The following is a 114,917-nucleotide window of genomic DNA, read 5'->3' as shown; positions in this document are numbered from 1 at the left end:
TTTTATGAGATATAAAATGTTATGGAAAATCAATTAAGAGAGTAAAGTAAAAAATAAAGTAAAATAACCTGACAGGAATGTCTGGTTTGGTTAATCCATCAACTAAAATAAGAAGCAAGTCGGGTTACTTCAATGTAAAAATGCAATATTGCCAAAAAGTAGTCCTGCTCATTAATATATAGGAACTTTCTCACAATGGCCTAATACACCCTCAGATATTACTGTAACGGCATAACTAGTTTCAAGCGTGGCACTCTTCCTCTAACACATATTTCTATCAATGTGTTAGCATCCCGTTATGATGTTTTGTAAATACAGTTGTATATGATGACGTATTTATCATGCCACTTCCTGCATTTTCTCTGTTTCTAGAGACACGTCAGCATAAACTTCTTTATGCTGCCTAAGTGAGGGGGCCAAATAGAGTAGCTGCCAATCCAAGCCTTTATATGTTCTACATGCCATTGAGTGCCTGCATTTGTGCACATATTAAGCACATAAAAGGTCTCACTTTTATGCATTCAACAGTTCCCCTCCTTTTTTCTGTGTATTATCACTGACCCATGTGGGAAGCCCTTTTCCACTACTTAATATGGATAAACAGTAAGGGAAGATCTCTGATGGTTGATAAATTTATATCAATTTACGATAAAAATTTTGCCAAACCCTGATTGAAATCTTTATTCTCATAATGAATCATTCCTTATAATTATCACTAAGGACACAATACTGAAATATGATCAAAAGACAGTTATTCCACAGTATAGCCATGCATTCATCCTTTGAAGGATGGATTTAGCTATTTGTGTCAGTGAATGATCACTTTTACTGTTATCGTGTCAGAATGCTGCCTCTGATTTGTTCAATAACAAACATTGAAGTAACATACTAAAAAGCTTGTAAAATGTATTGCCATATACACTATAATCCTGGACACTGCTAAATTCACACTTGAGTGGTTATAATTTTACTATAATTGAAAGGTTTTATTGGTCTAAATGTAATTGTTTCCTGTGTGGTGTGTGTTCTGATGTGGTTTGAGAGGCCTGACATTAGTATGGCCCACTGAAAATTTCCCTCTGACAATTAATTGGACAGTATGTGTCTACAGCCTCTGGTGCACAATGAGATCCTGAGCTGGGAGTGTGTGTCACAATACAAATACTGTAGATAGCTGTGTGTGTAATGTGTGCAAAATCAACATACTGTATGCTGTTTGCCAACTACAGGGCCAGGAATTAAATCCTGTGAAGCCGAGCTGTTTCGGCCATTTCTCTTATCCACCTGTGTAAGGGGAAACACTCATCAGTAATTCATGGGCATCCCTGCTAATTATGTGACTATAGTCTATTTACTTCTGTATTATGAAACCATCAGCCTTGGGATTCTAAATGGGTTCAGTTCAAAGAGTTCCTCTACCACTCATACTTATAAAATAGTGAGTAAGTACTGGCAAGCCAAACTACTACTTAGTGAATACGAGCTCTTCAAAGACACCAGGGATGTGGTTTCTTGCCTATAAAAAGACCAAAGCCATACTGGGACTTTCAAGGCTTCTAATGGGACAATGCATCTAGTTCACCAACAGAGAGTGCTGTGGCATAACTTTACGTTTCCCTGGTGGCTGTCCTCTGCTTACGATTAAGAATAATCCTTCTCTCAAGGTTCAGGAACTTCATTGTCCATTCAATCCAAATTCCTGGTAACTAACATAACACGGAACATGTGCAGTGAAAAACGATATGTTAAAAACTTAACAGCTTGCAGAGGGGGCCCAGGGCCTGTGGTTCAGGTCAAATTATGAGTTTAAAGCAAAACGCTGAAGCTCTTTTGCTCCCCAAGCCGACTCTACTGACACACAAATGTGTTTTTTTGACATTATTCACACCTGGAGAGTTGCAGCGACCTTGTGGGCGAGACAGGGGAGGCTTTAATATGTCTCATTCCTTGCTCTGTTTCTGTGTGTAACCAAACACCTCTACTACTTCTATTGTCTTATCTGAGATTGAAGAGGGAAAAAAACTGGCAGGTGTTCTTCCCCTCAGGCTACAGACTTCAGAAATGAGGAAAATAGAGGGTGGGAGTTGGGAATGAAAGGGAACACGCATGCATGCATGTATACATACACACGCACACAGCAATACACACACACACACACACACACATGCACAAACATATACTTTGACACACATGTCTGAGTGTGTTGCAAGATCACACGGCCAGTGCTGTTACATGCAGTGTAAACATGTCTGAGGGTGTGTATTAAATACTCATTATAGAGGACTGGGTAAGCTCTGGGAGAGACTGGGAGAGAAAACAAACAAACCCCACAGGGTGGCTGAGAGGGGTGGTGAGGGGCCGAGGGAGGCCTCTCCCAGTGTAATTCAAGTTCAATAACTGACCCTTAACCTCACTCTAACTCAGGTTACACAGTTCTGGTGAGACAGATTATAGGCGCAGTTACCTCACAGCTGTGGATACTATACACCTCTACAGAAGCTTTACACACACACTTTTAGACATGCACACACACAGTACCAAAAACAAAAAAAGGTCAGTTGGTAATGTCAACAATCAACTAAGTATTCTTGAATATCAAATGGCAACATGGATGACAGGTTCCCGATCGGCGCACCTTTTAGTATGATGTAAAGAAACTAGGACCACACAGGGCCCTTTCACAGCCAGGAAGTAGTAGACATCATTCACCTGCAGAGCTGCAGCTGGGCCAGTTTCACTCTGTCACAAAGGACTCATTACCTGCATGTCAAAATGATCAGAGAAGGAAAACACAGCCACTTCAAACTGCTGACAAATACTAGTAATTGTTCAGTTTATACCTATGCAGATATGGAGTGACCTATTTTTTCACGTGTTTCAATGGACTATTTTGTTTGCAAATATCCTGCAGTAAACTAGCCCTCAGTTACCAGGATGCAGAGCTTGGCCCCAGACATTAAAGGTAAAAGCAATGGAGAGGATGAAGGAATTGCATTTTGCATGTTTTTGTGTCTTACAATGTTTATGTTTTGGTGGCTTGGTAGCCACACTGTTAGCTATGAGGGTGTCTGCATGGTTGCAGAGTCTCATTTTGTTGTTTTATCTACATAACTGTGCTCGCAAGCAATGAAACTACATACACAATCACTAAAGTTGTCATGAAATATAAGACATTATTGAATTCCAGGGTTTGCAAACAAAACTCCTGCTTTTCTTAATATTTGCTTAAATATATCCATTCGCCACATGAATCCAGATTTTGCAACTTCCAGATGAGGCCAGTGGAAGGGTTGCAGATGCCATGGTTGTGGCCGCAGCCTAAAAATGGTTCACATCCCATGCTGTGTTAGCATAACCACGGTCACATGTTTGAGGGAGAGACTAAGAAAGCGAGGGAGAAAGAGAAAGAGAGGTGTAGCTACTGAAATCCAGTTTTTACAGTGCAGTTCTGAACAATAACAACACATGACAAACAAGTCAGAATTGTCTGGCCAAAATCGATTGCCATTCCCTCTGACCACTTCCCTCCCAGCTGGGTATTGCTTTGCTTAAGAGACAGGCTCACCCCAGACATCTGTGCCTCTGGGCATCTTTTGCTCCTATTGTTTGGTGCAACAGTAGATGGGGCTGCAGGTCTGTAACACTACAACAGTCCGGCTATTTAACCCAATCTTTCTTTCTTGTCCTTTTTTCCGTCTTTCTTTTTTCTTTTCTTTTCTTTCCACAGGTCCCTGTGGACTCAATATTTATGGATTGGTAAAACCAACATGGAACGGGGAGTTGACCAACATATCAAGTGTCAAGGTCTTGTCAGAAAGGCCCTAAATTTGCATCATTACAGTTCATCCTCTGGGGAGATGGTGGGACTAATTCAAACCATCTACGCACAGCTGGAAGAAAAATGAAAAGAAACATGTTTTATGTCTCTTCAGTCATTTATTATTTTCAGAGTCATGCCTATATGGCATTCCCCTAATCTAGTCTAGTCTTTAAGTTACACAATGTCCAATTGTCATTTCAAAACTGACATCTTGAGACAAAGCAAAAGGCATCTTTGTGTCTGAATGAAAAACCAGGATTTATCAGACCCCTGCACCGCCCACTGTGACTTTACAATTTAGTGTGTTTGTTATGAGTAGATCTGCCAATCAGCAATGCACAAAGGGTCTATTGTCCATGGCCCGCTATGGCACAGTTCCAGAGAGGGCGTAAAACTCCTGTCTGCTCTGATAGTGATCTGTAGCTAAAGCCCTTCTCCCACTCCCTACACACAGCAACTACCCCGTGCTGACTAAGCCTAGGCCGCACTAAGATGCTGATCTAAGGTCAGTTTTGTGCCCCACAAATGGTTTTAAATGGAGGATTAGATGGGGGTGAGCTGGTCATAGGTCTGTGCCTAAGGCCAGGTGCGGAGTTAGGGATCAGGCTTTGTGCTGTGGTGGAGATTTTTCCCTTCAAGTGGGCCTAAATCCTTTCAAGAAAGAAAATGTTGATGTTTACATCCTAGCTGTGACCCCTTCTTGGCCTCTCCGCTCGAGCATTCCTGCCATAGCTGTGACATCTAGCTAAGCTTTAGGACACCAGGGGGATAGTGAAAACAACGCTTAATCACAGCCACAGGGCACCTCCATGATAACAAAGCAACCCCTTAACCCCTCTGTGTTTGTGTGTGTTCCTTAATGCATGTTTGCATATATGTGTGTGTGCGTGTGTGTGTCGGATTTCTTGGTCGAAAGGTGCCCTCATTCTTAACACAGGGATTCAGGGGCCACAGCACATTAATTCTGAATGAGTCACCTTCTTAATTTTCTGAGCGTTGGGCTTGGGCAGGAATCCTGTTCGGATAATCACACGTTAATTCCACACAGATCGGGATTATTTACTGTACACCTGGAGGGGGATTCCCAACACATGTTTATCTAATATGCACTGACTTAATGGAGCTGTCAAAAACCATCATGCCCCGAAGGTCATGCAATGGCCAAAATACAAGGAGACTAACTTCAAGTATAGCACTGGTTTAAGAGCACTTGAGAGATCAAGAGCGATATATAATACATTTTAATGAATTTCCTGAGATCGGAGTATGCGGAAGTTTTTCCTTGCCACTGTCGCCAAAGTGCTTGCTCATGGTAGGAACTGTTGGGTCTCTGTAATAACATAAAGAGTCGGTCTAGACCTGCTCTATTTGTAAAGGGTCATGAGATGACTTTTGTAGCGATTTGGCGCTATATAAATAAAATTGAATTGAATTGAACCAACAGACAGAGTTTAGTGGCAATCACACAAGATGCACTCCTGTTTTGTTGAATATCAATCTATTTGGTGTACACACATTCCCTGTCAGTCCCATAGAAAAGGAACTGTTCGGATAATGCTTTAATTCATGTGTTATAAAGCGGTATAGTAAATTTTGTTTTGTTGGTTAGATGGCTGTGGGTGCTAGGCAGGGCTCTGGCTGCGGACTGCTGAGCTTGAGGAGACAGGTCAACACAGGTCAACCAAGTCCAGCTAAATAAACACACGCTATCAAAGAGGAAATTTCCTGTCCAACCTGCAAGTTTTCTCTTCACAGTTAGTGTACATTCACCAGATGATCCCAAGGGATGAGACAACGGGTGTGTGCAAGGGACTGTCAGTACAAAGGAACTTTTTTGATTGGTCTCCTTAACACATATGCCGTGGTTTTATCTCGAGATCATATATGACAGCAAAGAGCAGAGAGATGTATCAAAAATGTAATCCCAGTGTGGTCATTTTATATGAGAATATTCTCATTTATAGATAAACTATTCTTGTCCTTGAGAACTTCTTGTATTATAAAAAGATTTGGGATTTTCTATGTCACATTTGAAACTGTATTCATACATATATAAGCATTACATTTTCATTTCATGCTAACTTAGACCCAGCAAAAGGGACTGCATGCGGCTGTGTCACACAGCAATTAACCACCATTGAGGGTTTGGCTCTAAAGCCTTGCAACGTTTCAAATTGCTTCCCAGCCATAATTCCTCCATCCTCTTTTGACTCAATTACCTGTCACCTCACCAGACAAAGGACACACTATGGAGGGCTATTTCTTATGCAGACATACACGTACGTATACACATGCACTCGCACCACATGCGCACTTGCACACACACACAAACGCAGACGCACACACTTCCACACGCCGAGGAACGATACAATAGTTCTTATGGTTGCTAGGTGCTGTTGTAATTTATGGCGGGATAGGGTTGCAGGCTTAGCGCCGCATCAGTGTCTTCCTACCAGGTGATGAGCGTTTGCTTCTAACTAGTGGGGATATTCAGTGTAATACATGGCTGAGAGGAGAGACTTCAGCACTTGCTGAATGTTTGGAATATAAACAAGAAAGAGACATTTTATAAGTAAGTTAGTGGGTGGTGTTTTTCTATTGAGGCTAGCACAAAATTTTCTGGACCTATTCAGATTTTGAATGGAATTTAATATAAATTTTGAGGAGAAAGCTGCCAAACATTTAGTATCACGATTGCCAACAATATCACATATTTTCTGAGACTGTCAAAACTTTGCTCTCAGTGTGCAGATATTTTTTTGACATTAGCTTAACATTTTTCCAAGTCTAGAAAAATGATTTTGCACTAATATGTATCTTTTCTGTGCTTTCAAGTACACCACAGACAGAGAGATTTGGAAGGAGTACAGCTTGGTCTCATCAAAATTATTTTTGGGATTACACTGCTATTTCATGGTGTATAGTGCCTTTTTCTCCAACTGAAAAAGTCCAACATATCTTCCAGAGTGCGTGTGTTTGTGTATGTGTGTGTGTGTGTTGTGTTGCTATGTCTCTGTGGTTGTGTACAATAGTTACTGAAAGTACAAGAGCATGTGCGTATGTCAATGTGTGTTCATGCTGTATTAATGTGTGCCTGTATGGCGCATGTGTGTATCACTGAGTGGACCTCCCCCGCCATACTGCAGAGATTTTTCATCACATGAAAGCCAACAGGGGGTGGTATGCATGCAGGGCGAGTTGCTTCCATCTGCCCTGTCCACTTAAATTAGTGGGGCCTCGCATCCAGCAGCATCTGGTTCCAATATGGAGCCAGGCGGAAGGGTGGGTGCCTCACTGTGCGGCGGAAAATACAGCCTACTGTACCTTTAAATAGCCCTCAGGAGGCTAGGGACGGATGCTGGCCCTATCGCCCTATCCCAAGATTCTTTGTATCTGGCCTAACACTTCTTCCCTTTGAAATAGGACAAATGTACAATTAGGCAGGAATGCCTGCAATGCTGTTTTCCAAGCGTGTGTTCGCAGAGCTGGCTTGAGCAAATGGCGGATCGACTGGTGAGAGGTTATGCGCCGTCAACCTCCCTCACTGCTCGGCGGTGAGATGCACCGTCTGACCCTGCCCAGGCTGGGTTTCTCCGGTTCTGCTGGTCCGTGTTTGGGTTAGCCTCTTGTTGTTCTGGTTCTGCTGCAGTTTGCCGAGCCAGGTCTCTGTCAGCACTCTTCTGTGGCACAAGTCTGTAAAGATCCCTCCTCCTCCTCCTCCTCTTCGTCTTTCCCTGGACGAGAGGCACTTCAGAGCTTACCCATAATTCAAAGGTTTCCATCTCAACCATAATTCACACTGCGCTCTACCCTAACTAAAGGGGCTGTCTGTAACTACGGTGATTGCATGTTTGTCAAACGAATTGTCAGTGCAGCAGGCTCAGGAGGAGGAAGGGAGCAGGGCCAGAAACATGATGATGACACGCTTACACACAGGACCATGCACAATAGTATCATCCTATAGTCATATATGATCTGCAGGATGCACATAAAAGATCGACAAAGACACAACTGTCCTGATAAATAAATGCACACTGCAAAGTGTGCAAGCATGTAAAGTCCAGTCACAGTGTTGAGTATCATTGTCAAACACCGTAGTAGAAGAATGTAAAGCCACTATATTGACAGGGGACATGTAATGTAAAGAGTGACTACACTGAATGTTGCTCATGTAAAACTTTTATCAAAAAGTTAGAAAGTAGTTTCACCTAATATCAATCAACAAAAGGATGCAATGTACTTTGACTGACACATGTATTGACAGCTCATTTTTTTTCTTACGAAAATACGAAAAACAGCATTATATCATATTAAAATGACTACAAGTTGGTGTCCACAGCACAAGGGTATATATATATATATATATATGTGACTCCATCTACTATACAGAAACCCACAAATTGTTTAAGAGGCCCTCTGGAGGCCCTCCCTTGAATTTCCCGAGCACAGGGATTCTGTGTTTGCATTAGCCATGAGGGAGGAGAACATGGAGCGAGAAACACAGTGCGATCAGATAAGCCTGATGACAAGGCAGAGAGAATCGATGACAAACTTTTGACAGCCTTGGCCCATGTCTTCAGGCCAAGCCCGCCTGCTGAAATATAGATCACAGTGTGCCTCCAACACACACACACACACACACACACACACACACACACACGCACACACACACACACACACACACACACACTGTCAGATACTTGTGTAACGTGTGAATGATTAGCAAGGAGAACCACAGGAAAACACTATAGTGCCCATGTCAGAGAGGAAATGGCTATCTCAAATATCTGGATTTTTGTTTTTTAAAGCATGATAATACATGAAACGGCACCTCCATGTATCTCAGTGTTCACACTCACTGCTATTGTTACAAAATCCTTGCCCTTTGACCTTACGTGTTGGAGTGCACACATGCACAGAGCAACAACCAAAGGGCAAATCCAAAACAGCAGGAGGCTGAACTCTATCTTGTTGCATTCAAATTGAATATTGAGCGATTGTCACTAACACGTTTTTCCTACGTAAACAGTCCACCAGCCAAAGACAACTGCCACACCAAAAAAAGTGCTAACCACCAGGTCATTTCATTAAGTTGTGACTTCCTTTTTTTTCCTTCCTTACATCAGGAGTTCAGAGGTCAAGAGGATCTGTCAGCGGTGACAGAGAGGATTATGGGTGTAGGCATTCCATTGGCAGTCATTACTGCCCTCAGTCAGCACCCGGTACTCTCTCTCTCCCTCTTTTTTCTCATCCTCTGTCTTTCTGTCTCTTCTCTCTCTTGTCCTCTGACAGACTAAGAAGCAATTAGTGTCACATTAGCGATATCCAGGGTATAATTCTTGTTCATGCCAAAGATGCTGCTGTTCATTCATTTTTTTTTAATAAACAGATGCTTTGTTTGATTTTTTTCTGTACTTAATCTCAAACTCTTTTTTGAAATCTTATAAATTCATATCTTTCCAATATTCAGGATGTATCAGTTCAGTTTTCCTGTACACTTTGTGACTAAAGTCAGTTCAACTTTGTCCGTAGCATTCCCCAGGACTATTACTCTACAGTAATAGTTCTTGCGGCATTACAATCAACTATCCAAATACAATACTAAAAGTGAAGGGAAAATGAGTGCGAGCAGCAATGTGAGGTTTGGACCCCTGCACTAGAACCCCAGCCCAGTAGGATTCCTCGCATTCCAGCCCATGCTGGAGCTGGATCTGGTAATAGATCTGAGCAGGCCTGCTGGGCTCAGCGCATTGTGGTCTGTCCTCCCTTCCTCAGTTTTTCTGCTTTGGGAGAAGACAGCGTCTTTCCTTGTAGGACACCTTCCTGAGAACAGCCTCAGGTACCGACTTTCCCTCCCTCTGTCTTCGAAAAAAAGCACACATGAATACATTTCTCCCCTTCCTTTCTGCCATCCCTCCAGTTTCTCCTCATGCAACTGTAACAGGATAGTGGGAGTTTACATCGCGGCAGAGCAAGGGGCTGGATCTTTTTGACAGTAATGCAAGGGACACTTGTTTACCTAACCTTATGGGTCACAGTGCAGTTTAGCAGGGAATGAATGACTTCATTTTAGGGTTTAAATTAAAGGGTTCCTCCTCTCTTGAACTTAAAACAGATTTGTGCATGCTTTGGAATGAACAAAGTACTTACTCAGTGCACAGACCTTTCTACTCTGGCTGTAACTATAAAACAAAAAGAGGTGAAGAATTACAGTGACTGCAAGAATGCAGTACAGTACAACTCCTGAGGTTGCATACAAATATAACATTCCTTACTACCATTTTTACTATCTTGGATCTAGGTAATGCTTCATACGTATTATAAAAATTCTTTCATTCGCCCCGACATGGTGTCAGTTACTTCAACAGTTATTGGGCTACACCATATTTGAGGGAAATTGCTACCTTATGCGCCTTTTAAAAAAAACACTCGGTTTTGAATGGGACCTTTTAAAAAAGGGGGTAGTGTTTCATTTAGAGTTGGTGGTCATTTTGGCAATGTGATTTTACCACCAGGGAGCCTTGGAACCATTTACACTCACACATGGCATCAAGGCCTGCTGTGGTGGTGATCAAGTGCTTTGGAGATGCCTGGACACCATGAGAACACAAATTAGAGCCTATCTCTCCCGTACTTCCCCCACACCGAAATGTTCAGGCTACAGGAGCACGCTCTCCCTCTCACTCCAGCCTTTCATGCCGCTTGCTCGTCAAAGGAGAATTGATTAAAGGCCCTTTTAAATGACTTCCTTTTCAGAGCTATTATTTTCCAATAACCAAAGGAGAGCAGATTGAGATCAGTAGTCTAATCTGTTGTTTCCCTCTCCGTCTTATTGGTGTTTTTGTTTGAGCCCAGCAAAAGAGCTCACCCCATTTTTCCTGTCAGTCATCGGGTTGTAATACTGGGGCTCATGGCTGTAACTTTAGACTGCTCAAGCACTCACGCACGGGCCTTTTTCAGAGAACAGAGTGAAACAAGTCACTCTCCAAAACCCTCTGACAAATAACCCATGCCACAAAGAACCTGTAACTCTGCCGCCCAGGGAAAAATGCTTTGAAGCTGCAACAGAAAGGAGGGCTTCTTCACTGCGGCCAGCATACTGCTGGGTACAGCAGCTGAACTCCACAAAAAAGGAGTCAATAGTGTTCTTCGGAAACAATAGAAATCCTTGAACTCTTTATCCTACAAACAGAAAATGGAAGAAAACCTGGAGGTTAGTGTGATGGATTCTTTCCCAGGAGGCAAACAGCGGCTATTTTGCTGTCACTGGTAGTATGAAAAGGCAAAGCAACAATATGTTTGGAATGGCAATATGTCACGCTTCCCTGGTGTGCAAATATAGTTGAAAGTCGAGCTTGGCTATCAAAACACATAGCAGATGGGAAGAAGAAATGAAAAGATAAGGAGGGATGAGGAGTCTTTATTCCGTGTAAGCAGAAACACCTACAGTGTCCATCTTACTCAGGGCTCTAATCGGAACACACCATCTCCTTTTAACTTCAAACATTCCTGTAAACACCTGCTTGTATCTCACCTCTGCATCTGTGTGGGTAAATACCGCCCATTCTTGTTTCGCCTATGTACAGACAAGACCTCCGCGAGCTACCTCTGGACAGTTGTTTCTTCTGTAGCCATGCATCACATCTCCTCTCAAGATGAAGAGCTCAGAGAGATGAAAAGCAGTCTCTCTGACTCTCTGTGGGGGGAACCCCGTTGTAAAGAAGAGCCCTTCAGGTGAGAAATGTGCGGTTTTGACAAACAAAAGTTAGGTTTATCCAGGTGGTCCCAGACGCCCTATCCAAACAGACATCTCTGATCAAGTGGCATCAAGATTGTGTTAAAAACAATGCAGCGGTGTGCTCATATCTCTCACTTTAATGATTAATCTGATCAAGCCAACTTTTCATCTGTTGACACCAATGTTCTAGGAGCTCTTTTGACTTGTCATCTGGACAAGTAAAAACAAGAAGTGTTGTGTCTCACAGCAGTCTCACAATCCCCTCTACAAGCTGAGACGCCTGTCTCTCAGACAGTTGGGATATACAGCGCGACATGACATTAATGGTTCATCTACTTCAAGATCATCAGCAAGGAATGCCGTTGTATTTGGCAATGCTGCATGTAAAGATCAATTGAAAAGTGTGGTTTACATTTTAACAGGCATTTGGTGAAAGTGCTGTCAAGACAGACAGTTTCAAGCACAGATCCAAGAACTGCCTCTAACACTATGCATTTTTAACGCACACTCCCTCGTTATACTTGGATTGGTGGCTTAGCACTTACTTTTCACTCATTCCTGTGCAGGCTCTGCGCCTGCTCTCTTTCACCCTCGCCTGTTCATGCAACCCTGTCTAACATACTCAGCTTGTTCCACGAGTCACCAATTGACCAAAGGCAAACGTAAACCCTTAGCCCCCTGTGCCACTGAGGCGCGAGATGTGACTTTTCTCCCCAAAACGCTGCTTTCAGTGTTGATTTCAAGAGTCAAAGCACTGGTGAGTTTTTAAACCAGGAACCACAGATTACTTTTCTAACGGTAAAACAAAGCTGGCTTTTGTGCCTTGGTTCTGGGAGGCCGCTCACTCTTGTCATGTACATGTGAAATTAATTAGGAGGAAATACTAAAACACTTGGGTGGAAATTGCTTTTCACCAGATGTTCTACATATGAGGATCAATTTAGTATTCTTAGCATAGCAAAATGACTATATAACTTTTTTGCTTGCCTCTTTGATGAAAGCCGATCTGTCACTCAAGGCACATAAAAAGAAGTCAGGGTTATATGCTACTGTTTGTTCCACTTTATGGAGTCTTAGGTAATGTGATTACTTAACCAGGTTAGGAAAACAGAATGTTTCATTCTGGGGTAAAATTCGACATACTAACAAGAGGCCCAGTGTTCCTCAATGATCCATGCATAAACTGAACGAGTGGTCTTTTCCTTGTCCCTTGCCCCAAATGGAGAGAGGCCAAATAATCACGGATAAATCACTGTCGGATGTGAGATAGCCATCATAACAGAGGTGTTTAGGTAAGTCCGCAGCTGACATCTCATATGTCATGCATATGTTTTTAGTGTGTTTTGGAAAAGAACCAGCCTTCGCACACGTCTGTTTGTGGCGCTGTGGCAAAACTCCACGATATGGATATAAAAAGCACAGCGTGCAATGACAAGGCAAGGGCCAAGATGAATTGGGAGATCAGAAGCTCTCATTTCTTGCCTTCCGTTTACATTGCCTGCTCCGCTGCACAATGTCAAAGATGTGTGAGGAACAAGGAAACAGCTTTGATATAGCTCACTACACCGCCTCACAAACAGAAAAAACTTCTCAAGATGGTTGCATTTGTAGCTTAAGCTTAATCTACTCTTGTAACTGACAAAAGTTACACTAATCTCCAATTCCTGAAACCTATTTCAATTGTTGTCCTCATTTCCTCGCTTCACATTGTGAGACTGAGTAAGCAAGTTTTCCGGATATAATATGCCAGCCTCTGAATGAGCGCTGGCCTGGCTGTCTGAGGCAAAGTGACTACACAGTAAAATACAGCAGCTCTCCCCATAGCTTCTGTGTATATTCAAGAGAATCCAAGCCATCTGGAGTCTGTTTATTGTATTACAAATGACACATAATGGTAATCTGGCATGTGATGAGAGAACGTGAATTACAGACAGGGGGCATGAAACGGGTATTAACCTTCATTTGATTTCCTTTAAGGGGGACATTTAATTTAAGGCCACATTTTATCTACCTGATTATTCATTACAGTAAGCTCGCCCATAACCGTATGAAACGGGGTAAACAGAGGAAACCGCCAATTAAATCACATTCCAGGGAAGATTGGGGGGCTTACTGTATACAGAACAGTTAGTTTAGTGACATAAATATTTACACAAACTGCCACGAAATTAAGACAAATGTTACCAGGAAATAGGCTACATTGTGAGGGGCCAGCGCAAGGGTTTGTCTAAATTTATTGGCCTCTGTTGAGTCCCAAATTTCTTAAAACTGCTTCCCAGTTTTTCGAAGTGAATGAAGCAAGACAACTGTCGCAGCTCTGTGCAAGTCCACACAGTAAATCATGCCGCTGAGCTTGTTCTCGCAACATGATGTGCTTTCCCTTCAAATGTTGAAAGCTTAATGTGATGTGAACATTCATTTTCCATTGACATTTACAGCAAATACTAACATGGATCATGTATCTCGAGCAGCAGACAGAAAGAGAGAGAGAGGGAGAGAGAGAGATGGGCGGAGAAATGAATAGTTGCATCAGACTGGCCCTAGTAGAAGTTAAAGATACATACTGCATGCCCAGGGAGTGGATGTCAGTTAAATGTTTATACAGCTGCTCTGAAGATTATTATTATCATGAAACCACACAGCTATAATGTCATTCTGTGGATGCCAGAGTACAATCAGGTCCTCCCTATAGCCTACTAGCCTCCTCTCTCCCCCCGTCAGACAACCCTGCTGTTCTGCTCCCTCCAGGCTGTACGGCTGGGATCAGACTCAGTACGACACCATGATAATGAAATGTGACAATGAAATGGGTTTAACTAACTTCAGCCATGTGACCAGTGTTTGCATTTTGCTACAGCTGTATATATTTGTATAAAGATGTTGTCCATTTTTTTGACCCACTGCAGCTGCAATGCACAGTGCTGCTAATAACTGTGTAGGTGCTCAAATCAAGACAAGAAATTAATAGATTTATAGATAAGTACATTTTTTTTGGCAACCACAGCAACAAATATGAATTACAATTATTCTGTTTTCCATCTCAGAGGTGACCTATTTTGCTTTAAAAGAAAAATAATTGAAGACTATAAACAACAGCACAGCAAGCATGTAACTCCTGCTCTTATAAGGCTGCTAACACCACTAGCGTAGTTTATCTGTGAACAACATCTTTAATCTCATCCTTAAACCTGGATTAACTGATGTCGTTGGCCACTTGGGGGTAGCAGAAACAAGCTATAAACACAATCCTGACATATCATCACCCTTTCAGCTGATATAGTTGATATAGTAAACAAACAGTTGCCTATTTACACGGCCAGCAGTCCTGTATCTGCCAACATGGTAAATCCAAAATTCACTCTGTTTTAGCTCTGCTTTGGTCTCCTGAGAGAAATATCCTGCTATTTAGCGTCAAAATGCTAATGTTCACTAGCTAAACGCTAACTTTGTCTGTTTGCTGGTTAGTGCTGGGCAGGTAGGGCAGGCTGAGTTTATCAGAGCTTTTTTGCTGAAAACAGCTACCTGATGAGAGCTGTGACAGTGAATCACAACAGTGAAGCTGTGGGCTGTAAAACCTAAACAATGAGCTGAAAAGCGCAGGTGATAATTCTCTGTGGGTTTGTCACAAGGAGTGACATTCACATTATACACAGTCATTTGATCCCATATTGATTAGAGTAGCTTTAACAATCAAACAAATGTTGTCATTGTTTAGCCGCCATGTATTTTAGCCACACAAATGAAATTGTACATTTGTCTGGTACAAATGGTGCCTGTGAAATAAATGTTGTCATGCTGATAGTGGTTGGCTGTAGCTGCGCGGTGAAATGGGAACACAACATTTGTAATTCCTATTGGGTATTGAAGAAATCTTCAAAAAAAAAGCAGAACATGTATTTCTTCCATCCAATATTGGATGTATGTGTACATTTTTGCTTCATTAGCAGTAGTGATGTGTTTCTCTTTAGCTAATATCACCTACATACAAAAAAACCTTTGTCATAGCTTTTGGTGTTGAATATCTTTGTGAATATTTACCCTTATAATTGTTGATATACTGGCCTTGCTCTGTTTGATATGAGGTGCTCAGCCTTGTCTAACCTTCCCGGCATCTCACACATGATAACACCCAAGCCATTTCTTACGTCATGCAATGGTTTAATCTCATCGTGTGTAGCTGAAATGTGCTTTTGTGAAAGTGAAGCCGAACATTCGAAGCTACAGTGCATGTTATTGCTTATGGCTTGACACTGCAGATTAAGTATATGAAGAGTGTTGCTCTTTCATCGTATCTAGCGAGTGATTGAAAATGCTGTCAGTTTGTGTTTGCCTGTGAAGGTCACAACACTTCTATCAGGATGTTTCTATTTGTCTTTTTGGTTTCCTGAACCTTTTAAAGGACCTGCAATTGCACGGAAACAAGCTCCATTTTACACTGCAGTTTAACTTGTCTGCCTACACATATTAACATGTTTAAAACCCAGAAGCAGTAGCACTGAGAGCAATCAACGATTCCAGCAAGTATTGCATTATATCTACATAAACAACCATTAATTGAAACCATCTTTGCGATCCGATCCCCTCTCATGTATAGATACTTGCTAAGTGTTTTCCTTCCTTCCCTGGTCTGTAAACAGCTGCTTGTGCTTAAGCGGTAAAATGTAAATCTTGACGCTGGCTGTTTATGTAGCTCAAGCTTCTAATCATGCAGACGTATAATTGAGTGACGCATGGTGTCTTTATGAGTGGAGCTGCATTCAAAGGGCAGATCCCTGTATTTATGTCTCTCTCTCTCTCTCTCTCTAAAATGGAAGTAGCTGCCTCTCATCCCAACTAGTTCGCTAACTGAAGCATGTGTTTATATGATTCCTATTGTAAGTTGTTAAAGTGTGAGGTCCGTACAGAGCTAAATGTTTTGTACTGGTATACTGATTTTATAGCTGTTTTATAGTGTAGGAGGCATCAAACTTCACTTTGTTCAGTATGTGTAAGAACAAGTAACAAGGACTCGGTTTTGACTTCAAAAGACATGTGTCTCATAAATAAAAGCGTGCATTTTTCTGATATGAGACAAGCGATATAGGGCTTAAAAGCTAAATATGGAATTCTCCCTTTTTGGTTTTAATAAAACCAACCAAGAGTCATTTCACAATATGATAATTACAGTGATATCTATACCAGTGATACTGATAATTACAAACTGCAGATCTGGATAAAGGAGCAACCCTCACTGCCTGATCAAAGCTCCCTTGTCCCCTATTTACACAGGAAATTGAAACACAAACAAATAAACAGTGTGCCAATTTGCCAAATTACGCACAGCTTCTTGTCGGTGACCAACCTCGACGTGCTTCTCAATATTTGAAACGTGCAAGGTCTGGACCCTCTTTTGTGATCTCTGAGAGGCTATATAATCTGGAGGTGGACTTGTTGCTCAAATTAGTGGGTAGAGAAGTGTGCCACATGTTCAGTATCCATAAATATTGACTCTAGCTTTCTAGCTGGCCGTCTCTGACCTTGGTGGGTTTCCATTTCGGGACCAAACTATATGAAATGTGTCCCATTTCCCCGCAATCTCTTTCATGCACCACGTGCACGTGCTCGGCATGGCCCAGCAGTCGTGCTTCTGCTGTCAAACACATGTGGATTGATGAAGTTTTTACTGGTTTCCAAATTAAAAAGCCAACTTTGCTCGAGCGTTGAATTAGAGGTGAGTCGCAGCAACAAATTGTTCCCTGGTTTCGAGCAACATCTCTGAAGATTATCTTCTTGTAGGTATGTTACTGTGTGTTAAGACTACATCTGGCTCGAGGCAGAGGAATGCAGGCCCTGTTTCTAGCCAAGTTGCTGTTAACAGCAGGTGAAAGGCTAATAGTTGGATCTGCAGTGTCATCTCAGGGCTTCGTCTGCCCCCTGACTCCTGGAATGTACGTGATGACAAGAGAAGGCCGCGCCATCCACATCCAGCACAACATGCGTAAACAGACACACACACACACACACACACACACACACACACACACATACTGTGGCATGCAAAGAAATGAGCATGTACAGGACTCTGGTGAGCAAAGGACAATAAACCATGTCTTCTTCTCTTTCCCAGGATTTACGTATTAAAACAACAAAACACATTCTATCCTAATCTCCCTGAAATAACCTCAAATACCCCCCCTTGAATAGATTCATTCTACTTTTGTTATAAGTTTTATGTATTACACCTTGTTCTCCCTTACGGGGGTTTCCATACAACAAAGATACATCTATTAGCTGAAGAAAAGTACATGATGGTGGTTTACTGTATATTATTCTTTTGTTACTGAAGATGATTTCCCCGAAGGTGAAGGACGAATGGAAATACCAAGGAAGATATCTGACTTTCAAATCAATAGAAAAATATATCACATGCAGGTGAGAGTCAGTGTGTTTCATAATAACAAACCTAGTCTGGTGCTCTATTAACCTGAATTTTAGCTCCAATTTGTCTTCTGCTTGTCAGAGAGGGTTAATAAATTATGATGACATGGGTCAGAACATAACATAAAGAAAAGGAGAGAGTCAAACAGCAACTAGAGATAGTACAAAGTGTGAGAGCCTCGACTGAAGGCCTCAGGGGTTGGATCAGAGGCCGGTCGTATTAGTTCTTACGCTGGAACAAAAGGATTTGTGAGAACTCCAGTTTAGGCTGCTAACAACAGCATATTATTAAAAGGTGGTTATGAGGATGTACAGATGCTCTAATGCCTGTAAACTTTCCTGCAGCCCAAAAAGTGAAATGTTAATTTTAAAGAAAGCAACATCCTTTTTACTTCTTCACGTTCCTGTGTGTGGTAAAGAAATGTTTGCTGCAACAGGATCTGTGAAAACTGAGTAACTGCTGTACCACCATAAAAATATCTGAGTATATATGTTGTAGAAATATTATGAAATTGAGCTGAAACATAACTGTGGGAAATCCTCTACGGCATATGCGCTTGTTTTGACAGAAGTACATTTTCTCTTGAATAATGCTTCCCCTTCCTATAAGCTGTTGGTCAGGAGAGTAGAACATCTAGAAATATTGCCAGAAAAAAAAAAGTTTGTAAACCACCATCCTAATGGGCCGGATGGCTCTGTAGTGTTAAAGAACAAACAGACCTTGAGGTTTATGCTGTAACTCTCAGAGACTATTTACTGCTATCACGAACAAACAAATGCCTGCTGGAAGGAAATAATGACACTAGTGATGGCGGTGGTCGTGCCGGGTTAACGCCGTCTGGCTGAGTCACAGTTTAACCTCTCAGAGCCCTCCTCAGTAGGTCGTTCATTTGTGTTTCAGGTAGCATATCTCTACCTGCGCTCTCTGGCTGCCAGGGTTTCACTCTGTGATGTTGTCCTTTCAATCAGCATGTAATTGGATCAGCGGCAGCGATTAGATAAGCATGATGTATCTGGCTCAAAACAATGATACATATACAGTATCAGAGCCGCATGATCTTCTCAAACCACTCTGGGCATCTCTGATCAAGTCCCTCGACAGCTTTGGCTAGACATTCCTCAGCGCTGGCCTGACACAAGCTGTGCCAAGGCAAATACAATATGTGCAATGTGCGTGCACTCAAAACACACACACTATCATATGCCCACTCATTCAAACCACACACACTTATATATACAGAAAGAAAAAGAGGGAGAAAGCATCAGATAAAGCCCTCTCTTTCTAATCCTCTCACTCGGGTAATTAAAGATACTCATGACTTACTGTGTGAGGCCTTATCCCCCAATCTAAAGCATCTAAATGCCGAGCAGCTTTTACCTGGGTTTGGGTTTAGAGCACTCGCTTCACCAAGTGGTGTTTTGGCAACAGCAGAGACCCAACTATCACTGCCAACAGATTAACTCGACAATAGAGCAAATCTAAGCAGTATGAATGAATTAACATGTCCTCTCATACCCTAACTTTATGAATGAATGGAAGAATAAATGGATGAATGAACTGGACAGGAATAACTTAATTGGAAAAGATTGGACAGATAGCCTGTGTCACTATAAGTGACCTTCAACTGATTCTGGTAATTAAATGAAAGGCTCAAACTATCTGGAAAGCAAAAGAAGCATAAAATCAAAAGTGCTTGGATCCAGCGAGGGGAGGGCCAAGAAACAGTGCCACACAGGTAACGGCAAGCACCCACGGGCCTCTCTGTATTTTAATTGCTAAGTGGATGATCCGGGATTATCCCTCATAAAATGTTATTGTCCTGGAAGGAGACAAAGATATCTTGTGATCTCTGTGGGATTTAATCTATTGCCATCCCTCCGAAGAAAACAGGCCCGGTGCTTTGGCCAAAACACAGCCGCCTGCCCCACCATCATCACCTAATGGAAGTCACTAGAGAGAATCAATGGGGGCTTTTCTTATGGAGATGACCCAAACATTAATGCCGTTGACTACACCCCACAGGCTAAAAAACAATGCAGCAAAGTTTCTCTCAGCCCTGTGTGGCACTGTGAGCATGTGCTGCACAAATACAGCGGGTACTCTCCCAAGACTAGAAGAATCTTTCAACATAAAGGAACAACATTTGACGTACATTAGGAAAAAGAAGATGCATGTATTTTATACCAGACCAAAGCAGCCTCTTGAAGAGACAATTTTACCTAAACGGAGAGAACAAATCGGCCTTCTTGGGAAACTGATGGGGTTTCTCTTGGGACTCTCTCGCTTGGCTCTCACACAGTATTGTAGACATGAGACAGCAAAGCGCGGGGGCAAAATCTGCCACTGATATATTGATAAAGTGCTGTGAATTGGAATGAAATGAAAAGATTCACCAAGCCAGGAGGAAGCATGTATAAATCAGCTCTGGTGTCAGACAGACATGTACAACCCCCCCCCCCCCCACACACACACACACACACACAGTGAAGTTCAGCAGGAGGATGTGATAGTCCCTCTGCAGGCTCTAATCCTTTAAAACCACAAAAGCAACACATTCTGGTGCCATTATCTATGAGCCTTAATCCAAAAGCTAAACATGTTTGATCCAGCTATTAACACCTTGATAAATTATCTATTTATGAAACAGCATGAGTGGACATGTTTTTTTGTTGCTCTGTGTGGTCAAACTGACAGGAATATTACACCACCTAGGGACTGTAACATGCCATTTTGATGTTATTTAAAAGCATTAAGCAAATAGACGATTGCTATTCCTATGTATGGAAAATGACCCAAAAAACTAAAAGCAACAGTATGGTTTTAACTGTTGACTTTTAACTATTTTTATGGTGTGAATTTCCAGGATATGTGAAGAGTGGGTTGTTTTTTTTGAATATATACGCTGATGGTTCTCAAATGTTCTGCTGGGACACAGGGATCATCAAGGAGGGGGCCAAAGTATATAATAATTATTTAATTTCACTATAATGAAAATAAAGGATCTATTCAAATTGGAGACTGTATTGAACGTGACTATTGCAATAATTTTCACTATACTGACCCAAGCCATTATAAAGCTACATCTTCCTGTGACCAAACCTTATCAAAAGGGGGTCCGTGGCTCTTAATGTGTGTTTATTTGATATCGTTAGACATGAAAAAGTCTGGAGCCTCCGGGTTAGAGGTCCGCGGGAGGTGCTTTATAGTGGACAAATGATTGACAGCCCCTCGGTGACATCACTGTACGACAAAAAGAGTCGCTGGGGGAAGAGAAGGCACCAATCAATGCAACCACTACGCTGTGGCGCACAGAGGAGAGGCGACGCGCTCCACCAACTCGAAGCAACAAGGTCCAAGGAGCGACACTTGAGTGCGCTTATCTCTCTGAAAGCCAGCTCCGCTCGACTTTTGTCTCAGCGAACTGTTGTCTTTTGAAGATGTTCAGCCAAGATGCTTTATACTTAGATCGGTCCTGCCTACGCAAACCCGCTTCCTCATAGACTTAACATCATTTTTTTCCTCCTTTCCGCGCTGACCAAGACCTAACCCGAATTGCAGCTGGTGAGAATATGTGCGAGAGGCGATCGGCTGAGGGCATGGGCTGTCTTTGGTCCCCCAAGGAGAAGCAGCGTGGATTAAACACGAATTAATGTGGAATTTATCGGAGCCCAAAGGTGGAACGACGACCGGACACAGCGCTTCCTCGTCAGGTAAAATAAGAGTGGTGGACTTTGTTCAAAGTTTTCTAAAGTAACCAAATCTTGAGAATGTCAACAGGTAGGCTATAAAACAACTTGCTTCATGAGGAAACGTTTACTTTACAACTGCAAACCGACCGTTCTCCCACTATATAAGGCTTACAGGGTGTGTGCGTAAAAGTTAAAGTGATCCCATTTTGAACTTCGGGGAAAATGCAGTTAAAAGGTTGTCTCTTTGGAGGCTGTGCTGCTCAGATGATATTTACTTTTTGATGTCTTGTCCCGGGCTACATCTGGCTCTGGTACGCACGTCAGATCTAACACCTGCGAGCCTCTTGAAGTAACTCTATCCCTTATGATTATACATGACCGTCAAAGCCTCTGCAAATAGACGCTTGTAGCACCGTCTGCCTGCCTCTCCTGCTGCTCTGTATTCTAACTCTTTTTTTTTTCCTCCTGACATTCTTTCATGCTTCTTGTGGTCTTTCCGACTTCGCAGACTTGCATTTCTTTTAATGTCACTTCACTAAACAGGATTTTCTTATCTCTTCTAATTGGAGACTTTGTGTCTGCAGTCTCCCCCTCAACTTTCTTTGATTTGTCTTTCCCGTGTCATCCCCCCTTTCTGTTCTTCCCTTTCAGAGCTTCCTCACCTTGATATTTTCATGTTTCTGCTCATGTTAAGATCAATCTTCTGTTTCTGTTAGACGCGCTATATTGCCGGCGGGGTTGTTTTTCTCAGCCCCCCCCCCCCCTCCCTTTTTTTTTTGTTCTACTTCAAAGTGAAGAGGTGTCTTCCCTTTTTAACCTGCTCTCCTTCAATCATTCCTACTGTATGGGGGGATCACACACAGTTTGGGGAATGCTGCAGTGAAGCCCCTGCTGTGTCTACCTCATGTCAATACCTCAGCGCCAGTGTATTGACACAAACCAACTTTCTCCACAGGGACTGACTGATCATGGTCGCCGTGGTCCGCTCTTTCATGGTACTGCTGCTCGCTCAGGTGTTGCTGGAAGGTGCTACGGGACTTATCCCCGAGGTCGGCCGGAGGAAATACAGCGAAACCGGGAAGCAGACCCCGGAGCAGTCGGAGAGCTTCCTCAACGAGTTTGAGCTTCGGCTTCTCAACATGTTTGGACTGAGGCGCAGGCCGACCCCGAGCAAGCAAGCCGTGGTGCCGCAATACATGGTGGACCTTTACCGCATGCACTCAGCAAACGGGGACCACAGCACTAAACGGCCCAAGAGCATGGGGAAACACGCAGAGAGAGCCGCCAGCAAGGCCAACACGATTAGAAGCTTTCACCACGAAGGTATGTATTAGTGACATACCTTTACCTGTCAGCCGGAGAGCTCCTCGGCTCTCTCAGACAACCCAAACCTATATTTAAACATGACTCAGAGCGTCAAGACTGAACTTCAGAGTCGTCTCTGTTTTATGGAGCGTTAGTCATTTACAGGTGACACGCGTCAAAGTTATTTGTAACTCTTAAATAAGTTTGGGATGGCTTGAAACTCACTGACACGATTACAAACGAGCATCTCATCCACAATTCAATGAACTCTCATATACGTAGTGATGCAACCTTTAACCAAACATTCCCCTGGTGCAGCTGTCACGGGCTTCAAAAACATCAAGGGGCGGTGGTATCCCTGGGGTAATTTGTTTCTTAATAATTGATGGTGTTTGCGTGGGCTCTGAAAACAGTTTTTCCAGACACGCACCACAGGAGCGGGATAAAGGGCGGTGTGCCTTTGCGCAGGTGATAGTCATCGCCCCTGTTACTTCAATAACACACGACATGACATTACACTAACACGCATTATGACCAAGTCATCGTGTCAGACTGAATTCTGAGTCATTTTTAACAGGACTGAAATTAGTCCTTGGTAAAGGTGGAGGGGAGAAGGGGTTGCGCGCCTTATTCTTTCCAAATCACCCCTCTCTCCGCGCTGTGCGCCATTACGCACGTTCCAATAACACCATAATTGCTCACTTAGTTTATATGCTGGATACGCGCTGATTGTTGGATTCAGTGTTTGAGCTCAATTCCGTTTTACTTCCAAGGCAACATGTGCTGCTCAGATGAATACGTCTCACACACCGAGGGTTCATAGATGCTGGATAAAGTGCATTAGTTCGCCAGTCATACACCATGTGTTTATACAATGCTGCTGATGAAGCGGTTCTTTCAAACTGTCTAAAATAATCTAACAGGTGGAATTTAAACACAACTGATGCTTAGTTTAACTGCTGAGCAGCAGAGTGGTGCACCTGGTCATAATATTAAAATGATTTATGTATGATGAAAAATAACCTTTACTGTCAAACATATAGCAAATCTGTATCCACCATTCACTTTGCTGTGGCCCATGTTCTAGTTTTTACAACATACAAGGTACTGAGTCCATAGGGGCTCTACACAGAGTCCTTATACAGAGTCCTAAGTGTTTGAGTGGGGAAGTTTCCATCAGGGGTGAGTCAGAGGGGTGGTTGAGTGGTTGCTTGGGTGCTCTCCAGAGGCCTAGTGCAATGACACCCAGTGGCTACACTGACACACTACAAACAAGCCTGGCCCGGGCAGCCAGGCTGAGTGACTGCTCCCTGCCCACTACTGGAAACCTCTGCACCAGGCCAGCACACACCTTGACACCACCGGCCATTACGAATGTGTTCAGACCGTGTTTACATATGCTCCCCTGGCTCTTTCATCCTATGCTAGCAGAGCTGCGGGGTTGTTAGTCCTCTCATGTCAAGAGACGTGCATTGATGGCTGCCCCATATAATAAGCATGTATCTACAGATGTAAGTGCAGCACATCAAAGCAAACAGCTCCAATCATTCATCACATCTGCCTGCTGATATTAATTTCACGAGGATAATTAGTTTCACTGCTATCAGTTTTCAAAAATAACCATTTTCCATGCCAAATAGAACATTTCCACTATTACACAGGAAGTAGCTGCCAGAGACAGGTCCGTGATGAATGACCCGACATTAGCCTTTATCTTTTATTTTGGCATGCAGTGCTAAAAGAAATTAGGAATGTTGATACACTCATATCTGTGGTTCACACGTTTTTGACAAGCCTCAACTTGTTCGCACAGCCGTTCCTCAGAAGAGAGACAGAGACAGACGGAGAGAGTGAGAGCGCTGCTGCAGAAAGAAGGAGTGACCGAGAAGGAGACAGAAAGAAAAGAGGATTTGGGGCTAAGAGAACAGAGGGAGAAGGGGATTTGGGAGCTGAGAGAGGAAAGAACGAGAGGGATTGGGGACAGAGGAGAGGGAACAGAGGCAGGGGGCTTTCCCACATCAAATGAGGAGTGATAGGCCTAATTGAGGTCTTTGTGCCTCTGGAGGGAGGTTTAGGATGAGATGGTGGAATTTCCTAAATGCCTCCTTTGAAACAGCACCGAGTTCAAAGTTTGTGTTTATTTTACCACACCAAACAGATTCACAAGTGCGTCTATGCATCATCTATGAACTTCATAAAGTAAAGAGTTCAAAGTGGGGCTGCCTTAAAGAAAATTGCAGCTTTTACTACGATTTCTGTCATTAACATACATTATAGAGGGGAATACCAATGAGCTTAAGTATATATAGATATGATTTTCATATGCCTTAGGACAGTTATCTTTCAGAGAACGTAGCATTTTCAGGCTTAGAGCTGTTAGCACAAGTTAATAATAAAATATAAAACATTGTGTATGGAGCTTTCCAATTGTGGTCTATACATTCTCCCCAGAATTTAGATATTAACAGTATCATATGTCTTCTCTTGATAATGGCTTTTAGAAAGAATTATTGTTATTGTCTTTCACATTGCAACATTTACCAGTGAGCAGTTATGTAAAAGTTCATGCAACAGTTGGCATTAATGTTGGAGTTTATGTAATCATTTTTATATTGATTTATGTACTACTCTCATTTTTAATACTTCAATATATGGTACAACTTTTTTTCATGTGCACTGACAGTGGGAATTGCGTGCAGCAGCCAATTCTCATAGGGCAAATGTGTCATTTGAAGGCAGGATGACTAGCATGTTTGATCTTATCAATATATGGAAGCGCACTGCTTTCATCTACTGACATTTAACCAGGTAGATTTATGAGCATGACGCTAAGGTCGCTATTACATCACCATGAGAATTTGCCTGCTGAGTTATACATGCAAAGTGTTGATGTGTGTGTGTTATGCCTGTGTGACAATGGCCCACACCCACTCAATACAACCACGTGGCAGCTTGGCTGGCTGAACAGAAAGAAGGCTGCAAGTTGTGCGCGGGTGTGTATGTGTGTGTGTGTGTATGTGAGTGAGAGAGAGAAAGCAAAAGAAGCCATGTGAGTTCACAGTGGATTCATGAAGCTAGCTAGGCTTTAATCATATATGTTGTCTCTCATTCTTGTATCATGGATAAAGTCTTTGTTTCAACCTTGGCATGCATTTCACCCCCCAATCTTCTTACACTATGTTTGTCTCTGTGCTATCTCTTGTAGAGTCTATGGAGGCCCTGGCCAGCCTGAAAGGCAAAACGACCCAGCAGTTCTACTTCAACCTCACTTCTATCCCTGATGAGGAGCTCATCACCTCTGCAGAGCTACGTATCTACAGAGATCAGGTCATGGGAGCTGCAAGCCCCTACAACAGCTCCAGCATCAATGATAGTGCTCCTGCTGGTGGCTTCCATCGCATCAACATTTATGAGATATTCGGAGTTCCTGCCACTCAAGGTAGGGATCCTCTGGCACGTCTGCTGGACACTCGGCTAGTGCAGGACTCTTTGAGCCGCTGGGAGAGCTTTGATGTCAGCCCCGCTGTATCTCAGTGGACCTCTGGGAATGGCCACAACCATGGCTTCATGGTGGAGGTGCTTCACCCAGAGGAGAGGGAAACAGATGGGGAGCATGCCCAGAGACGTAGCAGGCACGTCAGGGTGAGCCGGTCCCTGCACCAGGACCAGGACTCTTGGCCTCAGGCTCGGCCTCTGCTGGTGACGTATGGCCATGACGGCCGTGGGGACTCAGTGCTCCACACACGGGAAAAACGTCAGGCAGCACTCCGCAAACAACGCAGGAAGCACCAGCACAAGGCCAGCTGCAAGAGGCATGCCCTGTACGTGGACTTCAGTGATGTGGGGTGGAACGAGTGGATAGTGGCGCCCCCTGGCTACCACGCCTTTTATTGCCATGGGGAATGTCCGTTCCCCCTAGCAGACCACCTCAATTCTACCAATCATGCCATTGTGCAGACGCTGGTCAACTCTGTCAACTCAAACATCCCCAGAGCCTGTTGTGTGCCCACTGACCTCAGCCCCATCTCCCTGCTCTACCTGGATGAATACGAGAAGGTCATCCTGAAAAACTACCAGGATATGGTGGTGGAAGGATGTGGCTGCCGGTGAGAAACTGACAGTGGTATGGATAGAAAGAGAAGAGCGGGCAAGAGAGATTGAAAGAGACATCAGAGGTTATTATGGACACCCGGTTTCCCAATGAAGACATTTATTTATATGAAAGAAAGACAAAACAGAGCTATTGCGGAAGAAGAAAAAAAAAAATATATGAATATATTTATGTCTACGTAAAGTTGGGAAAAATAAATATTTTAATCAAAGGAATATTCCTTTACTGGTTTTGAAAATGTATTTCTGATGTACATTTCGAAATGGGTGCAATACCACATGAAGTATAATGCTCAGATTTTTATTTTGTATTTATTTCTATTATAACCACTTTATTTGTAAATAAATAATGTGTATTTATCGTGAAAAAACGTGGTCACTCCAATTTTCCATGGTCAGCTACAGTGAACCAGCCATTGTTGATGTGTCTATGTCAGCGGCCAACATGTGTGGCTGGCACGAAAAACAGAGTTTCAAATTCTGACAGAAATTAGCTGCAAAAACACAACACATGACAAGAAACTCACACTACACTGATTGCAAACCAAGCATTGAACTCTTTTGGTAAATGTAATTGGAAACCAACAACAATAGAAGTGTAGAGAGGAAAGTGACAGAGCCAGGTCAGGGTGCAACTGGTGTAATGAACTGCAGTAAGGTGTAGGGTCACAGGACGGGAGTGACAAGTCCACAAATGTGATAGACTCCCATGGGAGGATTAGAAAAACACCAGAGCATGTTTTCATGCATCACATGTCACTGCAAAGATCCCTGGGAAGGCTCGTCTATGTTTTTTCTGTTCCTAACCAATATTAACGGAGGTTGGGAAAAGGGCTATGGAGGAAGGTCTGACAAGGTTTATTTATAGTGAGATTTGAGACTGAAAGATTGCAAACTGTGACAGACGGACACACCGACAGGCTCTCAGCAAGAAAAGAGCCTACTGGCACTTTAATTAAAAAAGACAAACAAACACACACCTGCACCTGTCCACATACTGCACATGCTCAGACAGATTCTTCCCTACTTCAGCGTTTGGCTGTCCTTCTTTGTCTTCTTTGACTCATAAAGCTTTGATGTGTATCAGCACTGTTAAAGTGGTTAAAAAAATATAGGAATGTTTCACACAACAACTCAGCAACAGCAGATAATGGACTGCAACACAAACCGTACAACACTGACACCAAAAGCAGCTTAATTGTCATGTTTTATTCACTGAGACAGTGGGGATGGCTGGCTGGCAAAAACAAAACATATCATATGTTGCAGTGAGACAGTTTGAGTCAATATCTTCATACTGCAATGTTTTCGATGGAAACAACGTAATATCTAGACCAAACTGAATTGACTAAAACGGCTCCAGAACGACACAGATGAAAATTTATAGTGTAGCCACAATAGCAGATCAGATAATGAGAGGGAGAAGAGAAACAGAGAGGGAGAGTTTTGCGGAGTTTGACTGACTGCGTTTTCTGCTGTGTTTGCATTAGAAAGGGTTTGGAGGGATCACAAGGCAGCTCAAAATGCTCTAAATAGAATGTTTTTTATGTGAGCGCACATTGGGACCGTGGAATGTTGGTTTTCAATCTCAGACACATGCATACGCTTGCATGGAAAACCAACTTGGTTGTTTTTTCAATCATCTATTCAAGGGTTTCCTGGTGGGCTTTTTCTCTTCAAAAACAAATGTGCATTGAACAAAGATACGCTTGTTACTTATATAGGAAATGTAAATCAAAACATTTAGAAGGAGCCGTGAGACTTTATTCACGGGCAGTAAAAACATTGGAAATGTCACATTTTTTTCATGTGCCTCAGATCATATCTGTTTACCCATTCTTATCCCTCAAGGGATAATAGCACTCGTCTACTCTAGATGATGCAACTATCCAATTATTTTATATTCTCCCAACATGCACACACACACACGCACCTCCTCCCCCTCCTTCCACATTTCAGTTTCAATCTTCTGCATGTGTTATTTTATTCTACCTTGTATCTCCACCCCCCTTGGTCCCATCTGGTGTCCATTTCTCTTCTGTGGACCCCACCATACCACAACCCCGCACATGGGCTGCGCATACCTCTGCCAGTAGCAGCCCCATTTTAATGGACTTCAGGAGGAAGTCACTTCACTGGCACACTTAATGAACATTTGATAAAAATCAACATTAAAAACCTTAAACCCAAAAAAAGTTTTGGGGAATTTTTGTGTTAAAAAAGTGTTAAGATTCTGTGGTTTGCCTTTATAGTTCAAGTCTATAAACCTTTCATGGGGTTGGGTGGAAATACTGCTCCCAGGGTGGGTGACACATGGGTAGCAACTCCCCTCCTGCACCCGTTCCCAGCTGAATTGGGTTTCAGTTGTACCGTGAGATGGCCACTGTTTCTCCGACTTCTGGGGCTTCTCATTTTAGAGCCACGTTAGTATCAGACAGCTCCTCGGGGACCACTCCTAAACTTCTCACTAAGAACAGGGGTCAGGGGTCAAAGTAATAAGGACCTATTATCTCCGCCATTACTGACTGACTTCCAGGCTCATCACGTCATCACGGACAGGAGACTTCAAGTGTAGTCAGCCACCAGTTGGGACTGAGAATGTTTGTGTTTCAGAATCCATTCTTTTTATCCACCTTCTGCACAACGTGGACCCTGAAACCATCTATTTTACAACATGAAAGAATTGATAATGAGCTAAAAATGTATTCTGTGTGTCACTGTGTATTCCATGATTTAGTTATAAAAGCAAAACTGTGAGATATGTGTTCCTGGCAAGATTCTCTTCACCTGCTACACAGACCTCTGCAAAGTCAATCTCTGAAAACAGATTTTCCCCTTCCTTCTCCATGAACATCTGGTAAATCTGTTAAAGGTGTCCTTCGTTGTCTGTGTTTACGCACAAACACACAACAGAGCGGCCACACAACTGATGAGCATAACACTGGAAGCTGGGACCTACTAGCGTGGCAGGGCTCATTCGTTTTTGTTTGGTGCGCAGCAAACCGCACCAAAACTATCTGCAGCTCCAAACAACCCCAATCATAAGGGTTATAAAATCAGATTTCCAGATTTCTGGCTGTCCCAGAATTGGAAAGTATGTGGCGTGCCGTGTATCTTTGATGAAACAGAGGGCTCAGTCACTATGGGAGATCTCGACTGGCTCTGGGCCAAAGTGGGACACGAAAATGTAAGAGGAGTGAAGAGAGACAGTGGCCACTTTACAGTCTTTTCTAACTCTGGATCTTTTCTCCTTCATGTGCTGCACACGCTAATTTTAGAGGTGGTGCACATGGTGTTTTTTTTCTGTATTCTGAGAACAGCCAGTGAGATGACGTCCAGCATAGCTAAGACTGTGGCATCTGTGCTGCAGCTCTGAACACATCAAACAGACGGGCGTCCACAGATTCAGGAGCAGAACAAATATGGAAATTACTTTTCCAGAATGACTGCACGGATGATAGTACTTTTACATATCTACAGTCTTTCATTCTTCCACATGCAAATATGTGCATGTACAAGTGCAATCATATCTGTGAGCATATGTGCCACAAATGCACTACTTTTGACTTATCAAATGTGCATTCACTTTACAAAAGGCATGTAGGAAATGACAGCAACATTACTAAAAACGTTAATCGTTAACTTGCTCCTGAAATATGTTCTGCTACTACCATTACTGTAAGAGCTAATCATCCATGCAATCACAGTGGAGTTGGCCTGGAGTGACATGCTGAAATCATTACCTCTGGCTGGGACTCAATGGAGGAGACCATTATATAGCCTTATACTCACAGCAGAATAGTTAAGCTTTAGTACAGAGTTAAAAACCTGTCTGCCATTATGATACTCTCGAGAACAAGGCAATGAAACCTTAGAGGATGGACAAGACCTTAAGCCAGACACTTTTTATCGATGGGCGATGGGGGGCAGCAGCAGGAGAAACGACCTTGTAACATCAGAGCTGTTTATCTCTCATCCAAGAACTTTGAATAACACACATTTCTCGTGATATCTGCACATGGTGTGCAATTCTCTCTCTATCCTTCTCTCTCTCTCTCTCACTGTTTTGATAACATTAAATATGAAACAGGGAGAGAGAATTAGGATTTGGGTAAATTATCTATAAGATAATTCCTATTCCTTTTAACTATCATTCTATGATCAAATAGGAATGGACTTCAGGATGTGTACCTTGCACTTTCCACCGGGGATACAGGAAGGAGTTCCATATGGACCACATATGGGCTTCTAAAACTCGAGGATGGATTTGCCTCTAGACACTGATCTAAGGTCAGTGTCGTGTTTACTCCTCTGATGGTTACAGTTAGGTTTGGGGGGGAAGGGTGAACCCGACTGATCCTGGAACCTTGCCGAAGGGCGTCTCCTACACCCTGAGCTTGAAAGGGGTTGTGTGGTTACGGGAGCGGCCTCCATCTTTGTAGCAGGAAGTGAAGAGATCAATCAAAGGGAGCTACATGACATCCCCCAGCATGCCTGTTAAATAAATGTCAATCTCAGGCACAGTAAATCTCGTGCATTACCATGCCATACAACTTCAGCTCAGGAGCTGGCAATGAAAAGAACTCACTCAAAACTCATCTGTCTAATGACAGACAGTAGACAAAAGCTCACAGTGAACAATACCAAATAGCTACATTATAAAACAGTACACACTATCTCTCTTTCCTATACACATATATCAAACACATATCAATATCTCTATTTTTTCTATATCAATACAGTATATACTTTACTAAATATGTTTTCTTATAGCATAAGTACATATAAAAATGTTTCTATATATGTTTCTAAAAGTTTCTATATGTGTATTGTTGTAGGCTAGATAAGAGTTGTGATTTAATAAGCTTATATGACCTCTTATTTGTCCTTAGCCAGTAGATGGCAACAACCCATCTGCAACGCTGCCTGGGTGATACCACAAAGCCTCCTGTCTCCCCCTGTCTGCCGGTCACAACAGAGATAAGAAAGATAAGGAAGGTTTGACTCCTTTATGACCACAGTACACGTCTCCACAGTTTAGGATTACAAAATGCTAACACTAATATCATTGTCACGAGTTGCAAAGTGTTGATGCGGCACCTTGAGGAGCTCCATGCCTGGGAGCCAGTCCACCAAGCATCAGTTGATCCCCAGCTATGAAAGGAGACCTGTTCTGGAGTTCGGGGCCTCACTTGGTGGTCTATGAGAACAAGCTGGTGCTGAACCTTTTGTACTTAGAGCAGATTACCAGGAGGCTGCTTCCAGATGCAGTGCACCAGGGGAAACAGGCTCTCTTTCCCTGGGTGGTATGGGACAAATCCATTCCCCACACTTTTCTCATTAGCGTAATAAGCTTTGTATAAACCACTGGACTGCCATTGTCAAGGACACACGCACCATCTCCTCCATCCATCCATCCATCCGTTCATACAGTACATCTGTCGCATGTCTCTGTGCTGGAGCAATGCAGGTTTGAAAATGTTCAGATGAAATGCTAGCAAACACTTATTTTAACAGTAACACTGTCCAACCTGTATACATATGATCTCTAGCCCTTGAGCGTGTGCTGTTGTGTCTATATTGCTCTTTTATATAATATGCTGTGTAGGAATTGTGTAAAGTATACAAAAATTAGTACTATACAATAATATTCTCTATTCTGATGAAATGAAGAAAATCGCGCAATTGAGAGCTGTTATGTTATGTATTGTTTTTGTAATACTGTTACTTTGAAAGGAGGCTTCATCAATCTGATTGCCGGGGGAGATGAGAGAAGCCTGTTTATGTAAAAAGCAGGTCCACAACCTGAGGGCCCCAGCCAGCTCAGCTACGAGGTATAACTCACACTCCTTCACCCCGCTCTCCCACAGCCTGTCAGTGGCATGGCAAAGTCTGCCTCACCAAGCTTCCTGTGACTCACTTCCTGTCCCGGCCCTGCACCTGCACTCCCCTGGGTGATGTCATGGCAGGTTTTCCTCTTGGAGTCGCACTACTGAGCACACTCCCCGTCTGGCATAATGCGCGTATGCATGTGTGTGTGTGTGTTTATGTGTGTACATCCATCAGCGTGCCTGGCTCAAACATCAGTCAGTGGACCTGCGGTGAATACGGCCCTTCATGGCTTTAGTGATGACCTCTTCCGTGAGGCAAAGGCTTTGCAGAGCAGAAAGGCACATCAAACAGACAGGGGAGGAAGAGGACAGTGGTAGATGGAACATGGATTCAGTCCCAAAGCTTCTTCTCCTCCTTCTCCTCTAAGATACAAATATGTTCTTCTGTTGCCTCCTTGTGTCTGTGCATTCAATTACTCGTAAGAACCCTTCTGTGAATCCTTAGTGAGCTTCACGTAATGAAAACTTGACCTTTATGAGAAAGGAGTAGTTCTGTTCTGTTTTCCAGTGGGGAGAAACAACCTCTAGATGTCCTCAATATCTGTAGAAATAATTACAGTAGGCCTTTCTACCATCAGTGACCGCAGTGAAAATGATAGATTGAGGGGAACACACTACTTGGACAGGCCCATGAGTAAATGGAAATATTGTATGAGAATGAGTGCATACTTTTTTCCCTTATCCTGGGCCGTAAGAGGTGATGTTTTTTTTTAACTAAGCCAGCCCATTTTTTTTTTTTGCTCTTTTCTCCCTCAGATTGAACGTGCATGTACGTGAACGGGCAGGAAATGCCTTACAGCTCCCGTCAGCAGAGGAGAAACTCGTTAGAGGTCAAGGGTCGCAAGAGGAAGGCAGCAGGCATATATCAATATTCATTTCCTTTTCTGGTACATTCACAGACCTCTTGCTAGTTTCACCCCTTTATAGAGTATGTTATGGATCATTACTTCTTGCTAGCTGCCTGTTGACAACATTAGCTGCTCTAATGGTCATCTGTGGGAAACTCAACGCTGTGTCCTCCCTTTTGGTGTGTGCGTCACATTCATCTGGTTCTGGTGCTGATAGATGGTGTAGACCAGAAAGAGGCCAATGTGAGAGAGGAGGAAGGCTCAGGCCCACTCTGGTTTTCTTTGACATCCACATAATTTCCTCATGACTGAACTCACATAAAGTATACTGTTGCCTGTTTAGGACAAAGCAGTCTTGGTGAAAATGCAGTTGTGATGCACTATCATTAAGTATCCACAGTTGTGACTGTGGAAATTGATAAAGTATACTTAGAAACTTCTTTACCTTATTAGAATGGGCAGCATTTAGAGGGCCACAGTTTACTAACATTCAGGGGTTGACATTGGACTGAATCTCTGTACTGTCACTGTGCAAACTGCGGGCGTTCTGTTGACTGGGACATAAAATAGTGCTGTTGGGTTTTGGGTTTCCAGAGCGGGATCAGGGCTGCAGTATATTGAGTCCATGTGGGGAGTGCGTTTTTAATCTGAGCCTTACCCACAGTCCTTCCTGTTTCTAATTTGGCGCTGCAGCGGTTTTGTCCCGAGGCCAAGAGCCTCTCTTCCACAGAGTGTCTATTTCCTCTGAAGTGAATAGTAGCAGGTGTGCTGGCCCGAGATCCCTTGGAGAAGTCTGCTTATGAATGGCCCACATCTCACTCTTTCTCTCCTGTCTTTGTTTTCTTTTTTCTTCCTTCATCCATTCTTATTTTCCATTCTGTCTCACATTCTTTCTCTCTTTTTCACATACTTTCTTTCTTTCTTTGCTGTTATGTCTTCACCACTGTGTGGTCACTCCTTTGTCTCCCTCATCTCTTTTTTTCTTTCATTCCTACCCTTTGCTCTCCTTGCTTCCTTCAAGATCAAGGTGCAGTACTTTGGGCTGATGAAAACAATAAAAGACAACAGCAAGAACAAGGGCAGCACAATCACATATCAACCCTGCCAGACATCGGACATAATAAATCAAATAAAACAGTGAAACTGTCAAAACATCCAAATTGGGTTTAGAATTCGGTTTATTGGAATTGCCTTTGTTATGGCAGACATAATACCACAAATCCTTTATCCTTTAGTAGCTACAACCATTGCTATCCTGAAAAAACCTATAAATATACAAATGTGCACACACGGTGCAAATCCCCTAAATAATGAACACAATAAATACATATATGAAGGAGGAGGAGGTGGAGGAAAATGTGTGTGTGTGAGTAAGAGACTCAATCTTCCACACATTGTAATCAGGCAGCCTGATCACCAAGAACTCATCCAATCTGTGAGCAGAGGAGACATGCTGTCATGCTGCTTCAAGGAGGCACTGCGATTGGAATTAACCTCTAGTGACCTTCACTTCTCCTCCCCCCTTCCCCAAAACACACTCCCTAATGAGTTGGGCTTGAAGGGGTGCAGCCTTTGCTGTAAGGCAAATAAATCCTATCAAGCCAAAGTCATATTCTCACTCATCTCTGAGCAAAACAAAGCAAAAGAAACCGTGTTGGTTGCCAATGATTTGTGACTTAACACGGGGGTGAAATATGACTGCAAAGCCATTAAGGAAATGAGAGTTTAACCAAAGGGTTGTTTAACTGGAACACATGAACTCTTAATGATGTTTGTGTTTATTCAATTTTGCTTCCACATCATTTGCCAAAATAGAATGTGGTGAGGAGAGGTTACAGATTCTGTTCCCAGAGGTTGTGAGTCTATTAACTTCCTAGCACTCTAGACATATTTTATGTAATGACATTAATAATGTAATTCCAGAGGATCTGTACGTGTTGTCTATCTGTAAATGATCAGAATTATAGAAATTATTTTAACCCTTGTCACTATGTCAGCCAGAATTAATCTATACCATTTCAATGTACTCATTTGCACATTGAAGAAGTAGCCTTTGACCCTCTAGTAACAATGGAAGTGATCCAGTCTCTGTTCAGGCCTCATTCCCCCTTCTGCTCTTCTGATTCTCTGCCAAAGTCAACCACGGGCATTTACGTTTCCAGCCGTGGCGTTTCCGGCATCTGCACACGCTTGTGTTTACACAGGATGTTCAAACTTAATGCAGATTAAACAAATCCAATTTGGAAGCTGAGTTCAATCACCTACTTTATTTCAACATTAAGTAGATGAAGCTGGGGGCCAGATCACCACTACCATATCCAAGAGGATTGGGTGGGGGGAACAATCTGTGCACGAATAAGTCCAGAAAGTATTTTGAGAGTATTTATATGCGGATAGATGTCATCCGCTAGTTCCCACAGGCTTGTATGTGGTTGGATTTGCTCAGTGTGGTGTAGGGTATTTTTTCAAAAATCTCCAGCTCTCCCTGGCAGAGTGTTATAGACCTTCGAAGGGCCCATGGCTAGTTTGGCATTGGTTCTGTTCCCACACTTATGGTGTAAACAGAGGCCTGGCTTTGTGCTCACATACCCAGACCAGGCACACGTAGTACAATTCAATGTTATGAACACTTAATTTTGCAAGGACTTTTTTCATCTTGCATCAGATAATCACTGATTACTTAAACTCAGGAAACACAGTATAGGTCAGATGCCAATCGTGCCAAGTTCACTTTCTCATATGGGAGAGTAGACAGCTTCCAAGTTTGGCTGAGGGCGGTCTACAGGCTTCCTGGCCCAGTCCTCTGTTTAAGCCAAGCTCCATCTCCATGGGTTCAGGATTGGGATGGGAAATGCTACAGAAGACTGGATGGTCTCTGACCTTTTCACAAGTACAAAGGGACCTTCTTTGTGTCCAGAAGAGTCATTTGTTCAACAGGATTTTTAATTGCTGCTCACTCCAAATAAAGCCCTGAGTTTGGCTGGTGTTTGTGTCCTAACCTGGGTTGTCTTTCGCATTGGGGAGGGGTTTTGACCTTCCGCACCTGTTTGGCTAGCGTCCGGCTTCCCATCTGCTCCTAGCTAATGCAGCCATCCCACTTCTACGAAGCAACTCTATTCAGGATGGCTAGCTGTCCGCCTAATTGTATCACATTCTACAGGCTTTGTCCTGGCATTCCCTCGCCAGCTAAAGGTTGCCGAAATCTCATCCGCCACATCAGAGGGGCCCTATTAACCCCTGACCCCTGGTTGGTGTGTGTGGACAAGGTCGCTCCTCACACCCAACTCCGGGCCCATTAACACGTCGCCCCACAGAAGAAAAACTATTTTGACGGGCTGTAATTGGCGCTAAGTGATGGTGGACAAAGGCCCCCTCTGTGCTGCCTGCTGGACTGAGCGGTACTGACCACTCTCTGAGCTTCACGCTTGACATTTCCTTTCTGAGTCCGATGTGAGAAGAGAGGGACAGGGGAAGCCCCTTCCTGCACCACCACCTCCTCCATTTCTCCATCCCTTCAGCCCCTTCTGCTATTTGCCATGGCGCTCCTTTGAAAACGTGAGATAATGAGGTTCTAGTGGGGAGAGTTGGCCGAAGCAAAATTGCATGGTCCAGATCTGTGGAGGCTGATTAATCCAATGGCGGGCCATTCCTTTCAGGGCCAGCCTAATTAGTTTATGTTAGCTGGAGAAGGTCAGGGGGCGTGTTTGACTGAGGCCTTTTCTTTAAATGCCACAATGGTGTGATGATCTGTGGATGCAGGTGCAGCAATCGGCTGCTTTAATGTTGCTGAGCTGCTTTGGGTATTGGTTGTACGGTTGAGTTGCATACTGGCAAAGACAATGAGGTCTTTTACTTGTGAGTATATGACATTTTCAAACCAGTCTCCAGCCATCTAGTTGGCTTTCCAAGTTCATTAGTCATGAACTCAAATGTTAAAATGCTCTACAAATAACCAGGGAAAAACCCTCAGTATTGTATGTGGGATTGTGGTTAAAAAACTGAAAAGATGACGAGCCAGGACTTCCAAACAACTAAAGACTAGGAAGAATAATTTTACTGGTAGTCTTGGCCCGCATTATTGTATTGCTAACCCAGAGTCCACCCTGTGAATTACAAACCACTTAGAATGAGTCACTGTGTTAGTATATTGAACTCCCTCCTCCTTCAATCTTATCACCATTTACCTTGACTGAATTCATATTTATGGCAGATGCAAATCCCTTTAATGATTGACTGTGATCCCAAATTCCCTCCATGCTGTGTAAACCTTGCAAGACTCAGAGGGAACCCAGCCAGGCTTCTCTCACACAAAGCTGTATACTTAAGACAGGTCTAACTCCCTTCCCCATAGGCCATGCCATGCTCTCATCCCCGTATTTAACAGCCTGACGTCAGACAGGAGCAGAGGAGGCAGCAGAGGAGACTTTAATACTAAATCTCTCCCCCTGTCATTACCGGCCTGTGTGACCGCCTATCAGAGGCCCTTGAGTGATGTGGGAAACCCTGGGCCCTGTCCTCCCAACCCCTGTAGGCCAGGCCGCCTGTTCTGTCCAAACCAAACTGAAAACTACAGGACAAGTACAGCTAGGGTTGACATCAATGAGGCGCCGGGCTCTTTATGCCCACTCTGTGGTCAGGAGGAGAGAAGCCTGGATATTAATCTCTCTCTCGCTCTCGTCTTTACTCGCATGCTTTCTTCCTCTTTCCCCTTCTCACCACGCAAGCCGTATTTCTGGGCTCTCCATCCCATTAAGCCTAAATCAAACGATGGCTGAGACTGTTCATTTTGATTGCTGTTGCAATTGCAGTTGCAGCTGGAGGAAGTATCCTCTCAAACGGTGACACTGTGGATGGGAGGTAGAAAGAAATGAATGATCTGGCCTAAGCCCAGTTCTGAATGATGTATAGTGCCAGCAGCTTAAACTGAGGTAATGTTAATCTCTCCATTAATAATTGCCTGGACTGTTCTGCTTTAACCTGAATAAGCCAACCACACCTTCCTTGACACTCAAGACCACTGAAGCTGACCACATTCGTATTAAATTTACATACAGATCATGTAATGGTACCATAAACCATCAACAGCATTAAACTTACTGACTGCTTATTTACATGCAGTTAAAATATGAAAATACAAAAATCATTATTACGACTAATAATTCAGCTAGTCTCATACTGAGTATAAGGCCCTTCATTATCGTCTTGATTTTTCCAACACCTGTGGGGAGAAAAAAAACCCAAACATGCCAACTCAGTCCTCCCAAGTCAGTCAGTCCACTAGCCCATGTGATGTGGGTCTTTATGAGAGGACACCTGCAGCACCCAGCGTCCCCAGTTGGCTTTGTGAAAGCTTCTGAGCTGGGTGGGGGACAGAGGGGAGAGCTAGAGGGCCAGAACCAGGTTTGGCCCCGAAGGCCTTAACTATCACTCCAGTCCATGGGTTGCCTTTGGCCTTGCTAACTGTTCCATGAAATGGGCCCCAGGAACAGTGCAAACCTCCCAGAAACAGGCCGCTCACTGTTAGCCAACAGTGCTCCCTTTGTGTGAAAATTGTCAAAGCTGGCCCTTTTCTGCACTGGTCCTGCCTTTCTTTTGAGCCTCAGCTGTGAGCAAACAAAGCTGGCTTAAAGGTTTGCATGATGGTTAGCTAGCTAGCTGGCTAGCTGCGTCAGTGTTTCTGTCAATGAGAGCAATGGAGTTTGTGTTTCCTGTGTTCTGCAGGTGGGGCTTCAATGGCTAATGAGAGAAGACCCAGTCAATGTCCCACTGATGAGGCCATCATAAAAACCAATAACCCATTTATTTTGTGGTTAGTGGGGACTGGAGCTCAAGGATTCATAACGAGATCCAAATCAAACACTCAATGCCTTGGCGGTCCTTGGAATTATTCTTAGTTAAATGTTCAATGCCAGCAGGTAAGCAGGCTATAAGCTCTCCAAAAATATCTAACTCTAGACATTGACTGTTTCAATTTCATGTCATCCACAGTTAGATAAAAATATAATACAATTCTGGTCTCTAGTTGGACAGCATTATCACTAGTGTTCGCTGGCTCAAACAGCTGTTTACAAGCAACAGCGTTACTGGTAAATATTGGTAATATTCTTGGCATATATATTGGTAAGGACTTATTGGTAGAATCTTTTCTTTTAGGATTTAGAGATTTTGCAGTGACCATATTTTATTACATTTTTACATAACTCTAACATTTTAAAATATTCCTATAGTAACACCTGTCACTAAATATTGTATTTATACTCAGTGACTTTATCCAAATATGTTTTTAATTTATTATTTCATAGTAAAATACTGTATATTATATTGTTACTACTCAACAGCGAGTTTATGGTATTTTTCTCATACAGTATCAGAAAATTATAATCACTGTTTGATTTGTATCCTCCTGGTTTATATTGCAGTTTATTTGGCCAACTCAGCCTGTGCATCCTGTCCAGAAGTTCTCCAAATAAAGAGGAAGAGATTTGTTTGCCAGTTGGTTGTCACAGCTGGTGACGCTTTAATCAAACTTGGACACTGTCAGCGAAACACTGTCAGTGTAAAACATTACACAGTCACATCAGAGCTGCCAAACCCAGCACCAACATTGCAGTAATGTGCAGCAATAACGAGTGATCCTGTTACCTGCTAAGTATATAGCACTGTAATCAGTGTAATCAACAAATTCCATATCTGCTATCATACTGCTGGCATCTCTTTATTGCTCTACAATATATTCGAGTCGAGAAAAGAAATGCATACTTAAAGAGATGCATAAATCATCCTCCAGAAATAATTGCTGTTTATCTCGAATGATGTTTATTGTGTTGTCAGAGCATAACATGTTCTGAGGAGACGAAACGTTTATTAAATGCTATTTGTTATGGGGTTTTATCTGTGGTTGAAATGAACCATCAAGTCACCACAGCTTTGGGTTCACACGAGTAACTACCTAGAAGATGTGTTCACTTTTAAAGCTGTGCGTAACACCAACAAGCTATACAACACTACAAAAATGAGCTATAGCTACAACTTCCATGGTAAGGATAAATGCTTCAACATATTTATTAAGGGAGATAAACTTTGCTATAGCAGACTTTTCCTTTTTTTTTCCTTCTCCCTTTTGGATGGAAAGGAAAACCAGTAGCACTTGGTTTAACCGCGTTTCACTTTGCATAATTGTTCCCAAGGTTGCTGTTTTTTATTTCTAGGCCTTCTGTGCCAATATAATTCAATTTCTGTGGCCAAGCCAAATATTTGCAGCATGGCTTACGCTTCTAAACTGAGCTGTACTTTGGGCAAAAGAGGTTTGCCTTGCCAGCAGCACTGCACAGACAAGGCAATAAACAGATTCACTGCTCATCAACAACAACTCTGCTTCTAATCACATCGTCATTCTCATTACTTGCACTGTTGTGTTATAAATTCTTCAGCGAGTGATGAGATAAACACACAATCGTCGTGGGCATTGACATTTCATTACACTTCAATCCACACCTTGCATCGCACTGAGCTATGTGCTGGATGGTTTGATGGTAAACCCAATGTTTACTACTTCTTAGGAACAGATGACACAAACTGGAGGGAGTCAGAGTCATTTACAGTTAGTTAAATTCCCTGCTGAGAGGCCCTGCTAAATGCTTCTTCCACAGACCTTGCTGGGAAATATTTGCAATGGTTTCCATCCAGATCTGGGTCACTCGGTTCTACATTCACTGCACAGGTGAGCTGGAGCAGGTTTGTTTGGCATTGGTCATTGGCTGTCCTTTCCTTTCCACAGGACTGGGAAAGCAGCACCACATACAGCTTGTGACAACAAGAGATGCTTTTGTCCATAGCTTACCACGGCGAAATGACACCGCTAAGCCGCCTGCTGCCAATGTTGTCCAGGTCTCCCAGGACAGTCCCCGGGGGCTACGAGACCTGCTACTGGCCGGTCCAACGGAGACAGAAGGAGAGTGAGAGCCCTCAGGAGAATAGGTAACTCTGTCAGCCAGTCATGCTGCTACAGCGTGCAGATGAAAACAACCTCTTTCACATGGAGTGTGTTTTGGCTTCCAAGGCTGTAATCATGGATGATTAGCCTAAGAACTCAATTCCGAGCGGGGACTATTCCTTATTCCTGTCACACTGTCAGAAATTATATTTACCTTCCACTTTTCCGGACAGTCGCAAGACACAAAGGGAGACTTGACTGAATGGAAATCAGGCAGGTGTGATATTGATTCAAATATTAAAACGTTAGGTACACCTCCAGGTACACACAGGTGATCTCATGACAGGTTTGAATTTAGTTCAAGATGTAGGGAAGAAAGACTTTTGAAAAAGCCTCTACACTAACTCAGGTATTTCTTTTTTATTTTATCATATTTTTTAAAATACCGTCACTAAAGCAAACTTGTGCTTTTATATTTAGGTTTTACTATTTTCCTTAAAATTGTTGCTTTTCTTTAAATAACAATTTTGAAATGTTTAGAAAGTCCAATCATATCAAAAAAACATGCTGGCGCTTTATTATATAATTCACAGAATCAAACTGTCAAAACTAGGTATTTTGTAGCTTACAATGGGGTTTTACAGACTAACTATCCTCTTTGAACACTTTATTCACTCTACATTCAAAATAAACCGTACAATGCTTTTTTCTTTAAATTTCCAAACTGCATCAAAGTGAACTGAGAACATATTATTCTGCAATGTGTACAAAGAGCCTTCACTGGCTTGTAGTTGGTTAATGACTCAAGCAGCATGACACGTTACAAGGACTGATGTCACCCGTGGCCAGATCATCACCCCACAACAGGTGCAGCCTTCTCTCTTCCCTCTCCTCATACTCATCTTGCCGCAGCTTGTTTTCCTTCTACATGTGGAAAACATCTGCATAGGTGGTCCCTCTCTTTCTTTCTGCCCCCTCTCTCTCTTTCTCTCTCCACCCCTCTCATTTACTCCCACCCCTCCATTCTGTCCCTCTGTCTCCTTATGTCTTTCTCTTTTTATGCCGGAAAAGGGAAGTGCTGATTGTAAATATGGAGAGGTGTCGGTGCCAGAAGAAATGGGCCGCATATTTCTGGATCCAAGCTGCGAGGTTTACCGAAGCATATTTTTATCATGAAAAGCCAACATGGAATGGGACGGCCATGCGCAGCTGCTGGTCTAATTTGCTCTAAGCATGTACAAATAGGACGGCCCACACAGACCATAAAAGTGGAGTGGAGGTTTTGCTCAACGCGGCACTTTTGTCTGACCAGAGGCACAGGGACGCGTTCCAAAGAACAAACAGATCACAAAAGAAAAGAGAAAAAACACACAGGCACACTCACTTGATAGTTTGAAATACAGTAGAAAAACTCAGACGAGGACGGACTACTGCTGCTTCAGTGTTATTCCACAAGTAAACAGTGTTTCAAGCACTGTTTACTAACACCAATTCCACTTCATATTCAATAGCTAACATTATGTAACATAACCCTCATTGTTCCTTTTTCAGGAAGCGTGCCTCCTGAAAAATATAACAATGTAATATAAATGTACTTTGTTTAACATTCCCAACTTCCTATGCTTGTGATACTACTTTTTATTTACAGAGTCAAGGTCAGTGGCTGTCAGAACATATATATATCAAACCCTTATGTATATATTTTTTCAACAAATTCTCAAGGTTGTTTCCCACCTTCAGAGCTGCACCAATGTCCCTCCTGTTCGCTCTCCATACATTTTATTGCGCCATGGAAAGTTTTATTTGCTCTTGAGCAATTTGCTCTGGAAACCCCCTGTAGATCCTATGAGTACTGTACGTTTGTACAAGAACACATTACATGCCCACGCGCGCATGCACACACACACATTTACATACATCTGAACGGGGTTCCCCTTTAGACACCGGATAAATAACTAACTTCAAACAGTAAACTAGGTGCTAATGAACTGGATCTTGACAGGGTTTGCTTTCCACGAGCAGAGACCCACCCCACAATGGATCCATTCACAGGATCTCAGCCATGGAAAGTAATCCCGCTAGAGTTTATGCGACCTTTTCTAACTCTCAGTACGTCTTTCTCCCCTCAGGCCTTTAAGGGCCGGCCAAAAACAACACTGACCTGCATCAGCTGATACAGGCAGAGGCTACCCACATTTGCATGTTTCAAAATGGCACCCATTCACAACCAGTTGGCAAATTGATGTGGGGAGGAAAGGAACACAACGCCCCGCTTCCTCTTACGCTGTACCTGTGAGATCAGTCACGGCAACTTCAAGGCCGGTGTCAAGGGTTGTTTCTTCCATGTCGCTCTGTAGCACAGGACGTGGCTGGACGGCATCTAAATGCTTCCGTGCACATGTGGCCAGATCCAGACCCAACTTCCTCTGCACACAGGACCTGCAAGAAAAGGTGTTATTTCATCTTTAACAAAATGTGGTCAGTGTTCCCACTGTGTCTCTGTGTGCTCTGACAAACCTAATTAACGTCACAGCATCGCATACGGCTTTATTCACCACATGTGATATTCACACAGGAACAAAAATGTCAGCTGCTTCAAACTTTCTTGCACACCTGCTGAAACTGATAACGACAGCATTTCATCATGAAATCTAACAACAGAAAGGACAGTGAACACATCAGACTTATCTGAAAAAGGCCATCAATCTGTCTCTCTTTCAATTTTGGAGTTGTATATTAGCTACTAGTATCTGCCTGAGGTGAATGATCACCATCTATCCATATGGCTGTGTTCATTTATATCTTTTATGTTTCTGGGCAGCAAAGGGATGAAATACTGCCGGTGACAGGTAAAGCGATACTCTGTAATGGAAGTTGTTTTACAGTAGCCACTTTTCAGAGAGAAGTGCAATATTTAAACATGTGATATCCTGTTGCAAACCACGGTTCAGAACAGCCTCTCCTCTAGATGTGAGGGTCACTGTGCTGACAATCTGTATTTATGGCTATCTGACCTGACACCATGAAAAGTTTTATTTCTATCAGATGTTTCCATGCAAGGATAGATGAACAGAAAAAAAAGTCAAAATCAGTCTTGGCTGTGTCGTGCGGAAAGTTAAAATGTAATTGAAAATACATGATCTTTCTGCATGTTTTAACTCCTTTTTCAGGTTTTTTTGTATTTAAAATTTTAATAGCATTGGCCCGGCTTGGTAACATTTTTATAAGCTTCGATGGAAACATCCACAAGCAAGAACGTAAGACGCCATTTACTGAAGCACCAATGGCTCCACCCATATAAATAAACAATTAATTTTAGAAATAAAAGAGCCTTTATACAGAGCATTCACTGCAGTGCAAGGGTTACACAGTCTATCTGAGGAGAGGTTGGTAATATTTAGGGAAATACAGGCACTTTTATCAACACATATAGTCTGTATTTATCAATCCACTCTTGACCATCACACCGGGGTCGCTTGACTCTCATCAAGACAGAATTTCACAATTTGTAAAACAAATAACCTGCCAGGTGCAGGTTGCCCTTTCTTGAGTTTTGTTTTTCTATTTGAACAGGAACTGGTATGGGATTTCATGGTAGCTATGGAGGTCAGTGGCATAAGAATAAATCAATTCTCATTAAAAAAGAAAGTAAGAAACAGAACAAAGACGTGATTTTGACAGCCCTGAAGAGTGACAATTAATCAAAGCTGCAACACTTCGCAGGCCATAAGGCAGTGTAGCCTTTGTGCCCCAGAGACCTGTGCTGTCAAGAGCCTCTATTCCAGTGCTGTTTCTCAGGCTTCCTGACCCCCTTAGTCCTAGTCCCACAGGATAAGACCCGAGGTTTTGTTGGGTTGCAGAGGTGGGAGCGTCCAAGGGGATGTAGGGGCTGAGGTGAAGGGGATGTGGAACGCCGAGGTGAGCAGTGGTCGGTAACCTTATGAAAACAACACCTTTGAACAGTGTTTACCTCCGAACCCGTATTAAGTCATGAATGAGGCCTCCGTTGACACGTCAAAGAAGGCGGTGAGGTAAGTTAGTTTCTTGTTGCATTCATTACTCCCTCTCGCCTATCCCACCTCCCCACTACATCCATAGAAGAACAACCCCCCCACCCCACCTCACCCCAAAAGCATGGGGCTCAGCAGCATGAATGGGGCATTGTGATGCGTCTCCGTCACGGCAGTGAATGTTTTCACTTCCATTTGATCCGTCGGCGAGGCTGCTAATTGGGTAAGCGTGTTCCCAGGTCACCAGGAGGTTTCTCTTTCCATAAATACAGAAAGCCGGCGAAGGCTTCTACAGATGTTGTTTCCCACCCGCTTCCAAGTAGGTTCAGACCCGCTTCAGGCAGTAGATGTAATTTATTGTGTCTAAAACCACAGTCCAAACTTTTTCCTTCTCTCTCTCCTCATCACTCTAAAGACTACATTTTATCATTCTCCAAGGCACTGCAGTAAAGCTAAGTTGATATTTGTCCTGTCCTTTAGCTTGGACTGTGTGTACTATGTTGCCATTAGAACCACAGGTGTCATGATGACATGGACATGGCGTTACTTTGTCTGTACTCCATCCAGGCCTGACAGGTCCAAATGATGTTATTTTCCATGTGTCTGTCCACCAATGACACGGTTTATGAGGCTCAGGGTTTATTTGTTTGTTTTTGTCATGGAATTTACATTTCCTCTCTTACACAAGGACTCAAGACGACCTGATGTGCCAGCACTGAATATTCAGCTGAAACAGAGAACATAGGCAGACTCAAAGGCATGTTTGCTACACTTAATCCGTAGGGTGTGGTCAAAATGCTCAAGTGGTCAAAGATACTGTCCTTCAACTGGAGCGCCCAGGTTTAAGCCCTTGTGTTGGAACCCACCATGCTGAAGTGTCCTTACCAATTCTAGGGCTGTTCTTCTGCAGCTGACTCTGACATGTGTCCTCCCTGGATGGGGCAAATAAAGAGACAAGTTCCTCATTTAATCAATAAAGTATGACATCAACCTATCAAAAAAGGAGACACCACTCCAGATGTCCCCTGAGATGGTTTGTGGTAGTTTTCTGGCATGGTTTCATAATCACATCCTAGAAAGCTGAGGTGGCCAGTGATATGACATTAATTGAGAGTGACTCAAAACTGCTGTCTTTCACTTGTATTACCATGTTATTTTAAAAGGCATTTAAAAGACATATTGTGATAACTTGAGTGGCAAATGTCTTCTCCTGCTTTCTTCCAGTGAGAAAAATATAATGTGATGAAGGGGATCATAAAGATGGTTTTAATTTAAATAGAAACTTGAATTTGTCCATTACAGCACCTTTATGGTTCAGCGCATGTCAATGAACACACATGTAAAGAACTGCAGAGTAACAGCAAACAGTTGCCCATTTCTACGCCAAAGACATGAAGCACCTTTCTCTCAAAACTGGTTCAAGTCAAGTCAAATTTATTTATGAAGCACATTTAAAACAACTCACGGTGACCAAAGTGCTGTATAGACCAGAGCAAATAAAAGAAACTCCGACATAAACATCAATGCAAACAGCTCATAGGCACAAATAAACAACCCGTAAGCATAGGCACAAGTCAAAAATCAGAGCCTGGACTTAAAAAAAGTCAATGGAGGGGGCAGATCTGATAGGGAGGTTCACAAACTTAGGATCTTTCTCTCCTCCAACTCTGGTATGGTCTAATGGCGCCACTGTGTGGCAGCAACTGTACTTTATTATAGGAATATGTTCACCAACAGTCCCAGGATTTCCTATACATATCAACTGGTTGATTTAACAGAAAGATATGTGAATTTTTTTATTAGTGTCTCTCTGCAGATGAAGGCAGTCATGCAGAGGGATCTCTTAAATACAAGAAAAGACCAATGCATGTAGTATTTATCTAGTGACGCTAGAGATATGACTATCATTTTCCAGTTACAGTATGACTAATAACTAATAGCTTATTGCTCATTAAATGACCATAAAAATGACTAATCAACAAAAAATGTCTTTGTCCACCAAAATTTGTTTTCAATTGCATAACTAACAAGGGGCAGCATAGTATAATGGACATTTAAAAGAGTGCAAACTTTTTATCTCTGTGTCTTCTTTTCTCTTTCTGCAATTTGGAGGTTAAATTGAGTGTTGTCTAATGCACACCTGGTTGAGAGGTGCATAGGAAAATGAAATCATGCAAAATAAAGCAAATCATGTAATTTAGGCATTGGATGCCTGACGAAAGTCTATGATTGAAACGTAGCATTGTAAATAAACTTAGTGGTGTGACAGTGTGCAGAAATTGATTGCTTTCTTTCACTATTTGGAGGTTGTCATTTATTCAAAATAGAGACAGTTATCTTAAAATGTGATTAAAGCTTCAACTTCAATCTGTGCACAAGTGTCCTAATTACCCCCTGTAATCTCATTTATGTTTTCAATTTAAATACATGAGGCTGATGTTCCTATCTAGTCACAGTATGCATTTTGCTCCTGCACTGGCCAAGACAAAAAGACACTGTATGATCTTACCAATAGAAACCAGGGGGTGGCAGGCTTCACACATGGGCTCACCTCATGACCAAGTGACTGTAAAAGAAGAGAAGTCCATGTGATGCACAAACTGCTAAAGAAACACACCCACATACTAAAAGCTACAAAATTGACTATAACTCAGTGTGGCTGGCTGGTTGTCAGTAGAACACCATCTGTACAAATGATAAAACTGCTAGCCATCAGTTTTTTGATGTGTTATTGTTATTGTTTCATAAGCTGGCAATAGCATTACGTGGAAAAGACAAACTCAAGTGATTCATCTTGATTTACTCATTGGGCAGGATGTGGGCATTAAGGAAGGTGGGCTGATTCGTCTGAGAAAAAACATTATTCATCATGTTGTGGGCCTGTCTCTTTAAATCTACTTAAACTTGAACTGAAGTAACAACCCCGATATGATATTCACAGTAACTATACATGCTTTGAAAGTATCCAAACCCAATCCCTTCCCAACCTTCTTAAAGATTGTAACTTTGTATTTTGACATACAGAGTAACCTTGTGTTAGTGTAGTTATTTGCTGCATATACAATTAGGTATTGTTTGTTACTTTTCAGCGATTTTGTATTGCACTTTCTTCCGAATATGGGTCAAGCTAAAAAAAAAGTTGAACTGCCCCTTTAATGTGTGTAACTTTAATTGACAAATTAAAAATGTAATTACTATTATTACTATATTATTGTGCTGAGCTACTAATAATTGGTGTTGTCACATCACATGCTTTTGTAAACAAAAGTGCGTATTTATTTTAGTAAAGACATAGGTGCTATAATTCAGGCTGTTGCTAACTGCTATTTTCTATTGGTCCATTGGTTATAATGTGATATTTTGTTTCTGCTATGCTAAATACTAGTTTATGTTTTCCAAATTACATTAGCTTAATGCTATGTTGTCATTAAATTACCACGCTGTAACAGAGGAGTATAAACTAGCATAAGCTCTGTAGGTTATGTTGAGCATGTTTATGTTAGCTAATTTTTGGGTACTTGGGAGGCTACTACCTCTGTCTGTCATATAGCTAGCTAGTCATTTGAATTACTGACTATATTACAACTACAACTTTAGCCATGCAAAATGTTGGCTATGTTAAATTAATTAAATCCCCTACACACAAACCAGGTTGTGGACAAACCCACCTTTGCTTTGTAACGTTGCCCTGTGGAGTAGCTTTACTTTCCCACTTCCTCTAATGGTTCCACCTCCTTCTCCCTCTCTACCTGTCTGAACTGGGCGTGTTTTACTTCCGAAGAAGCCACATTCCTGGTCCATTCCACTTCACAAGAAATTTCTAGGAATAGATCACCGACAGAAAACGTTCAAACCAAGGTAAGAGTGGCTTCAGATTGTCGACTTCCGGGAAAAACGCTACTGTTATAGTTTGATGGCCCATAGCCAGCTAGGTTTGAATAAAGCAGAGACGAAAAAATCACATCATATGACTGGGAATGGTCCAGTTGGGACTTGCTCTGTGTCTGTGGTAACGTTGGGCCTACACAGAAGGGGGTTAATGGTTAATTTGTATAACTTTATTGTACTATTATTGCTCTAAGGCTGGGCTGACACTGTACTGTATTGTGTGAATACTAAAACTTAACAACGGTGTTGTTTATGGTTCAAAAGAAAGGCCTGACTCCTGATAGTCGTTACACTGTCATCATTTTTTGTTTTTTATTTCAGACCATTTCCCTTTGTGTGAGTGGTTTTAACACTAACAATAGTCTCTAATGGTAGTATGTATGTAGATGTATTGTAAAAAGGGGATTGTGGTATTTTTCATGGAGTGTGAGTCTGCTGTATTCCCCTAGTTTTTCCAATATGAAGTCCACTTTTTCAATGCAGTTTTGGTTGGGAATTAAACATTAAAATGCTTACCTGTGAATTAGAAATAGTAGATTCAAATGTAGAAGATGAGAGTTCTTTAAAACATTGCATATTTTGTGTGAAAATATACTTTATACTTACTTAATTTCTGTTCAGCCCCAAATTATATCATTGCTCCTCTTTCCGTCACTTTTTGGTCTCTTGTGCAGCGAGTGTAATATTGTGGGAGCCAATTCATCACTTTCCAACACATCTCAACAAGCCTTCCCTCAACAGACATGCAAGCTCAAACTTTTAACTGTAGCATACAGCTGCACAGGGAGGGAGCAGCACAAAGAAAGCAGAGTGTGTTCATTAAACCTAGCCTTCCGGCAACACAGTTTCACACAGTATACACTTCCACGGGGCTACACCGAGACAAATGAAACAGGTATTTCAGTATGTCTGTCCCCAGTCCAGACAAGTGTGTGTGTGTGTGTGTGTGTGTGAGTTTGCATCTCTTTGTTCACCACATGTTCACAGTTCAGATGTGAAATGAAGGGAGATTGGTGCAATGTGTGGATTGTTGTTTTGCATGGCCTTCTGCATCAGGTTCGTGTCCCTGCTCGTCACACATTCCACAGCTGTACCCTCCCTGCTCCTCCTCCGCTCTTCTCCCAATTCTTACCTGCCTGATGTCTTTCATCCATTCACTCTTTCTCATACTAACTATCATACCAACTATCCTCTACCATATCTGCACCTTTCTGTGCAGAGCTGTGTTATGTATGCTGTGTTTATTTTGTGTTCTGCAGTCTCATCTCTTTTTCCTGAGGGCACCAGCCAGTACATCTGCCAGTCTGTGTGTTAGCTGATATGATATTTATAAATGTACCGGCTGAGAGGAGCACTTCAGGGGCTGCAGTATTATTGCAGAGGTACTGCGGAAGAAGCAGGGTGAAAATTGGTTCCATTGGTGGCCACTTAAAACAGAAACACTGAGAGATCTGTGTTTGTTAACTGCTGGCCAAGTTGATTTGGATGTTCCCACAGGATGTTGAGAAACACTTAATCCGCTGACTCATGTTTTCGTCCCAGATGTTTCCTAATCTTCCAAACAAAAGAAAGCCCGAGAAGAATCAACATATTTTAGTGGAATTCCCCCACCATGTAATTAATTACAGATAGCGGTTTTTCCTTCCAATATTCCCTGTGGTGTGCCTCTGTGATGGCGATATCTGAACCTCGGAGTGTCCTGTTTATAATCTATGCACCGTCTCACCTCTGTCTTTTTTAGAACAGGGCCATGATCACAGCCGCAGAGTATGGAGAGACATCATGGGAGTTGTCGGTGCAGGTGGATCAAAAAGTGGGAGATGAGTCCATGAAATTTAAGCTGAGGGTGAAAGGAGACTTGCACATCGGAGGCCTCATGCTTAAGCTGGTGGAGAAGATCAGTAAGTGTCTCAGATGGGTGAAAAACTGTCATACTGTAGCCTGTCAGGGTGATTTACATTTACAGTACCTAGCACATCATTTAGGTACCCTTGAGCAAGGTACTAAACCCCGAAACTTGGCCAGGTGTGCTGCATGATGGCTGACCCTGTGCAGTGACAACTTTGAAGGAATTTTGTGTAACTAGAGAGAAACATACAGAAAATACAAATTCAAATTGCCTCTCCACGTTGGGTACATTTCTCTTCCGCTTCTACTTGCTTGTATTTAAAACACTCAATTTTGGCTTGATAACCTGGTAAAAGCGCATCTATTTGACTTTGTTGCCGTGCCTCAACCTCCCCCTGCTGCCACAACAGGTCTGTTTGTCAAGCCGCACCCTTGTTTGCCTTGCATTTTTATACACTGCAGTGCCATTGTTTTGCCACAATGCATTGGCATGTGCAGCCCCAGGGGCCAAAGTTCAGCCAGGATCTGATCTGCTATCTCTTTACAGTTCCCCATTAAAACAGAGGCAACTTTAGTAAGGTGGTTGAAAGAGCTTCAGACATACTAGATGACTAAGTAGCTCGTCATCAACGTACAGATTTCAGCCCAGCACTGTAACACAATGTCAGACTCACAAATCCACACGTTAATCATGCCCATCCTCCTTGACAACAGTGGGTAGAGGAAGTGTTTGTGTTGGTAGCAGATGTAGTGGCTGTTGAAACTTGACATGTAAATGTGTTCAATAACTTTGGGTGTGAGTTACCCTTTAATCTTGAGACATGACAGTAATATGACAGTGGACATTTCTTTTTTACTTGATCTGTCTGTCTGCAGAGGCTCCTCAGGACTGGTCAGACCATGCTCTGTGGTGGGAACAGAGGAAATGCTGGCTGCTCAAGACCCACTGGACCTTGGACAAGTATGGAATTCAGGTAATATGTAGGAGCCAAAGTGATTGAATCTATTTTTATAATTGTGCTGATCTTTGATTTAAGTTTTAATTTCACTATTTCAGTTAAAAAAACAATTCAAAATGTCCCTAGAAATGTATCTCTACAAAGGTCAAAAACTATTTGAATGCCCATCGCAGAGTAAAAGACTCCAGTCGAAGCCATAGGAATTTAATTGTGTTTGTGTTTGAAGCTCCTTAAGGCAGGGAGAGCCATCAGTGGTTTTAGTCAGCCCAGCCTGAACTATTTGTTGATTTTGTAATTCAAACACATGTTGTACATTCTACTGTTAGCAAAGCGATAACCACCAAATTCGTGTTGAAAAAAATCAGGAAAATGTGTACAAAATGAGTGCGATGCATATTCCCCCTGAACAATCGTCTTACTATCTATTTTTGGTGTCCATTATCTACATTGCATGTGTGAACATCACTTACATCATTCCACTGATATTAAAAGCATGGCCAAATGTGAAAAAAGCAAACAGAAAGGGACAGTGGAGGTACCCCTGAGCCCAGATAAGGTTGCGAAAATCTCCAAATCAGCACAGTAAGAAAGGAAAAGATGTGTGGTTCATATGATTTAAAAAAAAAAATCTTTTTCTATACAGGCTGATGCTGACCTGCGCTATACACCCCAGCACAAACCCCTGTTGCTGCAGCTTCCCAATATGAAAACTATCAAAATGACCGTCAGCTTCTCCAGTGTGGTCTTTAAGGCGGTGGCGGAGATCTGTCGAATGCTCAGTGAGTTTCCCTTGTCCTTTCTGATTGCTGTGTCCCTTTGTCCTTGCTGATTTTTTGTTATGATTTAGCGTGTCTTAGACAGAAACATCCATTTTAGTAGCTTTTTTTATAACAGTCTTTATTGTTTTTATTTATTATATCTTGATCTTCTACTTGTCTCTATTGCACTATCCTGAATGCTGCTGGAACAATGCAAATTTCCCCGCTGAGGGATTATTAAAGGATTATCTTATTTTATCTTGATTGATCTAAAATTAAGACTCACCTTCCTTCCTTCCTTCACACCGCCTCCTGTCCGCTCCATCGCAGACATCAGAAGATCAGAGGAGCTGTCCCTGCTGAAGCCTCCAGATGATCCCTCCAAGAAGAAGAAGAAGAAAGACAAGAACTCAGCACAGAACGACATCTGGGACATCGATCTACTTAGCGGGGGACCAGGTGGCACAGGTACTGTGAAACACAGGGCTGTTTCTTAACAACCTATTCTTGTTTCAAAAGCATTACTCATCTTCAGCATCTCTGAAAAGATCTTGGCAAATACTCACATAATGAAAAGAAAAAGATACATTGGCTGGAAAGAAATGGAAATGTCTCCTATATTTTTCCAGGGTTATTAAACATGTCTTGGCCTTTGTTATTTTGTCATAGTGTGAGGCTGTACTGTAATTTTGGCCTGCACAATAATTGAAACTTGTTGCATGCAATATTGATGCTTTGTGTTTGGAGAGCCTACTAAGGCCTAGCAATTTAATAAGTAAAGTAAAATGTCTAATCAAAGTTAAGACACAGGTGTAACAAATGACTTAATTATGTCATTGCTGCAGTGCATTGGATTTATTGCTGCAACAGAGCCATCGTTAATGTTATTAGTTCCATCTGTGCTTTTGCTGAGAGTCAAAATGTTTCATGTGAAAAATGTCTGGTTTATATAGGAAGCATGTTTTTTAATATGCGAGTGCATTACATTTCCTTGCTCATGTTTGCTCATTTCTGATTTGTTTGTCCTAAGTCATTAAAGATGACAGTTAAATATTCTGGTCTTCTGGACTGGGCTGTGGGCTGACTGTGGGTTGGTTAGGGGGGTTTTTGTAGTTAGTCATGGCTGATTTTTGAGACACAAACTGTCAGAATCCCATATAATAAAAGTGAGAATAAGTTTAGGTCGGTAGGAGATTCATAATGTCTGTAATTCGATACATTCAGATTATGGTCCAGCCCTAGACTGGATAGCGTCTTTATTTCTATGAGTTACTTCTGCTGGAGGAGGAGAAGAAATGAGAAATATCTATATATAGTGCTACTTAGATCTGACAGGCCACAGTTTTCATGAGTGAGATCTGAAAGAATTGTTCAGCATGCTGCCGCGTTCTTCAGGGTTTCCCTAACACGCACTCTCGGACTCTTACACTGAGTATCCAGTTCGGATTCCACACCAACCTCAAAATCACTTTAATTAAGACCTTTGATCTCCGCAGCCTTTAATGTCGAATGTCATGCATTATTTTGTTTCTATGAGTCTCAACCTTTCTGTCACTGAACTTTTATTCTGATAAATTCAGGATAATGATTATTTTCTTTTGGTTTTATAACTTTTGTCCGACTCTTAAACCTCCTAACTGACAGTGAGTTGATCTCAACTTCAAGTGCAGTTACAATTAAATACAGTATTGCTATGAAGGTATGCTGAATCCTGGCATGTTTTGGCAAACCTGATTTAAATCATTTATCTACCTTTCTCCTTAAACGAGGCCCCATGTACAGTAAGACCATGACAGCCACCTACGACCCAGAGAACGGGATGCCGGTGTCTGCCACGAGCCTTTGGTTTGGAGAAAACCCTCTAGCCGACTGCCAGCCAAACCTGCCGCCTGCCGAGCTGGCCAAGATGTACCAGCCGCTCTCGCTAGTGGACAAAGCCATCAACAATGCGGGGTAGACGGAAATACGGGAAAAATAAACTGTCACTGAAACCTTTTAGTAAATTTGGATGATATTTCTAACCACAGCTTTAATCTAATTGGTTGTTTCTATGGTTGGCAGGTGGTTGGACTCGTCTCTTTCTCTTATGGAGCAAGACATCCAAGATGAAGAAAAGCTACTGCTTCGCTTCAAGTACAATGTCTTCTTTGACCTCAACCCTAAAGTAAGAGACCCAAAAAAGTGAAAGCCCCCACCCCCACCCCAAAAAAATAACATCACTTTCGAATTAAATGTGAGTGTATGTATGTCCATGTTTTTGTGTTTTAGTACGATGCTGTCAGAATAACCCAGCTGTATGAACAAGCTCGCTGGTCCATCCTGCTGGAGGAGATAGACTGCACTGAGGAGGAAATGCTGATGTTTGCTTCATTACAGGTGAACAATATGCCATCACAGTCAATTTCAATAGGAGACACATCACTCTGGAATCTGATTTGGAATGATACTCACTTGTGATATCATACCTAACAAATAAAAAATATATTTTCCATATTTTAAGTAATTTCAATTCCTGTTTTGGGCAATGTAACGATTGTATCACCATTGTTGGGTTACAGAACGTATCATATGAATGAAATTGACTCTCTATATATTTTATATACCATCTTATTCTTATTTAATAGAACCAAGAGCTCAACACTTGGCAGAAGGAAGGGTATCTAATCATAACTCAACAAAGTCAATTATAAATGTAACTGGTTATCATAGGAGAAGTGCTTCAGTATAATAAAACTAATAAGCTTTCATATACATGTAGCTTATTAGTTTTATTATACTGAAGCACTTCTCCTATGATAACCAGTTACATTTATAATTATCTTATCTTTTTTTAGAACTAAACTTAGCTTAAGGCACTCGTGGTAAATTATCTAGATCCTGATTTGAATTGGCTTGCCATCATGAACCACAGTTCTCTGAAGGGCACAGTAATGTGGTCTAAATTAGTTTTAAGTACTGTTTATGTGTGTCTTGGAGCTGAGAATATTATCCATCCAGGAGAGCGGGTTCGGAGTCTTAATCCATGCCAGGACGTGTCAGGACAGGAGGAAAATCCCTCTGGATGGGAGTGAGAGGCAGAGAAAGAGAAGTATAGGAAGAGAGATTGAGTAGCGGGAAAAGTAGTGTGGTAAGACTTACAGCTCCCCATCAGACAAATTTGCTCTAAGGAACTAATGAGTGCCATGATAACTGTGGGAAAGTTTTGGCTGCGACATTCTCTGTGTCTTAAATTTCCGCCCATCTCTGATCCGTTCAGCTGTTATTTTGCAACTGTTTGGGCGGCGATTCAGAAATCACAGTGATTCAAAGGGAGATCAGTGTTGCACTCACCTACACACTGGTGCAATGGCTGGCACACACGGCTGTGCTCAAACCTCCCTCTGACTCACGCCAGCCTTGCATAACCTCTTAAGTCATGTCGGAGAACTTCATGATGACTTGCTCTTGTTACTTGCAAAACAAAATATTTGACTATCGCTATAATGAAAGTCACTTGAGGGTTTTTCTACTTATGGAGTAAAAATGTTCCTTTTACTTTTTTTTTCAGTATCACGTTTGTAAACTGACTATGTCAAGTGAGCCACTGGACCACTCCAACGAACCAGAAATAGATGAAGTAGAGGCCGCCCTTTCCAACTTGGAGGTGACACTTGAAGGTGGACACACAGACAGAATTCTGGTAAACATATTTACTACACTGGAGTGGATATTAACCGTAATTTTAAGGTTTTCAGGTCTGTCACAGCAAAACACCTGTTTTTAAGCAGGAGTGATAGGTAGGCCTCTGATGATTGCATGTCTTAGAGAAGACACAGGATCATTGACAGTTGTTTGTCCCGCCCCCAGGAAGACATTACAGACATTCCAGAGCTGGCAGATTCCCTCCGGCTGTTTAGGTAAACCCACCTTTATTCTTCCTCTATTCCTATCACATGAAGATTATGAATAATTAAAGTAAAATCTCAAATACCTGTCTCTGAAATCTTTTACTGTCCTTTAAACCTCACCTGCCTATTGCCCTTAAATCAGCCAATTTGGAGCAGCCATAAGGTGATTTATGGGACAGGGATGAATTAATTTATTATGTGTTATTATATCTCACCAATTTTCACTGACTTTCAATCTTATAATGGCCTCTTGGTCGTCTGGTAATTGATTAAAGGAAACAACCTTCTGTTGAGCTGGTCACTGCTCTGAATAAGCAGCCTGTGCTTTGAACAAAATCATTTACGCTGTTTCACTTACAGTATTCAGTCTTTTGCTTACCTTTTACAGGCAAAAACTATGGTTTGTTTTTATTTTTTTCTGTCTTAAATCAGGCCCAAACGACTAACGCTGCGGCCATACAAAGAGTACTGGTTTGTGTTCAAGGACACCACCATCTCCTACTACAAGAACAAGGAGACCTCCAGTGGAGAACCCATAGAGCAGTTTCACCTCCGAGGTCAGCAAAAAGAATGATGCGAAAAACACTTCTTAATGTGTTCGGTGTTGTTGGGGATTAATAACCCTCAATTTAAGCATTTCCATGATGTGTGATTATGTCTTTGAGCATGAGCAATTCTCTACAAAGGAAGCAGAGAACCAAGATATTCTCGTTATTCAATAATAAATATAATGTCATACAGATGTGCATATGTAAATGTGACAGATAATGGATAAAACAAACTCTTTTCTTCTGCTATTAGTCATGGGAAAAGTAGTAAATATCAACTATCACTATCTCCGAATTAACATTCAGTGGTAGCCTTCTGCTGCCACAGTAACTGTGGTTTTATTCTGCGATAATATTTGCAGATCTATTGTATCTTTCTGCTCTTTTTCTGTGGTTGAATTCACTACAATCTCTTTCTTTGAACTTGACAGGTTGTGAGGTAGTCCCTGATGTCAACGTGACAGACAAGAAGTTTGGCATCAAGCTACTGCTCCCAGTTGCTGATGGGATGAATGAGGTGTACATCCGATGTGACAATGTAAGGCCCACTCCCAGCAATTTTGCCTCTTTTTAAAATCCCTGTAAAGCGTGCACATATACAGTAAATGGCATATAAAAGGCTGATATTGTAACCGTCAGTGTCCTGTCTGCCCTCTGCTGCAGGAAACACAGTACGCCAAGTGGAAAGCTGCATGTATCCTGGCCTCCAAGGGTAAGACAATGGCCTACAGCTCCTACAAGTCAGAAGTGAGAAGCATCCAGTCCTTCCTACAAATGAAGAGCCTGGCGCCCCCTCCTGGTCAGGCGGCTCCTGACCTTGAGGCTATGGAGATGAACTCTGAAAGTTTTGTTTCTCCACGCTACGCCAAGAAGCACAAGACCAAACAGGTCTGTTTAAGGGCTACGTGCAACGTACTTGACTCTGCCAACAGTCGTCACGGTTACATCACTGTTGTTACTAATATATTTGCTAAATCTGCCTCTGGTGATTGTTTCTAGCTAACAGCACGTATCCTGGAGGCCCATCAGAACATAGCACGGCTGTCCCTAATGGAGGCCAAGATGCGCTTTATCCAGGCCTGGCAGTCGCTTCCAGAGTTCGGTATCAACTACTACATTGTCCGGTACAGTAGAGTATATTTAAGTATAACCCAAATACACATTTTGAGCCTGTAAATGTCACTTCTGAAAGATAATTTGAGAGGCTAACCTTTTATTTGTGTTTCAGATTCAAAGGCAGTAAGAAGGATGAGATGTTGGGGATCTCATACAACCGTATGATTCGTATTGACATGTCCTCTGGTCTGCCCGTCACCACATGGAGGTTCGCCAACATGAAGCAGTGGAACGTTAACTGGGAGATAAGACAGGTGAGGGATCGTTGTGCCATATATTATGACCTATCTCTTCATGTAGGGAGGCAGTTTTTTAGGGTATTGCTTACAGATAGTATTACTTCAGACACATGAATCCTTTTTTATCTAATTCCAGGTGACCATAGAGTTCGACCAGAATGTATCAATAGCCTTCTGCTGTTTGAGCTGCGACTGCAAGGTGGTCCATGAGTTCATTGGCGGCTACATCTTCCTCTCCACAAGATCTAAAGACCAGAACGAGACGCTAGACGAAGACCTGTTCCATAAACTTACTGGTGGCCAAAAATGAGCTCTGTTCTTCATATGGTTGTTGTTGATTTACATACATGTTACAATGTGAAAGGACATAATTAATCTGCTGTAGCAGTGGCAACCCTAAATACTGGGTAAATCAATGTAATACACTTACAGAACAACAATAGCATCAATTTTGTCATTATAGATCCTGCTGTAAACAGTTACAGCATTATATTACTATATTCTAGTACAGGGTATGTACCCTGCACTAGAAAATCGCGGTGATGATGTAAATATGTTGTCAAGATTTGTCTTTCTCTCAAAACTTGGATAAACAGATATTTGTAAGAATTAAGCTTTTTTTAGGTGAAGAGATGTCCTCGTTTCCAACAGAAAAAATAACTTTTGTAAAAATCATTAAAGGGTGTTTTTATATTTCACAACTTGTTTCACATTTGTTCAGAGTTTTTACATTACAGGTTAAATTCATCTTAATTAATAGACCGTGATAAGCTTTGTTGCTTACAATGCTGAAATGTAATTTCACAAATATTATACTCTGTGCTTGAAGAAAAGAGAATTCATGGAGACAAAATCATTTTTTTTCAGTTCATGTTCAAGTTAATGTGACAAGGAAATGTCATACTTAATTTTGTTATAGCTACTGTATGGAGTGCATATACAGCCTTACTCACAGGGTTGACTGCTGCCGCTGCTGGATTCGTGAACACACTTCAAGCCATTCTTACTGCTGAGAAAACTTCTCCAGATCTGACGCTTTAATGGGTGCTTATTTTTACCCTCCAAGGTGACATCTGTTCCTTATTGGGAGCACACAACCCTAAATTACATTTAAATATCATTAAAATGTTATCACAAATTGCCCTGTACTGAACTGCAGGATGTTTGAAACACTTCGAACCCACTGTCACCATTTTGACGAAACATAACGCAGCAGCTAAATGCTACAGTAAAGATTTATAACACTTCAATATTACTTAGAGGTTTGGACTGAAATCACTAACTTGTTGTCATTTGGAAATAATTTGCTCAAGATGTCTCCAAGGTTGCATCATTTTATTTGACCAAATCTTGTTATTTTCTTCTCTTGCAGTGTGGGATGCTCTCTTTTTGCTCTTTCAACCGCCTCACTGCTGCACTGCTCTTCACTAGTGGTGGGCAGGTGGAGTTGGCACACCGTTTAAAAACAGTTATAAAACACCAGATTGTGGCCCCATGGTGGGAAATGAAGCGCACCCACCCAGGCTGGGTGATGACGTGGTCACACATCTGCCATGTTTGCACCCTATAAACTGTTAACTGTGTTGAATTGCAATCCAGCAGTATCAGCTCCCATGTTGATAGCAAGGCTATTACGTGTATTCCTTTAAATTGTGCATAATAAAATCCCATGTGAAGTCAGTATAGTGTTCAGAAGGTACACTAGCCTATTTGAAGACGATATGATTTGTGTCAACCCGTGATATTATATATACATACATCCTGAAATATTGTGAGAACAGAGTTTAATTGACACAAATAATGAAAAATCTACAACGGGAATACTCTGCATCTCCTCACGGGGACCTACTCCCTCACGTTGTGTATCTGACGATAAATCCACGTTGATCGACGATTCTGAAATCTACATCTCCACCCTGGTCATCGCACTTCGCTCCTATTGGCTTGCAAGCTCAGCAACGCATATCCATCCAATAACAGACGACTACGTTGAATGAGGGCACTTTCTTACAATCTGCTATCGTTTAGTCGCCCTGAGGAGCTAGGGAAATGAAAGCTAACACGTGGAGATAGCAATTTGCCGTGTTTTGCTTTGACTTCAGGGTGGTTTAGTGCCTTTTCTAACCGTGCCTTGTCAACGGTGACTCCGTATAATTCTCTGAAGGTGACAGTTACCTCTCAGCTTACGGGTGAGCTGGTTAACTGCCGTATTATGGCGGACAACGGAGACGATGATTCCCAGTACAGAATTAAAGAGGGTGACTACGTTGTGTTGAAACGAGGAGATATCTTCAAAGCTATGCAAATTCAATCGAAGAAGTAAGTCAAAAACAGTAATAAATAAATAAATAAATACGACCTCTCATTTATTATAATTACACGATACGCTAACGAGGGCAAGCTAAACCTTAACTGACATCTGACTTGTGATAGTTAATTAACTATATTTTGCAATGAATTGTTAACGTCACATCACAAAGTCTCTGGTCCCTGACATAACATCATGTACAAATACTAATGAACCCACTGCCAAGGCTAACGGTAGGTGTTGCAGCATTTGTATACATGATGCCGCACTGAGGGCTGTAGAGATGCCATCCCATTGATTTTCTTTTTTTTCTGTCTGTTCCATCACAGGAAGGTGATTTTTGAGAAGCAGTGGTTCTTCCTGGATAATGCTGTGGGACACGTGTACAGCACCACATTTGAAATAGCGTCTGGAGGAATCCTGCAGCCACGGAAGCTCAAGGATGCAGAGCGCTCCACCGGTGTGTAACCTGCTTTGCAGTCTCACACATCAAGTCACATTCATGTTTGAGCTATATAAGTGACACTTTCATGCCTCCCAGTGGCATTTTAATTTGTGATGACTATATTTTATTTCCAGACTGCATGTATCAACATGCAAAATACTATTGACCGCCTGTTACTCTTTCTGTTTCACTTTCCCTTTGAGTGATCTTTAAATGTGTTCTTCCTAGATGCAAAGGAGGTAGGCACGGACAACAGAAACATTGTAGACGATGGAAAATCCCAGAAGCTGACAAGGGACGACATTGAGACGCTCAAAGAGCAAGGTGTGAAGGATCAGGTACATCAGTGATCTTGCAATTACATACATAAATGGGAAAGTATTGTACTGCCAGGTGTTGGGTCTGCTTATTAAAGAATAATGCTGATAATATTCTATATTTTTGTATAGTAATTTAATGGAAAACCAAAACCAACAATGAATAGATCCTACAAACAAGTATTGCCTGTGTAGCCAAAGCCTGATATAGCGTATTCCTCAGGGCCATAGATGTCCATTGTTGACCATTAAAAACACAAAAATGAGCCACACTGTTGGAATGGGGGCATAGTCCTTTATTACCATGAACATGAGTAGTATTTTAAATTGAGGCAATACACATACACGGTTCTGGTGTCATTAATACTCACTAGTGCACCAAATGTGTTTTAACCCACAGCTGACAATAGTCCCCAACAAATGCACCATTTAGCCAGTTAGTTAGTTTAGTTAGTAATGTTTTCTAAAAACTACAATGCCCAGCTGTTTTAGGAAATGACTCAGCCCTTTTTAAAAATTTAACATTTGTGAGTCATTGTTAAAGATTTAAGTAGGAACCAGTGGCCTTGGGGCTGAGTGCTACAGGCAGGATAGGGGAGTCAAAAAGCATTGAGAGATGGGCCAGCATATTGTTGGTTTTTGTCTTGTCAAGGGAACCTTATCTTTTAAATTATTGGATGAAATGTTGAAATATACCGGAAGAGACTACAGACAATATGTGTATGTGCTCCACAGGAAATCATTGAGCAGCTTATAGAGAACAGCTCAACATTCAGAGATAAGACTGAATATGCCCAGGATAAGTACATCAAGAAGAAAAAGAAGAAGTGAGTCACGTCTGGTGATACACCCCCAATTACTTTCAGACTGAAGATAATGTAGTGTGCTGTAATTGGTGTTATCAGTTGTTCCCATCCTATTCTTTTCCAGGTATGAAAATATTGTGACGATTCTAAAACCGTCCTGTCGCAACCTGGCTATGATGTACCATGGCCGGGAACCAGGGAAGATCTGGTGAGTCAGCACATGGATTAACATTATGTGTGAAAGTTGTTTAGTTTTTTTATAGAGCAGAAAGTGATGAATGTATGATGTGTATGTTTTCCTGTGATGCAGCCACCTGCGGTATGACACACTTGCCCAGATGTTGACTCTGGCGAACGTCCACGCTGGCAGTAAAGTTTTGGTGTTTGAGACTTGTGCTGGCCTCGTGCTGGGATCTGTCATGGAGAGAATGGGGGGTACGTGGCAAGTCCTGTGAACTTTTCTGTAGGGTTTATGTATTTGATCAAATTATTTTTGCTTTTTCAATACAAAGAATGTATTTTCTTTCTCTAATTCTACATAAAGCATTTTCTCTGCCCTTTGTTTAATTACCCTCTCTCTCCTCCTCATCCAGGCTATGGCTCAGTGATTCAAATGTACCCAGGAGGTGGGCCTGTTCGGGCGGGTGTGGAGAGCTTTGGCTTTCCTGCACATTTTCACGATATGCTGCATGAGTTTCCCATCTGCCATGTCAATGCTCTGCTGGCAGGCACTCTGGACACCACTGCCAAAGATCCCATAGCTGGTAGAGCTTGCCTTTTAAATCTCTCCAAGATGTTTATAGCCTTGTTGTTTTTAGAAGAAACGGAGTAGCTACAAGCTAAAAACAAAACATTTCCTGATTACAACTTCACAAATGCTTAGTGTTCCTCTGAATTCTTTTTTTTTTTTTTTTTTTACCTTTTTATAAACTATACATAGACTAAGATTAAGATTAATCAGTACATTTAGAAAACAATCATTTATATTCAGAAATACTAAAAAGAATAATTTATCATGACACACATCTATTATGTGACATTCCTCAGATATAGATTATCTCCTTCAACATTACAGATTCAAAGCAGTCCAGCCTGGCTGCTGACGAGGTGCAAAACCAGCCTGAGGCAGAACAGCAGGGCGGTCCAGAGGAACAGAGCATGGAGACGAGCAGTGGCGCTGATAGTAGTCATGACCAGGAGAAAGACGAGAAGGAGAAACGCAAGGAAGCCAAAGTATGCCCACTATTTACTAACCCTACTTAAAACGTCCTTCATTTTATTTGTAAGTGACAGGAACAAAGACTGCATGTTTAAATAAGAAATATTAAAATCTGAAAGAGAGTGTCCTGACTTCATGTTTGTTTGTTTTTTTTAGGCTCAGGAAAAAAAGGTGAAGCTGGAAGAGAAACGGAAGAAGCTGGCAGCTGCTGCTGCCCTGCTGGAAGGCAGGAATGCAGACGGGTTTGTGTCACATTTAGTTTCTGCATTCACATTTCTGTTTCTCTGCACTGCTACACTGTTTTCAGCATCAGCCTCTTTCTCCTCCAACCCTCTTTCTCTATCAGTTCTGGATTGCACCATTGTAGTAGTAAATGAAAGTAATTAAAATAGATCTACAGTGATGAAGAACCGATGACTGATTGAAAGTACTGTTAAGTAGGTCCATAAAAGTCATGATAAATCCTTTGCCTTCTTCTGAGCTCACACACAAAATGATTAGCACACCGTGTCCTTACAAGGTGAACAAAGTGATTGCTTCGTAGTTTCCTGTCATATAAAACGAAGGAATTGCTTTATAGCTTTTTTATGATTGATGGATGAAGTATTGTGAGGGTGACATCTGAGCCAGGAGTACAAGTATTGATCTGGTTAGCCTATTGACTTTCCTCAGAGTCTTCTCCACTTCATAGCAGCTACATCATAAACAGTACCTCAGAGCACAATTTTCCAGACAAGCCCTAAATCAGCCTCTTTTACCGACTCTCATCAAGCTACATAAAACATGAAATGAATGTCTTCAATAGGTACTAAATCCCTACGTTTTCCGGTCATACCTCACATACAGTACCGATCAGATGAATTACGATATTGCCTACCTACACATTTCCAATAACATAGTGTACTGTTGACATATTAGGTATTTCATGTTGGACAGGTTTGCTTGATCATCTGTTTGTTTCCCACATGCAGGTTGGTTATAGCCAGTCGGTATCACTCGTGTCCGGTCCTAATGGGCCTGCTCAAATTCCTCTCCCCCTCCAGGCCTTTTGTAGTCTACTCCCAATACAAAGAGGTAAGCTCATCATGACTGGTGGTATTTACTAGAACCACAACTAGCACTGTTGTTAGAATGATCTCTCATTAGCTGCCACAGCACACAGAGTTTTATTGCTCTGAGTTCCAGCAGGAAATGTCTTTATTACATTACTGCAGCAGACATCCTTGTCACTGCCAAGGAGTTACAATGCCTGTCACGTCCCAGCACTTATTAACTCTGTTGTGCTTATGTTGCTAAAAAGATCATTCTGTGTGTTGACTGGTTGGCAGTCATCCTCTTAATGCTCCAGTTTCATCTCCCCCACCCCCCCTTCTGATCTCTGCAGACTCTTATCGAGTGCTACACAAAACTCAAGGAACATGGCGGTACGGTCAACCTCAGACTCACAGACAACTGGCTCAGACATTACCAGGTACAATTAAAACTCTGAACTAGCACTGAATCAAGTTTTTTTTTGTTTGAGTTGCATAGTTTAAGTTGCTCTAATCAATATTTTTATATTAACAATAGATGACTGTGGAATGTGAAATGGACAGGGAACCGTTTTAGCGTCTTTCTGCTCATCGTTTTGGCTTTATGGTCCACAACTTTAGTGTCTCTACTAAGTCTCACCATTCTCATCGGGGTTGTTTTCAGATGCAGCAGGCAGCTGTTTACCGTGAAAATGCTCCAAAAACACACTTTACACTACCTGCTTGGCACCAAATTGCAGACAGACTAAATGAACCTGCTAGCTGGTGAAGCGTTTAGCATCTAAGGAGCCAGATATTTCCTTCAGGAAAAAGATAAACTTGACCAGGGGATAATATATCAGTGTTGTTTTTACAGCTTGTTGCACTGGCTAAAACAAATCTATCAATGCAGGTTAAATGCTAAGTAAGGAATAGCATTGATCGTCTACTTAATTTGAGTACAATTCAAATTACTCTAATTGCTTATAAAGCTTTTTATAAGCTTTTTTTTTTTTTTTTTTATAAGCCCCATATTTCAAGGTGACAATATTGAATTTTCAATTTTTTAACTTTCTGTCTATTGTTTGACCATAAATATTTGCAATTTGCGATGATCATGCCTTAAACCATGAAATCATTTACCAGAACTGTTGCTGATTAAGTTTCTGTCAATCCACTAATTGTTTTAGCCCTAACTAAGATTCTACATTTGGCAGCATCAATTTTTTACCATAAGATACTGCCCCCGACCCATTATTACAGAGACTCTCACCATTTGCTCTCATTGCCCCCTCTGTTTGCTTCGGAATTGTTTACAATGCAGCAGCTGGATAAAAACAATGTGTGTTTGCATATTCAAAAAGATGTTTTCCCCTCAGGACCCAAGTGTTATTTCCTCCAGCCTTTCCTGTAGAATTAATGTGTCCTGACTGCATTTCTGCGTCGTGTCCCTAAGGTGCTGCCTAACAGGACGCATCCTCTGTTGCTGATGAGCGGGGGTGGGGGCTACCTACTCTCAGGAACAACGGTCGCCACGGACCGCTCCAAACCTGCAGGCTCCCAGCAAGCTCAGGAACCAGCACCAAAGAGACTGAAACTGACGGATTAACAAATACAGAAGCATCAAATCTTTTAAGGGCACATCACTAATGGCTTATAGGGATTTCCCTCCAGCGTGGACTTCTCTTTCCTCTGAAATGATTTGACACATCTTGAATAAGGGAGATGGGGTGTCTGGTTTGCATTCATCAGCACACTTTCTCCCATCTGATGTATTCAGATCAGTGCAGATGAAGGCGTAATGCTGAGGAGTAAACTGTAATCCAGTTTAGGCAGTATGAGCTCAGTGTATGTTTTATGTAAGGACCTGCTGAAATAATCTTTTGTGTTGAGAGTAAGTACAGGTTTGTGTCCCCAGACCACAGGTGTAAAAACAATATTATTTTTCCAGTTAATGCTATTCAGCTTCTAGGTTCTAAATTTTTTTTGTTTGCTTTTTTGTATCTCTGCAGAAAGTGCCATTTGTTGTATGATCCAGTTGCTAATACAGCTTCACTGTGGATAACGTCTGTATCTGTTGAGAATTAAAAACCAGTACAATAGAACCTGATGTGTGAACACTTGAACCCTTTTTTTTCATCAAGAAATAAGTTGAGAGACATGTGTTTGGTCCCAGAATAACTCCTTTTATTGAGTACAAACTGAACAATCTCTTCAGAACACAGTTATTTGAATAATTTGTCTCAGATATATATTTTCATACTTATTTTCTTACTGAGTATATATTAACATTAAAACCATTCCCATGCTGATTAATTTGATAACATCAAAATCTCACAAATACCATGATAAACAAGTTGATAGGATGTTTTTGGCAAGGCTCCAAGGTTTTTTGTCTTTTTGTTGTTTTTTTTACACTGTATAAGCACACAAAATTGGCAGACACAGTAAGACAGCAGCTTTTATCCACTGATAGCTGGTAGTGAAATACAATGCTGTCCGTCCTGACTTATGCACTGTTGTCATGCAACTTGGCAGCGATTTTCTGCAACTCCATATCCATCGCTGCAAGGTTTTCCAGCTCTTTCTCCTGAAAAACATGGAATATTGATACATCAACCAGTCAATATCAGTTTATGTTAACTGACTGTTTCTTTGACCTTGTAATAGAATAGAATAGAGGAATATAAATCAGGATTAAACGATCATAAATTGGTCATGTAGGTTAAACGTTTCCTTGATGAGGAAATGTACAACTAAAGAAGTCACTGCGCCTCCTCCTTGGATTGTTACCCTGCTTCAAAGTATGTGACAAGATGGTTAGGTCTCTACAGGGTGTTGCTCACTTTTCAAAGGGCATATTATGACTTTGATTGCTCAAGATATTCTTCGTGTGATTACTGCAGCAGTCATAAAAAGCTGGAGTGGCAAGTTCAAATAGAAAAAGGGGGACAAACAAGCTGAGAGAAGTGCTGAAAAGAACATCATGTGATGAAGAACTGATTTGAGAAAGGCAATAAAAACTATCTCTAAGTATGCCAGAGCTGAGGAGCGAGTCACTGCCCATGAATATTGCGGCTCCATTTCTCCGTCATCTATTCAGGACATGCTCGTGAGGGACAGTTCTTCATGTGCATTTGCACAGATGCATATTCACTGATGCTCTGTGCTTCTGAAGGCTAAATCCTGACATCTCCATGTAGACAAAGAGATTTCCATAATGAGCATGGCTGCTTTTTCCCCTAGTGAAACAGTGCGCTGGAGGTACTTGGAAGTGCTTCATGGCTTTACTGGGTCAGCTGAATAATGGGGGAATATTTTTTATGAAGCAGAATAAAGTGTTTTTACATTATGCGATTTAAAACATGAAACATACACATGTATCATGTTTCTTGGACTTAGCTGTTTTTAAAATTTGCGTGTATTTTGAATAGCTATAGTATAGTATAGTTTTAGTTAATAGTTTTTTGCCTGAATCCTGGCTGCTGTATAGAACTGTTTATCAGTACAAGTATTATGATATATATATATATATATATATATATATATATATATATATGTATATATATATGAGATTCTGTGTTGCACAGTAAAGTAGATGACATCATGTATTTTCTAGACTTCAGTTCAGTGGTCTAGTTAGAGGTTTAACAAAGTGAACATGACAGCAAAATGCATCCTCACATCAGTCATAAAGGTCATTTTGTTTGCAGTTAGTGAAAGCTGTTCTTACCTCCTGCGGGGTAAGTGCTCTCTGGTGCGTGCTCCTCTTTGCCTCCTTGATATTAGAGTGGTTGGCCAGCTGGTTTACCTTATAGCTCAGCACCTTGGCCAGTTCATCCATCTGAACACGTTAGAGGCATCAAAACTTTACTGGTTAATGAGAATAAAGTTTTAATAGACTGAGAAAATGTATAAAATTACCCAAGGACATATTTTTTTAATTAGTTCATATATAGAGAGATCAAATTTCCTCAATCTGCGTGTTTAGATTGATTCTCTAATCTAAAGTTACAAACAATTAGCAACTGAAGTAATACACTTCAGTTTCATTTCCACACATAATGCCTACCTTGTTTGAAGTTGCAGCATGCTCGTCTGAATCCCTTTTATACCATGCAGGGTGGTAGAAACCTCTGAAAATCCAGGGATTGCGTTTCTCTGCCAGATACCTGAAAAACAGCCCCAATTAGATGCTGCCCTGTGGTTTTTTAAGCCAGCGCATTTTTATGCTCTGTTTAAGGGATTTGTTCACTTCTTGTGCAAAATGTTGTTTTGATCACTCTGCAGTGTTTTGTGCACCAGGGTGCAGGATACAAACTTGCTAAATTAAAGAGTTGTTTTGTTAGAAGTACCTCAGAGCTCCATCCCTGTCCTTTGCCGCCTCCTCGTACTCCTCTGAATCACCCCTCTGTTCTTCCTCCTCTTCCGATGAGCCGCCGCCACGCTTGTGAAATATCTTTTTATGGTGGTATCGATGTGTTGGTTTCCACACGCGCTTTTCTATTTCCTCCTCTTCTTTTTCATTCCTTTTGTCAAGACCCCATGATTCCTGGCTGCGTTCTTCGTCAGGCTCTTCCCTGGCTTCCTCAGAGAGCTCTTCATCACGTTTGTGTCTCCTCTGGTGGTACCTGCCGGCCCTCCAGTCCCTCTTGTCAAGACCCCATGATTCCTGGCTGCGTTCTTCGTCAGGCTCTTCCCTGGTTTCCTCAGAGAGCTCTTCATCACGTTTGTGTCTCCTCTGGTGGTACCTGCCGGCCCTCCAGTCCCTCTTGTCAAGACCCCATGATTCCTGGCTGCGTTCTTCGTCAGGCTCTTCCCTGGCTTCCTCAGAGAGCTCTTCATCACGTTTGTGTCTCCTCTGGTGGTACCTGCCGGCCCTCCAGTCCCTCTTGTCAAGACCCCATGATTCCTGGCTGCGTTCTTCGTCAGGCTCTTCCCTGGCTTCCTCAGAGAGCTCTTCATCACGTTTGTGTCTCCTCTGGTGGTACCTGCCGGCCCTCCAGTCCCTCTTGTCAAGACCCCATGATTCCTGGCTGCGTTCTTCGTCAGGCTCTTCTCTGGCTTCCTCAGAGAGCTCTTCATCACGTTTGTGTCTCCTCTGGTGGTACCTGCCGGCCCTCCAGTCCCTCTTGTCAAGACCCCATGATTCCTGGCTGCGTTCTTCGTCAGGCTCTTCTCTGGCTTCCTCAGAGAGCTCTTCATCACGTTTGTGTCTCCTCTGGTGGTACCTGCCAGCCCTCCAGTCCCTCTTGTCTCTCTCATCGTCGAGACCCCATGATTCCTGGCTGCGTTCGTCATCTTCGCCATCCTCTGACGGTTCATCACCACGTTTGTGGAGAATTTTCTTGTGGTGGTAGCGATGTGTGGGCTTCCATATGCGTTTGTTTCTCTCACCCTCGTCGCCTTCCTCTGGCTCCTCCCTCTCTTCTCCTAAAGGTTCCTCATCTCGTTTGTGTTTTCTTTGGTGGTATCTTCCAGGCCTCCAGTTCCTCTTCTCTCTGTCTTCACCTTCTTCTTCTTCTGACCTCTTTTCCTCTACCCCCCAGCTCTCCTGACTGCGCTCATTGTCGTCCTCTTCTTCTTCTTCTTCTTCTTCTCCTCGTTTGTGTTTTCTTTGGTGGTATCTGCCAGGCCTCCAGCTGCTCCTCTTCTCCCGCTCTTCCTCCTCTTGGTTCTCGTGTCTCTTCTCCTTCTCATCACCCAGACTCCAGGATTCTTGGCTGCGCTCGTCCTCTGGGGTTTCTCTTTTCTCCTCCACGGATTTCAGGAGGGCCTCAATGTCTTTCACATCTGCTCCCTTTGCCCCAGGCTCCTCGGGGTGACCTTTGACCACCTCTCCATGAGTTACTATCCCCTCCGCACTCTTCTTGTCCAGTGGGGCATGTTTAACCCCTATGACAGAACAAAAGATAGATGAAAAGAGGTGTAAAGATCCACTTAATAGAGCTCTTAGAAGCAGGTTATGATGGATTTCAAATTGGACTTGAGCCTTTAGGTCAAATCCAATCTTGTATTTGATGACTTGTTTATGATTGAGGTTCAGTAAAAGCTAATAGCTCTATTTATGTCACCATCTGGTTGCCAAGATACTCTTGTTCAAAATCATTTTTTATGAGTTACCAGTGTTTCATCAGTTAAAGAGTGCTGCACCATCAACAGTGTTTTTAAAGCTTTAAATGTGCCTGTTTACTGTCCCCATGCATGCGCATTGAAAAAAACCTGCTTCTGCTACAAACCTGCTTGGAGGATGTCTTTGCACTCCTGATCCAGCTGGGAGTCCGGCTTGGAGAGAGCTTTGGACAGGACCTCAACCAAGCATCGTGTCACCTGCAATAAACCAATAAACTAAATGTGTCGCTCTTTGCTGCTTTTCCGGCTTCAAGGTCTGTTTTAAAGCCCCTGTTTTAAACTTAATAATCAAATTGTAAGAGAAAAGCATACCACATCTTCTCTCTGTCCTTCTTTTCCCACTGGAAGCGCGAGATTTTCTGCATTAAAAAAAGTATAATGAGTGAGATTGCACGAAGGAACAGGATCGCTTGTGTCAACGTGAAAGAGTCGTCTCTGTCCATGGTCCTGAACTGCGCTCACTAACTTACAGCACTCCGCAAGGAGAAAACCACCACTCTTTCACCTACCTGTCAGCAGAGCCGCGACAACAACCAAAACAAGCCTCATCTTGGCGAGATGATGGTATATCCAAGAAAATGTTGGGTCCCGTCCCTCCGTGCGGCGGCAGGAGAGAGCTGCGCTGACTGGGCGCCTGCTGCTCTGAAGGATGGAGCCGAGGAGCGCCTCAAATAAAGAGAGGAGTGGGCTGGAAGAAGCGTGGGAGGAGGGCTCCAGGCTCTGTTAATGTCATGACTCATTAGACCTGCAACGGAGAGTGATCTGAGGGAAATCTGATGCATGCACAATGCCGACATTTCGTGGGAAAGTGAATTGGCAATCCAGTTAGTGTCACAGTTCATTCAGGTGATCATTTAAACAGCGTGTTTGTGTTTAATGCCGCGGGATGCCCGAGGACGGACAGGTACACGAACAGCACGAAGATTCGTGCCCTCTTATGCAATTTGATGCTATAGCCCTGCAACACTACTTTCCTATGTCAGACACAAGTTGATTCAGCTCAGCCCATGTTTACCCTGCTGTTATTCTTCTACTCAAAAGCGTTATAATTCATATAAAAATCAACTTGTTTCCTATAAGTTCAGGTTAATTGCATGTCTAATGTGTTGGATTGCATTGCAGACATGTTCATGATAGTGTGCCCTGTGGTTAATTAAATACGACCAAAATAAGACATTTGTGTGTGTGTGTGTGTGTGTGTGTGTGTGTGTTTCAGAAGAGGCTTTCCCCAGTCTGAAGTTATGTAATACCCAGTATTCTCAACTGCAATGTTGCCCCATATTTTACGTTTGCTTAAATGAGCTAATGTACCATATATTTAAAGTAGACATGTACAGCCATGTCTAGTGTCTGACCCACCTTAAGTCAGAATTTAGCCCAACCGACTCCTCAATAATTCATCCAGCCCTCAGCACATCTCATCCAGTTTCCCATGGGAACTTGCTAGCTTCAGCACCAGTAGAGGAAAACTAGTTAATGGAGACCTGGATCAATAGTAAAACAAACTAAAGTGACCTGGATGTCTTAAAACAGTATGAACATGTTTATGCTGTTTTTGCCCAACGTTATTCATTGTTCCAGTGATACTAGTTGCAGATAAACAGTATGGCTCTGATCAGGAGTATTATGTTGCAGCTGCAGGGAAACATAGAAAATCTACTTATTGCATTGACAAGTGCAAGGTCAGTAATCAGATCTTGATTGCAAACTTCTTCTTTATAATTCGCAACTTTCCATGAAACTAGGCTATGCATTTACAGCATTTTAATCTGCGGCTGCTGCTGTCTTCATAACAAACCCTGGATTTGCATGAGCCGACATGTGCAGCGACAGAGCTCAAAGTTTAGTAGGCACGGCTCAGAACATTCAAACCGACAGCCGCTTCTTTTTGGCACTTTGCATGATTTGTTTTTCTTGCTTCCATGTACAGAAATTTGTTCTCCCTCGGTGCGTACATTCTTTCATTCAGACACAAGAAGAAAAAAAAGACACAAGTCAAAAAATGGCCAGTTTGAGAATGGGCTACGGTACATTTAAAATGACTCACAGTCTCTGATCTATACATATATGGGCCCCTGTAGGATGCTTAAAAATGCACGGTGATAAGAATGTTTACATGGGATGTTTACACAACAAGCACTGACCTTTATGTATGGCAAAGTACGTTCAAATTCAATCATGTCTTGGAAACCATAAGCCCAGAAAGTGCTGTGAGCAAAATAAGAATATCGTGCTCCATAAATCTGCTCTCTGGCCTGTGCTTCTCATGCTTACATGACTGGCTGCTAGCATCTATCTTTGTTACTGCAGACAGGCTCCATTGTGGTAACTGAAATAATTACTGGTCAGAGCATAAAACTGTAACGTCCGACAGTGTATTGTACACCCAAGCAATATGCACTGATCCACAGCAGCCAGTGAACCCAGTCTTTTGTGTGACTGATAGCAGCAGGGTAACAGTGCTCTGCAGTTTCCTCTGCTGTCCCCGGGGAGGAAGTCATGTCTGTGACTGAGGCTCAGTACTCCACAGTGAGCCACTAGATATCAAAAGCACTGAAGCACTAAATTATACAAGTCCCATGCCCTGAACAATGTGTGTGTGTGTGTGTGTGTGTGTGTGTGTGTGCACTCACATGTAACGCTGTGTATGTGTTTTTGTGGTCTTACTGCTACTGCTCCAGGCCTGATTAATATTTTAGTGAGCCATGAAGATATGGGAGCTCACAGGCGGTGAAGTGGGGAACTGGGAGGGAAAGCTCGATGCGTTCAGACAGGCTCTGTGAGCACGACTCCAATCGGTCCCTGTCTGCAACAACACCGCCCCTTTCATCACGGCCATTTACATGCATGGACAAAAGGCGAGTGGCTCACGACGGGCACAATGCAATGCGCCGCATGAAAGCCTCGACTGGGCTTTGATCTCTGGTGGGGATGAGCTTTATGTTTGGCTCTAAACTACTGAGAGACTTTGATGACATTCCAGGAACAATAGGGTGTGTGTGTGTGTGGTCATCTGCACTTATTTTTGCAAATGTCTGGTTAATTTATCATTGTTGTCTGATATTTTGTTGGGAAAGGGGGCAGTTTTCTTTTTCTTTTGAGGAGCCACTTTTTCTCTTTTAGCACAATCTCATGTAAGATCTAAAGCCAAGTTCTCACTAATAAGCAAACATCCATCCATCCCTAACTTGAAAGATGATATCATTTTGGTAATTGCTTAAATAGTTATCGAACACAACAATGTCTGACAGCACACTTATCAAAAAGTACAGACTTTAACGCCTTAAAAAACTTAGATTAGATTGACTTTATTGTCCATCTCAGTGGAAATTTGTCAATGCACATAACACAGCAGCACACCATTAAAAGCATGCAGAATATACAGTATACAATATACAACTTGCACATGGACACCTTGGAACAAGAACTTACAAGTAGTTTCCTCTGTTTTTGTCTCTGCTGACCAAACATTACTTTTTCCACCAAGAAAATGTGCATTATTCTGCTGTGTCCAGCCAACAAGCATATAGCATATTAGGAGGGATAATACCAGTAATAAAAACTGTTAGAGTTATATTGTTATATTAAATATAGCCCCATATTAACCTGCTAGAGAGCCCCATATTTAGCCCTTAGCTCTAGGGATGGCAATGTCGGTCCGTTGGTCTGTCTACCACTTTGACTATTGATGAAACTTTTGTACAGGCATCCATGATTCCCCAGAGGATTAATTCTCTTGACTTTGCTGATTCCCTGACTTCCTTCCTCTAGTGCCACTGTGAGATTGTCAGTTGTGATCTTAAATTGAACTGGATTGCCATGAAATTTGGTACACACATTCATGTCCTCCTCAAAACTATCATAAAACCACTTTGGTGACATTTCCATGCACTTTATGCAAATTAGCAAATGTTAGCACGCTAACTAACAAACTAAGATGGGGAAGATGGCAAACTTTAGCATGTCAGCATTGTCATTGTGAGTAATGTTAGCATACTCACATTAGCATTTTGCACAAAGCAGTTACATTGTCAAGTACATCGTCACAGAGCTGCTAGAATGGTTGTAAACTCTTTGTCCTGTCGACACAGGGACCCTCTTCAAGACATGGCGTCAACATTGAGTTATAATGCAAGACCCAACATAAAATCTTCATCATGTCAGCTGATACGATACTTTAGTGCAGCATATTCCCAAACAAAAAAAATTCAATCAAATTAGCAAAAAGCAGTTTATGCATAATAAGCGTGGAGTTCTGAGGACCTATGGCGGTTGCCCTATAAACACTGCAGAATAAGTACCCCGGCAGGTTATAGGTGAAGTAGTGTTGGACAGGAGAGGAGAATAGGCAGCAAAGAATGGACGGTGTGGTTCCAAATGATCCATGCAGGTGTCATTATAAAGCGGCTCGTTATTTATGCATTCATCATACAGGAGGATAGAAGGCTTGTGCTCTATATGTGGAACTGTAATGCTATTAGCATCACTATTGTAGCAGCAGGGTGATTTCTCCATGCAACACTCAATAGGACCCAAAAGGCCCGCTCAAGATCGAAATGGCCCATAAAGAGGATTCAGCTCTGATTTATTGTGTAATACAGAATTTGAATTATCCTCATTACCAGACAAGCAGGTGAGCTCAGATTATAATATGTAATGCTTAATTATCAGATTTCTTTCTCAAATCCTTTGGCTCATATCACTTCTTTCTGTTGTAAATCAGAATCAGATTCTACTCCATAATTAAATATCCTGGACAGAACCTGAAGTGAACCATAGAAAAGAAAAGGCCACTCGAATCTTAAAGACACTCTTTCAGTGTTGAAAAGTGAGTATGTGACTGTGTGAGTTAGTGTGTGTGAATTGCGCCCCAGAGGAACTGTGTATTTGAGTTCTTCTGCCATCACCCATGAGTAATTTTTTTTAATTAATGCAGACTGGGTTTTAGTAAAATTGTCTCATTTCAGTAATATGAGTAAAGGTGAAGATACTAATGAGGTCTTTGGGGAGAAAAGGATGATGGGTACAACTGAGGAAGGCTAAAATGTGAATAAATTATGAATAGGGAAGGGCAGGCCAGTCTTTATGACAACAACAAAGTATATTGTTTTCAGAAGAATAATGGCCATTAAGCCAGTTACAATAGCTGCTGAGGCGACTGCCTCTCCTGGGGGTGTAGCCACACAGTGCAGTCAAAATACAGTAAAGTAATTAAAAGAGGACATGGAAGGTAAAATGAGAAGTTTTTTGGTGCAACTTCAGCAAAACAATGTGTTTGATTTAAACAGTCAAGATTCAGTCTTTCTATGATTACATGATCACATTTGGATACATACCCATTTCCCCTACTTCTGTGCAGGCTCCATAATGGCCTCCAAAAGTGTGTAATTTATCACTCATATTAATCACTGTGGACAACGGTTGCTATATTATATAAATTCTCACTGTGGTTGTAATAGCCTTGTTTTGTATGCAACTTATAAAATGTGCTGTGTGAAGATTTGAAATCATACTGAGCTACACTAAAGTTCCTCCAGTATGTTGCCATGATGATATGCCAAAGGTTTATGTCAAGGTTTATGTCAATAGCAATAAAAGTATGCTATATAACCTCAAGCTTAATTACTGGGCTAAAGTTGATTCTCACACTAGTGAGGCTGAACCTATGAATCTGAACCTGAACAATAGATTTGTCTTCTTCTCTATGACTGTACATGTTGAGGACATGCATATTTTCTTCTTGTGAAGGCTTGTTAGCTGAGCAGTGAGACAGCATAAATCTGTTTTTCTGCATTTTGAGATGCTGCCCTGTATAAAAGCTCCTTGCAAGGTCAGATTTTGATTCATATGTTGCTAAACTACGATTGGTGCATGCAATCCTGACATCGTCCCACCCACTTCAAACCAGAGAGAAAAATAAGCACAAAAGCACAAGTACAGAAATCTTTGATGTAAAATAACCAAAACAGTTTGAGTTTGCCAAAATATTGTGTGTTCATATAGGGCCTAACTGCTCATAGTTGGAAGCCAATTGAGAAAATACATTTTTAGAGCCTTTAAGTGCTTGTTGTACATTGTATCAATCATTTTTAACAAGCCTCTTTAACTTAATCTTAATGTGGAAGACAGGGACATAGTTTTAATTACTATTAAAGTGGTTAATAAACTACTATAGTGATACAGCATCAGTCTCATTTATTTCTGTGGCTGTTCATCATTCATATTTCATCACACTAAACACAACAAAAGATTGGCTGCCACACAACTGAGGATGTTTACAAAACCTTTTGTACCGAACCTCTGCAGTGAATGAAAATTTAATGGGGCAGTGTTCTTCTCCTGGGTTTTCATCATGAGTATTGATTTTGATGTGTAAATGCAAACTAGCTCTATTACACAACTCTGTCAGCTGGGCAGATGCACAATTGTGAAGAGGAAATCAATGCAAGCTTTCCACAGGGGCCATCAAACAGTTTATTAACCTGTGAGGCCAAGATGACAATTGAAATCTAAAACTATAATTATTTTCTATTGAACTGTATTGTGTGACGTGTGTGATCTTGCTTTGCATATTGATGGAAAATTGCATGCCAACGTTTTTGATGATGGATCTTAACAAACCACAAAGCCAAGGACGTAACACTTTTTTGACATAAAAGACAATTTTAAAGGATGCAAGTCAGAGCTTTCAAGTCTCTCCTTCCTTATTTCCTTCACTGTGTGTTAGTCAGCCTTTTGTTACTGGGTAACTGCAGCTGTCTTTGGAGCACTATGAAAATATGACACGTGAATATGAATATGTCACATGAAAACGCTTACAAGAGAAAAGACTTCTTCAGTGTCTTAGTCTGTTTGTTCTTCATAGGCACAATAAACAATGGCAGAAATTACTTTACAATTACTTGGAAACCTAATTAGCTTAAATCAAAATGCACATTTTTATGGCATTTTTTCCGACTGCACAAACCGGCGTGTGTCTATTCGAGTTTGAGACACCGTTTTTAAAGAGCTCCCTTAAATCACAATTTAGCAGAGGCTTCTCATGTCATTGATTTTCCCCCACTAATTGCGGCTGAGGAAAAGGCACCCAAGACACGGTGTACTGCAGAACTGCAGTTTGCCGGTAATCATTTCAGGGGTCTTGGTTTGTTTGGCCCCTTTGTTTCCACACGGGAGAATATCTTGCATTTGCATAATTAGGACTGCAATTAAGGATTTAGTACTTGAAAACCACTTACAAAATACCTGCAGGAACAACTTCATCTCCTTAGGATGACTAGTGAGGTTGTAAAAGATTTCTCAATACTGGAAGTGATTTTTTTACTCTGCAGGAAAGCATAGTTGTTTTTTTAATAAAACATGCAAAAATATATATATGCATTGGTTGCAAGGGAAGAGTGATTTATAGCTTTATTACTGCTCCCTAGCATACAATAGAGCGATATAGTCTCTCATATTGACATGATATTAAAGATGATTGATGCTGCCTTGAAGCGTCTTCCCTGCTGTGACCTTCAGCTCTTTGGTTAAATTGACACTAATTCTAATCATTGTTCACAGGGGTGATAACATCAAGTGGTATGGAGTCAGGATTGTGACAGCACAAAGAGAGAAACTGGATTACTTTGTTTAAATTCTTCCTGTTCAAAAGTTTAAAGGTTGTCACTTGGGCCGAGCCTAGAGGGCGACTTCTCAATGACATCCAAGCCTTTTGGTTTGAAAGGTAACCTTTGTCCACAATTTAAATAGCAAATCTTGTTATGCCAACAGTGGCTCACATTTAGACACATCAGATTTGTTCAATTTAATGTGTTTTTCAAGTCTATTTATTCAAAACACACATCCACATATAAATCACTTTCTGAGGACCTTATTTCCTGAGTCTGACCACAGAAAGTGGATCAACTCCATGTGTGGACATCTGTCACACTTGTTCTGCTTATTTAACAAAGGAGCGATCAAGCTTGTTGTGTTTTGGGCGTGCTGGTTTTCACATGTGTGTGGTCCTTTACTTGGACAAATTAATTGACATTACAGCAAGTATGTTGCTCTTTGTGATGAAAAGTTTCTGAAATCAATAGCACTAAGCCTGCCTCTCTGCAAGGACACTCACGCAGGTGACCAGATCAATGGCAGTTTGGAAACAAAGTTGTGGGTTTTTTTCTCTCACCCTGACTTCACATTTGAGTGGATTGGTGCTGGCACTTGTTTGCTCTGAAAAGGTCTGGGCTCTCTGCTAGAGACAAGTATTAGCCATTCAGCCATTAATCTGATTTTACTCAGCTGGAGGAGTTTGGGCAAGAAACTCATGCATGTTTGATGTAAAACTTGCAGATCCTCCTCAGGCAGAGTCAGTCTGTACTGGTCTGTCTGAGGGAAGACGGGAATGTCTCACTGTTCACTATCATTCCAGCAGAGATAGATGAGAAGTGATAGCATGGCATTAGAATACCATAAAGTCTATGTTAAGATAACACTGTATCCTCCCTCCTGGGTACCATAAACATAGACATGGATACGCCCTAAGGTAATTGTTGTCCAAATATGTTTTCAACAAGCTATGAAATATGTTGCACTAAACATTTGACACAAGAGTGAAAAGATATATAGGCTGCAGTATATGCTGCAGCCACAGTGCCATGTGTTGCCACAAAGAGAGAATCTTTTACTATTTGTTCCCTCAGGCTGGACAATTGCTTGTTGCTGGATGAACAAATACTTTATGTGCTGTGACGTCTTCTGACTGAATGTTCTTTGCTGCTTTCAAACCCCTGTGTTTACATCTCTGCATCCTACCTTTCCCTGTCAGTATGTGTCACTATTTGTCTGTACTATTGTGCTGATGTGCAGATTTGCAACATGAATCTTTGTCATAGTACTAAAACAGGGACATGGCGTGTTTTATAAGCACTGTGTCACTTGTGGCGGTATTGGTATTTCATGTACACTTACCTGATAGATGATTCCCACCGTAAACACACAGAAAATAACTGAAATAATGAGCAGAGAACTCAAACCAGAAAACTACTTTTTACACTATCTCGCTGCAAATTGGCTGAATTGCTTCTCTAAACTCAAAACATGAAACATTAACCTGTCTGGTTATAAGTCACAAAATGATTAAGCGGCATTATCTGCAAAAATGTTGCAGGGAGTTAATGATGTGCTATATCGCAGCCAATGACATTAAAGTTAGGTGTTCTGCAAAGAGCGTCCTTTAGAATATAAATGACTCCCTAAGTGCAGAGCCCAACTGCACTTTGCAAATAAACCAGCACATATTAGCATTATTATAAAAGAAAGAATTTCTCAAAGTTCTCACAGTGCTTGCCTGTGTTGCTGTTGATCGCCCCTCCATGCCATGTTTCAATTAGTTCCTCCTTACTTTGTGGCAGACAAGTGGTGTGTCAGTTTGACCTGGTTTCACACTGTTTCTACTTGTGTTATCAACTCAGTGAGAACTCTTGATGGATTTTTCAGACATGAGCCTTAGTGGAGCAAGTGAGTCTGGGTTACCATGACCTGACATCAAACACCACTCTGGCACCCAAAGACAAGATACGAGTGGGGGCACTTCAATTGAACCTGTTGCTGCCCTGTGATTGTGAGTATGCTTTCTGTTATAAAGACTGGGGACTGCAGAGATTTTTCACATGACAATTTCCCAAGATGTGTTGCTGCACCTGCCTCGCCACATTTATCAGCATCACACAGAGAGATCGTACCGATTCTCCACGTTCTCTTCCCCCTCTGAGGGAGACTATCCCCTATCTATCGCCTCTTTGAAGGCCTAAATCTCTTTATCTAACCATCTTCCCAATTCTGTCCTGTCAACTGACTATGACAGTTTGAGGTGAGCACTAAACGCAAACCACGATCAAACAAACCATCAAGCTGAAACTGTCAGTGTTCTCTCTGAGCCCTTGGTTGAGAGTTTTGTCCTGTTTTTTTTCCTCAACATGAATTGAGTACATGAAAAAGTAAGCAGCCTGTTCTTGTGTAACTTTGGAGCCATTAACAGTAACTATGTACTAAATGTTCAAATATAAACACTTAATTGTGTTTCAAGAATGTCTACGAAAAATCTCCTTTCATTTCTGAGAAGAAGTGTATGTAGTAAGAACTGATCAGAAGTATTGTGAGTCCCTACCAGCTGGACTGTTGTGAAGTTTGCGGATGACGCCACCATCATCGGCTGGATTACAAACAGCAATGATAATTCATATTGGTAGGAAATCAACACTGTTGCAGAGTGGTGCACAGAGAACAGCCTACTGCTCAACATCAGGAAAACCAAGGAGCTGATCGCTGGTTTTAGGAAAAAGGAGGCAAAGACGCTCACTCCTGTCTATATCAGTGGAGCTGAGGTTGTTAACTTTTACTGAGGAGCAATAGAAAACATCCTGAAACATTACAAACTAGCATGGGATGTGCACAGCCCAGGACCGGAGAGAACCACCCAGAACATCATGGTTACCCATCTACTGAGCATCAGTGATGTCGGAGAGGTGAGGTTTCTGTGCAGAGCCCAAAGGTTACAAAAAGACAATACCAACCCCAGCCACAGCCTGTTCACCCTGCTGCCATCTGGCAAGGGATACAGAAGTATCCGCTTTTGTACCACCAGGCTACAGAGTAGCTTCTTTCCTCAGGCTGTGAGACTCCTCAACTCATCCTCATCCTCCGCACTCCACCATAAATAAATGACAAGGAACTTTCTGTCATGCTGGTTTTGCACACCACCATACCCCTACATTTGTATATAAGTAACTGTACATATTGTTTTTAGTTTTATTTTCATTCTATTTTAGTTTCAAACATTAGTATATACGTATATTCTGTGTGTAGTGTGAAGGGAGCTACAACTTTCATGTCGAACCTTGAACCTTGAACCTTGAAATGTGATAACAAAGAGAGTGGGTTAAACAAAGGTGTTGTCACTTTGCCTTGCCAGTAAAAAACCTGTAAAACTCACATGGTAATGCTGCAAGTTAGTATGAGCTGTAGATGACAGTTTGACTCATCAGCGGTTGTCTTTTATATTTCTACTCACCTCTTGTTAGAAGAACTCCACCTCAAGAAACCAAAAACACGTTTTTATTTTGTACTGGAGTTGCAATGGCTTCTGGGAAAGAAAGTGGTGGATTGGACAATCTTGCATTTGATGTAGGTAAAATGACTTATTGTAAAATATGCCATATGTAGACATTTTAAAGAAGTATCTTTGCACTACACTGAGTTCTTATCAACCCTGCTACACAGTGGGTAACAGTTCGGACAAGTAATTTAGAATGTTTTGAGAAGTTGTGCAACTTTTGCTGAAATTCTCTCTTTGCACAGGGAGAGCCCATAAAGCACAAACTGTTATTATGTTTTGATTAGATTCATAAAGCTTTATGTTCTTCCATTTATTTGCTTTATAACTTTCCACATTTGCAACCAATACAGAAACACGATGACAGAGATGCTTATCTGTCGTCTGTCGTCTGTTTCACCACACTTCAAAATCAAAAATATACTGAACAGTGAGCAGTGTTAAATATACATAAACTGTAGATTTGTACTAGTCATAAAAAAATCATCTGAGAACAAGTTATTACATTGGTTCGTCTCCAGATGAGCTTTTGTTATTTATTTGTTTGTTTATGTCTGTTTTTTGCGTCTGCATGTTTTTTTATATGGCGCTGCAGATGGATAAACAAGTCAATGATCAACTTCAAGGAAAGGAGGGAAAGACTTGTGGAAGCAGCTGTGAAGCAGAGGAAGACAGAAATAAACCAACCTATTGTGTGACTGATGTCCCTCCCTGGTACCTTTGCATTTTCCTGGCCATTCAGGTGAGTGTAATCCCTGTGACAAGATCTCTTTGAATGTCTTGTGAACTTCCTGGTTGTTGACACTGTTTAACCCACATTGTAGTTGGAGCAATAAAATGTGTTCATGTCGTACCTGCCAGTGATTGTAAATGCAATCCCTCTTTGCCTTGTATCAACCCAGAGAAAGAAGATGACATACTGTGATATAGACCAGCATTCTTACTGTGTGCTGTTTGTTTGTTGTGGCGTCATCAATACCATCAATTCATCATTCTCATCACTGTTCCTCTCCTGTGCAGCATTACCTGACAGCATTCGGCGGGATCATCTCCATCCCTCTCATCCTCTCCGAGGGGCTGTGTCTGCAGCACGACAGCCTGACTCAGAGTCGCCTCATTAACACCATTTTCTTCGTCTCTGGCCTGTGCACTCTTCTGCAGGTCACCTTCGGTGTCAGGTCAGAATGATGGTGCTGGTTCAGTCCACCACGAGCCATCCTGTAAGAAAAGATTGGCAAGATAGTTGAGAGGAACTGTTTACATAAGACCCTCATTGAGACCGCTGAAAAGTTGAAAAGTGGTACACTCACTACTGCTTTTACTTTCTTTCCCTTACACTTGCAAACAGTCTTAAATTGCCACTAATCTACATATTTATATGAACCATAAATTAAATGATTCCATGGTCGATAGTGTGGCCACAGTGACAAACAGAACTGACAGACAATCGTCACCCAACTGCAGCTTTTTAGCTTCTTTTAGCTCATTGTTTTGGTTTTACGCCACATTCACTTCATGGTTCAGTGTCACTGCTCTTATCAACCCATTTTCAAGCAGAAGCAAGCAGCTGTTTTCAGCTAAAAAGCTCTGGTAAACCTGCTGTTGTATGCTACCTGCTCAGCACCAGACGAGAGACAGACAAACAACTTTAGATAGATCGATGAAGAAATTCGATAAGATTAGAAGCTGGAGACCCAGATATTTATTCTCAGGTGTTGGTGGAAACCAAAGCAGAGCTAAAAGGAGAGTGAATACAGGGGCTTACAAACACAACTCTTAATCAATGTTCATTTTGCTCCATGTCTGTTTCCATTCCCATCAGCCCCAGCTTTGGGTTTAGCAAATGTTAGCATGCCGACACGGTAAACTAAGATGGTCCAGAGCACTGCTCTGCCAGCCTCACAGAGCGTGGCTGTAGACTCTAGTCTCTTTACCTTGTAGTAGAAAGTCTCTCACCCATTATTGTGTACATTATTTGACACACAATTTTGGTGTGTGTATAGATTCAATACAAATTAAAAGACACTCAAATGCAAGCTAACCAGTTGCATACTGCGCTGTTTTATAGATCAGTAGACATGTGGTGACTGCTTTGTTTTAGACTCATTGCTCAGTAAATGAGTTGTATTTTTCTCTGACAGAGAATTGTTTCTGTAGGCTTCCCATCCTACAGGGGGGTACATTTGCTTTGCTGACACCCACCATGGCCATGTTGTCCATGCCAGAGTGGAAGTGCCCAGTTTGGACCCAGAATGCCAGTCTGGTCAACACCTCGTCACCTCTCTTCATTGAAGTGTGGCAGACCCGCATGAGAACAGTGAGCCAAACACAAACCCTGTGCATTCACAGCTTTCAATACAAGCAAGCCAACAAAGACGTAAAACGGCACCTCTGTGGAGCTCATAATTATTTCAGTGAGCTCTTGCAGTTTCCGTTCTGGGAAGTAACCAGCGGTGTTGTCGTATTAGTCTGTCACTCAGCCAAAGAAAGAGTGATGGGGTTGATGCTTATGATCTTGGTTATTGTGTTCCTGCCCACAGCTGCAGGGCTCTATCATGGTGGCCTCTCTCCTCCAGATCCTGGTTGGTTTCTCTGGCCTCATCGGCTTCCTCATGCGCTTCATTGGCCCTTTGACCATTGCCCCCACGGTCTCTCTCATAGGCCTTTCACTGTACGATTCAGCTGGAGCCAAGGCTGGCAGCCACTGGGGCATCTCTGCTATGTATGTAACCGCTCGCTGCCATGGTGAAAACCTCTTTGCCCAGTTGGAAGGGAAATGTTTTTACTGTGTGAACCAGCAGTATTTCAAATTTAGCACTGACCTTCTTTCTCAGGAGGTCACAGTCTAAAATCACATTAAAAGGTAGATTCTGCCTGGTAATGCTGTAGCCTGTTAGCCAAAGCTCTCTTTTGAAATTTAGATTTGACACGCCAGATTTTCCTTCAGTGGGTATTGTGTCAGCACTGGCCTGTTTCGAGTATGATATCAGTCTCTAATTTTGCATCATCATGCTTATGACAGTTCCTCTCATACACACAGGACCACAGTGCTGATCATCCTGTTCTCCCAGTACCTCCGTCTCGTACCAATACCTGTTCCTGCATACAGCAAAGCCAAGAAACTGCACACTTCCAAGTTCTATATCTTCCAGATAATGCCTGTATGTCATCCCTCCTTGTGATACAAATCACTCAGATACTGTGAGATACATACGGTTTTCGACGACTTTATACTATCAATATGTTATGGATGGCAATATATATATGTTTGTTTTTTTTAAACCACTTTTGTTGAATTTAATGTTTACCTGGAAATACTGACTCTGATACTAATAATAGATATTGATTAGATTCTGCTGGGCATTGCGGTCTCATGGTTAGTCTGCTACCTCCTCACCATCTACGATGTCCTGCCATCTAATCCAGCCCACTATGGCCACCTGGCTCGTACTGATGTGAAGGGAAATGTGGTGAATGAGGCTTCCTGGTTCACATTTCCATACCCTGGTAAGTTCACAAGAAGAGTATCAACATGTCTTTGTCGTTTATCTGTCTTTTCTTTAAATCCTTTATATTATTATTCTTATCTTTAATACACGAGTCATAAGTCATATTATTAGTGCTTACAGGAAGATAAGGGATAGAAAGAGGTATAGTGGGTGTAGTAGAATCAAATATTCACAATATTGCTCAAAGTATTGAGATGCTTTTAAAGACTAGTCAATAATCACAATTTTGACTGCTCATTCAGGTCAGTGGGGCATGCCTACTGTGAGCCTGGCAGGTGTGTTTGGCATTATGGCTGGAATAATATGCTCCATGGCAGAGTCTGTGGGCGACTACCACACATGTGCCAAGCTGTCAGGGGCCCCTCCTCCCCCCAAGCACGCCATCAGCCGGGGCATTGGTGTTGAAGGGCTGGGCTGTTTGTTGGCAGGGGCCTTTGGCACAGGCAATGGCACTACCTCATTTAGTGAGAATGTGGCAGCCCTGGGTATCACCAAGGTAAGATCCTTACTAATGATATTGATGTTCAACCCTACAGTTTAACATTTATTCTTCATTCATATGTCAAACTACCTGTTTATGTGACAACAGGTGGGTAGCCGAATGGTGATTCTTGTGAGTGGAGTTTTCATGATTTTGATGGGGATGCTGGGCAAAATTGGAGCCATCTTCACGACCATCCCCACCCCTGTGCTCGGAGGGATGTTCCTGATCATGTTCGGAGTCATAAGTGCAGCCGGAATTTCTAATCTGCAGGTAAACAAACAGCATGAAATATGATCTGATATCCAGCCAGATTGTTTCCAAATGCTTTGCTACTAATCTATTTTGCTGACTCTTCTCATTTTACAGTCCACAGACATGAACTCCTCCAGGAATATATTTGTTTTTGGGTTTTCCATGTTTTCTGCACTCGTCATTCCGAACTGGATCATGAAGAATCCGGATTTCTTCAAAACAGGTATAAACTTTTTAACAGCTTTCACTTCAACTTGTACTAGCCAACATGAAACTATTGAGTTTTTTGTTGTGAAAAAAATGAGCACTTGCATTCAGTCTTGTAACTTGATTAGAACAGCAAGTGATGCGTGTATTATATATATATTTTGACTATATTGCACTAATATGTTTTCTCTCTTGTCCTTGGTGTGTAACTCAGGTGTTAAAGAAGTAGACCAAGTGTTACACATATTGTTGACCACCCATATGTTTGTTGGAGGGTTTCTTGGCTTCTTCCTAGATAACACAATTCCTGGTAAGCAGAAGTGGAAGGTTGTTATTGAATGAAATTGCATTTAATGCACATGGTGGCCTTGCAGCAGGTCCATGTAGCTTCTGGGCATGCAATTTGTTTCTGTCGTATTGTTTCTCTATTAATATCTAATCTTTATGTAAATCACATCTTTTCTTTTTTGTGAATGTAAACTATATGTGTGTCATTATAGAGAAAGGCGTGGTAGGTGGCTCTCTTCTAATAGTCTTTCTGTCTCAGGGACCAAACGTGAGCGTGGCCTGTTAGCCTGGGACAAAGTACATCTTGAGGACTCTAGCAACACCTTGGGAAGTGAAGAGGTGTATGACCTCCCCTTTGGCATAACCTCTTGCCTCTCGTCCCAGTCTTGGGTTCGTTACATCCCTTTCTGCCCATGGAAGGGCCACAGAACTCAGTACAGGTCTGAAGACAATAATACATCACATGGCCGCAGGAGTGAGCAACTGCCTAACGGTGCAGTAGTCTTTGATGAATTTGCTCTATGAGAGATGAAGTCGAGGTGGTGTATCTATCAGACAAGGGTCACAGAGATATTATCAGGGATCTTTACACTGTCCATCACTGGTTGATTGTTAGTTATGTATCTGTTGCACTCATTGTGAGTTGCTGTGGATATCAGTATGCTAAGCTAAAAAATGAATGCAATTCTGGTCACTCTCTCCACTTTTGTTTGATGTTAAATGTTGTTTATGTGCCTTATTCCTCTTAAGTAATAAAATTACAGTATTAGAATTACATTTTGATGTGTAAACCATGTTTTCACTCTTTGAGCCTGACTACACTGAGAGATCTGAGTGTGAACTGCAGCTCTGCATAGTCTGTTGACACCAATTAAAGCAGAACTACTAAACGATCAAAGTGTTACTATATTCCACCATTACTCAGATTTCTTCCAATAACTCACAGCCGATCACACACACACACACACACACACACACACACAGAAAACTAGAATAATGCGCTCTTCATTCTCCTCTTTCAAAGGAAATTAAATTCAGTCAGATAAATGTGTAATCACACAGCCCTATCTTCACACTCATCTAGGCAGCTGCTTAAAAACCCACGGCAGTGACTCTTTGGTGTTGTCGTGTTCCCTTCCGCAAAAACAAACAGGAGATAACACATCTTCTAAATCTTTCTCTTCCATGCCTTCATCTCCTTCCCCCTGTATTCATTTCCTCTGTCTTACAGCTCTGACAGGCAGGTGGGATATGGTGTAATGCTTTGATCTGTGGAGCCATCAGTTTTCCCCAAGGCCCATTTTGATCACTGGTCAATGGTTGGCTGCCCACTCTAATGTTATTTCAGGATGGTACAATAGCACAGGTGTAATTTGCACTTTCAAAATCTCACCTTTCCTTTGGATGTCTCTTTTGTACCTCGCTCAGAACACATTAGAGAATATTGAATTGTGTATATTGGTGTTTTAGAAAGGGATTTTTGCGCAGTGGTTTACAATAGGGTTTTATGTAACACTGTGCCAGCGATCTGCATTTCAATGGAGAATGATCCTGATAACTCAGCAATTCTCTGCTCATCAGGGAGGGCTTTGGATTTACCAGCACCATATTTCTATCTGTCTGAGACTTCAGCCTTGAGGAATTGTTTTTATTCCCTCCTTTTTGAAATCTATACATTATATCATCCGTCCTTGCAGCTTTCAGGCACTTCATGAGATCTACTGTCGGCGCTTGAAAGCTTTCAAATGCCAAGTTTATCTTTTTGACATAAATATTACCGCAAATGGAATTAGGAGTTGCAGGGGGAGAGACAAACAGAAAAAATTAGAGAGAGAGATCGTGTATTCATGACCAGTAGATGGGGATCATACTGCAGGCAAATGTGAGAGACTGCTCTACGCGCACCTGCTGATTCATACATTCACACACAAACAGGGTAAATAAAGAATATCCAATGAATGCATAAGTAAATATATTTCAGCTGATCATATTTATGGCACCCACATTCATTCATATGACCGATTTCTATTTGAAAACTGCAATCTGCATGGATAAGTACCGCAATGGCTTGATATTACTTCCCTGCCTTGTGGGCTGCAATTCCAGTTTTAACTGCCATTTTTCTATTCTTTAAGCTAATTTATTTAAGCATCACTGGAGAAAAAAATACGCTGTAGATTTGAACTCAAAGCCCTGAAGGCAATTGCTTCCCACAGGCACGAGGAGAATGAAATCTTTTCACCATGCCAAGAAATAAGTGCTAATACGTCATAGAAAGGATGTATCCATTTTGCACACATTCTGGGAATCTTGATGGGAATTCAGTACAAGAGTTCGGGCAACATGCTGTAGAAACATTGGTGTTATGCACTCACACAAGCAACATGTGACAATAACCATGGTATATTATTATAAGTCAGGTTAAGCCTTGGGCTCTTTCAGTGGGCCATAAGAACCAGGTCTGCTCATTTCCTGAGCTCAGTGGAGGATATATCTGATCCTCCAGTGCTCGGAAAAACTGGATGAATCAGCACACTAAGGTGAAACTGGCTTTCACAATTAAGCTCAATCTGAACACCGACCACCAGCATTTCATCTACTTTTTAACTTGTCTTACTAGTCTCCAGTGTTTTATTTGTTCTTAATTTTGTTATATTAATATTGAGATTCCACATCATTCCACTGAAATGCACTGACAAAGATGCAGCATCTATGACTCCAAACATGTGGTCAGTGTTATGTTTTTTTTTACAATGACGTGTATACAGAAAGCTGCACATGTAACTGAATGAGTTTATCAGGTTGTGACTGGTAAAAGTATTCAGTGATAAGAGCACTGCTTGGTGCTGAGAAATAGCCTGAAATATTCATAATGCTGCAGTCTCTCTTCACTCATCATGATTTCTCTCTGTTTCCCTTTACTCTTTCATCAGGTCCTCACATACCTCTTTCTCCCTCCCTTTCCCACTACCTCAAACCACTTTTTCAGCATTGACACACTGTTATAGACACCGGAGCAATCAGGGGCCCAATTTAGTTTTCCAAACTTTTCATGCTTGAAACATCCAGAGCAGAGATTTTCAGCTTTTTCCCCCAGATCAGATGGATAATTCTCTCCCACCCTGAGACCTGCCCCTTGCCTCATCACAGCAGGGTCCCATCGGTGTTCATTAACAAAGCCAGACAAAAAATGAAGACAGCCTACTTTAAGGAACAGTTCATCCCAAAATGAAAACTCTCAATCTTCTCATTGTGCTCATTAGTCCTCTGCAGTGTCTGCCCTATCCAAACCAAGAGGGAATCAGTGCAGTATGTACACTGCTGTTTCCATATATGGAGGATTCTCATATTGCATGTCAGAGATGAGGAACTGCACTGTGAGGAAACTTTAGTCCAGTCGGTGTATTTTCTGGAAAACGGTGATTTACTTTCTCTTCTACTGCAACGTTTTCCCCCTCTTACCGCTCTATGGCATGGTGTATTATTTTGATTTGAACACTGGAGGGGGCTACAGGCTAACCTTTGGTCTGAACCACAGACGCAGTATGCAAAGTGTCTCGGCTATCATGTACTCAGAACAAACATTGTCAGTTCCACAAATGATATGTAGAAGAAGAGACTTTTATTAGAGATGTAGGATATGTGATCTTTCTCAGTGTAAACTAGAGCCCTGTCATGAGTACAAAAAAACAAATAAATCAATATATCACGAAAAAAATAATAATTCCCACCAGTGTAACACTGTATCAGACAAATTCTTACATATATTGTCAAGTACAGTTGGGTAGAAATAATATTAAAACAAAAATATTATAGGTGTATATTTTATTATAATTATAATTATATTAAGTGGTTGACAAGGCTAATAAACTGAGTATGTTTACCCACTGCTGTTCCACCTGTTCCAGTGGAGCAGCTCTGTGGTCTCAGTTATGGTTGTGGCTAGCTGGGCAGTGTAACTGTTCAATGAATAAGTAAAGAAAACTGACCTCATCCTGACACTTAATTCATTACATGCATCAGTCCCCAGACCAACACTGCCCATAAATGAACCATGCCCAGAGAATGTAAGATAAGAGATAAGATATGACAATCCTTTATTAATCTCTCAGCGGGGAAATTTGAATTGTTACAGCAGCATACAGGATAGTGCAATAGCAGAGACAAAGGTAGAAAATCAAGATATAATCAATAAAAACAATAAAGACCGTTATAAAAAAGCTACTAAAACTAAAAAACAACTATAATTTACAAATTTACAAATTCACAGAACGAAAGAAATAAAGGTAAAGGAGTTATACTGTATTGCACATAGAGAGACTGACTCTCTGCTGGACCCCCTGCAGTTCGCCTACAGAGCCAACAGGTCTGTAGACGACGCCGTCAACCTGGCTCTACACTTCATCCTCCAGCTCCTGGACTCCGCAGGATCCTATGCCAGGATCCTGTTTGTGGACTTCAGCTCTGCCTTCAACACGATCGTCCCGGCTCTTCTTCAGGACAAGCTCTCCCAGCTGAACGTGCCTGACCCCACCTGCAGGTGGATCACAGATTTCCTGTCTGACAGGAAGCAGCACGTGAAGCTGGGGAAACACGTCTCAGACTCGCGGACGATCAGCACCGGCTCCCCTCAAGGCTGCGTTCTTTCTCCACTACTCTTCTCCATCTACACCAACAGCTGCACCTCCAGTCACCAGTCCGTCAAGCTCCTGAAGTTCGCGGACGACACCACCCTCATCGGACTCATCTCTGGAGAGGATGAGTCTGCCTACAGGTGGGAGATTGACCACCTGGTGACCTGGTGCAACAGCAACAACCTGGAGCTTAACGCTTCAAAGACAGTGGAGATGGCTGTTGACTTTAGGAAGAGCGCAGCCCCACCCGCCCCCATCACCCTGTGTGACTCTCCAGTGGACACTGTGGAGTCCTTCCGTTTCCTGGGCTCCATCATCAGCCAGGACCTCCGGTGGGAGCTGAACATCAGCTCCCTCATCAAGAAAGCCCAACAGAGGATGTACTTCCTGAGGCAGCTGAGGAAGTTTAACCTGCCACAAACAATGCTGGTTCACTTCTACACTGCCGTCATAGAGTCCATCCTCACCTCCTCCATCACCGTCTGGTACGCTGCTGCCTCCACCAAGGACAGACGCAGACTGCAGCGTATCATCTGCTCTGCAGAGAGGGTGATCGGCTGCAACCTCCCATCTCTTCAGGACCTGTACTCCTCCAGGACCCTGAGGAGAGCCAGGAAGATCGCTGCCGACCCCTCCCACCCCGGACACCATCTGTTCGACCCCCTCCCCTCTGGCAGGAGGCTGCGGTCCATCAGGACCAAAACCTCCCGCCACAAAAACAGTTTCTTCCCCTCTGCAGTCAACCTGACAAGCTCTCACTGACCCCCCCCCCCCCCAGAACACAAACACAAGCTATACGTTATATTAACGTACATCACCCCTGTCCCCACTGCGTTACATTAACGCACCCACCCCCTACTGGACACTTTATCTGGACACTTTACTTTATTCTGGTCACTGCACTGTTGTTATTTATCTTATCTTATTTTTATTTTTATTCTTATTCTTATTTTAGCTTTTATATTCTACTTATTTGTTATCAAAACAATAGCACCTTCAGACCACAGCAAATTCCTTGTAATGTATGTTACTTGGCAATAAACAGTTTCTGATTCTGATTCTGAGAGATGTAGATATTGCACCATTTATTATACAGTCAGACAGGTGTGCGTGGTCTCCTGGAAGACGGTCTCCTAGGAGATTAGAGAGACGCTATTGACGGCTCTTCGCCATCATTTCTGAGGATAAAATCTGCTCTTTTCAATGGAAACTCTGTTTTATTGTCGAGTAGGGGGTATGTGAAGGTGAAGGTGAAGGTGAAAGTAAATGTTGATGACAAATGGACTTTAGTTATTATTTTGTAAGTATCTCATTATTTATTTATTTATTATAATAACGAAATGGACCTAGCAACAACATTTTAATTTAGAAATGCTATTTCACTTCAGAAATTCACATTGAATTACCGTTTGTAAAAGAGTGCCGTATTTACTGTTTGTGGCTAACAAATTCGCCAAAGGTTTTTAATTGCGTCCATCTGTTCCTCGAACATCCTAGGCAGCACTATGTTCTTAAAAGGTGCGACTTTCCCGTTTGTTTACCACTTTTTGGGGTCCAACGTGTGCGCTCAGCTCATAATGTTTCCGAAGGTACGTTAATGCAGCATACATAACAGACCCCAGATCCGGAGCAGGGCGGTATGAACCAGCTTCGTCAAGTCGTTAGCGGAAGTCAGAACACAACGCGAAATATGAAAACGATACATTCAAAATAAAAGTGCTAAAGCCCTGTAAAGGTAGACGAAGTATTTGAGACTATGTCTGGAAGAGAGACATCGGGGATTTTAAAGGAACTTAGGCCCCAGTGAAATTCAACTAACCTAAGAGTGTTTTATTTTTAATTTATCCGCAAAAACGGAGGAAAAAAAAAAAGAAAAACAATCACACATTTTATCAATGTATTACTTCTGCTCACAAGTTCTGCGAATTTTATCTGCCAACATGACAGTCTAATGATAATGAAAGATGATAATGTGATAATGTGCCAAGAGCCTCGTACTTATATGATTTATACTTTATATTTATAGTGTAGGCTACAGTAATGTCCCCTTTTAGCATCTTAAATGAAGTTATGGCGATTAATATAAATTGCATTGCCAGGATTTCAATCCACAATTAACTCATTGTTTACCCCAAATTCTTCCTCGCATTATTTATTATTTCACTTATCGCTACATCGAAGAATGTTGGTCAACACATTTTTATACTTTGAAAGTATACACCGGAAGTCCCATTTTTAATTTTAGCTAGCTTGACGCTCATGCTTGTTATTTGCTATCTCAGCTTTGTTTAAGATCATCTACCACGGCCAGGTTTACCGTTAGATACTCTTAGGCTTTTGGCAGTTTTGTAATTAGTGAGTTACGCCAGGCGTTATTCTTGTACAGGTTTTTCAGTTAAGGTCAAGCTTAATATCGAGTCGTTGTATGCTAAACAGGGCAGCAATGAGTAGCGGTGACAACACCGGCTGGTCAGATTTGCTTTCGCTCAGATCGATGCCTCTCTGCGGGATACGCGAACCTGGTTCACTGTGAACCCTCCATCTTCGAGGCTGCCAAGAGCCGACACGTAGTTGTCTGCCAAAATCAAGAAGGTAGCTTGCTGTTATGACCATTGTTTTAACATAACTTTGCTTCAGTTGTGTTTTGTACCAGTGCTGCTATTCAAAGGACGTTAGCCAACGTTAGCAGACCTTGTAGACGTGCAACTTACTGGTAGCTAACGTTAGCTAACTAGGTTAGCAACTTATCGGAACTTGAGTCAGCAACCATTAGGAGGAGTTACCTACTTTTCAAGTTATCAAAAAGCCAAACTTCACACTCGGCACAGGACTAAAGTTATACTGTGCTTCTGTATATCGCTTGAATTGTGTTATTGACGGTTTGTTAAGGAAATAAGACCGATTATTTAAAACCTGTTTTTCAGTTTGTTGCTGCCGCCAATCATTCTCTGTGCCTGTGTCAAAAATGGAAACCACTCAGGTGACTTTGGTTGTCAGAGGAGAAACATCCCCAGGTATGGCTGTTAAACCTGACTGTAGACACAACTAAAGATAAAAGCACTTACGACATTACCTTTAACCTACACGTATAAGTTGCTTTGTTGTAAAATGTTTTGTAATACAATGTTATAATTTGCTTTTTTCATAGATGATCTATTTGTGAAGTGCAATATTGCCAAACGCCCCATAAATTTCCCCAAATATTGAAATAATTATTAGAGTTTGCAACTTTGCACATATTTATTAGACACATTATGTAACATGTCAGATGATTTGTGGCCCATGTCAGCACTTCCTTGTTTAAGTAGACATCTGAAACATGTTTACGTAATATTGTAGTTAAAACTGTAAAAGGTGGTATAAATGTCTTTCATATTTGTTGAAGTTACAGCAGGTAACAGGCCAATTTGAACATTTCTAGGGCAGGTGATTGCAGTTGTTGGTAGCTGTGAAGCCCTGGGAAGCTGGAGCCATCAAAAAGCTGTGACTTTACACCCTGATGGGAATGATGGGTAGGTTAAACTTTATATGTTATGTCTCACATGCTGTTCAAATATGACAGTATGTGGTTTTCTCTACCAGGGTGCATGTAAAATGTGCTCTGTTTTTCATACTATTTTGTCCTTGTGAAATATTAATGTGTGTGCTGACTCCCTGACAGAAATGCGTGGACTACAACAATCGCTGTACCAAGAGGGGTTGTTTCCAAGTACCGATATTTCAAAGGCTTCTTTCTCGAGTCAAAGGTGAGCAGAGTCTGTCTGTATAGTGGTATAACCATATATGTCAAAGATAATCTTTTTAAAGCAGTATTGGCTATTTACTTCTTACAAAGTTGAATATTGTTGAATTCAAAGCCAATGTGAAGATATTGTTGCATGTTTTGTGATGCAATGATTTCAGGTTTTCTGTCAATTGATATCTTTAGTTTTCCACAGGAAGGGGAGAAACAGGTTCTATTTGTTAGTTTGTTCCACTGATTTTGATAAAAAGCACTAAATTTGCCCCAGTTTAAGCTAGGATCACTCACAAGACTTGTGTATCACTTTCCCTACATCTGTGTTTATATTCTTAAAAACTGCCTTAGGTCAATGTTGTGGAACAGCCAGCTCTGGCTTGCTCTAATCTAAGCACGTGAGTCTCTGCTAAGCCCCTCTGTATATAGATTTGCACAGACATACCAAGGATCAGATTTCCCTGCAAAAGAAAGAGACAGAAAACTTGTCAGACATTTCCCTGAAACGCAGTTTTGTATCTAGCTCTCTCTTAGTATTCTTTCATAGTATTGGCATGTTATTGTTTTGTTATGTCAAGGGTGGGGCTCACATTATGTGAGATTAAAGGCCTGTTCTGACTTGACTTCCTCGAGTTTGTACTGTGTTGTTTGTGGCACAGGCTCAAATCTGTCATTGACTTTCAACAGTTGATGCTAGGTTAAATAAGTTAACATTTCCCAGTGTGGTGATGTATTCCTGCAGTTTGAGTCATGAAATGTAATATGTACCATGTTTTTCATAATTGTAGACTTGAGCATTGTTTGGTATTTCTTTCCTCAGTGTAATATTGTATTCAACTCTATATGATATAAAGTAAATTTCAGAGGTCAGTATATGATACTGTTATTAATGATGGCTTTATTACAGATGAAGAAAGCAGCTGAAAGTGTAACTGAAGAAAGTTTTTTTTTTTCCTTCACTTACAAATCCACTTTTCAGATTTCAACCCATGGTGGCTGACTGCCCTAGCTGGGGATTGGTGACTATACCAGCTCTAATATCTTTTTCACAGTGTGGTCCAAAGGCGGCTTTTGAGGCCAGACTGAAAAGTAGTTCAGTGTATCTGATATGAAAACCCCTAACATTGTACCAAACATTGGAATTGCAGAGTGCAGCTGGTCCCTGTCAAGTGATAGTCAATATGTGGGAGACCCATCATCAGCCCCGCACGATGAGCCCCACAGGTATAGAACAAAAGAAAACTTTGGGTGTGGTAACATGTGTCATATTCAAACCCCCTGTAGACCTCCCATTCCCTGCCCTAGCACTACACCTAACAGTTGCCCACCAACACTAATGCAGGGTCAGTTCTTGCTTATCCCACTGAAGAAGACGGTTAATCGTCAAATCTGATCTTTGGTTTGTTGTTTTGATCAACGTGTATGTCACAATTAACATGCTGCCACTTGACTGCAGTGCTTTCTCCTCCCACAAGTCTGTAATGTGTAGGCAGCCTTGGGTGGTTATTTTTTATTTGGCATAAGTAAGTGCATAAGGTTTGGCAGAGATCAGGGACAACCCTTGCTGGAATAATCTGTAGCAGTAGGTGAAACATTGCAACGCAGTCATGATCAGATATTGTAGACCTCTCTAGTTAAAACGCCATTGTGTTGGCAGACAAAGCTCATTCAAAATGAGCTCGATAGGAAGAATAGTTGTAACCATGTCTGCACCCTGCTTGATGTCCTTATTGACCCCAGCCTGTCACCCTAGCCTTGTTTTTTTTCTTCCTCTAGCAAATCCTACTAAAAGCTTTTCCCACTAGAATATTCATTCGTGTTGTTTGAGTTCTGAGTTTTATAAACAGCCTGTTAAATTAACCTCAACGATATGCTCATGCTCAAAGTTGTAGTTAAAGACTCTTAAAAATGAAATGTATTTTATTACCCAGTCAACTCTCCTGGAAGTTGAGGCAAGTCAAATTCAGAGCAAACCAATGAAAGCTTAAATTCGGCATCTTGTTTTAAGAGTTCAAACTGAGATTTGAACAGAGGAAATGCTCAGGTTTGATTTGACCTCAGCCTTTGTGCTGTTGAGATTCTTCTATCCTGTTTCTAATGCACTTTTTCGTTATTGCAGCATCACACCAGAATATTGATGATGGACAATTTGGAATTCACAGTAAGTTGGATAAAAAACAAAAACTAACTATAACTAACTGTAACAACTAATTCTAGCTTTACAGTATGTAAATTGCTAGCAGATGTGTGTAATCCCTCTGGGAAATAGAATTCCCTATAGACCACACTTCCTCTGCTTTGTACAGCAGAGGTTTTGAGCTCATTCATTATAACAGAACAAACGGTTGTCTCCTCCCTGCTATTGTCACTGCCACCAGTTCTCTGGTCAGCAGTCGTGGGAGACAAAGTAGATATACATTGTCATGCGATGCTTCCTGTTGGTGTTCCTCCTCTTTTGTACAGATGGAGTGAATTGTGTCGACTCTGGGTGGCTGACGTGCCAGACAGAGATTCGCCTGCGTCTGCACCATTCTAAGGTGTCACCAGTGTCCATCACGAAGAAGAAATTCAAGAAGTCTCGATTCAGGTAGGAATGACCCCAAGGTCGAATTTAACACCACCCAGAGAAAGTTCTACTTGTGAGACGGCTCAGTGGATCATTACAGTGCTACTATTACCCAACCTGTTACCTAAGTGTAACAGAAATCCTGCATGCAGAGCGATATTTTTTATTTATACAGCCCAATATCACAAATTGGGGGTAATAAATGAAAGTTGAAACAAACAAAAAGATGAGTCTTCAGCTTAGATTCAAAGGCCTCAACAGAGAGAGTGTCTGATGTAAGCAGGAAAAAAGGAGGCACGATAGGAAACACAGGGGGACACAGGAGCCCTGTATTCTGAGAGCATAGAGCACGGGTTGGTTGGATGCATTATTTTGTTTTTATAAATATATGTGGCTTTCAGTATCACCATATCGTGTTAATTAAATTGTTTATTTTGCCTACCTATACAGAATCAAGCTGACATTAGAGGGCGTTGAGGAGGAGGAGGAAGATGAGGAGGAAGACGAGGAGGAAGACGAGCTCAGTCCTCCATCTTGGCATAAGATGACCACCACTCTGGAAATCAGTATGATCAGTGCCAATGGCTACAAGTCACGCCACTCGCAGCCGGAATGTGGGTATGCATTGGAGCCCTCCCAGTGGACTGAGTACATTATTCACACCATGGACCCAGACAACCTAGAGCTCACCTTTGAGTTCTTTGAGGTAATACTTGGGAATTCTGCCTCTGATAAACCAGTAAACTTCTTGATAAACATTTCTTGATAAGAAATACAATTAGTATTCTTGACTAACAAATACAAGTGAGAAAGAAACAACAAATCAGGCATCATGATTAGATCTATCATTAGATCCGAATGTGATTGTTTCGTATATTTGTTTACAGGAGGATCTGGGTGAGCATGTAGTCCAGGGGGACACTCATCCAGGACATGTGGGCACAGCTTGCCTCCTCTCCTCCTCTTTTTTGGAGATCGGTAAGGACAATGGAGTAGCCACACTTCCCATAATGGGTCGAAATTCCAGACAGACCATCGGGAAAGTCAGAGGTAAGATTTTGTATGATTGAATTCCACATTGGCTGAGGGGGGAACTGCATATCCTGTTTTTGAAAGTCTTTCTTTGCTTACCAGCTCACGCAATGTACCTACTTTGTTACTCCGTTCTAGTGGATTACCTGGTGATCCGGCCCATCCAGGGGCAGCAGTGCGACATGAGCTCCTCCTTCACCAAGTACTGGAAAAAAAGAGGTGCTCTGGATGTGGGTCACAGAGGAGCTGGCAGCACACACGCAGCCAAGTGAGTCGTAACAAGTCTTTGACTTAGATGGGACAGAGTGACTTGCATGGAATAAGTTAATAATATAATAGTTAATAGCACAACGGATTGTGTCAATAGGGGCGAATACTTCTGCATATCCTGCATCTGTTCCCTGTCAACAAACTGTCTTTTAAAATGTGTTTTCCAGGCACCACAGAGTTAGGGAAAACACAATAGCCTCATTTAAAAGCGCTGCCAAGCATGTAAGTTACTCAGATTAAAGCTTGAGTAAATGTTTACCTTTAACTTTACTTCTGCATTAATTATGTGTCAATTGTGTACTTGTAGGGTGCAGCCTATGTAGAGTTTGATGTTCACCTCTCCAAAGATGCTGTTCCCATTGTATACCATGATCTGACATGCTGCATATCCACCAAGAAGGTAAAATATAGGCCTGTTGTACTTGTTGTTGGACTTATAAAGTGTCTGAAATGTTGGTATTTTTATTTTCCTTTAACTACTCATGATGTGGTAAGCATACACAAATGTTATTTCTTAAACCAATTAATGCAGTTCTTTCTATGCCCTTGACAGAAAAACGACAAGACTTCTCTGGAGCTTATTGAGGTGCCAGTCAAAGACTTGACATTTGATCAGCTGCAGCTTCTGAAGGTAAAAACCTGAAAAGAGTCAACACCATGCAAATAAGATGCAAGAATTAAGTGAAATGAAATAAACCTTTGTTATCCTTTTAGATGAAAGTGGACAATTGTTAATTTTAGTTATACCTGTGCTTTTGCTGCTATGAGAAGTCAAAATGTCTGTTGCTTGGTGCTCCCTCTGCAGTTAGGAAATTTGCATCTTCCAAATTAATAAAATGACAAAATTAACAAATGGTTTACAGTTGCGCAGTCACACATGGTAACTGATTAGTAGCAGTAACTGTCTTCCACCAGCCAATGGCATTTCTGGGATTAGGGCCGTGTTGCAGTAGTTGAGGAGGAGTTGGGCAAAGCATTATAGTATTAGGGTAGTTCCCATAAATTACATGGGCAGAATGCAAGTAGTTAGTGTTAAAGATGTTATCATGATAAAACACAGAAAATACACTTGGTCCTCTCCCAAGTGGTTGAACAAGTACAATAAGCTGTCATTTAATAATTGGTTGACTTTGGCTTTGTTTTGTTGCACAGCTTGCCCATGTCACTGCGATGAAAGGAAACGATGACAAAGGTATGCGCGACATGTTGAAAAGTCACATGCTTTCATTTCTGTCTTTTTTTTAAGTGTAGCTCAGAAGACCGGCATGAATTCAGTTTTGATGAAAGATTGCTTTGTATGCCTCAGCTTACATCACAGCAAAGTGATGAATGAGTTGCTGAATGGTTAAGTAGGTCAGAAGATGATTTGTGTGATGTATTAACAATGATGTGTTTTGCTTGTTGTTCAGATCTGCTGGACGACGAAGACGAAATCGATGAACATCAGCCATTCCCCTCACTCTCACAGGTGAAAGACTTCATGATGATCATGATTGTTAAATAGCAGTATGAGCTGTTCCCCTTACCTTCACAAATATATAGATAAACTAGGAACTCCCTTCCCTACCTGGTTTTTAGTAATTGCTAAATAATTGGCTATTTATCATTTATTACCAACTTTTTCTCCTTGTAGCCCACTTTTCACTGTATCTCATGTCAAAGTCACAGTAAAATGAATAGCATCCTTCATACTTGGTCTACAGATCTTCCAAGCTGTTCCTGAGCATGTGGGCTTCAACATTGAGCTCAAGTGGATCTGCCAGATGAAGGTGGGTTTACTTAGTCAGTGGGGTCAATGGCATTATCATTTGCTCAATAAATGGGGCTTAGTGGGTCTCCAGTAGAATAAGGAGCAGCACTATTTTTATTTTGACTCACCCAAAGAATATTTTGATTGTAGAATTCAGTGTGAAATGAAAACGTATTCTCATAATAAACTCATGAGATGAATGATTTTTATTGGCAGGATGGGTCATGGGACGGCAACCTGTCCTCCTACTTCAACATGAATAACTTCCTCGACATCATCCTGTCCTGTGTTCTTCAGAAAGGCGGGAAAAGACGCATTGTCTTCTCCTGCTTCGACCCAGACGTCTGCACCATGTAAGCACAGTTAGCAACTGAGGCTAAAGTATGCCCAGATTTGATTAGGCTATAGAAACTGCATGCTATCCAGAAACACAATATTATTTACATGCATTTGAAAGCATCACTCATATGAAAAGGCTTAGAGATTCATCCTCTCTTCAATTCTATTCTATTGTCTACGGAATGTAGTTATAAATACTGCTGCTGACATCTGTTCATGTGTTTCCTTCAGGGTGCGTCAAAAGCAGAACAAGTACCCAATCCTCTTCTTGACTCAGGGAATTTCAGACAGGTATCCTGAGCTGATGGACATCCGCTGCCAGACCACTCAGATTGCCATAAGTTTCGCCCAGAGTGAGAATATTCTGGTGAGCAGTTGTGGCTGAAAGACGAATGTATATCATAATGTATTCACTGAATTTTCCTTGTGTAACCTACAAAAATATGTAATAACTGTTTTAAAAATGCCACACACCGCTTAAGACAATGTGTATTGTAGAGCACTACTCTATAAGTAATAGACAACCAAGGCAAACACATGCAATGCATCAGTGTGACAATCCAATAGGAAGGCAGGATTTAGCATGTGAAATGTGCTCTTCACCCTTACCGGCTAAAACAAAAATGTCATCAGTTCAGTGCTAGTTTTAGTGCTACAAGTGCACAGATATGTTACCACAGTACTGTTTAATTGTAATATAATTCTTAGTTCTAAAAATAGGAAGATTTGTACTTTGAAATGATATTTGTTTTTCACCCTCTCTTAACAAGCACTGCTGCAATTCCCTTGAACAAATGGCTTACAGAAACAGCCCACCACTCTCACTTCAGTCGAAACAACAGTCCACATAACCAACAAGTCAGCTAGCATAGCACTGTGTCAGCTGTCTCTAAGACATCCTAAGTGGTTTTAGCGAGTCATGCAAAAATTGACTCCAGACAGCTTATGCAGCATAATTCGACCACATCACTGACATGAACTTAACAATATTAAGAAACTTAAGCACCTTTTTCTCACTGGACTTCCTCCTTTAGGGGATCAGTGGCCACACTGAAGAGCTGCTAAAGAACCTTAACTTCATTGGGGACGCCAAGTCTAAAGGCCTGGTGGTGTTCAGCTGGGGAGATGACAACAACGACCATGAGAACAGAAGGACACTGAGAGAGCAGGGAATTGACGGGCTCATCTATGATCGGTAGGTTAAAATGTGGCTGCCATGTAGGTCCTCTCGACTTCAAATCTTGTTGTGTAGACCACAAACACAAACATTTCTGTAAATGTTAATGTTCAGAATTTAGTGTACATGTTTTGTTATGATAACCTCTGCCTGTTACCTAACACCCCGTCCTGCAAACTATATGGTACAACCTGTGCTGTTGTGTCTTTGTTCAGACACACCCAAGTTATTAAGCAGGACAGTCAGGTTCATCCATTTAATTACTCCTTGTCATGCCACTGTATGAATACAAGGCCTTTTTTTTATCAGCACAGTTGTTCAGGGTTCATGGTTATGTAATCAAGCTTTGGCAGACGTGTTAATCACTTGGCGCTGATGAAAATGGTTTGATTATTCATTGAACATTTTGTGAGTGTGAAATGAGTCCACAAGATGTGCCAGTGCTGTTACATAACGTTTTGTTTGCTATCAGGATGAACGAGAGTTTCGCCTGGTCTTAGCAAAGCTGCGTAGTCAGCAGGGCCTGTTTGTTCAGCCGTTTCAGTTCTGTGTTTCACTATACAATGACATTTGCTCTATATTTCTGTCTGCACTTTGGCCTAGACTTTTACAGACTCCTGCAGAAAGCAGACCACAGGCTTTGAACCCTATATTACAGCAGCCTCTGCAGATTACAGATGTAACTTCATTTAACATCTTGAATTTAAAACATTTAGAATCTCCATGTTGTTGTTATAACTGTGCCTCTTTCTTACAGAATTTGTGAATGCTTGGAGCCATATTTTCACTCAAGTTCTCCAGATTCCTGTAATGTCTCTCTGGTTCCTGGCTGTGTTTTATTAATTTACTCACTCTACATCCCTCTCAAATACTGCCTGAAAGCCTGTGTCTTACTTATTAATATGCAGCAGGAACAAAATAATGTTCCATGACAATGATGCAAGACAGTTGACTTCTCATATGCCCTACACCTTAATGGTACAGTGCTTGACGTTTCAGTGGCAATGGATTGTTTCATCTTTTTGGATTTCCTTAAATTTTAGATTGTACTAAACACGGTTGTTTGATTGGTCAACTGCCATGTTTATCATTTTTGAGGCTAGTTTCCCTACCTGACAGTTAGGTCACTCTTTTTTTGTGCCTGTGTATTGTTTTATGCTTTGAAAGGCCTCCTTATCGTATACTTTGTATAATATTCAGTTATATTCAACGTAATTTTTGAAGCAAAAGAGGTATCAAGAGTGAATGGCTTGTTTAGTGCATGAGGCAGTGTTTCTTGACATATTGGCTTTTGTATGAACCAAACAATATGTATTTGCATTTGCATTTTTAACCGCTAGTTTCAAATGATCTTAAAGCACCAAACCACCTTGATCTCAAATAACATTGATCCAAGAGAGACCTTCCCTTAAGTCTCATGTGTAGGTATTCACCTCTCAGCAACTTTGTCAGATGTCACAGCATATTTTTCACAAGTATATTTTCTATTATTTGCACGACAAGTTTGTAGGCGATCTGCTTGTACTGCTGTTACAAAAGGGGTGATTGTGCTGGACGCTCTTGGTAGGCTTGAAATGAAATGACTTGAACACAATCGACAAAAATCTCACATTTGCCATCTTAGATTACTAGCACAAGAATGACATTTGTCCTGCACAGAAGGCTACATTGTTGTGATAAATATACTCTACCTCCATGGAAAAGAGGTCTTAGGTTACTAGAACAATGTCTAACATTGTCTGTATGGGGATGGAATGATACCTTCGTTTTTCATACAGACCGGTGAGGATGTTGGCCAGACGTGTGATTTGACCTGGTAGCATGAAATTAATCAGCTTTGTTGCTGGTTGTAAAAGTGAGCTACCAAATAAAATCTGATAAGCCAGGGTTCCACCCAAAGTAAACTTGCTAACCCACTAATAATCATATTGCGTGTGTCACGCCCTTGGGCATCGCTTCACAAAACGTGGCACATGCCTGTAAGGTAAAGAGCGAGGTGCCCTGAATGTATAGATGGCATCCAAAAACCTTTTAACCCATTAAAAACATTCAGAAAAGGTTCCTTCTCACTGCCAGAATGGAAATCCGTGCAATCATCCCCGTAGCCAAAATGAATGCAGCAGATATTGTCATTATCATGTGTGCATGAGAAGAGTGTGGAGCTACTATATGGTAACATTACCCCTGTATTAGTTTGGAGCAGAGCTGGAGTGGTCTTTATATTTTTGCATCTTGCCAGATGGATATTCTACTATTTTTGTTTCACTTATGTTTTTCAAAGTTAAATTAATCCATAAATCCGAATAATATTTTTTTAGTTAGTACTAACAATAGATTTTGTTCCACCGGACTACTCTGTATTGCTGGGGGATAATTCAATATAATCAGTCAGCAACTTTCAGTGCATTGTATCGTAATAGTATAATCATATCATCACATCCTAACATGGTATTGTTTTACAAAATGATGTTGCCTAAATTATGGATTCCAAGCAAATTTAGATAGAAATTTGTGAGGCATGGGTATACACTAACTATCACTGATCTAACTGAACGATATGTCCTCCCTTTCCTTTAGTATCTGTGAGGACCAAGGAGAGCAGCCAAACATCTTCCAGGTAGAGGAGCAGCACTCCCTGCAGGAAGTTATCACAGAGGAGACCCTGAACAGCTCCACCTGCTCCTGCTACTCCATTCCCTGCTCCATGGCTCCCTGCGTTGCCTCCAAGGCCCGTGCTGGCAGTGCCGAGTCCGATTCCGGCCTCAGCTCCTCATAAACATCCCTAAACCTCTTCTACCTTTCAGTGGACCTCACTGCACAAACTCCAGAGGACCAAGGAGGGAATGGATGATTAAACAAAAACATGTCTCAAAAATGATGGCTTACAGAAGGTTTGTGTGTATATTCTAAAACTGATTGAAGATTGTTCAGTTCTGTCCCCCCTTCATACAACCACTTAAACCACCTCCGCTCCACTCAACTCAATTACAGATTTTTTTATTGTCTTGTATCTTCACAAAGGTTTTGTTATTTATACTTTCAATTGAAATTGGTGGATATTTTGCCAAAACATTAAGGCAGCCACGTGCATGTTTTTTTCCCTGTTTAGGGATCAGAGCAGGCTGTGCAGAGGTCCTCATAATAGTGGAACGATGTCAAATTGGGAAATTATGCCTCACAGTGGATGTTTATTTAGCCAATATATTGCATCTCTTCATGGTGTAAGTGCTAAGCTTTAATGCATATTATATTTTACGGGTGAAAAAAGTGACAACTGCAGATTATATGTCATAAAGTTTATGATGACGCAGGATTATGCTGTTTTTCTGTTTCGGTTATGTCTTTTTTTGTGCATGCAGCCATTACCTTAAGTGTTATTCCCATTGTCTCAAATAGCAATGAGTAATAGCCACTGATTGCTGTGTCAGCTATGTGGGAGGAATGGCAGAATTTTTATTTGCAACAGTGCACATACAAACCACAGTCTTAATGGGGGAAATAATCATATCTCTTTCTGTTCTTTGCTTTTTGTTTCAAAATCACCAATACCTCACTCAGCATCATTAGAATAGACAAGAGTTTCGATGTTTGTACAGAATCAACAAATAGACTTCCTTCCTATACATTCTATTTAACTTCACAATACCACCATACTTTGTATTGCATGGCATATTATATTTTGGCACAAATTACACTTGAAATCATTTGAATATTGAAGTGGTGCATTAGTATAATTCAGTGGTAATGCTGCATTTTGAACACAGTGAAACAAATCCATTCATAGTATACTGTCTGCAGATTTGTCTCATTGCACAATCTCTTCACTACAAACTCTTAATGATTGAGTCATGCATGGTCTGTATATCTGTGTGAATACGTAACCAGGGAGAATGAATGAATCTCCTGTGTAATATTAACTGCCATTTCAGGACAGAAGAGTGTGAATGGTAATGTAAATAAAATCAGAATTTGTTTATTTTGTCTTTGGCTTCGTTCTCTGTCACATCACTTGAGTTTCTTTGTAGACAGAGTGATTGTTTTGATTAACTAAGAAGTTGTAGTTCATCCCTTGATGTGAAATGCATTTTGCTCTTTTACTCACAAGCTCCAGAGTGATTCACCATTATAAGGACGCAGAAAGATGTAAGGGTTCTAAGTTGAAACTTTCAACTAGTTCTGACATAGAATTACAGAACATCTGAATTATACACAAAACTAAGCTTTAAAGGATACATTCACAATTTTTCAAGCCTTCCCATTTGAACATTGAAACATGTTTGGCTGGCTGTCCTCCTGGCCATTAAAACAGCCCTTTGTAATGAGCTTTTAATGTATGTCTTGTGCAAAAACCCACTCAAAGGTGTATCTGAAGTTAACATGAAGCTTCAGCGATCTGAGTTAGAAAAATCAAGTGTCTTTTTAATATGAAATGTCCTCTTTGTGTTTCCCTGGACAGTGTTTCCTTGTTGAGCTGCAGTGGACTAACAGTAACAGAACAGTAACGAAAAGAGGGAGTGTTGTACTGAGAAGAATGTAACTTCTGAAGACTCATACTAACATCATAAACTTTTGAATACATACAAAATGAGGACAGTGGATTTTGTCCCCCATTTCTCACATTGGAATTCCATGGACTTACTAATGAGACTGTTCAGCACATCAGGGATCTTTTAATCACCACTGTGAACAGGAGCAATGGTTACAGCAAACAAAACCTGTTTCAGTGTTCATATTGTCTTTCCCCCTTTAGTCAACAAATCAAAAATCAATTGTGAGAAATAGTTGTTCATTTTAGCTCGACTATCTTTGCTTACACTCACGTGTGCCCATCTTGAGGCTGTAAAATAATATAATAAGGGAACAATAAAATGCATTCAAATCAGCTTTGTCCTGCAGGACACACTCCACATAACCTGCACCCATGTAGCAATGCAGACACTGCAGTTTAGCCACTTTTCAGTGACTGATAACACATGCACACTCAGTCATAGTAGGCACCACTGATGATATGGGTTTTTTTCTTATCTCATGGTGATTGTCTTGGGTAGCAGTTATCAGTATGAACCTTGAAACTGAAAGTGATCATTGATGAATCGTTTCATTTACAGCAGCCTGGGCTATTTTATGTTTGGGATGAAAAGAAAAAGCACACATCCTTTGGCAGGTGCAGGGTTGAAGAGAAGAGAACCAGCATACTGCTTTTTACAACAGATCCTGCTAAATTACAGATCATCAAGTTCATACTACACCATTATTTAGAATTTCAAATTACAAGGAGGCCTTGTTTGCTCATTTGGAGACCATGTCATGTTTGAGTTAACATTTTAGTTTTACATGTTACAGCAGGAAAGCCACAGGTGCAATTCATTAATAATGGTTGCTTTCCAATTAGGTGTGCCAGTGGCATGGGTGAGGGCCTTCTTGTGTATGCTCACAGTCACAGTCATGGCTTACTACATTCATTGCATTTTATTTTTAAGTCTGCAATGTAACATGAAAAATGAATGTAATTGAGTGGGAAAAAAAGTGCTATATTTTCCTCTGAAATGTAGAGAAGTATGTGGAAGAAAATGGAAATACTAAAAGTACCTCAAAAATGGTACTTGAGTAAACTGGCTGTAATTAATCTTATTAGTGACACCTGTGCTTTTTCTGCTGAGACTAGTCTAAATGTCTAATTTGAAAAGGCATTTTAATAACAGTGGCTTTTTCTGAAATGTTACAATATGATAAAATCTATGAAGCTTTCTAAACTATAGTATGACGTGAAAAGTAGTGTGCAGTGTACATACATCTTGTGTCCACCTAGGAAGTTGACTCAACTCTATTTCGCAAAATCAATAGGCTACTTACTTATGAAGGGAAAGTCTGGTGATGTTTTAGCGCCCTCTGCTGTACAGACAACAACGTACACTGACAAAAAGATATTCTATTTTATCTTTACGGGAAAGTGAAAATGAAACGTGATTTAATACTGCGTCAAAAATTAATGACATAAAAATAAAGTCTAAGAATATATAGAATATATCTTCTTTCATCAGATATTACGTAACGCGGTGTATAAAATTAGCTTTATGCGTCACTGGGAGTTGTAGTTTTTTTGCCGCGAAACCAGCTGTGTTTTTCACGTCAAGCACTCAAACTCCCGCGATGCCACGGTACTCTCCTAAGCCACTAGCTGGTGCACGCCTACGCTGAGTAAACCCATCGACTGTAATCCTCACTGTACACAGCGGAATCCTCTGCGGGTATTTTCTGCCTCACTCTTAAGTTTGTACCAAATAAAACAAAGAAATGGACAACTCTGGGAAAGAGAAGGAAGCGATTCAGCTCATGGCCGACGCTGACAAAAAAGTCAAGTCCTCTGGCTCTTTTTTGGGAGGGATGTTTGGAGGGTAAGACAGCACTGCACCAAAGAACAAACAGCTAGCAAGCGTTAACTGTCAGCAGCAAAGTTGGCACGCAGCCTGTTTCTGTGTAGACATACATTCAGTTAGTTCTCGATATGTTAACCAGCAAGACATTGTAGAAGTTTAATTAGATATTGAACCAGTGGGAGGCGACACGTGACATTCAGTGCAATAATTCCTGTATGTCAGTTAGCTAAGTTAGCTGTTATTAGCATTGTAAACAAGCAAGCGGATCACGACTGTCTCCTGGACCTCGCGTTGGCTTGGAAGCTACGCAGTACACAGTTTTTAGCTAACTTAGAAGGTTAAGATATCTACTTTGACTTTATTTGCATCCTTTCTATAGTTTCACCCAGTCTCCGCATCATGCCAAGTGACATATATGGCAATATAGGTTATATTGTGATATTGTCTGAAATATTATGGTTACATTTCATTTTAGCTCCAGGAATTTATTTCTATATTCAAGTTAACAAACACCAGTTTTTGTTTAAAACCAAAACACACTCTTCTGACCTAACGTCATAGTCTCAAAGGCAGTGAATGTATTGCTTTGACACAACAGTATTTATAACCTGGTTCTATTAATATATATATATATATATATATATATATTTTTTATCAGTGCACTCATTCACACCTGAGTTAATCCCTAAAACACGTAGACCCGAGCATGAAGAATAAGGCAAACCTTTGTTTCAAATTGAGATTATTGACTCTGCACCATGATTACATGGTATGGAGTACAAACAACATACACAATACAGTAATAACAATGTCACCAGGCAGGAATAAAGTGCAACATAAATTATTTAAACAGAAGCAAAACATTCTTCAAGAAGGCACCTCATTTAGAAGATTTAGTTTATCTGAATTTTAATAACAAAATGAAACATAGGACGGTTGGCAAGTACTTTTTCCTAATGCATTTGTTATGCCCAAAGCTTACAGACACTCCTATCCAGGACTTATCTACCAGTGACCTTGGGGAGATCATTAATATGGTGTTCTATCTAATAAATGCATGTCATCTTATATTTTAATATTTTACCATATATTAGGGACAAGAGCAAGGAAGGCTTTGTTTGCATTGGCCCAAAATAGAAAAAACCTGCAGTTATTGTCTTGTGTGACTCAGTCTGGCTCTGTCCTAGGTGACCCCCAGATGTTACTAGTCGGCAGTTTTCGTGCGTGATAACTCTTGGCAGGCTTTATTCTGGTAATTCTGTGGCTGACCAAGCAGTGATGTAATCCTCTGCCATGATTGAATGGCCAGAGTATTATTACAACTACAGGGAGCTCCCGGGGGTCCACTACTTGTCATGGAGGGAGGGAGATCTATAGTGCCTGTGCAGAGGGATTTATATAAGCCAGTCCATCAATTTGAGCATTGCATCTCCCTGAGAAATGCAACAGCTTGACACGTCATACAGTTCATCACCCTATGGTGCCATTTAGACAGAATTTATTAGATATGATTTCAATATGTCGGTCAGACTGATGATTTTTTTTTCCATCAGTTTAACCTTAGTATGCCTTGGAGCCTGTATGGCAATTTGTGTTATATTCAATTGTGTACATCTGTTTTCTTTTTGTTTCCTTTCTTTGTCTAGAGGACATCACAAAGTGGAAGAGGCATGTGAGATGTACTGCAGAGCAGCCAACATGTTTAAGATGGCCAAGAACTGGAGCGGTGCGATGAGCTCTTTTCTCCTAAAGACATCCAATTTATCAATTTCAACACACTTGAATGGTTGTAGGATTATATGCTGATTTCTTTTGGCACTATAACTGCAAAGCGCAGCACTTGTGAAGGTGCCACAACTAAAAAAAGAAAAAAGGTGGAATTATGTGCATAAATTAGAATGTAAGCTAAATGCAAAGTATATCGTATGTGTGTGAAAGTTTCTGTCCTTCTCTTCTTTCCTCTGTCTTCAGCTGCTGGAAATGCATTTTGCAAGGCCGCACGGATCCATATGCAGCTGCAGAACAAACATGACAGTGCCACCAGTTTCATTGATGCAGGAAATGCATTCAAAAAGTCCGACCCTAATGGTGAGACTGTGCGGTAACTAATTTCAAACCCTCGCTTACATTTTAGTGCCTGAACTTTTATTTCCCTTTTTTAACTAAATATTTGTACTGTTTAAGTAATGACATGTTGCCTCTACAGAAGAATTTAGAATGAGGCTTGTCTCATTTTTTATAATCTTCCGTAGTTGCCTTGCTGTTGATACTTAATATATAACGATAAGCAATTGATGAATTATAAAGTGCTAGAGTTATTGCTCTTAAATTGCATGGCCTTTACCGTTAGTTGATTTATAGTGCTGTATATATTATACTAAATATAGGCGTAGCCACAGGTCTGGGGGATGGTAGCTGGCTGATGTATTTATTTTGTAGAAAAAAAGAGGAGGGTCTTGCTTGTGGTTTTGTTCTGTAGTCACTGCCTGTCATATATAACACCTGACTGCATGCAACATATAAGAAACTTTGGCTGCATTATTCCCCTCACGTCCCCACACAGCTTGTAGACAGATTCAGAATGAGGTGCTGTGCACGGGTCTGTTAGATTTTAACAAAACTAACAGGATGTCTAACTGTTCCCTCCTCTTCCCTTTATGCTGCCAAAAGAGGCAATCAAGTGTTTAAATGCTGCCATCGATATATACACAGACATGGTAAGACGCACATACAGTAGAAAGTGTCCATCTGTGCTCCGATTCACACCAGTAAATTTGGCCGTATCATTTTTATTTTTATGGCTGAGAAGTGCTTAGTTGTGACTTCTGCTTTCCTTTGACTTAGAGAATTAGTTCTGCATCGTCTAGATGACTGAAAATCTTCATACATGTTGATGTAGCAGACTCTCCCTGCCTTTCCTCCCTCTCCCAGATTTATTTTTTGGGCCCATATCAACATATTCATTGCACACATGTTTGTTGATTTAACACTGATACCTTGATTAAATTGAATACTTGTTATTCCCTTTAGCGGGGATTCATTTCGAAAGCTAAAACCTTGTAGACGGGAAGCCACAGGCTACTACTTGACCTCGCCTCTCTGCACTGAGAGTGTAACACAGCACTTTTATTGACTTGAGAGGCATCTGTGGATAGATCCAGTTAGTAATGATTTCTCCTCTCCTCCTCCTCCCCCTCCCCCTCCTCCTCCAGGGAAGATTCACCATCGCAGCCAAACACCACATCAGTATTGCAGAGATCTACGAGTCTGAGATGGTGGATATTGAAAAGGTAATATTACATAATTGGAGGTTAATAGTCGGTTAATACTTCTAATAATTATTAATACTAACATTATAGGGCATATCTGTTTTGAGGAACAATAAACAGTGTTTGTTGGTTTTCTTTTGTACAGGCTATTGCCCATTATGAACAAGCAGCAGACTACTACAAAGGAGAAGAATCCAACAGGTACTGTTCTCACTGTTTCTTTTATGAGGATGAAATACTGAATATGATATAAAGGGGTTCAATGGATTTAAATCAAGCACTGATCACTTTTATATATATAACTATGTACTGTAGTATTTATCACCCAAAATAGTTTATTAGTGCTATGAGGACATCTTTTGTTACAACCTGATGATAGAACTCAAGTGTTGTTGTAAAGAATAACAATTTCAGTTTTACATGTTATATATTAATTGTTTAATGTTAACAACTCCATGTGGCTCATACAGAATCAGAAATGTTAACATTTTGACTTGTCATAGCAAGGAAAGCACAGCTTTCACTAATAACATTAACAAGCGCATGCAAGTGAGCCAACATGCACAACACCTGGAACTGACTACATGGATGGCACTCATTATCGTAATTAATTACACCTGTGTTTTCCCTTCTATGACGTCAAAATATCTGCAGTGAAAATGGGCCAGTCTGCATAATTACGTAACTTTGCTACTATGATAAGCAAAGCAACATTCACCAGATTTTTGTGTAGTGACCTTCTCTCCTGTGGCAGTGGAGAGTCTGCAGTATTTTAAAAATAGTTAACCTTCATGTGACAGTTAGTCCATTTTGAATGTTACAAATGTGTATCCACACTGTACTGTGCTGCACTGTAAATAGGCCTTTTTCATTTTGACATGTCATAGAAGGAAAAGCACAGGTGTAGATAATAAAGTTAATGGCTGATTTTAAATATACAGTGGCTGCTTCAGGTTCAGGGTCCTGGTATTGTGCGTGCTGGCTCGCTGTCACACTGCCATGACTTACTGGGACTTTTTAAAATAACGGAGCCATTGTTAATGTTATTAGTTACACCTGTGCTTTTCCTACTATGACAAGTCAATTCATTTTATAGTGTCACATGTTATTGAACAGCACAAACATTTGAACTAACAGATCAATTGATAGCCCATACTCATATAGTTTGTGTTGTATTAAATGTTCTTTTGTATTTTCCTTAGTTCTGCCAACAAGTGTCTGCTGAAGGTGGGAGCTTACTGTGCTCAGTTGGAGCAGTACCAGAAGGCTATTGAGATCTATGAGCAGGTGCGTGTATTAACTTGTGTTTGTGTGTCATGCTTGCACTTTCTCAATCAACACTGACTTGGTGACGCTGACATTTCTAATACGTATGATGTGGATGTATGTAGGTTGGAGCCAGCACGATGGACAACGCATTGCTGAAGTACAGCGCCAAAGAGTATTTCTTTAAAGCCTCCCTCTGTCATTTCATTGTCGACGAGCTCAACGCTAAGGTGAGTTTATACCTTTGTGGTTCAAGTCTCAGGATTTGGGAACGGGGAGTTGTGGTAGAATTTTAACATGCCGTGTCTCCACAGATTGCTGTTGAAAAATATGAGGAGATGTTCCCGGCTTTCTCAGACTCTCGAGAATGTAAACTGTTGAAGGTAACTTGATTCTAAGAACTCTGAGGAATCTGATGGCTTACTTTTTGCCCTTAATCTATTCAGATTCTGAGTAACCTGATTTTTTTTTTTTTGTCTTAACAGAAACTTCTTGAGGCTCATGAGGAACAGAACAGCGAGGCTTTCACAGAGGCAGTAAGTCTTGAATACCCTAAGAAAGTTTTCAAGTTTTAGAACAAGGCTTTTGGTGAGCACAGGAATCCCACAGCTTCCGTTATCTCTCTTTTTTTGGGGATCCCTTGTGTGTTCAAGAAAGCTGAAGGCTAGATCTCAGGTATCCACTCAGTCTCCCAGGACTGTGTGTTTATGTGGAACTGGTACAGGCGGATAGAGTGCTTCACTATAACCACACAAAGCTGAGCTGCTAAAAGAGTTTCCAAAGTTAAGTTAAAGTCAATTTTCATGCCAGAGGTTTGGGAACATACATCACAATTTTAGCCGGTGTGTTAGTTTATATGTGCAATGCTGGTGGTAGTAACATAACTGAACTGTATACTGTGTTTTTTCATCTGAAAATAACCAGTTATGTGTAACAAATTAAGATAAGTGAGCATAACCTTGTAATTGTAATCCTCTGTGGCCCGCCTGCAGGTAAAGGAGTTCGACTCAATCTCACGCCTGGACCAGTGGCACACAACCCTCCTGCTGCGCATCAAAAAGACCATCCAGGGCGATGAAGGGGATCTGAAATGAAAGAAACCCGGGGGTAGAAATGCAGCACGGAGGGACAAATCCATCACGCATGCTTTCAGACACACGCACACACACACACACACACACACTCGCCTCGCTGTGTATAGCATCTGGAGATGAGTGTCCGCTGATGATTTTGAATATTTCACTGCTACACTGTCAGAGGTATCATGTTTGCTTTCCTTACAAGCGTTTCTGAATCTAGTCAGAATGTAAATCCTCTCGCCCTCACCTCTGTCTAGAGGATTGCTGCATACCTTCTCTGCTGAAATCTGTCCTGGAGGATTTCAGAGCGGTATATTGTATTGAAACTGACGTTAGTATTGACAA

At 41.5% G+C, this 114,917-nt stretch overlaps 7 protein-coding genes across 11 annotated transcripts; 6 read left to right on the top strand and 1 right to left on the bottom strand.

The window, feature by feature from the left end:
• Positions 1-21,577: 21,577 nt before the first annotated feature.
• Positions 21,578-27,370, top strand: bmp2b (bone morphogenetic protein 2b). Its single transcript, XM_070925424.1, has 3 exons — positions 21,578-21,686; positions 22,621-22,988; positions 26,176-27,370. The coding sequence occupies exons 2-3, from the start codon at positions 22,634-22,636 to the stop codon at positions 27,078-27,080; spliced, it is 1,260 nt and encodes a 419-aa protein (XP_070781525.1). The 5' UTR covers positions 21,578-21,686; positions 22,621-22,633; the 3' UTR covers positions 27,081-27,370.
• A 22,160-nt stretch (positions 27,371-49,530) lies between these two features.
• On the top strand, positions 49,531-59,706 carry fermt1 (FERM domain containing kindlin 1). Of its 2 annotated transcripts, XM_070925469.1 has the most exons (17): positions 49,531-49,620; positions 51,392-51,551; positions 52,375-52,472; positions 53,101-53,236; positions 53,546-53,683; positions 54,649-54,654; positions 54,985-55,168; positions 55,277-55,379; positions 55,484-55,591; positions 56,763-56,894; positions 57,062-57,111; positions 57,535-57,659; positions 58,082-58,188; positions 58,314-58,538; positions 58,650-58,774; positions 58,879-59,020; positions 59,142-59,706. In XM_070925469.1, exons 2-17 carry the CDS (start codon positions 51,401-51,403, stop codon positions 59,313-59,315), a joined length of 2,004 nt encoding a protein of 667 aa, XP_070781570.1. In that variant the 5' UTR covers positions 49,531-49,620; positions 51,392-51,400; the 3' UTR covers positions 59,316-59,706. The 2 variants fall into 2 exon arrangements, with proteins under 2 accessions (XP_070781570.1, XP_070781569.1); XM_070925468.1 differs by lacking the exon at positions 54,649-54,654.
• A 1,503-nt stretch (positions 59,707-61,209) lies between these two features.
• trmt6 (tRNA methyltransferase 6 non-catalytic subunit) lies at positions 61,210-67,215 on the top strand. Its single transcript, XM_070925858.1, has 12 exons — positions 61,210-61,324; positions 61,643-61,773; positions 61,987-62,096; positions 62,811-62,902; positions 63,006-63,089; positions 63,192-63,316; positions 63,475-63,645; positions 63,957-64,114; positions 64,257-64,342; positions 65,072-65,174; positions 65,485-65,571; positions 66,567-67,215. The coding sequence occupies exons 1-12, from the start codon at positions 61,218-61,220 to the stop codon at positions 66,717-66,719; spliced, it is 1,407 nt and encodes a 468-aa protein (XP_070781959.1). The 5' UTR covers positions 61,210-61,217; the 3' UTR covers positions 66,720-67,215.
• A 404-nt stretch (positions 67,216-67,619) lies between these two features.
• Positions 67,620-71,791, bottom strand: chgb (chromogranin B). Its single transcript, XM_070925316.1, has 8 exons — positions 71,752-71,791; positions 71,555-71,601; positions 71,350-71,440; positions 70,296-71,005; positions 69,466-70,178; positions 69,183-69,282; positions 68,844-68,954; positions 67,620-67,700 (listed from the first exon to the last, which is right to left on the bottom strand). The coding sequence occupies exons 1-8, from the start codon at positions 71,789-71,791 to the stop codon at positions 67,620-67,622; spliced, it is 1,893 nt and encodes a 630-aa protein (XP_070781417.1).
• Positions 71,792-82,360: 10,569 nt separating this feature from the next.
• On the top strand, positions 82,361-87,602 carry LOC139302163 (solute carrier family 23 member 1-like). The gene is made up of 13 exons (XM_070925773.1): positions 82,361-82,408; positions 82,933-83,083; positions 83,199-83,284; positions 83,358-83,515; positions 84,495-84,654; positions 84,878-85,059; positions 85,378-85,498; positions 85,688-85,844; positions 86,089-86,342; positions 86,436-86,600; positions 86,697-86,805; positions 87,004-87,099; positions 87,337-87,602. The coding sequence occupies exons 1-13, from the start codon at positions 82,361-82,363 to the stop codon at positions 87,600-87,602; spliced, it is 1,953 nt and encodes a 650-aa protein (XP_070781874.1).
• A 6,419-nt stretch (positions 87,603-94,021) lies between these two features.
• gpcpd1 (glycerophosphocholine phosphodiesterase 1) lies at positions 94,022-106,557 on the top strand. The gene is made up of 20 exons (XM_070925576.1): positions 94,022-94,303; positions 94,636-94,725; positions 95,133-95,223; positions 95,373-95,457; positions 96,596-96,671; positions 97,567-97,608; positions 97,911-98,034; positions 98,464-98,719; positions 98,901-99,063; positions 99,184-99,313; positions 99,483-99,537; positions 99,623-99,715; positions 99,869-99,946; positions 100,468-100,507; positions 100,725-100,783; positions 101,019-101,084; positions 101,282-101,418; positions 101,636-101,771; positions 102,439-102,599; positions 105,159-106,557. Exons 2-20 carry the CDS (start codon positions 94,677-94,679, stop codon positions 105,355-105,357), a joined length of 2,040 nt encoding a protein of 679 aa, XP_070781677.1. The 5' UTR covers positions 94,022-94,303; positions 94,636-94,676; the 3' UTR covers positions 105,358-106,557.
• Positions 106,558-108,867: 2,310 nt separating this feature from the next.
• napbb (N-ethylmaleimide-sensitive factor attachment protein, beta b) lies at positions 108,868-114,587 on the top strand. Of its 4 annotated transcripts, none has more exons than XM_070925649.1 (11): positions 108,868-108,976; positions 110,605-110,684; positions 110,930-111,046; positions 111,629-111,675; positions 112,171-112,248; positions 112,373-112,428; positions 113,430-113,514; positions 113,619-113,723; positions 113,808-113,876; positions 113,979-114,029; positions 114,486-114,587. In XM_070925649.1, exons 1-11 carry the CDS (start codon positions 108,876-108,878, stop codon positions 114,585-114,587), a joined length of 891 nt encoding a protein of 296 aa, XP_070781750.1. In that variant the 5' UTR covers positions 108,868-108,875. The 4 variants fall into 4 exon arrangements, with proteins under 4 accessions (XP_070781750.1, XP_070781749.1, XP_070781748.1 ...); XM_070925648.1 differs by having other exon boundaries at positions 110,897-111,046; XM_070925647.1 differs by having other exon boundaries at positions 110,605-110,744; positions 110,897-111,046.
• The last annotated feature ends 330 nt before the right edge of the window (positions 114,588-114,917 follow it).

This window comes from Enoplosus armatus, chromosome 19 (assembly GCF_043641665.1).
Source record: "Enoplosus armatus isolate fEnoArm2 chromosome 19, fEnoArm2.hap1, whole genome shotgun sequence".
Classification (NCBI taxonomy): Eukaryota; Metazoa; Chordata; class Actinopteri; order Centrarchiformes; family Enoplosidae; genus Enoplosus; species Enoplosus armatus.
This window is presented reverse-complemented; position numbering and strand designations above follow the sequence as displayed.

What these genes read in the sequence shown, in the direction of transcription:
- bmp2b (XM_070925424.1), top strand. Translation starts at nt 22,634, where the DNA reads ATGGTCGCCGTGGTCCGCTCTTTCATGGTACTGCTGCTCGCTCAGGTG. An exon ending in TAGAAGCTTTCACCACGAAG is followed by an intron (nt 22,989 to 26,175) that starts GTATGTATTAGT and finishes TATCTCTTGTAG; the next exon opens with AGTCTATGGAGGCCCTGGCC.
- fermt1 (XM_070925469.1), top strand. Translation starts at nt 51,401, where the DNA reads ATGATCACAGCCGCAGAGTATGGAGAGACATCATGGGAGTTGTCGGTG. An exon ending in TAAGCTGGTGGAGAAGATCA is followed by an intron (nt 51,552 to 52,374) that starts GTAAGTGTCTCA and finishes GTCTGTCTGCAG; the next exon opens with AGGCTCCTCAGGACTGGTCA. An exon ending in AGAGCAGTTTCACCTCCGAG is followed by an intron (nt 57,660 to 58,081) that starts GTCAGCAAAAAG and finishes TGAACTTGACAG; the next exon opens with GTTGTGAGGTAGTCCCTGAT.
- trmt6 (XM_070925858.1), top strand. Translation starts at nt 61,218, where the DNA reads ATGGCGGACAACGGAGACGATGATTCCCAGTACAGAATTAAAGAGGGT. An exon ending in AGAAACGCAAGGAAGCCAAA is followed by an intron (nt 64,115 to 64,256) that starts GTATGCCCACTA and finishes TGTTTTTTTTAG; the next exon opens with GCTCAGGAAAAAAAGGTGAA. An exon ending in TCTACTCCCAATACAAAGAG is followed by an intron (nt 65,175 to 65,484) that starts GTAAGCTCATCA and finishes TGATCTCTGCAG; the next exon opens with ACTCTTATCGAGTGCTACAC.
- chgb (XM_070925316.1), bottom strand. Translation starts at nt 71,791, where the DNA reads ATGAGGCTTGTTTTGGTTGTTGTCGCGGCTCTGCTGACAG. An exon ending in TGTCGCGGCTCTGCTGACAG is followed by an intron (nt 71,602 to 71,751) that starts GTAGGTGAAAGA and finishes TTTTTAATGCAG; the next exon opens with AAAATCTCGCGCTTCCAGTG. An exon ending in CAAAGACATCCTCCAAGCAG is followed by an intron (nt 71,006 to 71,349) that starts GTTTGTAGCAGA and finishes GTTCTGTCATAG; the next exon opens with GGGTTAAACATGCCCCACTG.
- LOC139302163 (XM_070925773.1), top strand. Translation starts at nt 82,361, where the DNA reads ATGGCTTCTGGGAAAGAAAGTGGTGGATTGGACAATCTTGCATTTGAT. An exon ending in TGGACAATCTTGCATTTGAT is followed by an intron (nt 82,409 to 82,932) that starts GTAGGTAAAATG and finishes ATGGCGCTGCAG; the next exon opens with ATGGATAAACAAGTCAATGA. An exon ending in CAGCCCTGGGTATCACCAAG is followed by an intron (nt 86,343 to 86,435) that starts GTAAGATCCTTA and finishes ATGTGACAACAG; the next exon opens with GTGGGTAGCCGAATGGTGAT.
- gpcpd1 (XM_070925576.1), top strand. Translation starts at nt 94,677, where the DNA reads ATGGAAACCACTCAGGTGACTTTGGTTGTCAGAGGAGAAACATCCCCA. An exon ending in TGGACAATTTGGAATTCACA is followed by an intron (nt 97,609 to 97,910) that starts GTAAGTTGGATA and finishes TCTTTTGTACAG; the next exon opens with ATGGAGTGAATTGTGTCGAC. An exon ending in CATTCCCCTCACTCTCACAG is followed by an intron (nt 100,784 to 101,018) that starts GTGAAAGACTTC and finishes CTTGGTCTACAG; the next exon opens with ATCTTCCAAGCTGTTCCTGA.
- napbb (XM_070925647.1), top strand. Translation starts at nt 108,876, where the DNA reads ATGGACAACTCTGGGAAAGAGAAGGAAGCGATTCAGCTCATGGCCGAC. An exon ending in TCGACGAGCTCAACGCTAAG is followed by an intron (nt 113,724 to 113,807) that starts GTGAGTTTATAC and finishes GTGTCTCCACAG; the next exon opens with ATTGCTGTTGAAAAATATGA. An exon ending in GCGAGGCTTTCACAGAGGCA is followed by an intron (nt 114,030 to 114,485) that starts GTAAGTCTTGAA and finishes GCCCGCCTGCAG; the next exon opens with GTAAAGGAGTTCGACTCAAT.